General features: G+C 44.3%; 2 protein-coding genes and 1 pseudogene across 6 annotated transcripts; 2 read left to right on the top strand and 1 right to left on the bottom strand.

Moving 5' to 3' along the window:
* The first annotated feature begins 16,207 nt into the window (after positions 1-16,207).
* Positions 16,208-51,116, top strand: CAPN7 (calpain 7). Of its 4 annotated transcripts, none has more exons than XM_080925840.1 (21): positions 16,208-16,500; positions 19,681-19,789; positions 23,516-23,673; positions 24,484-24,551; positions 26,727-26,927; positions 29,322-29,408; positions 31,000-31,126; positions 32,693-32,778; positions 34,826-34,919; positions 37,699-37,845; positions 38,337-38,443; positions 39,168-39,288; positions 42,814-42,958; positions 43,719-43,818; positions 44,721-44,856; positions 45,314-45,389; positions 47,138-47,283; positions 48,221-48,283; positions 48,755-48,885; positions 49,858-49,950; positions 50,039-51,116. In XM_080925840.1, the coding sequence occupies exons 1-21, from the start codon at positions 16,399-16,401 to the stop codon at positions 50,181-50,183; spliced, it is 2,442 nt and encodes an 813-aa protein (XP_080781966.1). In that variant the 5' UTR covers positions 16,208-16,398; the 3' UTR covers positions 50,184-51,116. The 4 variants fall into 4 exon arrangements, with proteins under 4 accessions (XP_080781966.1, XP_080781967.1, XP_080781969.1 ...); XM_080925842.1 differs by having other exon boundaries at positions 16,412-16,500; positions 19,685-19,789; XM_080925841.1 differs by lacking the exon at positions 49,858-49,950.
* Positions 51,117-52,816: 1,700 nt separating this feature from the next.
* SH3BP5 (SH3 domain binding protein 5) lies at positions 52,817-115,113 on the bottom strand. The gene is made up of 9 exons (XM_080926870.1): positions 114,834-115,113; positions 113,089-113,151; positions 91,361-91,489; positions 67,295-67,459; positions 58,997-59,127; positions 57,105-57,147; positions 56,305-56,524; positions 54,470-54,730; positions 52,817-54,025 (listed from the first exon to the last, which is right to left on the bottom strand). Exons 1-9 carry the CDS (start codon positions 114,981-114,983, stop codon positions 53,814-53,816), a joined length of 1,374 nt encoding a protein of 457 aa, XP_080782996.1. The 5' UTR covers positions 114,984-115,113; the 3' UTR covers positions 52,817-53,813.
* Positions 115,114-125,274: 10,161 nt separating this feature from the next.
* Positions 125,275-125,681, top strand: LOC308427889 (small ribosomal subunit protein eS17-like; annotated as a pseudogene). Its single transcript has one exon. The product of its transcript is annotated as a small ribosomal subunit protein eS17-like (transcript).
* Positions 125,682-133,846: the final 8,165 nt, after the last annotated feature.

Here is a 133,846-nt window from a genome sequence, read left to right as displayed (position 1 = left end):
CAGTAGTAGCTTGACAGCAGATCTGAAATCTCTAGAATAAAAAGAAGCAAAAACACCTAAAAGGAGTAGGCAGCAGGAAATAATCAAACTCACGGCTAAAATCAACCAAGTAAAAACAAAAAGAACTATACAAAGAATCAACAAAACCAGGAATTGTTTCTTGAGAAAAATTAACAATACAGATCTTATCCAAAGTACCCAGAGGGCACAGAGAGAGTATCTAAATTAACAAAATCAGAAATGAAAAAGCAGACATAACAACAGAAAGTGAGAAAATTCAAGAAATCATTAGATCCTACTATAAAAGCCTATACTCAACAAAACTGAAAAATATGGATGAAATGGACAATTTTCTAGACAGATACCAGGTCCCAAAGTTAAATCAGGATCAGATAAGCCATCTAAACAGTCCCATAAACCCTAAAGAATTAGAACCAGTCATCAAAAGTCTCAAAACTAAAAAAAAAAAAGGGGGGGGGTGCAGGACCAGATGAATTTAGTGCAGAATTCTATCAGACCTTTAAAGAAGACCTAATACCAATACTCTTCAAATTATTTCACACACACACACAAAAGAAACACTATCCAATTCATTCTATGAAGCCATAATTACACTCATACCTAAACTACACAAAGACCCAACAAAGAAAGAAAAATTCAGAAAAAAAAGTTCAGACAAATTTTTCTTATGAATAATGATGCAAAAATACTCAATAGAATTCTTGCAAACCGAATCCAAGAACGCACCATAATGATCATCCATCATGATTAAGTAGACTTCATCCCAGGGATGCAGGGATAGTTCAATATATGAAAATCCATCAATGTAATTCACTATATAAAAAAACTAAAAGAAAAAATCGACATGATAATTTCATTAGATGCTGAGAAGACATTTGACAAAATTCAACACCCTTCATGATAAAAATCTTGGAAAGATCAGGAATTCAAGGCTTATACCTAAATGTAGTAAAAGCAATATACAGCCAAATAGTAGCTAACATCAAAACTAAATGAAGAGAAACTTGAAGCAATTTCACTAAAATCAGGGACTAGACAAGGCTGCCCACTCTCTTATCTATTTAATATACAGTAATATACAGTACTGGAAGTCCTAGCCAGAGCAATTAGACAACAAAAGGAGGTCAAAGGTATACAAATTGGAAAGGGAGAAGTCAAAATATCACTATTTGCAGATGATATGATAGTGTACTAAAGTTACCCCCAAAATTTCCACCAGAGAACTTCTAAACCTGAAAAACAACTTCAGCAAAGTGACTGGATATAAAATTACCTCAAATAAATCAGTAGCCTTCCTCTACTCAAAGGATGAACAGGCAAAGAAATTAGGGAAATGACACCCTTCATAATAGTCATAAATAATTTAAAATACCTTGGTATGACTCCAGCCAAGCAAGTGAAAGATTTGTATGACAAGAACTTCAAGTATCTGAAGAAAAAAATTGAAGATCTCAGAAGATGCAAAGATGCTCATGGATTGGCAGGGTTAATATAGTAAAAATGGCCATCTTGCCAAAAGCAATCTGCAGATTCAATGTAATCCCCATCAAAATTCCAACTCAATTCTTTATAGAGTTAGAAAGAGCAATTTGCAAATTCATTTGGAATAACAAAAAACCCAGGATAGTGAAAAATATTCTCAACAATAAAAGAACTTCTGGGGGAATCATCATCCCGACCTCAAGCTATGTTAGAGAGTAATAGTGATAAAAACTGTATGGTGTTGGTACAGAGACAGGCAGGTAGATCAATGGAATAAAATTGAAGACCCAGAAATGAACCCACACACCTATGGTCACTTGGTCTTTGACAAAGGTGCTATAAACCATCCAGTGGAAAAATGACAGAATTTTCAACCAATAGTTCTGGTTCAACTGGTGGTCAGTATGTAAAAGAATGCAAATTGATCCATTCTTATTTCCTTGTACAAAGCTCAAGTCCAAGTGGATCAAGGACCTCCACATAAAACCAGATACACTGAAACTATTAGAGGAGAAAGTGGGGAAGATCCTCGAACACATGAGCACAGGGAGAAATTTCCTGAACAGAACAAAAATGGCTTATGTTCTAAGATAAAGAATTGACAAATGGGACCTCACAAAATTGCAAAGCTGACACTCTCAATAGGACAAAACAGCAACCAACAGATTGTGAAAAGATCTTCACCAATCCTATAGTCGATAGAGTTAATATCTAATATATACAAAGAACTCAAGAAGTTAGACTCCAGAGAATCAAGTAACCCTATTAAAAAATGAGGGACAGAGCTAAACAAAGAGTTCTCAACTGAGAAATACAAAATGGCTGCAAAGCACCTAAAGAAATGTTTAACATCCTTAGTCATCAGGGAAATGCAAATCAAAACAAGCCTGAGATTCTACCTCACACCAGTCAGAATGTCTAAGATCAAAAACTCAGGTGACTGCAAACGCTGGCAAGGATGTGGAAAAAGAGGAACATTCCTTCATTGTTGGTGGGATTGCAAGCTAGTACAATCACTCTGGTAGTCACTCTGGCAGTTTTTTCATAAATTGAACATAATACTACCCGAGGACCCAGCTATACCACTCCTAGGAATATACCCCCCCAAAACACTCCAACATATAACAAGGATACATGCTCCACTATGTTTATAGCAGCCTTATTTTAATAGCCAGAAGCTGGAAAGAACCCAGATATTTTTCAACAGAGGAATGGATACAGAAAATGTTGTACATTTACACAATGGAGTACTACTCGGCTATTAGAAACAATGACTTAATGAAATTTTCAGGCAAATGGATGGAATTAGAAAGTATCATCCTGAGAGAGGTAACCCAGTCACAAAAGAAGACACATGGTATGCACTCACTAATAATTGGATATTAGCCCAAAAGCTCGGAATATCCAAGATACAATCCACAGACCACATGAAGCTCAAGAAGAAGGAAGACCAAAGTGTGGATGCTCCAGTCTTTCTTAGAAGGGGGAACAAAATACCCAAGGGTGGAAATACGGAGACAAACTGTAGAGCAGAAGGAAAGACTATTCATAGACTGCCCCACTGGGGATTCATCCCATATCCGGACACCAAACGCAGACACTATTGTGGATGCCAAGAAGTGCTTGCTGACAGGACCCTGATAGAGTTGTATCCTGAGAGACTCTGCCAGAGTCTGACAAATACAGAGGAGGATGCTCACAGCCAACCATTGGACTGAGTGTAGGGTCCCCGATGGAGGAGTTAGGGAAAGAACTTAAGGAGCTGGAGGAATTGCAAGTCATAGGAAGAACAACAATATCAATCAACCTGACCCCAGAGCTCCCAGGGAACTAAACCACCAACAAAAGAGTACACATGGAGGGACCCATGGTTCCAGCTGCAAATGTAGCAGAGGATGGCCTTGTTGGACTTTAATGGGAGGAGAAGTTCTTGGTCCTGTGAAGGCTCGATGCCCCAGTGCATGGAAATGTCAGGGTGGGGAGGAGGTGGGCGGGGGGGGGGGAAGATGGAGGAGCACCCTTATAGAAGCATGGGTAGGGAGGATGGGATAGGGTGTTTCTGGAGGGTAATCCAGGAAACGGGATAACATTTAAAATGTAAATAAATAAAATACCCAATTAAGAAAAAGGGGTGGGTTTGGTTGCTTGAGTAAATGGTGAAAGATCTGTCATCGGACTATTGAGTGACATTTCTGCATTCATATAATTCAAGGTTGGTCCATATGTTGCAGTGTTTATTTAAAGCTCTGTAAGCTTTACCTTCTCTGAATCTAGGAAACATTCAGTAAAGGCTCACTCAGATTTCCATACACAAGAGCAACAGCCAGAGCTGAGTGTGGTGGCTCAACAGGTAAGTACGCATGCTGCACAAGCATGAGGTCATAAGATTGAATCCCCAATGTCCGTGCATGGGGAGCAGACACAGGGACCACTGGGGCTTGCTGGGAGTTGGCGTGGAAAACTTTATCTCAAGTGGATAATGTGGGAAGGGAATGAGCAAGAAAACTGACGTTCTTCTCGGACCTCACAGATGCAAGAGCCAGCGCTCATGTATCCATGTACTACAGCAGTGGGAGGAGGGAGGGAGGGAGGGAGGGAGGAAGATGGAGGGGGGGGAGAGAGAGAGAGAGAGAGAGAGACAGAGAGACACACAGAGAGAGAGACAGAGAGAGAAAGGAAGAGAGAGAGAGAGAGAGAGACAGAGAGAGAGAGAAAGGAAGAGAGAGAGAGAGACAGAGAGAGAAAGGAAGAGAGAGAGAGAGAGAGAGAGAGAGAGAGACAGAGAGAGAGAGAGAGAGAGAGAGAGAGAGAGAGAGAGAGAGAGAGAGAGAGAAGTGTTAGAGGCAGAATAAAAGGCTGAACTAACTGATGGTCTTGTTTTATGTGTGTGTGTGTGTGTGTGTATACGCACATTTAGTGCCTGAATGGAAACAAACCCACTACCTAAAAATAAGACAGATGATTGGCTGTGCTCTCCTCTGGCTGAAGGCTGAGCACCTCATGTCCAATCCATTGTCTATACCTGGGTGAAGTAGTTTTAACTCTGTAAATTGATAAAGAAATAACTGATACAATAAGATCCCTTCAAGAATTTCAAATCCCCCCTGTGTATGTGTGTGTATGTGTGTGTGTGTGTGTGTGTGTGTGTACACACTCACTGGCTGACCAGTGAGACCCCAGCATCACCTCATCTCTGATTCCCCTCTTCCCCTCATGATAGATTGGCAAGTGTGTGCAACCTTGCCTGGGTTTTTGCTTGATTGAACTCAGCACCTCATGCTTATAGAAAATGCACCACATTAGCTGGGCCATCTCCCAAGCCCCAAATATATGCCTTTTTTTACAGACACCTGGAACTTTGTTAAGTCCTCCAATTAGACAGTCAAAACATCAACAGTTTCAGGCAAGACTTTCTTGAATGTGTGATTTTAATGTTTTTTAGATAATTTTAATATGACACATATGTGACAGGAATTTTAGTTCTATCTTGTGAAATTTGTGATGAACTCCAACTTTTTGTGACTTAAAGCACAAATAACCCTGATTGCTACAAAAACCATTCCTCTTCCAGCTCCACCTGCACTGTTAGCTAATGCCGTTCCTGTTTATGGGGTTAACTCGCTGATTCTGTTCTTACCCTCCTCCACGGGCATCACTACATGCACACACCCACTTTATCTTAGACATTAGCAAGCCAGGGCATAATGACAATACCAGCCCTGGGCTCAAGGATCTTAAATACAGTCTCATTTCTGCCATTCCATGTCTCCACATAGCTACTTTAGTGTGTTTGAACTTTGAATTCCATAGCAGAACAACCAACCATTTGGGCAAGATGAGACCCACAAGTTGAAGTACTAGTGGGTATTTTGATTCATCTTCTAGATTCCTTAAAGTCCTGAAATTCTAGATGGTTAAATTCTGTCTATATCAGTAAAAGAATGCCTAGCTGTTAAAATGGAGGAAAAAGAAGAAAAATAAAAAATAAAATGTCAAGAAAGAATGTAGTCATATAAAAAGAAAGCCAACTTTTTTAAGGGGGGGCAAAATTCAGGGAATTAATAGATGAAAAATATAAAATAACCTCTGTTTTGATTTTGTTTTTTTTTTTTTAAGAGGGGAAGGGTGGGGGAGAAATAACATGAAATTGGGTCTGTGGTTATGGGAGGAGTTGGAGAAAGAAAAAAAATACAACCAAAATATATAGTTTTGAAAATTATTAAATAAAAAGTCCCCAAGCAGGTGTTAATAGCAACAGCTAGAACATGCTCTACATGTAGATATTCTTCATTCCTCTACATACAGCAGAACATGCTCTCCATGTAGATATTCTTCATCCTCTACATACAGCAGAACATGCTCTCCATGTATATATTCTTTATCCTCTACATACATCAGAACATGCTCTACATGTAGATATTGTTCATTCTCTACATACAGCAGAACATGCTTTACATGTAGATATTGTTCATTCTCTACATACAGCAAAACATGCTCTCCATGTAGATATTCTTCATTCCTCTACATACAGCAGAACATGCTCTACATGTAGATATTCTTCATTCCTCTACATACAGCAGAACATGCTCTACATGTAGATATTCTTCATTCATCTACATACATCAGAACATGCTTTACATGTAGATATTCTTCATCCTCTACATACAGCAGAACATGCTCTCCACGTAGATATTCTTCATTCTCTACATACAGCAGAACATGCTTTACATGTAGATATTCTTCATTCCTCTACATACAGCAGAACATGCTCTCCATGTAAATATTCTTCATTCCTCTACATACAGCAGTTGCCTGACTTTGCAGCTATGAGGCCAGAGTAATTAGCCTTAAAACCTTTAGTGGCAAAACAAAACAAAACAAAGCACTAGTTACAATTGCAATTATAAAAAAACCCCACATTTTTAATAAAGCTATTGAACTATAGAACCTGGCTTCTCATTAAAACTATATCAGAGCCAAATCACACATCACAACTGAACCTTCTGAACTGATATGCTAGTGATGTGAAGCTTGATACTAATTCTCATAGGTCACACATCAATCTATTCAGAAGGGCAAAAGATGCACAGGGAGCCAGGGTTCATGACACGATCATGGGCCAGTTAACCAAGCTCACTGGACAGTTGCCTAATTCATCCTCATAGGTTATAGATCATAGACATGTTGCAAGCCCCTGTGAACATTCTAAGACACAGAAAGCACTAAACAGGTAGTGCTCCCATGTCAGAGTGCATGCACTTCACAGATATTTGATTTTTACGTTCGTAATCCCCAACTACTTAATGTATAGTAAAGTCCTACCTGGGTGAAGACTTCTGCTCAATAGTGCCATCCATTTCTAAAGACAAAGGCAAGGTAAGCTTTATAACAGCAGTATCAGTGATAACACTAAAATGACATGAATAACATTTCATTAATATGCTTTTCTTTGAGGCTGCCATTGGAGACTATTTTAGAATGATTAGGAGGCTGGCAAGATGGCTCAATACACAGAGGGATTGCCACCAAGCATCTGACTCAGTTTTATGCCTGTAGACCCACGGAATGGAAAGAAGGATAGAACTAACTCCTTCAAATTGTTTTCCCATCTCCACACGTGGGCTATGGTGGGTGTGTATGGGCATGCACATCCATAAATTTAGTTTAAAATTTGTGTATGAGTACACTAAAGACTTCTATTTTTTTTGGTTAACTTCAAGTATAAAAAAAATAAAGGAATTAATCATGTTTAATTCTTAAAAATAAACTACTATGCACATCGAATGAGGTCAGACTGATAGAAAATGGCGTCCTTGTCAGAATCTCTATCACAAGCTGGCAGTGCCAGAGAAACAGCGTGCTGTTCTATTGTTTGTGCTTGCTCTGGTCTCAGCAGATCACACATCCTCTTCTTTCCTCTCCAGGCACCAAGCACACATATGGTACACAGACAATACACTAGCAAAATACCAATGCACAATGTGGTGGTCTGAATGGGAACGACCTCCACAGACTCATGTGTTTGAATGCTTGGCCCATAGGTACTATTAGGAGGTGTGGCCTTGTTGGAGTAAGTGTGTCACAGTGGGGGTGGGCTTTGAGGCTTCATATGCTCAGGTTACTCCCAGTGTGGTACATAGTCTCCTTTTGCTGCCTGTGGATCAAAATGTAGAACCCAGTTACCTGCAAAGATCAAACTAACAAGAGCAACCAATATGTGGTGCATGCCTTTAATCTTAGCAGTCAGAAGGCAGAGGCAGGCAGATCTCATTGAGTCTGAGGCCAGCCTGGCCTACAGAGTGAGTCCCAGGACAGCCGGGGTTATACAGAGAAATGTATGTGTGAACTAAAAAGAACAACTTCTCTGTCTAAAAGCTTATCCCATTAAGACCGCAGCCTCTGACATGCATGGACAGCCTGGCAGCGAAGGATATGCAGGATAGATTTGTAACTACACTAGGCACCAACATCTGCAGAAGGAAATGCACTGCACACACACACACACACATGAAAGCTATAGCAGAAAGGAGAAAGCAAAAGACCTTTCTTAGGCTCTTGATAATTCAGCGGTGCTGTCAAAGGAGGGAGCTCTCAATACAAGGCGAGCAGCTTTCCTTTGGAACTGGACATTTCAAGACTCAAACAGAACTAGAAAAATCAAAGTCATGACCGATCTGTACCCATGATGTGCAGTGGTTATATAATTGGGTTAATTGGATTAAAATGACTACTGCTGTGATCCATGAAGCTACAGATCATAAAAATTCTGAAACAGAGGCTGGCAATTCACATGGGTGGGAAAATACTTATCTGTGTGTGTGTGAGGCCCAACGTTCATTCTTAGGCCATGCCAAAAAAAAAATAAAAAAGTCTATCCTTTTCTGTTATCTGACTCACAAAGTCAAGGAACTCATTACCATTCCAAAAGTACCTTAAATAAAATAAAATTTCACACATCGTGTAAATATCTGGTAGCTGTAGTAATCTGTGTGCAGGTATGTGGGCACGTTTGTGTGTATGAATTTATGGTCGTAGGTTGTGCTTTCTCCTGCACATGTGTGTGGGGGGGGGCAAGAATAACATGAAGTGTTGTTCCTCCTCAGGGACTACTGCCCTTTTTATAGTCTCTTAGTGAGATCTGGGACTGGCCACCAAACTCTACAGATCCATTTCTCTCCATTTCCCGAGTTCCAGAACTGTTAGTGCGCACATCCATGCCTAGCTTTTTACTCGGACACTGACATTCTAACTTCGGTCCCCACACTGAAGTGTCGAGTACCCTGCTCACCGAGCTCTTCCCAATCCCCAAGAGCAATTCTTTCAAATCCCAGTTTAGTGGCAAGCATGTTTTGATGTAAATACTTTGACTTTAGGACCCTCTTCCATATGAGAGCAGGTAAGCAAGGAGTAGTGTCTGAGGTAACCATGGTAAACTGCTTTGTCTTGGTAGTTGTATCTCTTAAGTTAAACAGGAAGTTCGTCATGGGGGAACCAGGGAACATGGGACGGTGTCACCTGAAGCTTAAAGGGTTAATCCTTGAGGCTCCTTAGGTTGTCCTCAGGTGACACTGGGTGTGTTCTTTACACTCTAGAAGAGTCTCCACATCCAGAACTTAGTCACTACCAAATAAACCTAATGTTTTTTGTTTGTTTGTTTGTTTGGTTTGGGTTTTTTGTTGTTTGTTTGTTTGTTTTGGTTGGTGGTGTCAGTGGTGATTTTAGCTTTTGTTTTGCATTTTTGTTTGTTTGCTTGCTTTGGTTTTTCAAGATGCAGTTTTTCTGTGTAGCTCTGGCCATTCTGGAACTCTGTAGACCAGGCTGGCTTCAAACTCAGAGATCTGCCTGCCTCTGGTTAAAAGTGGATGCCACCACCCCAGTTTAAATTTGTTTGTTTGTTTGGGGGATTTCTTGTGTTATGGTTTTTCTTGTTTGTTTTTGTTTTTTGTTTTAGTTTTGTTTTTTTTGTTTTTTGTTTTTTTGTTTTTTTGTTTTTTTGTTTTTGAGAGAGAGAGAGGAGAGAACATGGGGAGGATTTGGGAGGAATTAAGGGAGGAATAAACATAGAAAGATTACATTATATGAAAAACATTTAAAAACTGTTAGAAAACTTTCCAACTACCACAAATGGGTATTCATGAAGGATCTACTTTCTCAACAGATCCTGGTCTTGTTATAATATTATTTGCATTGTGGCTCTGAATCCCCTTGTGACCTTTTCATGATAATCCCAGGAAAATAGATACTGAAACTGTGATTCAGAAAAAAAAAAAAAAAGACAAAGAGAGAGAGAGAGATCTCCTTACATCATGAATATGCAACTCATCAAATAAATATTCATAAACACATCATTAACAATCTCTTTATTTCTTTCTTCCTTCTTCCCTCCCTCCCTTTCTTTCTTTTTGTTGTTGTTTGGTTTTTGATCTTTTGAGACAGGGTTTCTTTGTCTTTGACTGTTCTGGAACTAGTTCTCTATATCAGGCTGGCCCTGAACTCACAGAGTTCTGTCTGCCTTTGCCTCCCCAGTGCTGGGATTAAAGGCATTACCCAGCTTTTTTCTTAGTTCTTAATCATAAATAGATTTAGTAAATTGCTATTGTCTTGCTGATTAGATTATCATATCCATAATTTTCCTTCTTTATTAATATGACATTATATAGTAATTTGCAGAAATTATAATTTAATATATAGAAAGCTGCATATTTAATAGACTTGGCCTAATAAGTTCTTTAAAAAGTATTTATTTTATTTTGTGTATAGATGTTTTGCCAGAATGTATGACTCATGTGTGAGCTTGGTACCAAAGGGGATCAGAGGTGGGTGTTGGACCCTCTTGAACTGGAGCTAGACAGTTGTGAGCTACATTGAGGGTTCTTGGAATGAAAAATGGGTCTTCTGAAGAAGCATCTTGTGCTTTTATACACTAAGCCATTTCTCCAGTTCCAATAAGCTTCTAGATAATACTCACAATATAGTACCACTTAATCTAGGTAAAGCGTTTTTACCCCAACACACACGCATATGCACATGTGCATGTGCATGTGCACACACACAGAGCAGAAAATTTGGAAGGAAATACATGATGGTCACAACTGTACTATTTTAGATATTAAGTCATATATTTATGGTGCAACCACACTGTCATGATATATAATGTTATGATATGTTACTATATTCAGCTTGATAGTATTAGATTGAGTACATCTATGTCTACATTCAAGAAGAATATTATTCTGAGGTCTTAGTTTCTTGTGATCTTTTTCATAGTTTTCTGTAGTGATAGTACATCAATAAAAAATGTTATCATGAAGCCTATTACTAAGAATAACTAATATATGTTAATAATACATATTATATAACTGAAGATATATATTATAAAACTCATTCTATTTAACAACTACCATATTATTTAAATTGAATCCTTTATAATACAAGCTACATTTGAATTATAAACTACTTTTCCCCTATGTGGTAAAATATTTTATTACTTCATTATTCTATGAATTATTTCATCATTGCTGAATAATCCCAAGATATGTTTTAATACCCATTAAAGTAGACCTCAGCAATTGGAGACCGAGGCAAGAGGATTATGAATTCAAAATTCTATTTTTTAAAAAAATGCAAAAGCTATTAAAACAGGAGATACATGCATGAAATAATTATCATTGCCTTGTATTTTGGCACACACCTGTGATTCCCAACACTTGGTAGGCAGAGGCAGGAGGATTACCATGAGTTTCAAGGATAGCCAGGGCCACATACCAAGACCTCATCAGAAAAGGAGCACTGAACAAAAAGGAGAAAGGGAGAGAGCACTGTTCTCATGACCCCAGGGTCAGCTTTCCTGACTGCCTCTGGTGGTGAGGAGCGAGGGACCAGAGAGCCTCTCTCCCTGCCCAGCTCACATCATGGCGGAGGGGGGGTGGGGTGAGGTGTGTCCTTTCTGCTCTTGCCCCTCTGCTGGCTTACCTGCACCCCCACCACTAAGGCCAGTGGTGTTGTGCTGCCCAGGCAAGATGCAGAGCTTGCTTTCCTGAGTGCTGTATCTGGTGAGGGGCATGGCTAGTTCTACCATGCTTACGGTCCGGTGGGCAACTTTCTTGAGTGCCAGAGTCAGCTCTCCCACACTCATGCCCCTGGAATGGACTCATCCACACACCCACCACCAGGAGCAGCTCCATATTGCTCCCTGGGCAAGGCACTCTCCGGAGTGCTGCTGCCTGTGAGATCTGGGGCTAGTTCTCGGGCATGCCACAGCCAGCAATGGGTGGGGTCAGTTCAGCACAGCCCTGACATCCATGTGGTCCTTTGTGGCCTCCCAGATCAGGGACATCCCCATGTTCTCTAGTGGTAATATAAGCCACGGACACCGACCGATCTATGGCACTGCGCAGCCAGGAACCCAGACATGACCCTCAGAGGCAGTTTGGGCTGGGACCTCACCATGGCCCTCTGCGTGAGGCTGGTCACTCACAACAGGCTCCTCCTCTCCACCCTGGAGTCTCCAGTTCCATCTCTCTCCAGAATGCTCAAGCTGTTCCATTTCTTTTTCTCTCCCATCTGTCCACTACATGTTCGCATATTGTGGCTGCTCATGCTGCAGGCTGGCTATACGGCTAGCGGACCCCTGGGTGATATCTTCCATCCATACTACATGATCAGCAGGTCAGCAAGCAAGTCTCTACAGATTACCTGTGCCATGTACAGGAGCGCAGGTCAGCGGGCAGCATGGTGATCTGCAGGTCTCTGTTTATCTTCCTCCTCTCCCACTGTGCTGCGTGGTGGTAGGAGGGGCTCTGTGGTGTCTATAGGTCCACCTATGTTGTGGGGCAGAGGGCAGGTCTGTGGGCATCTTTCCTTGCCCGCATTGGGTAGCATGATTGAATGCAGGTCTCTGTGTCTCCCCTCCCCCACCCCACCCGCATGTAATGCTGCTTGGATTTGATTTAATTTTATGTGCCCTAGGCATAAAACAGCTTTGGCTACCCAGCCAGGCATCAAGCTAGAATGAGCAAAGGACTGCCATCTGCTCCGCCCTTGACTGATACAAGAAGAACACCACCAACATAGTGTCTCTTTGTCCACTGCCAGGGGAATAGGCAAGATCAGTCAAGTGGTCAGGGATTGGTGGCTTTCTGTGGCAAGCTTAGGGATTGGTGGGTGTGGTGATTTGATTATGCTTGGCCCAATGGGAAATGGCACTATTAGGAGGTGTGGCCTTACTGGAGGATGCGTAGCCTTGTTAGGGGAAGTGTGTCACTGTGGAGGTGTGGCTTTGAGGTCTTTTTATGCTCAAGTCTGGCCAGTGTGATCCAGACCCTCTTCCTAGCTGCCTGCAGAAGGCAGTCTCCTCCTCACTGCCTTCAGATCAAGATGTAGAACTCTTTGGCTCTTCTAGCACCATGTCTGTATGCACAATGCCATGCCATAATAACGGGCTAAACGTGTGAAACTGTAAGCCAGCCCCATCGAAATGTTTTCTAAGAGTTGCTTCAGTCATGGTGTCTCCTCATAGCACTAAAACCCTGTAACAGAAGTTGGTACCAGGAGTAGGGAGTACTTTATCACACTGGCCAGACTTGAACATATACATGAGAACTCAAAGCTCTGCCCCCATAGTGACACACTTCCTCTAATTAGTAAAACTATACCTCCTTCAATAAGGCCACACCTAATAGTGCCACTTTTTATGGGCCAAACATATTCAAACCACCACAGTGGGTTTTTCTGTTCAGAGATTGGTAGGGTTTTGTGCTCAGGGATTAGTAGGATTCTGGTTTTGGCCCTGGTCATGGGCTTGGGGTCAAGTCAGGATCAGGGTATTTTTCCTTTGTCCTTTTATCCTACAACAGTTGTTAGCCAGTGTTCTAACTAATGTGCCATCTCTCCAGCTCCTACCCGTTATAATCTTGATGAACATTTAGTCATTTCCAGTTCTAAGAATACAGTCAATGAAAACATATTTATTCATGTCTTCAGTGAACATGCACAGTCTTGCTTATGGCCTGGTAGTGGAGCTGATGAATCCAAAGCTATACTGCCTTTATAAGCAACTGCCAACCCATTATCAAAGAGATTATTCTAGTTTATATATCCATCAGCATGGAGTGACAATGCTGATCTAGCCACTGTTTCCAAGGTCCTCCCAACCCCGACATTAGCAATTACCAAAAGGTGCTACCACCTTTTGGCTGGTGCCAGCTGTTTATGTCACCTTGCTTTAACACTCACTGTCTGTCCAGCAGTATTTATTGAATGAGGTAATAAATTATCATTACTTGGCTGGGAACTTTAAAGGAAGCATGACTTTATGCTTAAAAGAAGATATGGCTAATAAAGCATATTTATGAACTCCTTTCTATGACTATTTTTATATTTAAAAACCAACTTTATTAGGGTGAAATTTATAAGTAATAAACTGGAAGATTTTAAGTGTATAACTGAAAATTTATATACTCACAAATTTAAATACTACATACTTTGAAAACTCAGTGATCCTTCCAAATCAATCTACTACAATTCTAGGCAAGCACTGACATCCTCTGTCATTACATTTTGTTTTCCCTTGGGTTTTGGAACTATAGGGTCAAAGACTGTGTTCCTCTGTCCTTGCTTTCTTTGTTCAGAACAATATTTTGGAGCTTCATCATGTTGTCAGTAATGAATCCCATCTTGGTTGTTGAGACATATTTCATTGTGTAGATACATCACAATTTGTTCATCCATGTGTTTGTTTGTGGACATTTTAATTATTTCTAGCTTTTAGTTAGCAAGAACAAAGCTGCAGACATTTGTTGGCTTGATTTAACCTTTCAAAAACTAGTTTTAAGGAATCACCTTATATGCCATGGATATATATACTTATTAATTACAAAGTAAATTTAAATATAAAGCTGCTGTAAACATTCATGGTCTTTTTGTAGAAAAGCACTTTAAAATTTTTTTATGTTGAGATTTATGTGTATGAGCATTTTGCTCAAATGTAGCCTGGTGTGTGCCTGGTGTATGTCCTTGGAGATTAGAAGAGGTCATTGAAACTGAAACTACAGAGGTCGTGAGCCACTAGGTGGGTGCTGGGAATCCCTCCCTGGTCCTGTGCAGGAATAACTGCTCTTAACCACGGAGCCATCTTTCTAAACCTAGGGAAAGAGTGCTTACCCTTAAAAGTACTTCCTGCCTTTTAGGTAGATTCATGAACATACTTTTTGAGCTTCATGAAACCTGGCAAATTAGCCAGGCAGATGGTGAACAAACAAACGTGAAACTACACCAGTCTGCAAGACGATTTGTCTAGGTCTCGATTCATTTGTGTTGGGCCATCCAAGACTAGAAACACTAGGAGCTTCTCTAGGAGATGATGACATAGAGCAAAAGCCTTTTGGGGACTTGGTGGGAAGAAAATCCTATTGCTAGATCGTGGGATTGTAAGAACGGAGGAAGGGGATGGCAGATAGTCGTAACTGGCACAAGCAAGGTGGGTGGTCCTAACACACATGGCATACAGGGATGCTGACCACCACAGCCTCTTAGCTGAACACTGACCAGTTTTAGTAGTAGCATCCACACCATTGTGACCTTGATAATGGATATCCTGAACCACCAGCATTAGCATCACCAAGGTGTCTTTCTTGAGTTTGAAGACAGCTGACACTACTCTAGACTGGATCACAATCAACTCCTTTTTTCTCTTTTTCTGAGTACGTTATGCTGTAATAAGCTTTGAAGACCAGGCCGGCCTGGAACTCAGAGATTTGCTTCTTCTGCCTCTGGAGTGGTGGGATTAAAGGCAAGCACCACAGCCAGGCTCACAATCAACTCTTAGCAAGATCTCCAGCTGATTTGTGTTGATGTTTGCCTGGGTACACACTGAGCTATAACAGACATATCCTCCCGGGGTTGTTCAGGGGTTTTGCTGTGTAGATCACGCTGACCGACTCCTCTTACCACAACCTCCAGACTGCTGGCTTACAGGGATGTGTCACCATATGCTGCGTTAATGTTTCTTTTGTGTGGAATCATACAATGTATAATTTTGTCAAGTCTTGCTACTTTGACACAGCATGGATTTTGAATCTCATCCAAGTTCTGGCACTTTCCATTGTTAGTACATTTTCATCACTGCTGAATTCAAACTTTTAAGGTGAGAAATGAAAGCAACCAAACTACGTTCAACCTGCCCTAAGATACAAGTAAAAATACATCTGGATGACAGACAATTCAAACAATACCACACTTCGGTGTGCCTTGGTGTAGGTCCTGCTTTAGCCTGACAAATGAACATTACCAGAGCACCTCAGAAGCACCTCCTAGCCTCGCTTCATATCTTTATTTTTAATTAAACCAGTTGGCGACGGGAGGTGCTATTGACTGTTTCTTTTCCGCCTATCCTCACTTAGTGGAAGAAGGGCTCCCTAATGCGCATGCTCCTTTCAAGCCATATCCCGATCCTCTCCAACAACCTCCTCCAGGGCACTGGCACCTCCTTTCTAGCAGGCGGAAGAGAAGCCCTCAGCTTCGACCTGGCACCTGCTTCCTCTCGTCCAATCCCACCGGACATGGTTCTGGTCCCGCCCACCTGCGGTGCCTTGCGCCCCGCCCGCTCCGGAGGGAGCGCCCCCGTGGGGCCGACTGCGCCTGCGCAATGCGGCTGGTGGGCGGAGCGAAAACCGGAGGGAGGGGCGGCCGCGAGGGCTCCGAGCCCCGGCTGCTCGGAGTTAGCAGTCCTCCGGGCGGGTCTGAGGTAGTGGGGGATCCGTCTTCTCCTCCTCCGCCCTTGAAAGTAAACTTTGCCACTCCGCCTGCGGGGTTCCCAGTTCTCGCTGCAGTGCCTCCGGGCGGCGGGGGCCGGCGACAGGGCCTATCTGCCTCCCCCGGCGTGGGGCCTTGGGCGCCATGGACGCGTCGGCGCTGGAGCGGGACGCCGTGCAGTTCGCGCGGCTGGCAGTGCAGCGGGACCACGAAGGCCGCTACTCTGAGGCGGTGTTTTACTACAAGGTAAGGACAGGCACCCGTTTCGGGCCGCGTCACCCGATCCAGTGCAGGCGGAACCCGAGGCGGAGGGGCGGGGTCCTGCTCAGGCCGCAGATGCGGGCGGCTCTGCTTGTGGCGGCCGGAGGTGGGATGGGGAGTGAGTGGTTTGCTCACTGTTGGCCTTGATGTGTGCCCAACCGTGGGTGATCTGTCAGAATATACCAATAGTGCAAGTTCCAGGTAGAAAAGGAAAAGTGAATTAGAAAAGAAATTCATCTTACTCTAGCATTCGATGTATATATCCGTGATTGTTTCTCTGAACGTATGTGTGTGTATAAGCGGCTTTTTATCCCCAAAGTTGAATCATACTGTTTGTACTGTTTTGACACCTCACTGTACCTAGATAACATTTGGTTGCTTGCATGTACATTTCCAGCACGTTCTGTAATTGATTGTGGCTTTCCGGCATTGTAGTGAGGCAGTTAATAATATCCTTAGAGCTTAAAAAAATTTTTTTTGTGATACTACTTTTGGATGATTGCCTGGGAGCACAGTTGCTGGATCAAAGGGTATGCACTTCGGGAGTTCATCCTGTGCTTTCCAGTCCTGCAGGTTTGCAGACACAACCCTCCAGTTGTATCTTCATTATGTGGGCATCTTTTCCTTGTTTATACAGAAGTAGCAAATTTTTTCCCTATATTTATGTGCTATCAGGAAAGCACGGTTTGCTTTCCGCTAATATTTTACTATTTTTATTTTAAAACCTACCTTATATTTGGACACTTTTGGTTTTAGGATCATTCGTCTTAATTTTGATTTTACAATCCTACCTCCCTACCACACCCGTGTGTGTGTGTGTGTGTGTGTGTGTGTGTGTGTGTGTGTGTGTGTGTGTGGTGTGTCTCCATGCCCCTCCCCCATCTCCCTCCTTGGGGAGCTTACTATATAGTGGAAGCTGTTTTTAAATTTGTCTTCCCAGTGCTGAGATTTACAGGAGTGTCACCATGCCTGACTGCCAGGTGATAGTCCTTTAAAAGAAAATTCGGTGTAGTTTCGTGAAACAACTTCAGCAAATACTGTCAGTAAAATATTACCATATAACCTATTGTGGCAGCACCTACTTCTTTGCCTGTAATCCCAGCACTCAGGACAGTGAGGTAGTAAGAGGATCACTAACTTGAGGCTGATTTGGGCTACATTGTGAAATTTTTGTCTCTAAAAAAATATAAATAGCCTTTTCTAAAACAAAAGAAATGATGTAAGCCCCCTTTTTTCCTTTAAGAAGTTGTCATTTAGGAATTAAAATCTTGAGGAGGGCTACAATCAGCACTGTAAAACCAGGAGTCAGGAGGACCAGCCAGTTTAGGACATAAGAGCCCCTGTTAGGAGGAGACAGAGTGAGAGCAGAGGGGTAGGGGTGTTGGCTGTCCTGTGCACTAGAGCTATTTATCCACTGTAATCCCAACACTTGGGAGGTAGAGGCAGGTGGGTCGCAGCAAATTTAAAGCTAGCTTGGTCTACTTTTCAATTCCCAAGCCAGCCAGGGTTACATACTGAAACCCTGTTTTTAATTTTATTCTTTTAAAAAAGGAGAGTAAAAAAGTGGTATGGGCTGGAGAGAAGGCTCAGTGGTTAGGAGCACTGACTGCTCTTCCAGAGGTCCTGAGTTCAATTCCCAGCAACCACATGGGGGCTCTCAACCATCTGGAATGGGATCTGATGCCCTCTTCTGGTGTGTCTGAAGACAGCTACAGTACTCACATACATTAAATAAATAAATCTTTAAAAAATAAAAAAACAAAAAAGGAGAGTAAAAAGGTGGTATTTTTACCCTTGATTCTGTTTTCACTTTTGAATATAAATGAGTAAAATAAAGTCAGTAACTATTTGACTTTTTAAAATTCGAAGTGATTATTTGAAAATCAGTACTTACATGTGAGAGGTAAAATATACTCTGAACTAATATTTGATTTACATATAAGAGGTTCATTATTGAAGTATAATGTATTTTAATGATTATGGTATATGTAAGATTAGGTATTTAATGTTTGTGTGGAAAATTATTTTTTTTCTCCCTTGAAATAATCTGCTTTGTGGGCCCCAAAGAAGTCATCTTTTCTACTCCACCTGGCTGTTATGGTTGAATTTCTCATTGGGGTCTAAACTGCATTTACTGATTTTGTAGGACTCAGTTAAACAACTTCTGTTCAAAAACTGGCTTGCAAATGGCGCTCAGTGGTAGCTGCTTTGGAAACAGCATGAGGCCTATGAGGTGTAGCACACATTCAGCTCCTGCAGATAGGGGCTGTCATTTGCAGGAATCTGTCTGCTCTTGCTAGGTGGGTAGCATTGCTAACCTTAGAACAGTAGTGGGAAAAATGGAAGCTCTTCCTCACTAGTCAGAGCCTAATTGGCTATAGAAGTTATGGGATGCTAGAAGGCGAATCAGGCTTTCTTAATTCAATTTCATAAAACTGAAATCTACTTTGATATGTTCTACCCTAATATTTTAATTTTAATTTGAGACTTTTTAACCTTTATATTTTCTTGTGATTTTTTTTTAAAAAAGGTTTATTTATTTATTTTGTATTTATGAATACACTGTAGCTGTCTTCAGACACACCAGAAGAGAGCATCAGATCTCATTACAAAGGGTTGTGAGCCACCATGTGGTTGCTGGGAATTGAACTCAGGACCTCTGGAAGAACAGTCAGTGCTCTTAACTGCTGAGCCATCTGTCCAGCCAGTGATTTTTTTTAAATTGATATTTTGTTTTGTTTTATTTAATGATTTGGTTCTGATGGTCCTAAATATTGAACCCAGGGCCTTGTACATGCTAGGCAACTGCTGAGCCAGAGCTAAGCCCCAGCCTGTTTTAATGCTTTTAAAACTCAGTGTGCCTTTACAAAGTATATAATTTACATCTGATTTATACATAAGGAAACACAAAACATATAAATCACAGCTATTCTGAAGAAGTGTTTAATAATTGGGTTCTTAAATTTTCAACAGAATATAAAAATTAAGGATATTGAAACTGGAAGAGATGGTATTAGAGGATTTTATAACCTATTTGCTATATGAAAAATCTCTTGAAGATGTTTTTGTTTTGTTATCATGAAATGAATAGAAAATTAGTAATTAAAATTCATATTGTGGTAGGTCTTTTGAATTCTTTGAGTTATGTTATTATTATCTTTTAAGGAAGCTGCCCAAGCTTTAATTTATGCAGAGATGGCAGGATCCAGCCTAGATCGGATCCAAGAAAAGATCAATGAATATCTGGAAAGAGTCCAAGCTCTCCATTCTGCAGGTCAGTCACAGCTGCCACTTGCTCTCTCCTGCCCACATTTTCTCTGTGCTTTTCCTGCCTCTCCATCTTGGATCTTGATACTCATTCTTTCTGCCCTCTGAGAAGAATCTCTTAAAGAAACGTAAGAAATCATGATGTGGAAATGAATTAATAGATCTATTAGAAGAATGTTAGGGATAATATAGTATACTTTTCTCTAGCTTCAGAAATAGATTCTCCACATTGAATTTATCGCTGACAAAGTTAGGATGAGGACCCTATTACTAAAGTATCAGACACATGGTCTCTTTTGACCCTAAAATTAAGTCACTAATTGTCTTTAGTATTTTTTAATAAGCAGCATAGCAGGTGCCAGCAGGGAAGTATACATAAGCTCAGTGATCAGTTCTGTTAAAGGAAAAGAATTTGTGTCAGAATCTGCAGTTCACGTGGGTGGAAAAGAAAAATAATGCTAACATTTGCCTAGAAATATATATTAACCTCTTTAGGGTGATTTTATTTTTTAGATACCCCCTCCTTCTTTTTCCTTTGCTGGATAATTCACAGAGGAATACTCAGGAGTTTTACTCTAAATGGATTATGTTACTTCCTGCCACTTATTCTGAGTGGAATGAGTTAGTTACAAGCACATAGTTAGGATAAAGTCTGCATCATCTACTTTTGGAAGGTCACTTTGGTGTCCAGAAGATTAATGTGTTGTAGGAATTATCTGTGTATAGTACTTTGCTTGGTAGAAAGTCACCGTAATCACTGCATTCAGAATATCTTGTTGGGAACTCTGAGAGTAGCTCAGTTGGAATACTTATTTAGCATACTTGAGGTTATGTATTGGGGTGTGGGGTACACAGGACCCAACATGATTCAAAAAAATTTTATTTTCCAGCCAAGTGAATGAAGTTCTTAAATGTAATGCCTTGTTTTTATAAATAATTCACATTATTTCATATTCCCAGAAAATTATTTTTAAAGTTTAGAAGGTAGTTCTTCGGGACTATTTCCATGATTTCTTTGTCTTTTCTATAGATGTTTTTATTTCAACAATCACCTGAATGAATGTTTGTGGTAGATGGTAAGTAAGTAGGTGGTAGAAGAGACCTCCAGAGGCCCCATGTCAAATGCAGAGACATAAAAATAGAAACATTACAGTGTTATACAAATCGGAAACATTAGGCCAATGTTCCTTCCTTTAGAAGGAAAGGATTATATGATGATACTAGCTTAGGAGTAGGAACTAGTAACTAAACGGAATTTCCATTTTGTTGTCTTATATATTCAGTCAAACTTATTTCATAGGCTGTTATATTAATTCTAGTCAGTGTCCTCTAAATCCCTAAAGTTCTTCCAATAATTGAGAAAAAATACAATATTTTTTTCTCTATAGAGAATTAGGAAATACTTCCCTATTTTGTTTTAAATTCAGCAGAACTTTAGAAAGCGTTTTGAACTGGTAGTATGAGCCTGTAGTCCCAGTACTCAGGAGGCTAAAGCAGAAGGGTCACTTAAATCTGTGAGTCTGAGCTGGAGTAATAGCAACAGATACAAAACTAAAAAGTTGCCTCTGATCCTGGAAAGTAAGTTCTAAAACTGATACTCTATATGTGACTGTCTATTACAGAAGGATAACACTAATTTCCTAAAGAATATGCCAGTGAGATGGAATTGGGAAAGGACTTTTAATTTAGGCAATATCTTAATTGTTTCAACAACATTTTCCTTATTTTGTTCTGTAATGTAACATATGCACTCTGCAAGAAGTCAGTGGCTTCTCTATTTATTACTTTAAGCAAAAAAAGGACTTTTCCAAATAAAAAGCTTGTTCAGAGCCTCAATTTTAGCTAGCTGTGGTGAAGCATGCTTATAATCCAGGTACTCAGGAGGTTGAGGCAGAAGGATTCTGAGTTTGAAGCAGGCTTGGGGTGCATGGTGAGCCTCTCAGAATACATATAAGTAGACAGGTAAATAAAAATTGGCTGGGATGTAGCTTAGTGGTATAGTGCCTGCCTAAAGGCATGGCACCCTGGGTTTAACTCCTCATAATATACAAAGTACTTGTGGTACAGGCCTGTGATCCCAGCACGCTGGTGGTAGATAAACAAGTTCAAGGTCAGCCTTGGCTGCCTAGTAAATTAGAGGTCAGCCTGGGTTATATATGTAATCCTCTCAAAAAATTTTTTAAAGAAAGAAAATAGAAACTCAGATTTCAAGACAGCTTGTTTATAGTCAAGAAACTCTCGAGGATAGGTTGACCTCTGAGTGGAGAAAAATATTAATTTGAAATAAACAGATGTAATGTTGAGATTAAGATGATCCCATCCTTTTATCATTTGCTTCTTTCACTAAGCTTAGTGTTTGTGAGGTTTGTAGGATACATCACACTCTACTTTTCATGGATAAACAGTCACACCACACTTTTGTCAAGTGTACTGTGAGTGATGCTGTGCACATGCAGGTACTACATGCTTTATGCTTACAGTTCCACCAGCAGCAGAGCTGATTCAAGTCTCTTAGTTACGTTCTCACTCTTAAACACACACACGCTCCCTCTCCTCTTCTCTTTGTGAGGTGCTGGGGGTGGCCTTACCCATGCAAAGCCCTACCCCTTCCCTCAGCTCTCCAATACTTACTTTTTGTTGTTGTTTTGGCCAGATTTTGCTGTACAGCTTCAAACTCTGATATCACTGCCTCTGCCTCCCAAGTAAATTACAGAGCTCCGCCACCAGAATTGACTTGTTATTGACTTTTCTCTTTAGTCATCCTAATGGATGTTAAGTACCATCTCATTGGACTTTGATTTTCATTGCTGGAGGGCCGACGGTACTGAGCATCTACTCATGTGCTGTGGACTGGAGAGATGGCTCAGGAGTTAATAACACTTGTAGAACACCCAGGTTCTGTTTCTAAAACCCACACGGTGGCTCACAGCTGTCTGTAACTTCAGTTCCAAGGGGTTGGAGACCCGCTTCTGACCTCCAAGAGCACTAGGCATGCACATACAGCGAACACTCACGCACACTAAATAAGTAAATCCTTTAAAACAAAACAAGACAGGAAACTCAAACTGAAATTCTTATTTCAAAGAGCAGTAAAAGCATGATGGTTTCCTGGATAGGTAAGAGCAGCAGGAGCTCTGTCATCATCAGCTCCTATTGTCTGTACCAAAAAAATGGTAATGACTGCTGGCTCCCTGTCTCTTCCCTTCTTTCTCCTTTTCCTTCCCCTCTTCCTCTTACGTTTCTGGTACTAGCCATAGAACCAGGGAATATGGTGAGGCAAGCTCATTTTACCCCTGAGCTGAACCCCTAGCCCTGTGTGTTTTTTAATGTTTAGCATTTTCCAAGTTTTAGCTTTGTTTTTATGGAGGGAGAATATGAGGAAGACTCCTTTGTTTTTTTTTGTTTTTTTTTTTTTTTTTTTTTTTTTGTTTTGTTTTTTAATTTAACAAAGGGAGTGCTAATAGAAAAATTATTGAAGTAAAAAATTTTTTATAAAGCATTTCTAATATCCTGTTCCTGATGATTGAATAATTGGGTTTGGGCAGGGGGCTTAAGATTTATAAGAGAGGGGAGAAATTATTTTTTTCAAAAAAGATTTTTGTGTATTTTGCTAGTGTTTTAAATGAAGAATTATAGAGTTTGGTAAAGAATGTCTTAAATATATTAAACCGTTGGTGTTTCCTGGCTCCATTTAAGTAATATTCTGTGTGCCTTTTTCTTTATCCTGTACTAGTTCAGTCAAAGAGTACTGATCCTTTGAAATCAAAACATCAGTTGGATCTAGAGCGTGCCCATTTTCTTGTTACACAAGCTTTCGATGAGGATGAAAAGGGGAATGTGGAAGATGCCATAGAATTATATACAGAAGCTGTGGACCTCTGTCTAAAAACCGTAGGTATAACTGTGAATTAAACTTGATGGAATTATGTTAAGAAACTGCTTCACTTACTAACAAATGCACTTATTTTTAAGGAACCTCCCATTCTATCATTATAAATAAAACTATTTTAATCTTCATTAAAATGTTGAGTAGAAAGTTAATAACAGTTTTATGCTTTATTGCAGTTTTACCATTACTGAACCACTAAGCAGTTGCTTTTTAAAATGACATTTGCTTATTTTTAAACTGTTTAAAATTAGTAACTAAAACTTTTATATATTTATATATTTATAAAAATTCTATATTTTATAGCATATAAAATCTATATGCTGAGCCGCTCAGCATGTAGATTAGTATTCAGTGCTCCTGATAGACTGTGGCTGAGACACTTAACTTCAAGGGGCATCTACTATTTAAGAGCCAGTGCATTTGGCAGGAGGATGGCACAAAGTGTAGAGGATGTTCCCATTGTCTTTCACATGCCAGCTTCTTAGCAGGCTGTTGGGGTCAGAGAAACCTTGATTTCTTTAACTCTGGAGAACATAGATAAGTGCTGTGTGTCCAGGTTTCTCCTGCTCAGCCTTCCATGTACATGTTTATATGTTTGTGGTCTAATTAGCACTTGTCTCAAGAAATGACTTTTAAGTTCACCCCAGTGACAAGTTACACAACATTGTTTTGAGTGATAACCTTTAAAGACAGAAGTAAAATGTTGTATTTATTTACTCATAATTTCAAGAAGAATATTTTATTTTTGCATAGAAACATGGATTAAGTAAATTAAAGAACCCTTGCTTTAGAATGTCTCTCTTTCTCTTAAGTCTTCTGAAACTGCTGATAAGACTCTGCAAAATAAATTGAAACAGTTGGCTCGACAGGCACTAGATAGGTGAGTTTTGTCACTCAAATTCTTATCAATGACTAGATTTGTGCTTTGTTGTTAACATATCATTTATTGTAATGTGTGGTGGTAGAGGTCTAGATGTTGCTCCATAAACTGAGACTTAGAAGTCTACTTTTTCTTGCTGAGTAAATTTACTTCTTTTTAGCTCTTTGCTTTAGACCAAATTAGTAGCTGTGATGTTTGGTTGGTTTTATAGCCCTAACATATTGAGTGTCTGTGGGAGTTTTGTTGCTTGAACCTAAGATCTTCTGCATGCTATTCAAATATTCTACCACTGAGCTATATTTCCAGTCTCTAACAGTCACGTTTTAAATGGAATACTTCCTCTGTGTTGTATAGTATCAAACTTCTGAGACATCTTTCAGGCTTCCAGGACAGGCTCTCAGAAAGCCCTCCAGAGGGGTATTAAGATAGGCATTGAGAGTGGCCTTTCATTCCCAGCATCACACCATGTGTGGCCTTCATTTCAAGCTTGGGTCACTTCTGAGACCTGCTCTGAGCATTTTATTTAAAGCCAAGTCTCCCCTAACACTTTGATTCTTATTGCTCTGTCTCAATATTCTTTCCCATTGTTCTTATCCCACTGAGGAATTCACAAAAAGACAAGTTTCTTGTATTTATTGTTGATGCCTGTGTTGCATTCGGCATTCACTCCCTGATAGGGAGCTTATGAAGGCAGATTCTGCTTATTTTGTTCAGTGCTTAAGAAACAATTAGTAGGGTACCTAACATAGATGTGTTCAGTAGGTAGTTGTTGAATGAATGTAATATAAATACGTATAGTATGAATAAGGTAAACATGAATTCTGCCTGTTTTGAAGAGTTGAGATAGAAAAGGAGTAGGAATCGCATCTTTTCCTAGAGTGTGAGCTTTGAAGCTCTACATGGCGGTGTCCTGGCTCTTCCATTGAGCTCTGACTCGGCCCTTCTCTGCTCCATCAGTTAAGCTTTAGTTTGCTTACTCAAATTCACTTAACATGGTTGCCTTCTCCAGTTTCATGACTTGGGGCTTACCAGGTTCACCTGACATAGTTACCTTCTCCATTGTGACTTATTTTACTAGTTATAATCATCATTGGGTTTTATTCTCGTGTAGATTAACCATCCAGTATTTCTGAAAGCATCCTAAGCAAAGATAGGTAGGTTGAGGTTTTAATTATAGGCTCGTGTAGGATTTGTTAAAGATTAAGGACCTTCTTTCTAGGAAAATGTATGCCTTGGCATATAATTTTGGAGTGTTACAAGATTTGTGAAACTCATATGAATCTTGGATTAAGGACATTTTTAGCTTGTTAGTTCTTTGACAGAACAAAGTTCCCCTATATCATGTGATGTCCTCTGCCGTCAGTCCTGCTTTCTCTCACCTCATGCCTGCTGTCTCGAATTTGTGCTTTTTACAGGGCCTCTAGAAGCTGCCATAGTTATTTTGTTGTCTGCTACTACTGCACATTCTATGTCTGCTTCCTCACTACAGCGAGCTTCTCTAAGTCTCAGTCAGTAAATCTCAGCATCCTTTCATTCTCCCTCTTTTCTTGGTCACTAGGGCCATTATTTCTGTGGGGTATTCATTTGTATGAAATGCTTCTGTCCTGGCATCTATCATTCTGACACTATTGTCTTTTTTATCCACAGAACCTTTTTAAAAACACATTTATTTATTTTTTATTTACTATGAGTACACTGTGACTGTCTTCAGACACACCAGATCTCATTTCAGTTGTTTTGAGCCACCATGTGGTTGCTGGGTTTTGAACTCAGGTCCTCTGGAAGAGCAGTCAGTGCTCTTAACCACTGAGACATTTCTCCAGCCCATATCCATAGAACCTTAAGGATAGAATTTATATATTATTATATAATCTTTGCCTTGCATAGTATCTAACATATATTAAATGTTCATTTAAGTAGTACTTACAAAATAATGTATAGTAGCTTATATAGAGAAGTTTTGATTAGTATGAAGGATTTTATGATTAGGATGCTTTGTGTGTAACTGGAAGTTTTGTGTCCTGTAAGTTTAAATGAAACAGGAAGTAGAGGTGGAAGGAGCAGAGCTTTAAGACTACTATACAGCAAGCTTGAGCCCAACCTCTTTTTGAGACCCTATGTCAATAAAAACAAAAGCCTAAATGTAAGAAGAAAACTTCTGTGCTTCTGTTCTAGAGCAGAAGCATTGAGTGAACCTTTGACAAAGCCATTTTGCAAAGTCAAGGCAACAAATATGAAAACAAAGACTCCTCCAGTAAGAACACACTTTCCTCTAGGACCTAATCCTTTCCTTGAAAAGCCTCAGCCATTTATAAGTCCACAGTCATGTGATGCACAAGGACAGAAGTACACAGCAGAAGAAATAGAAGTGCTCAGGTAAATCCACTTACAACTCATTATTATGAAAACTTTAGACGTAATAGTGTAGTTCATTTCATTCTGGAATGTCTTTAGATCTTTGTTGTGATACATGGTATTGTTATTTAACATCATTATCAGCTTGAATAGTTAAAATGTGTTGGGTCTAATATATTTTAGTGATAGCATTTTTTCCTAGACATGTACTCTGCAGAACTCAGTCCTGAAGATTGAGGAGCACAGCAGTTACGGCAGGCTGCTAGTGTTCTGTGCGCCTTTGTAACCACAACTCTCATGGGCCTGGGTGGGGTTCCTCTGAAATAGCCTGCACACAAATATCTGGAGCTGTGCATACTTTTTCATTTTTTAAGAGTTAAAGAAAATGGAAATAGGAGAATTAGGACAGAAACTACTTTGTAAAGCCTAAACTGTGCATGATGTTTATCTTTACAGAAAACCTTCGCCCACCCCTGGTCTGGGTAGACAGCTTAGTGTATTTAAGAGCAGCTTTAGGAGCCATTAAAAGTGCAAAACCTGAGCTGGGCATGACATTTACCTGGAATCCCGCCTGCTGAGGAAAGACACCTATATATTCAGGTTCAAGGTCAGCCTAGGCTGCATAGGGAAACTCCACCTCTAAAAACAGGGACAGCAGGACCCATGATAATGCAGGGATTCTTGACTTTCTTCTGAGTCAGTTGATCAGTTGAGAGGGTAAATCTTTGAGCCAACTAACTTGGCTGTTCTTGAGTTGCGCAGGTCATTAATTTTGAGCATTCATAATTGGACATTCATTAAAAATTTTCCTGAGGTTGAGCAGAAAGGAGTATCATTCCCTCCTAGATCCCAGCTTTCCAGATCAGCTTCTGTCTTGATGAAGGTTTTAATTATACACCTATTAACCCGATTCCTTTGCCTAGGAAGAATAGTATGTGAACAAACAACCTACAAAACAACAATAAGAGGTTCCTTTAAAAGCCAAGGCTTTAAATGAGTGTCTTAGGGTCACTATTTTTATGATAAGACATCATGCCCAAAGCATTTTGGGGAGAAATAGGTTTATTCAGCCATGTTTCCACATCACTGTTAGTTGTTAAAGGAATTCAGATGGGCAGGAACCTGGATGCAGATGATGCTGCAAAGGCCAAGGAGTGCTGTTGCTTACTGGCTTGCTCCTCATGGCTTGCTCAGCTGCTTTCTTGTAGAATGCAGAACCACAAGACTAAGCATGGCGCCCCATCTTCAATGGGCTGGACTGTACCCCATCAACCACTATTTAAGAAAATGTCCCACAGGCTTGCCCACACCCAATCTTACGGAGCCATTTCCTCAATTGAGGCTAACTAGAACAGTGAAAAATTCATCATTTTGTCTACTTAAGTCTGTATATACTACTTTTATATATACTGCATATTTGAAATTTCACACTGTAACAGAACAACTCTCTCAAAACACAGTTATCCTTCATACAAGTGAAAATGAGGGTACACGTCTCAACATTTATTGTATCCATCCATTGCTGACTGCTTTATTACCCAACAACTAAGTTACTCTGCACATTCTCTTTAAAAAAAAAAGTAGATCTATAAGAAAGACATTGTGTAAAACATAGTGACACATACTGCAATTCCAGCACTAGAGATGCTGATGCAGGGATTTTTGAGTTCGAGGACAGCCTGATACCCTGGGCAACATAGTGAGGTAAGCCCTTCTCACTCAGTTAAACAGCATCAACAGTAAATCCCCCAAAGGACATAGTTAATGTACATCAAAAACAGAACACTTGAATTTGTCAACAGACCATAGCTGTTTCTATGATACTTTCTTCTTTCAGGACTTTGTCCATATTCCCATAGCCAGAAAATAGAAAGACCACAATTTTTCAGAGTTGTATTGTGTCTTTTTAAGTTCCTAAATAGCTGTTACTGCATTGTTTCTTTGGGATTAGGATAGACTTTGGCTTTGTATCCTTGTATTGGACACAAAGGCCAATTTTAAGACTACAGTTTTTCTGTAGTGGATGTCAGGTGTACCCTCCTCCCCCATTGCTGGTGCTGTTTTAGCTAATTAAATTTGTGCTGAAGGTTGAATCTTTTATACATGATAGCAGAAGTGTTACCACTGTGCTATATCCCAAAGCCAGGATGTTAATTTAAAAGAATGTTTTTATTAAACTGAATTGAATTATAACAGTGATTATCTGGTATTTCTTTTATCAAAAGTTTTTAAATAAAGGTCTAAATACCATGAAATTGTCAATTTAATGCAGTATTATACTTTGTCACTGAAATTTTTCCCTTTGGTATTAGCTAAAAGACTGAGAAGCTATTGTCATTTAACTTTAGTATTTAAGTAAGATTGGTGATTAATATAGACTTGAAAACTCAGATATCTTTTCCTTGTGCTTTGTAGGACAACATCAAAAATAAATGGTGTAGAATATGTTCCTTTCATGAGTGTTGATCTAAGGGAACGTTTTGCTTATCCAATGCCTTTTTGGTAAGTAAGCACTTTTAACTTTTATTTCCAAGATCATTTAAAGACTTTTTCAGTATTCTGAAGTCCAGTTTACTTCATAGCCTTAAAACTAAATTTTTTATATAAAGTTGGTTGGAAAAGAGGAGTATTTATAGGAAAGATGTGGGAAAATTGTTCAAATAAAGATCTGAATAACATGAAGTTGTCATTTTAATACAGTATCACAATATACTACTACACTATGACATTTGTTTTGATTGGCTTGGTCATGAGTTCATAAAGATTTATTTTAACATTATAGACATAGTGCTTAGTATAAAATACTTGGCACAGAGTAAGTACTAAGCAGACATTTGTCTAGTTGATGATTGAATCACAATAGAAAAAAGTCCAGAAAGTAATGAAGTGTTTAGAGATGTACTCAAACACCTACACAAAGATATTGCTATCATAATTATAAGAATAAACCACTCTAGTATATGCTGAATGGATATATTTAAGGAGATGTAAATTTGTGGTTTCAATTTATATGTTTGTTAAGATAAGTCACCGTGATACTGAAATGTCTAAGAAAAAATATAGCATGAGCAATCAAAATTGGGGACAACTTAAAAACACAGTTTAAAAGTAAGATATAAAATAAGAAGCTCCTTTAATTTGCAGGAGATAGTTCATTAGGGAGGTGTGGCCATAGACAAAGTTTTTTAACTTTAGGATAGCTATTCACAGCCAGATGTTTTTTTTTCACTCTTTTTTCTTTTTTATGTAATTATTTGCTTAATGCATGCCCCTTGTGGGGAATTCCAAGTTTCATAGGGACAGAGGCCATGTCTGTTTAACCATGTCCCAACCCATATCTAACACAACGTCTGATTTATAGTACGTACTCAAGTTGTAGTGAATAAATTAAATTTGGAGAAGAATAGATGAATACTAAAATAAACTAAGTGGTACTATTTTTTTTATTTTTGTCATCTAAATTATTTTACATAGAGAATACTGAAAAAATGTAAACATTTTAAATTCATTTAACAGATTAACAGGAAAAGGGCTCCATAATGTAGTTTCATTTAGAGCAGTGGTTCTCAACCTTCTAATGCGACAACCCTATAATACAGTTCCTCATGTTGTGGTGACCCCAACCATGATACTATTGCTGTTTCATTGCTACTGTTATAGATTTTAATGTAAATACCTGTTATGCAGAGTATCTTATATGTAGCCCTGTGAAAGGGTCATTCAGATCCCCTAAGGGGGTCGTGACCTACAGGTTCAGAATCAGGTGTAGAAATTGAAAGATTATAAAAGAATTTTTTTTTTGGGTCTGGTGATATGTTAACCTTTAAGTCATAAGCATTGTATTTTATAGAAATACTTTTAAAAGCCTTATAAGTGAAAGAATAGAAATGTGTTAACACTGACTTTAATTACTCAGTGATTTGAGAAAACATACTATGGAGTCCTAGATTTATTCGGTAAAGAGCCAGATTTAATTGGCTATTGTAGGAAGAGAAAGTTGTAACTATATGATTTCTGCACTAAAAAGGTTTCATTCTGGCTTCAAGTCATCTTAAAAATTAATATATTCTTTTAACTTTTATTGTTACCTCAGTGACAGATTGGGCAAGCTTCCATTGTCACCTAAACAAAAAACTACATTTTCTAAATGGGTACGACCGGAAGATCTCACCAACAATCCCACAATGATATATACTGTATCCAGTTTTAGCATAAAACAGGTAAACATTTATTTTGCATAATGTTCAAGAAAGGTACTACTCTAAGAAAATTTGAATCTAGATTTGATTTTTCTTAGATTCTATATATTTAGATGGATGAGTATAATTGTGAAAATTTCTCATCCTTCACGTTATTCTCAGCTTGACTTGGTAATACATTTCTGTAAACTCAGCGCTCATGGTTCAGTGCCATATTGGGCTACATAGTAAGTTTGAGATCAGTCTGCACTGCAAAATGAATATTCTTTCTTAAAACCAGACTGAAATTTTGTTAATTTTTTTCTTCTGAGACAGCATTTTGCTATGTTGTCTGAGTTGGCTTTAAACTCAGTAATCTCCAGCATCAGACTTCCAAGCAGCTGAGACTCCCAGTGTGTGCCAACATGCCCAGTACAGTCTGTAGATTTTGGCTTTAACATTGGGAAAATGATAATGTGAGAAACTGTCTGGAACAATTACAGATTTTTTTCCAGTACTAGGGAATGAATTTAGGATCTTATGCATGCTAGACACTCACCCTATCATTGAGCTACAGCCCCAGCCCAAGCTATAGATTGTTGCTTTTGTAGATGTGAAACTTGAGAATTGAATTTCACCCTTGACAAAGAAATAGTTATAAAGGATTTAATTATTTAAGTATTTAATTCTTGGGGGCTGCATAAGCATAAGGCCCTAAGTTAGCATCCCCAGAAGCACATAAAAGGTCAGGTGGGGCTCAGTGAGGAGCCCTGGCTGCTGTTCCAGAGGATCTAAATTCATACCAGTACCCACATGGCAGGTCACAACTGTCTGTAACTCCAGTCCTAGGGGTCCAGTGCCTTCTCACCTCTTTGGGCACATGTGGTACATAGAATAACATACAGACCAAACACCCATACATACAACATTAAAAAAAAAAAGTCAGGCTGATTACACACTACTATAACCCTAACCTTGGGTATGCAAGATAGGTGGATTCCTGAAGCTCTCTGGCCAGCCTGCCTACTTGAATTGGTAAGCCTCAAGTTCAGTGGAAGACCCTGTCTCAAGAAGTAGAGGGTTGATGAGTTTGGTGAGTCATATATGGTGGTTCACGAGTGCCTTCAACTCCAGCTTCAGGATATCCAGTGCCCTCTCTTGACCTCCGTGTGTATCCATACTCATGTGCACATAAAGCCCAAAACAGACACTGAGACACATCAATAAAAGTAAACACACACATACACTACAGATATATTTTAAAAGTAAAAGAAAGTGGCTGAATGAAATAGTGCCACTATCATTGACCTTGGGCCTCCACATATACCTACATGTATGCGCTTACACTCTCGAACGCGCACACATATATACATGCACACACACAGAGACAGAGAGAAAGAGAGAAAACTCTAAGGACTTTAAATTAGCTTCATTAAAATACTTCTAGAATTTGTTTGAATAAAATATGTGAGTTGGCAGCATGGCATTTCTGTTTTCCTGTTTGAATAAGATATTTAATATAAAAACTAAGGATGTCGGTGTAATGAATAAATATTGTATAAACGGTGAAGTTACATGAATAAAAGAATGTGCTGTTCTTATTAACAGACTATAGTATCAGATTGTTCCTTTGTGGCATCATTGGCTATCAGTGCAGCCTATGAGAGACGATTCAATAAGAAGTTAATTACCAGGTAAATGTCTGTTTTTATCTTTTATATGATTGCTACTTACTTGGAAATTTAAAACTTAGACTATATGTATGCCGAAAGTGGAGAGGATATATTTCTAAACCTTTGTCTTTTCTATGGAAGTTAAACAGGTGATTCCTGAATGTGGGATGTTCTTCTAAAGCAGTAAGAACATATTCATATATAACAAAATAATGTATGTGGAATATTTTTGAAATTTTTGTAATGAAAGTATCCTATTTATATTCTGTAATTTTAACACTACAGTAAGTTGGCCACTAGAAACCTGTATTTATTGAGGAATTCAAGTAGATTATTTTAAGATGGGGTGCAAATGCAAGATGTACATGAGATTTTGAAAACCGCTTAAAATTTGTGAGATTGAAAAATATCTTAAGTATTGAGTATATGTTGATCTTATAATTGGATTAAGCAAAGTATATTATTATAATTGATTTGATTTTTTAAAAAAAGATTTAATTATTTTAGTTATATGAGTACACTGTAGCTGTCTTCAGACACACCAGAAGAGGGCATCAGATCCCTTTCCAGATGGTTGTGAGACATCATGTGGTTGCTGGGAACTGAACTCAGGACCTCTGGAAGAGCAGTCAGTGCTCTTAACCACTGAGCCATCTCCCCAGCCCAGAACTGATCTGATTTTAACTTTGTTTTTGTTTTTGGAGACAGTCTCTATGTTGCCTAGCTGGCCTGGAACTCATTGTGTAGACCATGCTAGCCTTGAACTTACAGAGATCTTCCAGCCTCTGCCTCCATAGTGTTGCGGTTAAAGGCTTTTCCTTTTTTAACTCTTAATGTGGCTATAGGAAAATTGAAAATTACATGTATTAATGTTGGCTCTGACAGTGTTAAAATTTATTGAAATGTTTCTGATTTTCAGTTTTTGAAGGTTATATTAAGCTCAAAACCACTCAGTGTAACTATAATCATAATTTTTATTTAGTTTGTCCTAAGAATAAAGATAAACTAGACAGTGCTTAATTTTAGTTATTTGCCATATAAATAAACAATTTGGAGTGTGCTTGATTTTGTATAATATATTTAAAAAATATTAGTAGTGAAAGTTCTTAATGTGAATGGATGGTTATTTGACTGCACCATATGCCTTTTGTGCAACATTATAATTCATTAATTACATAATCATGCATGATGTGCTGTGAGTCTACACACAAAAATTGTCCTGGCCAGGAGAGGTGATCTAGTACCCTTAGAGAGTGGGTGAGATTAGAGATTTTGGATTGCCTGCGTCTGGACTTAAAAATGGTTGTTAGCCAGCACTGTGTGGGGTGCTGGGTACGGCTTCCAGGGCCTCTGCAAAAGCGGCAGGTACTCTTTAAGTGTTGTGCTATTTCTGTAGACCTCATCATATAATTTGAATTTTATGTGGCTTTATCAAAATTGTACTTAGTACCTAATTATGATTTATTTAAGTGATCTTGAAACCAATGATAAAAGTTAATTTTAACTGGCTTAAAATATACTTATTGAGTATAAAAGAAAAACTGAGGACATAGACTGTAGCTCAGCTAATAAAGTGCTGGCCTAGTGTATACAAGACTGTGGGTCAGGCTTCCAGTACTGTATAAACTGGCCATAATACAGCATACCTGTAATCCCATCATTCTGGAAGTAGAAGGAGGAATATTAGAAGCTCAAAATCTTCCTCTGCTTTGCAGGGAATTAGGAACCTGAAGTATGTAGATACTGCTTCAGAATATCGTGAAAATTTATATTCTAGTTATGATTTTTGAAAGTGTTTTCTTAAGCTGGGTGTAGTGTTACATTTGGGAGGCTGAACCATCATGAGTTCCAGGCCAGCCAGGTACATATTGAAGTCCTATCTGAAAAGGAAAATTAAAACCAAGAAGTATTTAAAATATTAAAATATTCTTGTGTTCATGTTTATAAAATTGGGAAGAAAGTAACATTTATAAATATGGCATTTATTTAAATGTAATATAAAGTCTTATGTATTAGTTGATGTTGAATGTTAATGTTGGTGTTTTAATATATATTTTCCTTCCCAAAGCATAATTTACCCACAGAATAAGGACGGAGAACCAGAGTACAATCCCTGTGGAAAGTATATGGTAAAACTTCATCTCAATGGTGTCCCAAGAAAGGTGAGTGTCTTTTTTCTTCCCAATTCCTACTTTACCTCATCTTTCTTCACCTCCTTACCTTTGAATCTTGAAGCAAAACAACTAAGAAAAGGTGACTGTGTAAAGATTTTAAAAGTTAGTTGATAAAGGTTTATTTTAAAATTTTTTTGTGTTTGTGTGCATACGTGCATGCATGTAAGCAAGAGCCACATATGTACATGTAGCTGTGGAGGCCAGAAGAGGGTTTCAGATCCTCTGGACCTAGAGTTACGGGTCCTTGTCAGATACAGGTATTGGGAACTGAACTCTGGTCTTCTGGCGGAGCAGCAGGTGTTAACCACTGGGCCGTCTCTAAAACCCCATAAAAATCTTTTCTTACAGAAAAACAAGTTTCATTGTTTCGCCCAAACTGTCTTCATTTATTCTCAAATGATCCTGAGGAGTAAATGAGCTACAGGCATGAATCACTGTACACAGTTAAAGGCTTTTTAAAAAATGCTTTTCAGAAACCTTGTGGAAATTTCTAATAAAGAATTGCTAATGATTAAAAAATTTTAACCTTTTTTGTTTTGTTTTCTTTACTGACAGGATGTTAACGTATCCCATTCTGGCCTCAAGCTCGCGATGCTCCCTGCCTCCCTTAGCCTTGAGAACAGCAAGAAGACTCTTTAACTTAGTAACTGAGAGAAAATCAGGATTAGCCAAATATCATGGCTAAAGGCACTTTCCTTGCAAACCTAGTGGACATGAGTTTAATCCTTGGAACCCTTTCAAGCATAAAGGACAGTGAGAGTGGCCTCACTATTGGCTTGGCGTGTATTATACACATGCACATGCATCATGCACATTCACATACAACAGCAATGATAACTAATAACCACCTTTAAAAATTATAAAGTACTGAAAGGATGGTGGCATGTGGCTTCATTCTCAGCACTCAGAAGACAAAGACAGGCAGATAGATCTCTGAGATTGAGGCCATCCTGGTCTACATAATGAGTTCATGCCACACAGGACTACGCAGTAAGACCCTGACTCAAAAAATTAAATAAGTCAATAAATTAATTGATTAAGGAATTGAGACATAAGAAACCTGTATTGTTTCTTGTGACATATATGCAGTTTTAAATTATACTGTGGTTTCTTTTAGCTGTCTGAACTCCATAATAAGGCCTTCCTTGTATTGTTAGCATTCTCTAGCACCCATCTACCCCAAGTTCCTGTATCAAACTCAGCATCATAGGAGCTTTTAGAATTGTGGAATTTTAGGCCCTCCTTCAGATGTACTGAATCAGAGTTGCAATTTTTTTTAAATTTTTATCTTTATGTATGTGGGTATTTTGCTTTCATGCATTTCTGTGGACCATGTACATTCATTGTACTAGGAGACCAGAAAAGGGCCAGAAAATCCTCTAGAACAGTGGGTTTCGACCCTTTTGGAGGCTTAAATGACCTTGTCTTAAGAGTCACCCAAGACCATCAGAAAACACAGAGATTTACATTATGATTTATAACAATAAAAAATTACAGTTATGAAATAACAAATAATTTTATGGTTGGTGTCACCACACGATGAACTGTATTAAAGGGTTGCAGCATTAGGAAGGTTAAGAAACAGTACTCTAGAACTAGAATTACAAACTATTGTTAGCTGACTTGTGGGTACTAGGAATTGAACCCAGGTCTGAAGAGTAATCAGTGCCATTAACCACCAAGCCAGCCCTCCTGTCCCCAGAGTCTACATTTTAACAAAGTCACCTGGTAACCGAGACTGAAAATCATTGTTCTGTAGCTCAGTAACACTTAAATTTTAAGTGTGCATAGAATTACCCAGTAGCATTAACTACTCTGACTCATCCTAAGTAAGTATGTTTTGGCAGAGCTGAGGATTGAGCCTACTCGGGCCTTGTTCATAGTGAGGCAAAAGTTCTGTCTAAGGGACATGAACTCACTAAGTTACATTCTATCCCTGAACTCATGCTTTAAACCACACAGACCTCGATTTTGCAGTAGCCTAGATTACAGGCCTGAACCACAAGTCCCATTTCACTTTCTGACTTAGTGTGTCTCTGATGAGCCCAGAACTTGCCTTTTAACAGGCTTGGTGCTAATGTTGATGCTGATGCTGTTGTTTGGGAACACCCTTTCAAATTATATTGATTATTTAAAAACTAAGCAATTTTAAGAAAGATAAATAACCTCTTGCTTTAAAGAGTCTTCATGGTTGAAAATGGTGGCACATACCTATTACTTAGCACTTAGGAGGCTGAGACAGGAGGATAGCTAGTTCAAGGCCAGCCTGGGTTACATAGCCTATCTCAAAAAAAATAAAGTTCTGTTCTTAAATTAAAACTTCTTTAAACACCATCTTGCAAATAAATTTTAATATTAATTAGATATTATCATGTCTTTGTGGTGTTACTTGCTCAATTATTTACATGTATTTTTAGTTATAATATTGTACTTTTATAATCATATAGAATGAATTTTTTGTAGGCTTAAGCCAAAAGAAGCAAGGCTCTTTTATAACTTTAAATATAATGTACATTCTGGAATCTCTAAATAATTTGATTTTATATATACACACATGCATATACAAATACATGTCTTACGTTTAACTACTAGCTTGTCAGTGAGATTAGCTTGTAAGACTACATAAAGACATTGTATTAAAATGATGTATAAAGCTGTCATTATCTTAATACTAGTTATATTGTGTCTATTAATGAAAAATATTTTTACTTTTGAAATTTTAAGGTATTTTGTTTCATTTAAGAAAGTTAATGTTCTCTTTCTGCAGGTGATAATTGATGATCAGCTACCTGTTGATCACAAAGGAGAATTGCTGTGTTCTTATTCCAACAATAAAAGTGAATTATGGGTGTCACTTATAGAGAAAGCATACATGAAAGTTATGGGAGGATATGATTTCCCAGGATCCAACTCTGTAAGTTATAGATATGTATTATAGACACTTACGTATAGATTGTAAAGTTAAAAAGTTAGTAGGTGCTTTTGTTTATGGGAAAATAAATCAGATTATCAACCCCCTGAGAAATGTGGTCAGTTTCCTTATGATAAGGGTACCTATTTTCTTATGTAAGAAAAGCACATTGTGCAACTTATGTATCTGGAAAAGCCTAAAATATATGTGTCTACTGTTATATTGAGATACAGAACAGTATGTTTTCCAGGTCAAATGAGATATTTTTTCACTTATTTATTTATTGATTGATTTTACATCCCTATTGCTCCCCCATTGCTCCCTTTACACTGTCTTCACTGATCTTTTACAAAAAGTTCTCTTGAGTTCAGGGAGCAGAAAGGCCAACTTCATCTTCAGATTTATGCCAAATTAAATGAGCTTTAATAGCTCTCCTGAGGATTTTTTAAACAGCCTAAAACCACTGACAGTTTTGAAATATGTTTATGTTTCAGAATATTGATCTGCATGCACTGACTGGGTGGATACCAGAAAGGATCGCCATGCATTCAGATAGCCAGACATTCAGTAAGGACAATTCATTCAGGATGCTTTATCAAAGGTGATTGTGTTTCCTGCCCTCTCTCCCTTTTTCCTTTTGAAGTAAACAAGGTTGTTTAAAGGCATCATGCTCTATTTAGAATAGAGATCTATCCTTGTTTGTTTCTTGACAGTGCAGGTGGACCTCACCTTGTGATCTTCCTACCCCAGCATTCTGAATGCTGGGGTCACCTCTGCATACACTGCCTCCAACAGGGGCACTCATCCTCAGTACTGGCTCGGTTAATCCAAATTTTAGAAATCCAAAGCAATAGAATATGAAATACGGAATGAGGAAAAACTATATGCTCCTTCTAGTACTTCTCAAGTTTGAGGGAAGATAGGAAAAGAAAGAAAGTCTTAAGAGTTTAAACTATAAGTGGATAATGTATATTAGGGTACAGGGAATTTTTCCAAATCTTAACAAACAGTATCAAAGGTAGGAAAAACCCTGTGATTTGGTAAATAAAGCCAAATCTCTTCTGGAAAAGTAAATTTGTTATTTCACATCTTCATCCTTATTTGTAAGCTAAAAATAGAGCATTTGTTTTTCTTCACTGATAGGGTTATGCCTGAGAATTAAGTTATTCTGGGAAAAAAGGGAAATAATTCATGTTAGAATAGCCAGTTTTTAAAGAGGTTTCAAATGTGAAGTTTTCATGTGTGCCAGTAGACAGTATAAGAAGATAGTGTGGTCTGAGATGTCAAATGCATTTCTTTAATTGCCTGTGTTGGGGCTCCTGCAGATTTCACAAAGGGGATGTCCTCATCACCGCGTCCACCGGAATGATGACTGAAGCTGAAGGGGAGAAGTGGGGCCTGGTTCCCACGCACGCATATGCTGTTTTGGATATTAGAGAGTTCAAGGTTACACCTTAGCATTTTCTCTTATTTGTTTTCTTGATTGATAAAATGTTATAGTATCACAATGATGATCAGAGCCATCCTACGAGTGTAAGCAACCCAGGCTGTACCATTAGAAGTTAGGAGATGCTAAGGTGGAAGATGAAATGCAGTGACAGTAGATTATGAAACAGAACAGGGACACCATTACGCCCTTTTCCTTCCCCTAAAAGTCACCACCATTGAGACGAATACACAACCTTGAAGGTCCTAGGTTACATGTTGGTGTTTTGGGTTAGTCATGGTAGAAAGGTATAGAGCATAAATATCTGTGAAAGAAAAAGTAGAAAGATGGCTAGAAATAAGAGATGCCATGGATCTGTGTGCACATGAATTTTTCTTCTGCAACATCTTTGCATGCTGTCAGGCCCTTAGACCTTTCTCAGTATGTGCTTGAGCTAAAGTCTTAGAATATGTGACTTTATTACTTCTCAGGTTATTGATATTTTTAAATGAAAAATTGATGAGTTCTTTGCAGTAGAAGATACATGTATTGTCAAATGCCCTTAACTAAACAGAGAGACATGATCATTTAGCAAATACAGTACCCATTATTTGTTAGTTAAGCTAGTTGTTAAATTGGCACACAGAAATAGATCATCTAATCCCGGGATTTAATCCAAGAAATTCATATGTGATTTTGTTGTTATGCAGACATAATAGTATATATACAGAAGCCTAGATGATATGGTCTACTACAGAGCTAGGCAATATTGTGTCTGTCTCTCTGTCTTGCTCCTAGGGCCTTCAGGAAGAAATACGAGATTAAATCAAACACAAGAGAGAATGGCGCAACAGGAGACACAAGATTTGTGAAGCTGTTGTTAGTATAAGGCATACAGTTTTACAGTTAAGGCTTTTTTGAGACAGGGTTTTGCCATGTATCCTAGGCTGTCCTTGAATTCCTAACCCTTTCTGCCCAGCCTCCCAAGTATTGGGATTACAGGTATGTGCCACCATGTCTGGCTTTTTTCCCTCAGTAGGAGTATATTCTAAAATAATGACACCCCCCCAGTACAGAGAATGTATAAACTAGTACCAAAAATATTTGTCATTACTAGGTATTGTTCAATGTACATAATTATATGTGCTATACTATACTCTTTACAGTTGACAGTACCAGCACAATAGGTTTGTTTTTATAAGTCTCACAATAAAAGAAAAACATAAATTAAAAAAAAGTTAAATAAAAGATAAAATTCCTGAACTCAAGAGACAGAATAGGAAACAAATTAAAGGTCAGCCTGGGCTACATAGTTGCTCTGGGATATGTAATAAGACCTTTCAAACAACAAATACATAATACTTTTCCCCCTCTGTTCTTTTTTTAAAAATATTTTTGGATATATTTTATTTACATTTCAAATGTTATTCCCTTTCCAGGTTTCATAACTCCTATTACATCCCCCGTCCCCCTGCTTCTATGAGGGTGCTCACCCACCCACCCACCCTCTCCTGCCTGCCAGCCCTGACATTCCCCTACACTGGGGAATTGAGCCTTGGCAGGACCAAGGGCTCAAATACATAATACTTAACAGTAATAACTGTTACTCATAATATTTTGGCCAGTTACTGTGTTGGGTTCGGTTTTAATCAAACAAGATGCCTGGCTTATCTAATTACAAATTGTGTGATGCACTGTGACATTAGGATGGCTGTGATATCACTAAGCAGCAGGAGTTTTCAGAAACATGACTATGTATTCACTGTGGTACGTAAGGTCCATCACTGGGCAAATGCTGTTGTGACACATGATTATATAGGAATGGGAGGCAGTATGAGCCTGCCACAACAGTTAAACTTTAAGATTCCACTGGACCAGCAGGCATGAGGTCGTGGATTCAATCCTCGGTAAACTTTTATGATCTCAAGGCTTTTATGGATTAGGCAGGATTCCAGCCCCAACCATGTTGTATAAAATTGTGTATTTCCTTAAACATGGCAACAACATTGATTCCTTAAAGTAAAAAGTAAAGTTAAAGTTAATGTAAAATAGGAAAGCTGAAGTGTGCTTGTTTTAGAATGGCAGTTTTCTACACACAGGGATGCTGTAACTAGTGGTTTCTATCCAGTCCTGAGCTCCTTTTCTTGTTAGTCTCCTGCGAGGTGTCAGCGCAGTGTGAAGATGGTAAAATAGTGGCACTGAGTAGTTGCCCAGTATTCATTTCACAATGATTCTGTAAAGACAGGTAATTTACTGAAGCATGTGTAAACAAAATAAGCCTTGGCCCAGGAACATATTTCATTACTAGTTGCCTTCAAGTTGCAGACTAGCATTGAGCAGGCTTTATACCCTGTAGAGTACCCCATTTTGAGTTTGTGTGTGAACTTGGTGCTGTCAGAGTTGATCTTTGCCCAAAGCCTTGATGTATGTTAAAATGGAAGCTTTAACTAGTGTTCTTTGTATTTGAGTTTGAACCTTTCTTGGGTTCATGTTTTATTGTGTGGTTTTATTACTGCTATATTTAATCTTTGAAACTATTACTCAAATCTGACTTTTTTCTCAAATCTGGCTTTTTTCTTCTTTCTTCTTTCCTTCCTTTCTTCCTTCCTCCCCCACCCCTTCTTTTATTTACACGTGGTGTGTTACTTTGTTGCTCTAGATGTCCTGGAACTCAGAGATGTACCTGCCTCTGCCTTTCCAGTGCTAGGATTAAAAGGCATGTGTCACCATGTCCTGCTGATTTTGACTTTCTTTTATGTTACTAGGCCTATATGACTTCTTTTTGTAAATAGTCTTAAAGATACAATCTGATTTGTGACTTTTCCCACTTAGAATTTTCTTATATTAATACATTCCTGAGAGAGAGGGGGGGGGAGAAGAAGGGAGGAAGGGAGGGATAAAGAGGGAGAGGGAGGGAGGGAGAGGGAGTGTGTGTGTGTGTGTGTGTGTGTGTGTGTGTGTGTGCGCGCGCGCGCGCGCGAGTGTGTGTGCGAGCGCGTGTGTGTCTAGCATTCTTGCATAATCTATAATTTTCATTTCAGTTTTCCTACTCCTTTGGGTGATGTCTGTGTTTCATGGAGGGAGTGTTTCTTACTTTACTCTACTCTTGGGCATATCCAGGATTCAAGTCCCTTGCTTTTCAGTCCACACAAGCCTTACAGCATTTCTTTTTCTTTCTTTTTTTTTTAATTTTTTTTCTGACAGCATTTTTTATCCTATCTAAGGCTCTCTCCTTTGCTGGAAATAGCTAGAATTGGGATGTTGCAGCATATGCCAAACTTAATTCTCCTTCATTTCTTCTTCTATTCTGGGTTAAATTGCTGTTTTTTTGTTTATCTATAAACATCTGCAGCCATATGCTCTTGATGCCTGAGAGATGCTTCAGAAAAGTTTAGCAGAATTATCTACTCTTTTATATTCCCCTTTTATAAAGTATTAAGAAGTCAAAGTTTATTCTAAGAATATTATAACTATATATAAAATTATATAAGTATGTGGTAAATTTCATTGTTAATCTTTTTGTTTTGTTTTGTCTTTTAATATAGGGGCTGAGATTTATTCAATTAAAAAACCCTTGGAGCCATTTACGCTGGAAAGGAAGGTACAGTGAAAATGATGTGAAAAACTGGACCCCAGAATTGCAAAAGTATTTAAACTTTGATCCACGAACAGCTCAGAAAATAGATAATGGTAAGTATCTCTGTAATTTTAATGCCATTTTAGGAGTGGGATGGGTGCATGAGTGTATGTGTGCATCTGGAGGCTACAATTCAACATCAGGGATCTTCCTCTCCACTGAACAAGGAGCTTACTGATTGGCTAAATTAGCTAACCAGCAAGACCCCAGGATCTACCTGCCTTTGCCTCCCCAGCACACACTGGTAGCCAACTCCTCATTCAGTCTGTCTGCCTTCCTTTCTTCTTTCCTATGTGTTTTGCCTGGGTGTATGTATGTGTACCACATGCGTACAGGGCCTGCAGAAGTCAAAGGACGGCACCAGATCCCCTGGAACTAGAGTTACAGGGGATGTTAGCCACTGTGTGGGTTCTGGGAACCAAATCCATGTCCTCCTCAAGAGCAGCAAATGCTTTTAACCACTAAGGTATCTCTGTAGCTTCTCCAGCCTTTAATGTCATTTTTAAATAACCTGTTTTCAAGATGAGGTGTACTTAACTGTCTTAAGAGTCTATTTTATTTTATTTTATTTTATGTATATAGGTGTTTACCTGCCCATATATCTGTGCACTGTGCATGTGTGCTTGGTGCCCTTAGAGGTGGATCCTTGAAACTGGAGTTAGAAAAAGTTGTTAGCCATCATGTGGATGCTGGGATAGAATCTGGGTCCTTTGAAGAGCAACCAGGTGTTCTTAACCACTGAATCTTTTTCCAGCTTGCCTAAGTTATTTATCGCTAAAATGTTTTAGATTAACAAAGACATTTAATTTTTAGGAATATTTTGGATTTCCTGGGATGATCTTTGCCAGTATTATGATGTAGTTTATTTGAGTTGGAATCCAGCTCTTTTTAAAGAATCAACTTGCATTCACAGGTAAGTTTTTATACATTTTAGACTATGCTTCATAATATTCTCTACATTTGAAAGATTTAAAAGTTTTTAAAAATTATGTGGGGAATAGGAATGGGTCTTTGTACATGGGTACATGTGTCTGGGGGACGGTATCACTTTCTCTGGAGCTTGAGTTATAAATAGTTGTAAGCTACCCAGTGTGGGTGCTGGGAACTGAACTGTGGTCATCTACGGGAGCAGTAAGTACATGCTCCTAATTATAAGTGCCTGTTCTCCACATTGAAATGTTCAAATAGTGATGAATTCAGGAGGATCATCAATTCCTCTTTTTGTCATTCCCAGTAGCCATTTTTTGTACTACTTTATTACACCAAAAACTTTTTAAAGGATGAAACAGAAATCCTGATATCTCTTTTATTCATGCCTTTCATCCCAGCACTGGGGAGGCAGAGGAGGCAGATCTGTGGGTTCAAGGTCAGCCTGGTCTACAGAGTGAGTTCCAGGACAGCCAGGGCTACACAGGGGCCCTATCTCAAAAATAAATAAATAAGAATATATAAAAATGAGAAATAAATAATCCTGATAGCTTAATTGCATTTGAAACACATCACTATCTAAAGTAGTGTTTAAAAGGTTAGCTGTGAGCTGGAGAGATGGCTGAGCAGTTAAAAGTTCTTGTTCTTGCAGAGAACCCAGGTTCAATTCCCAGCACCCACAAAGTCACTCACAACCATCTGTAAATAATTCCAGGGGATCTGATGCCCTCTTCAGAATTCCACAGGCACCAAGCAAACATACATGTAGGCTGAACATTCATACTCCTACAATAAAAAACCAAGTAAATATAAAAAAATTGTTTTTAAAAATGTTTAGCTGTGTGAAAATTTTATTAACCATTGATGTCTTCTTGTTTATTGTTCTAGCACTTGGGATGCTAAACAAGGACCTGTGAAAGATGCTTATAGCCTGGCCAACAACCCCCAGTACAAATTGGAGGTTCAGTGTCCACAAGGGGGTGCTGCAGTTTGGGTTTTGCTTAGTAGACACATAACAGACAAGGTACAGATACCCTTCTAATAACACACCCATCATTCAGAAATTCTTTCACATCTAATTAACTGTTAGGTCCTTAACTTTATCACTATTGAGTTCCATTTATATAGTACTCTGAAAATGTTTTCTCAAATAAATGAGTATCATTAGGTAGATTTTCTTATAATTTATTAATTGAAGGAGACTTTATTTGGTCCCAGGGTAAAATTTTCTTATTTTATAATTAGATACCTAAGTCTTATTCAGACTTCTCTAAGGGAGGAGCTTGCTTTTTAGTGAGAATATGAGGGTTGATAAATACTTTAAGACTTATATTAAGATTAGTATGTGCTAGAAGGGACAAGTATGGCTTCTATAGAACTAAATAGCTGAAGTGCTCTTGAAAATTAGTTCTCTAAACATTTAGAATGGAGAACATCTTGAGTCCGTTTTCCTAACTGCTATGGGTTCTCTGTGATTTTAGGATGACTTTGCAAATAACCGTGAGTTTATCACAATGGTTGTGTACAAGACTGATGGCAAGAAAGTCTATTACCCAGGTAAGCGCTGCTGAGCACACACTGAAGCATCCTTACTTAGAGAACTGAGCTGCAAAGGAAAGGCTTCTGTGTAGTAGATGGTATGGAGAAACCAATTATTATTATGCTGGGAGACTAACAAATTCAGCAAAGCAGACTGGACATTTAGGTTGATAGATATGTAAAACTTTTTAATTTTGAAACTTTTAAAATTTGGGCTTTCATATTTTTGTACATAATCATTAGAATTTAATTTCTAAAATGTGCAAAGGTTTATAAACAATGAAAAAGAACAGAGGAAAAATGACACGGTCTGATTCTGATTTTTTAAGAGTATTGAATTTCTCCTAAGCATGTATTAATTACAGTCCCAAATGAGGCAGTTTTATTTGAGAAATGCTAGTGGCTTGAACTTGGGTAGTTGTAGAGTAAGACCAAGAAGACAGATTTGATATCAGTGGGATTGTACAAGGACTTGCTGAGCTGATGTAGGGGACCCTGGAATCAAGGCTGAAGCCATGTCTTTTGTTTGGTTTGGTTTTGTTTTTAAGTAAAAGCAAGCTGTAGTAGTTACTAAAATGGGTAAGCATCAGTCATTGTAAGATTTTGTTACAGAGTAAAAAATTAACAGAAGCTAACTTTTGGTTTGTTAAATTTGAGGTAATAAGATTTCCAGGTAAGGATGTAGGATGTGGAGTGAAAAGTTGATTTTTGAGTGGGGATGAGAGGTGGGGGCTTGAGGTCCAGCCTGATGAGTCAGCACAGAGGGAGGTAGCATCTGAAGACGTCCTGAATAAATCCCTTTATGTGAATCCTTCATTGTCGGCCTTGGTGAGAAGAGGCTCTGACAGGAAGGTAGGGCTAGAGAGGGTCAGCACTATCTGACTCTTAATTTGTCAGTGGACAATTTGTCATAGAGGAAAATAAGTGTGCGTAATGTCACCATTGACTGGTCAGGGCAGGCACTGAACCTCACTAGTCCACCTCTCTCACTTCAGTGGCTGACATCACTCGTCAGGGCCAGTGGTCAGTTCCAAGTCAAACTAGCTATTTTCAAATGTTGGTCATTATATAACTAAACACACACACACACACACACACACATACACATATTTTCCTAGCCTGAAAATTTTACATGATATTATAATTTGAAATACATTTACTACTACTTTCAATTTTATAACTTAACAATGGTGGATTTTTTTTTTTTGTTTGTTTTGTTTTGCTTATGTTTTCTTAACAGTGTACCCTCTTTTATGTAGTGATTTTTTTTTTCAGGATACTTCTAGGGTACACATTTATTTTCATCACACTAGAACAGGCATTTTTGCTCTCCATTAATGAAAGAATAAACACAAATTAAAAACTTAGTTCATGGGCTGGTGAGATGGCTCAGAACATAAAGGTGTCTGCTGCTAAGTCTGACAACCTGAATTCAATCCCTGTGACCCATATGGTGGAAGGGGAGAAATGACTCAAGTTATCCTCCATGTGGGTGTGCAGACACACAAATCACTGTAAACTCCCCTTTAAAAAAAGTCTGAGAAAAATCCCCATCAAATCATTGATTAGCAAAAGGAAAATAAGATCAGTCATTAAGAGGAACTTTAAGAAGCTAGTTTAACATCCCTAAGGTTTATTTAGTTCTACATTGGAGGGTGGGTAATGTTAATAGATGTGTTTATATGCTTTTCTGTATCTTAAAAAAAAAAAAAAAAAGCTGATCCTGACTTTGAAAATCTTTTTCTGTAAACGTGCTGTCTGTGCAGCTGACCCACCTCCATACATTGACGGGATTCGAATTAACAGCCCTCATTACTTGACTAAGATAAAGCTGACCACACCCGGGACTCACACCTTCACCTTGGTGGTTTCTCAGTATGAGAAACAGAATACGATTCATTACACAGTCCGGGTAAGAGTCGGCAACCACAAACCATGTAGTGACAGAGTACAGTGACAGAGTTCACGACATGCTCTGCTCTGTATGCAGGACAGCTTGAGTTTTCTTTGAGATAGCTTCTTGCTATGCATTTTAGGCTGGCTTTGTAGGGAAAAATGTTATTTCTGAAAAATCATTTTCTACTTTTGTATTTTTATCAGTTAAATAATTATGCTCCCTGGAAAAAACTGTGAGCTGTGCTTGGCAGTGGTGCCCCACACCTGTAATCTCAGCATTTGGGAGGCAGAGGCAAGTGCATTTCTGAGTTAGAGGTCAGCATGATCCACAGAGCAAGTGCCAGAACAGCTAGAGCTACACAGAGAGACTATCTCATAAAAACAAAAGAAAGTTGTCATTTACCTTGAATAACATTTTGAAGGAACACATTTCATAGTAATGGTTTATTCCTAAGATGTGGTACATCAGTAAATGCAAACAAATCACGGTTTTCAATAGAACATGGTGGCGGAGGTGGCACACACCTGTACTTCAGAGGCAAGAGACTGAGTTCAAAGCTAGCTTGAGACCTTGTCTTAGACCTCCTCAAAACAAAAACAGTTTTGAACTGCTCTGACTACCCTGCTGCCACACTCCTGGGAAAGTCGCTGTAATTTTCCTGTACATAGGTTTGTCACATATAAGAAACTCAATTTGGATGGATTTTTAATGATAAAAAACATTAGGAATTGTTTATATTTCTTGGCTGTCCAGTCACAGAAGACAGTTGTCTCAAGTCATACACTGTGACAGTCAAGACAAAACCCCCTGGTCCCTAGTTACTTCAGTGTGACTTGATCCCAACTAGTATTTGAGCTGTAGAATAATCCAGTTCTTCCATTATCACTTTGATAAGTTCCTATGGCGTTTCTCAGGATAATCTTTAGTGGGCTTTCCTATTTCTTTAATCTAGGTATATTCAGCTTGCAGCTTTACTTTTTCGAAGATCCCTTCACCATATACCTTATCAAAACGGGTAAGAAAGTCTATGGGTTGTAATCTCACTGTTCTTTATAGTCTTTTAAAAATTCGCTTCTCTTTCTTTCTCATTATTAAGTAAACACTTTTAGGAGTTTTACACAAATACAAGGGAAGCAACGGTCTATTTTGGTCAGAATACAAGATGTGTGTTCTGAATACAGTGAGCAGTATTGTTTCTGTGGAAATTGAAAACATGTAATTCTAGAGAAAGAATTAGCTATATGTTTGCTTTTTAGCAGTTCATGTAGATGATTTTGAAGAGAATTTGAAAATAGCTTGCAGTGTACAGAAGATTCTAGAGAATTCCTGGTAGGGAGAACAATTTTATAATTGAGAGGTGGAGTATAGTAAAGCAGCCTGGGTGGGCGAGAACTTGATCTTCTGTGACAAAGACTGGAGAAACAGATTCAGACCAGAGTAGAATCAGAATGTGAAGTTTTAGTAATACAGAAACTTTACTTTACAGATTAACGGAAAGTGGAGTGGTCAAAGTGCCGGAGGATGTGGAAATTTTCAGGAGACTCACAGAAATAATCCCATCTACCAATTCCATATTGATAAGACTGGACCGTTACTGATTGAGCTGAGAGGACCAAGGTTTGTATGAGTAGACATCTGCGTGTGTGTGTGTGTGTGTGTGTGTGTGTGTGTGTGTCAGACAGAAAGAGAGAGAGAGAGAGAGAGAGAGAGAGGGAGAGAGGTTGAACTTGGGCCTCATGTATGCTAGGCAACCACTCTGACACCAAGCTTTATCCTAAGATGTATCCTCATTAACTCAAAATTCTTAGTTTTAGGTTAATGAGAATATGTTAAATATGATCTTAATTGGAAACAAATCTGTGGAAACATAGGCAGAGGATTTATGATTAAAGATGACATTACAGGGTAGAGGTAATCATCAGTAAGTGGTATGGAATTCAGCATCCATGTATAATAGTGATTTGACCTGTCTCACATCAGGGCTAAAACTCGGTTCTAGATCACAGATTAAATGTTAAAAGCAAACAGTATCTTCTATAATACAGTGCAGATGGATATCTGGTATGAAATGCAGTTCAACTTTTCCCTGTGATTCTCAGAATGTCATATGGGCCATATACTACTATTATATAAGTTTAGCTTCTATTCCTGGGCTTTCTTTTGTTCTGTATGGTTTCCTGTCGATTGCAATGCTAATATTTCATTTAGAAATGTGTGTTAAATGATGATAGAAGTCTAGCCTGAAGCGATGGCAGTGTCTTTAATCTCAGCACTCATGTGGTAGAGGCAGTCAGATCTTGTGATTTTGATTCCAACTTGGTCTACAGAGTGAGGTCCAGGACAGTCAGGGCTACTTAATGAGACCTGTCTCAAAAAAGCAAAATAAAACAAAGTATAAGTTAAGCTTAATGCATTATTAGTCTTTATGGATTCAGTTTCAAAACTAGGTAGGAATTATGAGTAAAAATAGTATACATAATTTCAGAGTACTGTTTTCTCTGGGTTAAAAAACATGCATAGAAATGTTTTGTACAAAGTATATTTAAAACTGTTTACTAATACTGCAATGGTGTTTGATTTTAACACTAGGCAATACAGTGTTGGGTTTGAGGTTGTAGCAGTGTCCATAATGGGAGATCCTGGTCCTCATGGCTTTCAGAGGAAATCGAGTGGTGACTATAGGTAATGCTGGTGTTTTGTTTATGTTCAGTGTACATGTTTGTCTGGCATGATGGTCTACAAACCTTATTCTCATTTCCCCTGAATACAGGTGTGGATTTTGCTACTTAGAACTGGAAAACATACCTGCTGGGATCTTTAATATCATCCCCAGTACTTTTTTGCCTAAACAGGAAGGGCCTTTTTTCTTGGACTTTAATAGTACTGTCCCCATCAAGACAACGCAACTGCAATGATAGAGACCTCTCAGCTATTACTGGATTCCGTATTTACCAGTCTTCAGCTCTTCAGACAAGGAGACAAATCATGACGGTGAACCATCAGAATGGAATTAAATCAAAAGCATGTTACAGTGGAGTCTGGTGCTTGTGGTGTTTGGTAAGAATTTTATATAGTCAGAACTGCTTTAATAACCTGAAATACTGTTTACATGGTTTTGTGCATACAGAGTTGGCATGTACTTAGTGGCTAACTTTGTATAAATTACAGGTTAGATTGAGCCATCACTGTGAGAAGCTTTGCTAACAGGACAGGGGAGCTAAGACAGGACGAGGACAACTGAGTATAAGAGCAGGCTATGTTAGTATCCTGAAATATTATGTTCCTGTTTTTACAGAGCACGTACGTTTAGCTTGTTTATGTTGAACCCACCATACATCTTAAGCAACTAATTACCAAATGAATTATGTCACTGTAACTAATTTGAATTTTTCATTGTCTTTAAATGTTTATCGTTGCTTAGATGTTAAGCTTTAAAAATCACTGTTTAGCTTAGCATGAAGATGCTCAGGCTTAAGAATGAAGGTTGTCAGTGTTAGATGCTTTGTCCATTGTAGAGAGAACTGAGGTGTATTTACTGTTGCTGTTTTTAATTCTTAGCAGGTTGGTGAATGTAGTAACCAGACTGGAAATGTTAAGGTATAGCGTGTAGGGTTTTTAATTGCTCTGTAGTCAGTGCTTTCATTGCAGGGATTTGGAGAGTCCTTGAGAATTTAGTATATGGTGATTGAGTTATATACAGCATTCATAAAAAGTGAGTGGTCAGGAATTAGTGTTTACATAAAAATCATCAGTACAGAAAGATGCTCAAGACTTTCAGGTTCTGGAAAATATTATGGGATCTGTCATTGTCTCTACTTTATAATTATCAAAACTATTTCTACTGCCTTTGATCGAAATAAAATATTTATACTTATGGAAACTGTATGTAGTTTAATGTCCAGAGCTTGATTTATTTGGTTTCATGTGTCCCTGTAAAAGAAGACAGACATGAATAGAAATACTTGCTTCAAGAGTAAAACCAGTGAGATTTCACTTGGCTAAAATAAAAAGTCCTAAGAGCCACATGAATTTTAATTGAGCACATGGCTTAGCCCTGAGTTCAGTCCCCAGCACTCACATACAGCACAAACCAAGCCCAGTAGAGAAGGCCTGCGTGTAAGCGGTGCTGACTCCTGCGTACAGCTGAAGCTGTCACTCACACACTTGCAGTCAAGAACTGCCATTTGAATGCCATAAATCCAGAAGAGAAATAGCCAGCAGTTATTTTTACTATGAACTTACCCTGCACATTCTTTTTACAACAGGGGAAACAAGCCTAAACGGCCTGGCCTCAGGTTCACAAGCTTTAACCCTGGGCCCTTTCTCTGTGGGAACAGCAGGTTGGAACTGGTAGTAGGAAGGTGACTGTTGAATCAGAAGCACCATTGTGGAACAGATCTTTAAAACGAGAAAGAGCTAGAGAAAGGGCGGTGGCTCAGGTATCTAAGAAGGAAATTAGGTAGAAAAGGTTATATTCTAAAATTAGTAGTACATGATTCAGTTACTGTGGTCACCTTTAAAAAAAAGTCAAATGTGAGTCGGACGGTAAAGTTAGCTAAATTTCAGAAATGGTAACTTCAGAGACACAGAGGAGGACAGGGTGGGAAAGTGAGTCTCCACCATCACAGAGGAAGGAGGTGAGATGACAAAGGTGGCACTGCTTTAACCTGGAAGTATGAAGGGAGATAGGTGAGGAAGTGATGAGACAGGAGCCAGGGTCAAAGGTCGTGCATCTCTGCAGGTGTGGACACAAGCAGGCTGATGGGTGAGGGACAGAAGCAGGAAGGCATGCAGTAAAGTGCCACGTAAGGGATATAGCACTCAACTTCCAAACATGAGACTGTTCCATCTTCTAGCCTCTGCCAGAAACACACTCCACAACGCTATCTTAGAAATGTTGATAGGAAGGGGAAATGAGGACTTCCACCAGCTCTGAGGTGGAGTATGAAAGGGAAAGCACTTAGAATTTAGGCACTTCACCGCAGCACATGTCAGTATTAAAGTCTGGTACTCTGAGACTGCCATTAGAAAAGGGACTTTAGCACCACCTGGGAAGCTTTTAAAAGCACCCAGGCGTGCCACAAATTAATTAAATCAGACTAAGTTAGACAAACCATATAACAGTACGTTTCCCCTGCCCCTAAGACTACGCTGACCTGTGAAACTAGAAACTTGTTTTCTCAGGACTGTCACCTGGAGCTCCCTGCCTGCCTGTCTCCAGGGCTCAACCTCCGTAACAGCAAACGTGGGAATTCTAATCCAGACCTTGGTATCCAAGCTGAAATGACCAGGGTCCATCACTTACCTGGAAAGGACAGCATCCCAGGGTTGGTCTTAACAAGGCAAGAGGAAAAGACAGACAAGAGTGGGCCTTCTCATTGGAAATCACAGTCATCTTAGTTTTTATTACACTCAAGGTAATAAAACAAGTACAAAATAACCTTGTAATAAGGACATCGTGTCCAATAAAAAAGGAGAAACCACTAGTGTATGAAGAGGTATACATACATGGCTGAAATTAACAGGCAGTTTGAAGCGGGGCAGGGGGTTGGTTTTGTTTTATTTTTTATTTTTTTCAGAAATGGTAGATTAATAAAACAGGACAAATAAAATACAGTGTTCTAAATATGCATAACCAGAAACACTTAAGTCTAGACACTACTATTAGCATAACAGACCCATTGCTTCTATTTACCAACCATGCCCATTCCCTTTCCTAGCTCCAAGAACAGTTTCCTCTAAGGAATACTAGGTGTAGCATAAACCTTAACTAATCTCAGTTACTGTAGAAACGAACTCCTTGTCAATCTAGATAGAGCAATGGCAACCATTCCTCACATGCACTTCTCTTAGAATAAAGCCCCATGGCTGGCAGGCTAAGGTCAGGCTACAAAAGCACCCCAGCCACAGATCCCCCTATGCTATCTGTCCCCGCTACTTCATCCCCATCCAGCCCACATTGGCATTCACCAGTCCCACCCCAAAAAGTGCAGTTCATGGTAGTTGTCTTAGGAAAGGGTTCAACAGGTTTCCCAGAAGACATGCTTCTTAAAACCCTCTGAGCACCAGAGGTGATGATAATGAACTGTGTTCCTGGCACAGCAGTGTGTTCTGAACACTTGAGATTTTGTTTATGTGAGTTTTTAAATTATTTCAATGTAAGAACATTTCTTTGCCCGAGAAGAGGGGGCAGTGGGATAGAGATGTAGACTGGTGTCCCCAGTCTGCCTAAGTGTCCAGCTCTCCTCCTGGCTCAGGTTCTCTGACAGAAACTAGTTATTGCTTCCACGCTGCTGCTACAGGGGATACTCGGCAAAGGCCGTGACCCTGGTCACAGTTTGCCTGTAGTGGCTCTGCTCTGAAAAACACACCAGCCCAAGAGCTCTTACCAGAGGGAAATTGTTTACCCTCAAGGTCACTGAAACTTGGTTAGTGCAGTTTAGAGTAAATGCATACTATTTGGCTTATGTAAATGATTATTGGCACAATGTTCTTGAATTTTGTGTTTAAATATGAGCTGCACATGGGCCAGAGCCCTGGGCGGATCAGCCAATCTGCACCATTTTTATGTCAGCGATAACTCCATCTCTTCCTTTTGAGCACTGGAGAGAGAGCTGCTTCATACGGGTTTCCAAGGCCTGGCCCTCAAGAGATGTGCTGCTCTGGCTCCTGCCACCACCACTGTTGGTGCTGCTGAGAACACAGTTGTTGTTGGCTTTGTCACTCATTTTATTTTCGGCCCCTTCTGCTCTGTCTCCTGCAGAGAAACAAAGATTGCCAAATGGGGGTGGTCAGTTTCAAGAGTTCCACAGGCACCAGCATCTGCCACCTGAGCCCTCTGCAGTTCCTACTGCCCACCATCCACCTCAGGGGTCTCCAGTGCTGGGTGACACACTGCGTTCATTCCCTAATATGTGTCTTTAGGGATGAGATGTACCATTCTCATTTTTGTAGCTAGGAAGCAAACCTCTCCGACAAGAACTTGCCCAAGAGGACTGTTCTTAGAAGAGATGTGGGACCTAAGTTCTGCTTGATTGAAGCTGGTCAGGCAGAGTGCCAGGGACCCCAGAAGAGCCCTAAAAGCAATCTGAGTGATCTACTACACAGTATGTTCTCAAAGATACAGTAATGCACCCCTGAGACGTAGCAAAGGGAGACCTGGCAAAGGTATGGACAGTGAGCAAGCTGAGTTGCAACCTACCTCGTTCCACCTCACATTCAGGAGAGGAGGCCCCACTGCATTCACTTCGAGGACCCAGTATTGGGAACATCATCCCGAATTCTGACAGGGACACGGGGCTGGGCAGATCCAGGCTGCCGGGCCTTGCCACTGCAGGGAACTGGTCAGGCATTTCAGATGGATTTGTTGGTCCTGAACTAAAACTGGACACAGACTGGGTTTCCGAGTCATCTTCAGAAACCAAGTTGCTGCAGTTGTCATCTTCAAAGGCTTCTGAAGCCACTGTGATGAGAGAGAACATCAATTACGTGGGATCTGCTAGACAGTAGCCCAGTCCCTTAAACACCTGCAGACATGCTCACACAGCATGGAGTCTGCAGCACCTACGGCACTCCTGAACCTGTCTGACCGGCCTCCAGAGAAGTTGGAAAGAAAGCAGCTTGTCTAGCACATACAAAGGCCGGAGTTCCATCCCCAGTACTGAAGGAAAAGCAAAGACGACAAGACAGGGAGGGTAAATTCAGACGCTAGCCCTTGGTGATGTACCCTATACGGGGCAGTCTCAGAATGCAGACTGAAGGTATTCCTTCTGACCTACGCAGCAAGAGCTGCTGGAAGGGCAGTCCTGTGTGGAATGTCTCTATAACTTCTTATCTCAAAAGACACCCTCAAAGCCTAGATCACTGTCTGCTACAAAGAACAGTGTTCCTTTACAGTGCTCTAGCTGAGCCTCAGCTTGTGGGCAGAATAACCAAAGCTCGGAGACAGGCCATTCTTGTTTTCAGAGCCTCTTTAGCATACACTCTCACTTTTCATATCCTTCCTAGTTCACAGTGTCTGTAACGTCTTTAAACATGACCTAGCATTCCAGAGAGGGTTCTTACAAGTACTGTGCCACTTGAGGCAGGAAATAGGCCCAGATCCCAACTCATAACCTGATTCCACCGTTGACTCTGTGGCCTTGTAAGTTACTTGACTGCTCTGCTTCACGATGCTCTCTATGTACAGGACTAATGAGCTAATGTATAAAGTAACTCATACACGGTCATTGATTACAGTATGGCGTCATTTCCCTTCAACCTGGCAATTCAGCATTTGTTGATGGCCTTTAAGAATTGCTGAGGGTGGGGCCAGAGATGGCTCAATGGTTAAGCACCCGCCGCTCTTCCAGAGGACCCAGGTTTGGTTTTTAGCACTTATATGTCAGCTAATAACTAATTCCAGAAGACCCAATGTCCTCTTCTGATATCAGGCAATTATGTGGTATTCATAGATACATGCAGGAAAAACACTTGTACACAAATTATTTTTTTAAAAAACAATAATAGTAATAAGGAAAAGAAAGAACTGCCAAGGAAGAAGCCTAAGAATCACAGGAAAGGAAAAGCTGTAGAAAACAGTAGTTTTCCTGATTAATGGAAGTTTTCTTGATATCCCTGAACAGAGGAGACCCGTGTGGTCAGGCCCCAGGGAGAACTGCCAGGTATCTCCTCAGCACGCGGTGTAGCAGAGCCTCATGCAGCTGAAACAGTAAACACGTCAAGTCCCCTCTGGTGAGATGGGATCTGAATCAAATCTGGATCCCAAGTCCCTATTAAATCTTTCCTCACAACTTCCTAAAGCCTTGAATGTTCTAATGTGTACTTACTGTCTGAGAGAGGTGGAGGCGGAACGTTTCCCAATCCTACTGGACCACAGAATACTAATGTTCAGTAGCACTCTGATGAGCCCTGTCCCACAACAGCCTGTAGGTTGCCCAACTCTCAGCTTCATCAGTGATGGGCAGAGGATAGGGAGGGACAAGATGGGCCTGAAAGCAGATCTCGCACACACTGATTCCTACTCATCAGACTCACCAGAAATGGCATCAGGCTCAGGTTTGCTTGTCGGCAGGCTCTCCACTGAGGTGATACTGCCCTCTGCCCCCACACCACAGCCCCGAGGCCCCATGGCATTGCAACGCCGCCGCTCGTGTATCTCATCCGAGATCCTCTCCAGACTCTTCAGGGCTGCCTTATACTCGCCCTTTGCCAGAGCCAGCTTGGCCTGAAGGTCATCCACTGTCTTCTTCAGTTGCTGAATCGGAAGATGGGGGAGATGGTAAGGTAAAGTGGCCCCGGATAACCCCACTGATGGAGGGACTACACACAATTACAACACAACTGTGAGACACCCAAGACAACCGACTATGCGCTCATGGCTACCCATTCAACGAGAAAAAGATCTCCACCATCTCAACATACCAGTCCATGTGACAGATGAGGATGTGCGGAAATGGTTACTAATAGAATGCAACCCTTACAGAAGGAGCGGTAGAAGTCCCGCAGTCTCCTCACTTGGTTCCTGATAGAAGTTCCTGGCCCCATATCTGAACCACCTGTAGGGTCATTAGCAATGCCGACTGCTGACCCAACTCCCAAAGGTTCTGACAGGTGTGGAGCCTGCGAACTCTACCACATGTTCTTAGGGCACCTTGTCCTTGACACTCACACTGAGACCTAACATGACACACAGCACCCAACACCATTTTGAGAACAAAAGTCTAGGTTTATGTTTCTCAGTTCTCCCCTCTCCGTTCCACTGTGTTAAAGTTGAGTTTTGAATTCAAGGAAGGGTGAGATCAAAGTATTAGTGACAAATACAAGGTCATACATACCTCGAGCTGCACGTAGTACTTTGCCTTTAGCTCAAAATAAGGCCTGTAGAAGACAGAAAGAAAAAAAAAAAGCCCATAAGAATATGATCATGTGAATTCTAGAAACATCCACTACAGCAAGTCATGACAGTCAGGGTTTAGGCCATGGCAGTGACAAACACCAGCAGAGCTGTTCGCTAACCCAAGGCTTCAGTGACACGAAGGCCATCTCAAGATTTTTGAAAACTTTATATCCTGGCTTGTTTTGCTCTATACGGTTGTTGCTTCGGCCTACTGTCCAAGGATAAGAGGATGGAGCTGAGGAACAGGCTGCTTAAAATACTCCCTCTTCTGAGGCCAGCTATGGAAGAAAGCAACAGCACTTCCTGACAGCTGGGCAGAGCAGGACCACCATTTCTTCAACTTCCCAGAAGTCCTCTTGTACAGTAACCAAGGCTAGAGGTGTCAGACAACTAGTAGACTAATTAGGTTACAGGGAAGGAAAATGACAAGTCCCAAGGGCTCTGGGTTAGACAGAAGAGCTGGTACTTTGTAGCAGCTTTGGTGTCTGAGCTGGTCCTCCTCCATCAAATTCCTAAGTCCTGCATTTGTAACTGCTGATGTCGCCACCTTGCAGGACCCCATGGGTGTGTAAGAAAAACCTGAAACTTGGGCATAAGCTCTTTGGTGTCCAGACAGGTATCAGGCCAGCACCGGTGGAGAGAATGTGTGTTAGACACAGGAGATGTCTGGTTAAAGATGTGAATGTGTGAGTGAACATGAATGCCAAAGCTGGAGAACGGGGCAGAGTGTGACAGAGTGAGGCCACTGAAGCCCTGAGGCCATTCCATGGGGAGGAGGGCAGACTGCTGTGTAGGCAAGTGTCACCTCCAAAAACCATGAAAACGTTGGCAGAGTGTGATGACATAAAGTCTGTTTCCTTAACCACGTTAGTGATGAGTGAGCAAGGTAAGTGTGAGAGAAGTGTACAGAAGGCCCCAAGGGTGTTACGACTCCATGTACTCACTCACACCAAACAAAGCAACCTGCGTGGAAGGCTGCTTTCTCAGCTTTGGGGGTGGGCCCAGGACCCCCTTACCCACCATGTCCCCCAGAAGATCATATATACTGAAGGGCAGTGGCAAACACGTAAACATTTTCTACAGATGCATGTGTACATCTGTGTTGGAGGGATTGGGTAGAAATCAGAGGGCAAGACCAGGAGAAGACGTGGGGTAGTACAGAGCAGCCCCCCTTCTTTTAACAACTTCTTCCTCTACTTTCCTGGCACCTTCCCTTCCCCTGGACACAGAGCTTCTGTCAAACTCCTAGCTGCCCAATCCAGGAGGAGCAGACATACATTCTCCCAGCCAGCTCTGACTCACTGTTGGGTCCAGCCATCAGAGTCCTGCACCTTTCTCTTGGAAGCCCAGCGATGTACGACTGTTACTTTGTCAGATGTAGAGGGGTGTTATGGAAAAGAGCTTGGAGGAAGCCCCACTTAGCCAATCTTGTAGCTTTTCATCATCTCCTGATCTACAGAGTCCTCAGATGCTGATGGGTAAACTGAGGGACATGGCCTCATCCAGCCCATACCATCAGCCACAGAGCCAGCCGTACCAACTGAGTTCCCCAAAGTGGAGCCTGTGAACTGGGTAATGGTTTGCCTTGAATTCCTTTTTCTTTGTCACCTCCTATGAAAGTCCTATCTGGAACAATTCTTGCCTCCCGCCAGCACCCCTGTCCATGGTAATGGCGGAAGGGGGTGGGACAGGGTTGGGGGCGTGTCACATACTACTTACTGGGGAACAGGGCACTAAGCAGGGAACTCCAGGGCCTACATAAAAGATCCCTCAGTAAAAGCACATAAAAGGCAGAGCAGAAGAGCCGCTCCCCGTTTCCCACAGACTTACTTGGACTTGTTGATGGCTCGCTTGAGTTTCTTCTCCAGCTGCCGCATGCGGCCCATGGCGGCATTGTACCTGGCTGCTGTCTCCTTGTGCACTAACTCGCTCCTTGTTTTGGTCTGCTCGGCCTCCATGACCTTCCAAACAACAGCAGAGCCAGGTCAAACCCAGAACAGCTCCTAGCTCACACTGCTTATACTCATTTCATTAAGTTCCTTGAGTAAATCTACAGGAAGACTAAGATTAAATTTCAATAAGACAGGATCTGCTTTCTTCCTGACCCATTCTGGAAAACCAGTGACTGGGAAGGAAAATAGAGAAAAATCTTGAGAAATCACTCAGATCCAACTGATACCTACTTTTTTTCTGCTCAGGCCTGCAGAACCTGTGAGAACCCCAGGGCCAGCCTGGGGACAGACAAGTGGCCTACAGCACCAAGAGCTACCTAACTAAAAGCATCAAGACTAGGCATGGCGGCAGAAAAGCCTCAGGCAGCCTTTCCCCAGAGTCCTCAGATGTGCTAGGCACAGAAAAGCCCAGCATGCAAAAGGGTCAGACTTTTAAAATTAAAATGAAACAAAGTGGTTCATATTAGAGTTTGAGGTTTGAAAAACTCTGCCATTGAAGGAAAGGCAGAGTTCCAGTGGCAACATGGTGCTAACCCTATTGACAAACCAACAGCAAGAGGCCTGAGTACCCCTCACAAAGGAGAGCCATGAGACATGCTGGTCTTCCTGTCTTTATGAAGCACCAGAGTAATGCTGCATCTGAAAGAACTCACATGAACAACTACGTTCCCTGTCTTCCACTGTGCTAAGCAACTAGAGGAATGGCAGTGAGGTTAGGCAAGGTCACGGGGTCAGTTTCTGTTAACAGGAACGGGGGTGCTCAGTGGACCACAGTCTTTGGCCCTGCTGTTAGAGACCCACAGGACAACTTCAGAAAGGGATGTGGTGTGTGAAGCTCACACAGGTTACTGTCATCCTCGGACCTTTAACCTAGTCCATGAGAAAAGCTGTGCAGGAGCTGTGGGAAGCCACGCCATGGGAAACCTGCCCTGTGGATCCAGGTTATCTGTGGGTCCCAGATGCTGGACACCGATTTACACTCCTGGATGTTTGGTTTTGCTTTGACCTGGTTGTTTTTCTACCACTTTTTGGAGAAAGTATTTAACCTCTTTTTGTTTGGGTTTTATTTTCTTTTATAAGAATCCAGTTAAAGAGACTTTGGATATTGTGATGGTTCACATATGCTTGGCACTATTAGAAGGTGTGGCCTTGTTGGAAGAAGTGTGTCACTGTGGGGGTGGGCTTGGAGACACTCCTCCGAGCTGCCTGAGAATGCCCTGTCTGTTCCTGGCTTCCTTCAGATGAAGATGTAGAACTCTCAGCTCTGGACCATGCCTGCCTGGATGCTGCCATGCTCCCGCCTTGATGATAATGGACTGAACCTCTGAACCTGTAAGCCAGTCTCATTTGAATGTTGTCCTTTATAAGACTTGTATTGGTCATGGTGTCTGTTCACAGCAATAAAACCCTAACAAGGACAGATATATAAAAATAAATCTTAGACTTCTAAGTGCTGAAAATTTTGACAATGGGACTCAGAAAATGTCTTTCAGATATATTTGTTTTTATTTTATGTGTGCGAGTGTTTTGCCTGCATGTATGTCTGTGCACTGCTACAGTGCCTGTAGCCTGTAGAGAAGGGTGTTGGATTCCCTGGAACTGGAGTTACAGGCAGTTGTAAGCCACCAAAGGGGTGCTAAGAACAGAACCTGGGTCCTATGGGAAAGCAACCAGCGCTCTTAACTGCTGAGCTATCGCTCCAACCCGCCATGGGACTTCGAAATGTTTGACTGCATTTTATTGGTTTTCTTTTGTTTTTTAGGGTCTTACTATGTAGCCCTGGCTGACCTTGAATTCTGAGATTCACTGTCTCAGCCTCCTGACTGCTGGGATTAAAGGTATGCACCACATACTTGACTCTGGCCTGTATTTTATACTGTGATATTAATAAGAATTATTGAAAACATGGTTTAAAAGTGATGTGTTGGTATGTCAAGCTGACAAGGGGTCAAAGGTACTGGTAAATTTTTGTCAGCTTGACTTTTTTTTTTTTTTTTTTTTTGATTAATGACTAAATCCAGTTACTTAGAATCCAAAGATTCAGAGCTAGTATAACATAGTAATTTCCTCTTTAATCAGGTAAAAATCATCGCCATGGTACTAACTGATACTTTATAGTAATTACGCTTTTACCTTATTAAGATGTGTATGTTTCTAATGACAAAAAAAAAAAAAAAAAAAAAGTCAATGAGATGACCCCTAACAGTATTCTGCTATACTCATAGATCAGGGCCTGGCCCAATCACCATTAGAGAGGCTTCCTCTGGCAGCGAATGGGAGCAGATGCAGAGACCCACAGCCAACATTAGGTGGAGCTAAGGGAACCCTGCAGAATGGTGGGAGGAAGGTTATAGAAATGGAAGCCAAAGAGGTCAAGGACACCACAAGAACACAGCCCACAGAATCAACCAGCAAGGCTCATAGGGACTCACAGAGACTCAGACAGCAAATCATGGAGTCTGCATGGGTCTGTTCCAAGCACTCTGCATACACACAGCTTGGAGCTTCTGTGGGACTCCCAACAGTGGCAGTGGGTACTGGATACTTACACCAATTTTATGCCAACTCACTCAGGGACCGCTTTTCCTGTAAACTTTGCATACTTTGTGTACTTTGTAAACTCTCAAGGCACACAAGTGGCTGGGCCCCACCCCCAGGCTATCCTAAGGACCTCAGTGGTTAAAACAATTATAATGGCTGTTCCAGCCCCTCAAGGTGGCCAGGTCCCTCCCTACAAGAAAAAAAAAAAAAAAAGATCCTACCAATCTCTGAGCTTGCTTCAATCCCAGGTCACCCTGGAAAACACCCCCCTCCCAAAGAAACCCTATATAAACCCTGTTTTCCACCTGGTTCTCTGCTGCTTCTCTCCCCTGAGATTTTCCCTCCCCAAAATCTCTTATGTGAGGTCTGTTGTGTGGTTGTGGCTCTATGGTTCTCTGTGAGGTCTGTTGTGTGGTGTGGCTCTGTGGTTCTCTGTGAGGTCTGTTGTGTGGTTGTGGCTCTGTGGTTCTCTGTGAGGTCTGTTGTGTGGTTGTGGCTCTGTGGTTCTCTGTGAGGTCTGTTGTGTGGTTGTGGCTCTGTGGTTCTCTGTGAAGTCTGTACTGCCAGGATCCCGTTCCCTGGGGAAACCATCCCCCATTAGAGCGGAACTTTTACACTTGCATCGGGGAAATTTTCCCAGCAGCTGGAGCTGAACTTCCCTAGGGGAAGCCTACAGTGGAAGAGCAGTAACCATACAGTGGGTGTTGTGTCTGACTCTTGCCTGCTCTTGGGACCCTTTTCTTCCTGCAGGGATGCCTCTTCCAGCCTTGAAATGAGGGCTTGTGCCTAGCATTGTTGCATCTTGTTCTCCCTGTTTGGTTGGTATCACTGGGAGGCCTGCTCTTTTCTGGAGGGAAATGAAGGGGCAGTGGATCTGGGGGAGGGGGAGGGGAATGAATCTGTGGGGGAGGGGGGACTGGGAGAAGAGGGAGGGAGGGGAGGCTGTGGTTCAGATGTATTTTATGAGAGAAGAATAAAGGAAAGAAGAATAGTAAAAAAAAAGTGATGTTTTATAAATGTGGAATAATTTTTAAGAAAACGAGGGTAGAGTCAAGCTAGAGAGAAGCAACATGCTGACTGAAATGACTTCTGGGAGATAGAACCTTCCCTTTTTTGATTTCTAACACAGATGTTTCACGGCGAAACATTTAAAAGTATCTCATGCTTGACACCTGGGGGGAAACAGCCATAACTTCGGTCTTGACTAGATCTTAAGCTTTTATTGAATCCGTGTACAACCTTAGTGAACAGTGAAAACCCCACGCTTCTCAGACTACGTATCAGATGTGATTGGTTCTGCTGCAGGAAGATCTGTAGAGAACGGGACGGGTGCACTCCAAGGAGATGCAACTGAAAGCTGCAATTGGAAGAACTGAAGACAACGGGTCTCCTGGGAGAAGCAGAGCTCAGCCGGCTCTACCCTGGCTCTGATTCTACCTCAGCTCCCATGCTGCAAACAGAGCCTCTCTAACCTTAAGCACTTTGGCTATATTGCCAGCCCCACCATCACAGGTGACACGTGAGTATTTCTGCCACACGCTCTCAAGACACTTTGTGGTACTTTGCACCTCACCTCTCCACCTACACAACCCCTAGCTCTGGAAAAGACACCTCCACTACCACACACACAGCTTCCTGCCTGGTGGCCACCAAGCAAGTCAGTCACCACAGCATACTGCCTAGGCAACCACGGAGCTCCTCCATCTGTGGCCTAGAATCAGCCATAAGCTGTGTGTAGTGATGGGGGAAGGGGCAGGCATGAGGGGGAGACAAAGTCGGGGGGCCCATGGACAGAAGCTCCATCAGGAAAGTGGGAACAGCACAGGGCAACAGAGATGGAACCACGTAGAAAAGCCGTTCTTGGGAGGCAACCCTAGCTCCCGGGCCCCTGCTGGTCAGGTATTTAGTCCAGACTCTACAAGGGTCCCTTCTGCCTTACTGCTACCACTACCTCACTTTAGAGCCATCTACACCAACCAAGCTACTGTGGCAAGGAAAAAGAGGCCAAGCCTGGAGCTGATAGCCTAGCAGGGTATGAATGCTCCTGAGGCAATGTGTATCTTCCAAGGCTGTTGGGATCCAGACAGCTAGGATAGCTCTGGCCACTCGGAGAGTGTGACAGCAGAGGCGGCATTTGGAGGGGAGGGTCTCTTGAGTGTGTGGCATTTAAGGTCGTGGGTCTGGGGGGGGGGGAGCATGTCACTGAGTTTTGTTTGCTATTTGAGATGGCTGTGTCCCCCGTGTAGCCCCATTCTATCTGATACATGGCACACGTAACCCACGCGCCACCGTGCCCAGCTCGAAGGAAACACTTCTAACAGTCTTTTCTCTGCATCTCAACACAGATTCCTCCATCCCATTCGACAGTGCCATGCGCACGGGACAAAGATGAGCCTTCCTCATTCTCTGAGCTACAAGGCAGCAGGCGAACTAGGCTCAAGGGAACAGCTGTCTGCATGAAAGGGGTCTCCTCCATTCAGGTGGTTTAGAATATTCTCCCAACGTGGGCCTTGTCCTGTGGCCCACCCACAGCCTCTCTGTAAGCTGACACTTCTATCCAGGTGGAGGTGGGGCATCTCGTGGCTCCCCTCCCCCACAGGCGGATCTTCCATCCCAGCCTTTGTTGGACATCCTGGAAGCTGAAGGAGAGGCTGGTCACACAGCTTGTCCATTCCTCTCCAGGAGCCCTGCTGCCAGCTCAACAAGGACTGCCTTTTTATCCATGCCACGCTCCTGTCTCCTCCACCATCTGGTCCCCTGGAGCAGACACCAGAAGCCAGTCCCTCCTGGGCTGTAGCACTCCTGTCTCAGACAATATAAAACCACTGCCTTCCCCAAAAGGTGACTTCAAAATCAAAGCAGCCAAGGGGTGGAGATGCCGCTGCTGCCAAACCTCTCTCTGGTGCAGGAACAGCAAGCACCAGGTCCTGCGCTTCAAGGGAGGTGGCTCAGCTGCAGGCTTGGCACTGTTACCGAAACCACTTGCTGTTCCCCAGCACTGAGCTGAGAACTGTCCCCATGGTGTTAGGTGTGTGACCACTAGAGAATATGGGGTTCCTGACATCTAGCCTCAGCTTCTGCTACAGCTTCTCAAGTATGGCCATCTGATGTCACAGGAGGCAAAGGTATGGGCTCTGGTGAGGAACATGTGGAGAGGGAGAGGAAGACAGTTCTACGAAGCTCCATGCCTCTAATGAAACATGCTTCCTGGCATCTCCAGAAGTCAGCCAATCCCTGCATAGACTTCTGCCAAGGCAGCCCAGCCTGCTGGCCCTGTGAGGCCTGGGGAATGGTTCCCACGAGCCCCGTTGGGAGAAATGCTCAATTCAGTTAGAGGGTCACAGTCACTTGCGTCATTTTAGAGCCAAACATGAGCATCTGGGCTGCAGGGAACACTGAGTCTGTATTCACAAGGAGCCTGCTCTGCAGGCCGAGGCTTTGAATAGTGTACAGTGAGGTAGGGGAGGCGTGTAGTCTCTTGGGAGTATGTTTGTGTGGGTTTTTTTATTCCATTGCCTGGGATCGGTTTGGACTCTCACGGGCTAAATGCAAGCACTAGTTCTACTACAGAGCCGCCTACTCTGAGAGGCGTCACAATGAGGGGGTCCTGGCCTGACACTAGAACTCACTGTCATTGAGAGGCTGCTGCCACCACATCATATAAACCAGATGCCTGGGTCTTTCCATTTGGTACCCAGAGGTTACCCATCAGATGGCGCGCACACAGGCCACTGTGAAGCCCCCACTGACCCAAGGAGGTCCGAGGCTAGTTTATAAGGCTCCACGTCTGCTTACCACACAAACGCAGAACATTGTCTCCAAAGACTCCCCCATGGTGCTCTATGGAGGGTCTCGGGGTGTCTTTTTGTGGGTAGCTACCCCCTACCATTACCCCTTGACTAAAATGTGGGGGTTCCATAATAACAGATCTGGAGGTTTCTTTCTTTTTTAAAAGATAGGGCCTCCCTACGTAGCTCAGGTTAGCCCTGGGTCTCCTGTTTCAGTCTCTTGGCTGGCATTATAGGCATACACCACCATAAGCAGGCACATTTGGTGGTTTCTGAAAAGGGCAAGAGGATCTGGCCTGCAGCCATGTGTTTAGCTAGCTGGATCCTTTCATCTACCTGTTTATGCTTTGTAAGACTTCCAACCTCCTCTTTGGTTTGTCCACGGCTGACCCAGTAAGACTTTTCTCAGCCTTGCTGGGGCTACAAGCATCACAACCACTAGGGGGCAGGAGGCCCAAGGCCACCAAGCCAAGCCACAAGCATGTGTCCACAGCCTCAGGGAGAGCTGGTATACATACAGTCCAGTCAGATCTGACTCCTGAAGTCATTTGTGTGTCATGCTTTTCTATTTAAAAACACTCGAGGCCATCTTTAATGATCAGATCCCCCGGGACTTGAGCAACTGTGGCAGGGGACACTGACAAGGGAACAGCCCCTGGCACTGACTCCTGACCTTGTTTCTACCCCACAGACAGCCTTCCTGTCACTCACGGAAACCAAAGCTACAGCCTCTGCCTTCCTTCCATCAGGGACTGCAGCTCATCTGCCTGCCCTACAACAAACCCCTGGCCTTGACAGTGGCCTTCCAGGCTCTCGTGGGAGGACAGGCTAGTGCCAAGGGGACCAAGACTCAGAAGCCTAAGAGCTGCTCCTGGTAGAAGGAAGCAATATCCAGAGTATTCTGTGATCCCAGTAAACCCTAGACCGGAGTGTCAAGCGTGTGGCCCTACCTGCTGGGATAGAAATGTCTTTAGTGTGGATATCAAATTGGACTTTGGGGAAGTGATACTGTGGGACCAGTGGGGTCCCAAAGGGTGGGGCTATGTGGTTCGATGTCAGAGTGCTTGCCTACAGTGTGAAAGGTCCTGGGCTCAATCCCTAGCACCAGAAGGAAGGGAAGGAAGGAAGGAAGGCCGGTCAGTCTGAGAAGGCTCATTTGCCACTTTAAGAGGAGACAGCCATCTGAGGACCAGAAACAGGCCTTCATCAGACACCACATAAGTCAGCCTTGACCTTGGACTTCCTGGCTTCCGGAACTGTGAGAGGAATGCATTTCTGCTTCAGAGCCAGCCAGTTTATGGTATTATTTTGTTTACTGGTGCCTAGACCAGATGATACCACTTCCAACTCTGAGCACAGGGGCCAGAGAAGACGTCCTGGGAGCAGGTAGAGAGCCAAATAATGGTGATCTTAAAGCCTATATGACAATCACTTCCAGCCAGTGCCTACTGTGGACTACTCCCCAGACACCAGCCTCACCCGGAAGGTCCTGCCTGACAGGTGCCCACTTGATTCTAGTCTAGATACTTCACCCACCAACAATCATGGGAGCCAGCCCTGGAGAACATCCTAACCCCTCTGAAAAACCCAACTCCACTGCCAAGACACTGATGGACCATGTAAAACTAATGACTCATTTCAGGCGATAGAGAGTCACTGGGAGACGGTCACGTCAAGTATGGCTTAGAGCCTGGCCAGCCAATAGACGACATGGGGCAGATAGCCCATGACCTTTACAGGAGGGTTTATGCCACCCGGAAACCTGTCTCTACTCTCTCGGGGAGCCAAAAAACATACAACGTGCAGGCCTGGGTCCCCACCACCATCGCACGCACGGTCACGCCTACCCTCTGAGTCGCATGATTTAGCATTTCCTGCCAAGCAGAGTCAAACTGGCGTTTGTCATCCTCCAACAGCCGCTGCTCAGCCAGGGAGATTGTTTCCTTGGCTGCACGGAGAACCTCGGTGGCCCTCTGGAAGTCCTGTGTGGCTTTCTGCGCTTCCAGCTGAGCCTGTGGAGAGAGAGGGTCCTGTAAGGCCTCAGGTAAAGGCCAGGAGGCCCACCCCCAGAGAGAAGTAGCCCAAGATTTGACCTATACATCTCTTGGACAGGCTGTCAGGGCAGGTCCCTCATACATGTCCCTCACACATGGGATGGGGTAACAGGTGGTTGAAGCTGAGTGAATCCCAGGCTGGTGAGCAGACAGTCTCCATAGTCGGAGCTCAACAGATAATAAAATGCCTGGGTCTTGCATCTGTGCTGACAATGGCTAATTAAGTCTTTCTCCAAAGTCTTAGGAGTGAAGCCCAGGTAGGCACAGCAGTTGTGGTAATCTTCCCTGCACACCACACAGCCCAGTGTGCTCGGAAGACCACAGTCCTGGCCTAGACCTGGTCTTCAAGGCGACGCCCCACAACACCAGTGCCAGCCTAGCACGTCCACTGTGAGACAGCCCCTTCGGCCCACACTGGACCCAGGCCCAGAACTACAACGGGCACATGGAACCCTTGAGCATCTAAATGGGACTAACAAAAAAAATAAAAATGTAAACATCTCTCACCCTCTCACCGCCTGGAGAGAGCTCTGCAGTTGATGTGTTTGCCACACAAGCAAGAGGAGCAGAGAGAGGCTCAGATCCCCAAAACTCACATAAATGCCGGGAGGCGTGGCAGCTGCCACAGCTCAGAAAATGGAGACGGGGGTTCCTGAAGCAAGCTGGATAGAAAGACTAGCCGAATCTTAGAGATTCTGGGCCTGACTGAGAGACCCTGCTCGAAAACTGAAGTGGACAATTAATTAAGATTCCTGATAGCCGGGCTGGTGAGATGGCTCAGCTGGTGAGTTCAATTCCCAGCAACCACATGGTGACTCCCAACCATCTGTAATGGGATCTGATGCTCTCTTCCGGTGTGTCTGAAGACAGCAACAGTGGACTCCTATACATACAATAAATAAATAATTCTTTTAAAAAAAGATTCCTGATACCCACTCACCCACAAGCACATGTACACATACATTCATGAGTAAGTACCTGCTCACATGTATGCTACACACACACACACGGAGGGGGTGGGAAGAGAACACCTCATTTTAAAATCTCAGAAGACAAACATTGATTATCTCATTAGCCATTTTTCTAATCAGCGATGAGATATGAGATATACTAAACGAAATCAGATAGACTGAAATTAATTTCACTTGTTTTTTTTTTTCCTCATAGGTGACTTTCTACTACTTTAGGGCTGTTGGTGTTCCTCGAGAGTGGGCTGTCATGTGACTGCATCAGAAGCAGGGCTGGGTTGATGGCTTGGTAGGTACGATGCTTGCTGTGCAATTGTGAGGACCACAGTTCAAGTTCCCAGGAGTCACATAAAGCCAGACCTAGCAGCATGCAGATGAAACCCAGTGCCCCAGGGCCAGAGGGAAGATGGTTGAGACAGCAGAATCCCCTAAGATGCTCACAGGCCAGCCAGGTCAGTTAGTGTGGTGGAGGCAGAAACAAGACCCTATCTCAAACACAGTAGTCAGTGAGGACCACCAGTCTGTCCTCTGACATCCACGCTCACACTGTAGCGCACGCTCCCCTAAAAGCAGTCAGCAGTGCCACACTGCTGACCCCACTCTCCTCCGGCTCAACTCTAGTTTCCTGCCTGGGCGGTGGCAGGGCATGGCTCCATGCTAATCTGCCCCAACACCACTTCCTGGCCAACAGAGTCCCTGGGCCAATTATGGAGGCCCTGATGGGACAGCCACAGGACAGCCCCTGGGACTTAGGAGAGGAACAAACCGGCCCCACCCTTCCCCAGAGAAAGTCTCACGTGACTTAGAGGAAATCTTCACAGAGACTGGGGGCACTTTGCAAGGAAAATTAAGGGGAAAAGAAACAAAGAAGCTGAGAACACCCGGCCCTGAAGGAAGAAACCCCGGTAACCCATGGTAACCAGGATGGGCATCCACAGTGCCAGCCCTCCAGCCCACAGAGATCCACTGGGGACTGCACCCCACTTGTAGCTGATGTGCAGAAATCTATGCTGCAAGGTTGTGTGCAGGGCAGGAGAATGAGACTTAGTTCTCGTGGAGGAAACTGAGGAAGGTTTTCCTAAAGAGAGGCCTGAAGGCAGGCAGGATCTGCAACTCAGGGCTGATGGAAGGAGGTCAGGGAGAGCACCTGAGGTCGGGGATAGCATCTGAGACTCCGAAGATGTATATATCATGAGACAGGGTCTGTAGGAGATTTGATAACGCCTGGAAAGGAGTATTTTAAAGAGCCAGCCTGGGCTCTACAGCAAGACCCTGTCTCGATGATGATGATGATGATGATGATGATGATGATGATGATAGATGCCTAAACGAATGCCCACCTACCAGCCATCTACATCCACTGAGGTGAACCACACACAGGGATGGGGAAGCCCACCACCGGGTCTAGAACCAACTAGCCACAGAAAAGTAACTGTCCAGCACTAACAACCCGACTCTCCCCAAGCTGAGCCTCCTGCCTGCCATGGATTGCCCTGGTGCTGTTTGTATTTTGATGCTAATTCCACTCCCCAAGAGTATTAGAAAAAGACTGAATATGGCCTCCTGCAGTGAGCACACAGTGAGGAGCCAGGAAAGACTCCTCACCAACACGGGAGTCTTTTAGCCTCCAAAATGTGTCTGGCGGTCTCCTGTTTAAGGCCTACCAAATGCCTCCTAGAGAGTTCCAGAACACAAGACCGTCCAAGGGCAGTGAGAGAGAAAGCGAGCGGTCAGTCATGAAGGTCTCTTAGGCTGGATTTCTCAAGTGTTGGACCTGAGGCCCTGCCATTCAAATCATCTAAGAGCTACCAGATGTGTTTGATTTAACTTGAGAGAATGTCCCAGTTATGCCAAAAGACACAGAACCTGGACGGGGCAGAAGCCAGTTTGGCAATCCCAGAGAAAGCTGGCTCAGGGATGCTACCGAGAGTGCACGGAAACAGGCATGGGGAGAACTTTTAAAGGCTGCTCATGAGTGAGGGACCTTCACTACACACTAGCTCCAGTCAGCCCTGTCTTCAAAGCACTTGAGAACGTAAGGGCGATCTACGAAGTGTCACAGATGAGGACACGAAGAACAGAAGAGGTGGACAGAAGGCAGCAAGCAGGGAACATTCGTGCCCGCCGACTCGGGGTCATTGCAGCTCCTAGCTGCTCCCTGAAGGACACCCAGATATTTGCACAAAGGGTCATGTTTACAGACCACCCAGTGTAAACGCCCTCGTTTCTCTAAGGAAAGCTGAGTAGTGATGTATCCACTCCACTTGGTCAGCGTTGGATGCCAGGGTGCTTCTGACGCTGACATTATGGGGAGGTGGTTGGGCAGTCTACCTGTCACCACTGTGGCTAGAGAACAGTGGCACAGCTACCGAATCAGCTTGTCAGCCTGTTTCTACTTCCTTCTCGTGCTTGTATCTCTATCACAATGATTAGCAGCTTACACAACTGCCAGCCACGTGCAGCAGGGCCTCCAGGAACAACGCATTCCCGATCACACTCTTCCTGTGGCTGTGGAGACGCCACAGATGCCAGCTTCTCCCCGCCCACCCTCTCCAGAAGGGTGCACCCACAGTCCTCCTGGGGCTTCCTCCCACATCTACCCTGCTGGAGCGGTGAGGGGCACATCTGCTATGGGACTGCTGACAGCAGGAGTCCTGGGCCAGGCATGTGGCAGGGGCATGAGCTAAGGGACAGACAACAGTGACTGCTCTCCCTGGACCCTGCATACTCTATGCTATACATTCAGCACCATCCTCTGCTGCCGTAGCTTCCAAGTGAGCGGGACTGAAGCCTCTCTCCCACATCCACCCATGGCTTGGCTTGCTCCTATGCCATCTGCTAGATAGGCTGGCTTCAGACACACACGGATCTGAGAAGCCAATCAGTCTTCCACTGGGGAAGACACAGTGCAGACCCAGGACACAAAAGTGACCAAGTCACCCATCACCCAGCACTCCAAGGTGGCGGGAGTGCTCCTGTATACCAGAGGAGACACTGGAAGCTGGCCAGGGAAAAGAGCCACATGCTGTCTGTCATCATGCCCCATGACAGTCCTTGGCAGCGAATGAGCGGTGCTAATCTCTGATGGGAATAGAGGACAGGGGCCGAGTTGTGGGTGAGGAACTTCAGTGGGCCAGGGCCTCAACCCTGAGCCAGCCCTAGCCTTCATCACCAAAAGGGGATGAGAAAAGAAAGGGGGGAGAAGAGAGGGGGAGGAAGGGGAGGGGGAGGGACAGAGACAGGGAGACAGATAAAGAACCTGCCACGCTTGCCTGATGACCCTGTTCAACTCCGAGAATCCACATAGATAGACCAGACCTGACTCCACAAACTTGTTCTCTGATCACACACCTATGCTGTGGCACTCACATGTGCACAAGGACACACACACACACACACACACACACACCATTCATACACATACACCTAATAATAATAATAATAATAATAATAATAATAATAAAACTGTTACTTTAATCTCTGAAAAGGACAGAACTGGGGAGCTAGAGCTGGAAGCAGTATCTCCCATCCTATGGCCTTGGTCTCAGCCCTAGTGTTAAGGACCTGGAAGCATCAGGAGCCCTTGGCAAAATTCTGGCCCTCCCTCCTCCTCTCCTTCCTCTCTATGGAGAAGCCTTCTGGTTCTGGCCCTTCAGCCACAGCCTTCTCGACCTAGGACTATGAGGAAGGGTAACCATACTTCCCACCAGCCCCAACCTGAACATATAGGCCCCCGTGGCTTTCCAGTCTCTAGGGTTCCCAGGTCTTACCACACAGAATGTTAACAAAAGATCATATCCCAATGCTTGCACAGAGCTGGCATTGATGTCCTGGACAACTGGGTCACTATGAGACAGGAGGCTGTGTCCAGAGATACAGGAGGAGCAGGGCACACGCCTCATGGTAACAAAGACCACTGTCTCGGGCCTGCAACCTTGAGCAAGTGGCTACACGACTCTGGCTGGAATGCCAAGGCCCCTGATAACACCTGGAGAGTCTCACAGTATCCAAACCACAGGGACCCACAGGAAATGTTCTGTAAGGAGGAGGCACAGGCATCAGTAGGCAGTCACTGAGCACCTAGACTCTGGCTGTCTTGTTTTTTAAAGGATGCTAAAATAAAACAAAAAGTGTGTGTGTGTGAGAGAGAGTGTGTGTGTGTCACAGTCTCTCTGTAGCCCTAGCTGGTCCGGAATTCACTATGTAGACCAGGCTGACCTCAAACCTAAAGAGATCTGTCTAACTCTGCCTTCTAAGTGCTGGGGTTAAACACGTGCCTGGCAGTCCCCTGAGTGTCCACAAACACATGCCACCACACTGAGGCTAAGTGCCCCAGCTCTTCCTTTAAACTCAAAACTATGTCACTGGGCTGAGCAACAGTGCCGCTGAGCCAGAGGGATGAGTCATGCTACGTGCCCCAAAGACACAGCTGTTCCCAGGCCAAGGCTTTGAGCCTGGCTGATCCAAACTGTGGTCCAGGATGGCCATATTTGTAGATGACAAGCTGGCAGTGTCAAACCAGTCATAACAACATTTTTCAAAGATTTGTTTTAATGTGTGTGTGTGTGTGTGTGTGTGTGTGTGTGTACCTGTGTTCGACATGTGTGTGCAGTGACTGCAGAGGCCAGAAGAGGGCGTCAGATCCCCTTGAACGGGAGCTACAGCAGTCAGGTGTTGGGAGCCAAACCCACCCTCTGCAAAAGCAGCAAGCATTCTTTGCTTTTGTTTTGTTTCCAGACAGGGTTTCTCTGTGTAGTGTTGGTTGTCCTAGAACTTGCTTCATAGACCAGGATGGCCTCGAACTCACAGAGATCCACCTGTCTCTGCCTCCCAATGCTGGGATTAAAGGTATGCGCCACCACTGGCTACCAACGAGCTAACTCTCCAGCTCAAAGAAAACATTTTTTTTTTTTTTTTTTAAACAATCGGAGCAACTTGAGAAAGAACTGAATTGCATGAAGTATCATTAACTTAGAAAGATGTGGTTCTCCCTCCCCCCACCCCTCCCCCACTGTTGCTTAGCACTGAGCTCAGTGCTTTGTGCATACTAGGGAAGTGTTACCAAAGCTACACCACCCAACCCAAGATATAATCTATTAAAGCTTCATCTCTGTGTGAGAGAATACTACAGGGTGGGGTAACATCTGTGCATCACTTAGCTTTAGTTAGACAAGAGCAAAGCTGGAGGAAGAGAAGGCTGAGACACTCCTGGAAGGATGCCCTTGGTGGTCGTTGGTGCTGAGCCCAGTGTGATGGTACACACCTGTGATCCCAGGGCTTAAGTCGGGAGTCATCCTTGGCTTTCTAGAGACTTCACAGCCAACCTAAACTACATAAGACCATAGTTCAACTCCAGCCCACTGCCACCCCTCCCCCATATCCTGGGAAAGAAGAACTCGTAGTGCTGGCCACTGTATGTGGTATTAATTACTCTTTCTATTTTTCCTGTGTACCATTAAGAAATCCCCTAAGTGGCCAGGCATGGTGGTACATGCCATTAGTCCCAGCACCAGGGAGACAGAGGCAAGAAGATCTCTTGAGTTTGAGGCCTGATCTACATAGTGAGACTTGTGTCAGAAAAAGAAAGGAAAAAAGGAAAGGAAGAAAAGAGATAGAAAAGAGAACGCCCTACGTTTTCAGCCAGCTGTGGTAGGCACGGAGTGCAGATCTGTAATTCAGAAGCCTGAAGCAGGGACTGGGAATTGAACTTGGGACCTTTTACACATGCCCTGTAAGCTGCTCCTGAGCCACCCACCCCTCCAGTGTCCCTTTTTCATATTTTCTTTACTCTGAGGCAAGGACACACTAAGTTGTCTCGCTGGCCTTGAGCTCTGAAACCTAAGCCTTCCTTGGTCTCCTGAGTAGCTGGGAATATAGACAGACCTGTGTCACCAGGCCAGGCTTGACCGGGAGGACCTTGAATTGAGGTCAGCCTGGGTCACACAGAGAGACACTTCCTACCTTCCAACCCCACAAGGCCAATTGCAACACACTGTTGTATGTGGTCTCTATGCTGCTTGTAGAAGACCTGATGCTCTTTGTAATGTGCTTATCTGGCGATTTTTGGCATATATCTGGCTGTTTCTGGGACTATCTCCCTACCTAATAAATACCCCAACATAGACACAACACAGGGGAAGACCCCTCCACTCAGTAAGCCGGAGCTCACCACCCTCTCCATATTCTTACTATTCCCTCAACTGGGACTAACACCCTGTACCACCCTCCACTTTCCTAGAGAACTCCTATTCACCTTTTAAAACCCACTTCAAATACCCCATCTTCTGTGCATTTTTGATTTACTACAGAATACTGGAGACGTGTTAGTTATTTTGCCATCTTTCTTGCGATTCTTAAAAAGTTATCAGCCAGAAGCGTCCTGGGAGTAAACAGCCCTATTCAAAGCTTGCTGGTTTCACTCTGTAGCCTAGGCTGGCCAAGCTCTTCCTGTCTCTGCATCCCCAGTGCCATCACAGGCTTGCATGCCAGGTGTAATTCTTTCTCTTCTTGAACTCCCACTGAACTTTGTTTGTTTCCCCAACATGTGGCCCATAACAGTTTGAAAAGCAGTCTGCATCTAGAAACAGGCAGCTGGGCCATGAGCCTGCAGACCAAAACCTTCACATGCGCACAAGTGTGCCCACACCGCGGCACCTAGCACAGGTGACCGTGGGTCCCCCCAAACTTGCACCTCCTCTATGTCTATGATCCCCTCTCCCGCCCCCACCCGCCCCCAGACAGCTCCCACTGTGCTCACAAGAGCCACAGTCAAGTTGTGCTGCCACATTACTCACAAGCCACCCACTATTCCCAGAACAATGAATGACCACAAACTTCGTCAAATCCCCCGAAGGCCAGAGAAACTTCACCAATGTTATAAAGAGACATCAAGCTCATCACACAGAGGCTGGCATTCAGAGACGGGGTACCAGCCAGATCATCCGGCACACCCCCAGCCTATACATCACCCCGACCCACACCAACTTCACTCAATCCCATGTGTTCCTCACGCCTGCCTGGAGCCTGCTTTTCCACCACGCTAAAGTAAGTGCACAGCCACGAATATGCTCCCGTGCCTTTGTGACAAGAAGTACTCAGAAAGCCAGAATGGGTGGATGGCCATGACCCCTTCCACACTAGAAAGAGCAGAGGCTTGTGGGAACTGGAGAACGTCTCTGTCCCGGCCAGGCCCCGGCCTTCTGTAGCTCTGAGCTTTGGTGACTTAACTCCCAAGGGTTGCAGAGGCAGAGGATTCACCTGTCTATACAAAATGACCTCTGCAAACGCCAGCTCACCCTGTGATGGAGGCTCAGGGTGCTTCGCCATCTGTAGGCCTGGGACAAAGCCAGGAAGAGCATGACGGGAGACCATGCTGGGAGGAGACAGAAGGGCAACCCAGAAATACAGAAGCAGCGCAACTGGGTGAAAGGTGGCCAAAGCCCAAGGATGCTACAGCCAAGTCTAGTATGAGCAGTTTCTCATTCATCACAGCAGAGCACACTGCGGGGGATGGGGTGCGGGGGGGGGGGGGAGGGTTCCAGGTGTCCTAAGAGTACAAAAGAAGGAATCAGATCCCCTGGAGCTGGATGGGGTTACAAAAGTTGTGAGCTATAAAACACTCTTAACCACTGGGCCAATCGATCCCTCCAGCCCTGCTGCTGTATTTCCCTTCCATACCTAGAAGGCTGCCAGTGTCTTAAGAAATATTTGTTTAATTAAGGTACCCACCTATTAAGCCATGCTGTGAACAACTCCCTTGTGGCCACTTATTTTAAGGCATTTGTGATTCCTTTGGCTCTCCTGTGGCTCACACAGTAAGATCAATGTATCTGCATGTGCATTTATTCTCAGAAGTATCCAGAGAAGGATGATGGGAAAGCATACCGGAATAATCCACTGGCAGTAGGTACCAAGTCACCCCAGGGATGCTGTCTCTCCAAGACCAGCTTATCCCTCATTCAACTTCATGTTTTCCAAGCTAGAGGATAACCCAGAGCCCAGAGACTTCAGCAAACAGACCCAGAGGAATCTTGAAGCTCTTGGAAACCATAGGTCCACCTTTCTATGGTTTTTACCATATGGTAGGCACTATGCATAAATCCAACTCTGAAAACCAGCCAGCATCTTCCAAGGTGTGGCTAAGGATGCAGGCAAGCTCCACTCCACCCTCTACCCTGTCTCACCACTATTCTGTCTTGGTCATGAAGCCACATCCCAGTCACAGTTTTCCATGATACAGAAAGACACCCGTGGAACCAAAGTGGGTGATTCAGGTGCAAAGAGAAGTCCACAGAAAGATGGATGCTGATCTGCACATAGGTATAAACGAACTGATCCTCAGAAAACCAAAGGATGAGTCTGCATCTCATCAAGACCTTATGGTTCACTACAAGAGGCTGTGCATGGGCACATGTACTTTCAACCAATTCCAGCACTTGGGATACAGAAGAGGGCGAATCTCTGTGAGTTTGAGGCCATCCTGGCCTACACAGTGAGGCTCAGTCTCCAACCTCACACCCCTCCTCCCCACCCACAAAAACACTACAAGAAAACCATTGTGGGGAAAGTTCTAACTCTGAGAATCAACAGCCACTGAGTGACACAGACTTCTGAGTCTGGAAAAACAGACCGCTTCAAGCAGCTTCGAGCAGGAGACTGAAGCCACCAATACAGATGCCTAAACTGACTCTTTTAATAAACAGACTTACAGGACCTATGCAGTGAGATATTTAGGAGGTAGAGACACTGCTGTCGGAGCTTTGTGGTCTGAGTTTCACCCCTGGACTCATGAGATATAGGGAATGCCAGCTCCTAAAAGTTGTCTTCTGACACTTAGAGAGAGAGAGAGAGAGAGAGAGAGAGAGAGAGAGAGAGAGAGAGAACTGCCAGACTTGCTAGGAGCCAATGTCTTGAATGATTTTGCTCCTTGACTCTTTTCTCAATAATCTTGGAAACACCTTGGAGACACTGAGTCCCAACACCAGGACTGCAGATATCTGCATCTAGAGACCTGGGTCATCCCACAGTCAGGAACCCTGACTTCCCATGCCTGCCTACTCCAGCTTTCACAGTGGCCCTGGCTATTTGGCTCTATTGGTTTCCTGGTGCACTTGGCTCCCTGAAATGTCAAGCTCCTACCTCCAACTTAGCCTCTGAGCCAAGATGGCTGAGTTCACTCAACCACAGGCTGAGCATCCCTTACCCGAACTTTTGGAACCACGGCATTTTCAGATTTTATAATAGTTACATAGATTTTATTAGTTGAGTACCTCTAATCCAAATTTCTAAAATTTCTATAAACCCCACACTTTTTGTTTGTTTGTTTGTTTGAGAGCTAGACAGTCTGGGAAGGTAAGGTAACAGAATTTGAAATGACACAGAACATCCCATGATTATTCAAAAACTGTGAGTACAACTCCACATTTTCACAACTGATCTGGCAGGGGAGGGGCCATGTCAAAAGCCAGCACTGCGTCAGAGAAGGGCAGCTGGACTGGCCCGGGCAGCTAGGCTTGAAGGCCTCTTGCTCATTGCTTGCCTCTGAGGCCTGACACTGGACACAGGAGCAAAGTACTCAACAGTCAGAGCTCCCTGGGGAACGGGACTCACGGAGCATGCACAGATTCAGACCACTGATTTTCTTTTGCTTTTCCTACCTAGTTTGAGTGTGGGGTGGCATGATATGGGTGTTCAAGGACATGTTGGCTCTTTCTACCACATGAGTCCTGGGTATCACACCCAAGCCATTAGGCTTGGTCCCTGGCTGATCTATCTTGCAGACCGGAGAAGAACTGCTTTCAAGGTACTGGCTCCTGTGATCATGGAGCCAGGCAGGCCTAACATCTGTAGAGGGTAGTGGAGTCCCCAGGGAGAGACAGGGATGCAACTCAACCCTGCAGTGTCCCTTTATTCTAGGGAGGTCTCTCTGCTCTGTTCAGGTGCCAATCACATTATCACCCTTATGGAAACCCCTGTAGTGTCTGACCACATGCCAGGCACCATGACCCAGCCACAGGATACGTAAGATTGCTGTCACCTCTGGGTGAGCTAGCAGCACAACTGACTTTGGTAAGGTAGCTAGCTGGGCTGGGAGGTGCCATTGAGATATGGGGTCCCCAAGAGATGGGCTGGACTCGGAAAAGGCTGCCCCAACAGTGTATGTAAGCCATGAGGAGGACTTACATCTAAGATGTGGCCCCGGGAAGTGAGTCATCCAAGATCATATTTGCAAAATAAAGTCTGCAGTTTTACAAAGCACACGCACATCCACTTACAGATGTGTGGGAGGCAATAATTTCCTCACAGGGTGTCAATACAACCAAAGAACAAGTCCCCCATCCAGCAAGAATGGCATGTGAGTCAGCAGAGGAATTCAGGGAGGCACACGGTGCTTCTCTGTTCATAGGGGTCCCATGTCCCCTGTGTGGGTCACACATGCCTACCTGTTAGTTATACCAGCCAGGTGTCTTCCTAGAAGACAGTAAATTACTGTGCAAACATGGCAGAGGCTGTCAGGAGCCACCCAATAGTCATTCTCGCTGTCATCCCTAGAACCTGTTCAGCAAGCTCAGAGCCAAGCCTGACAACTTCTGCGGCAATAACCAAGGACTAGCAATAAATGGGAGCAAAGACTTGATGAAACTCTGTGTAGGATCTTTAAGGCAAAGAAACAAGTTCGATTCCTGTTCCTCCTTCTGTCCCGAAGTACAGATACAATACGGCGAGGCTGGAGAGATGGTTCACTGCTTAAGAGCAGTGAAAAAGGAGCCAAGTTCAGTTCCCAGTGCCTGGCAGGTGGCTCACAACCACACATGACGCCAGCTCGGAGGACCCAGTGCCTTCTGCTGGCCCACTATTTACTCGCACACACATGCAAACACATGTGTGACATATACCCATAAATAAAAAGAAATACTTAAAAGTACAAAGAGCCCAGTTTAGACGTTTCCTACCTATCACCCTGGAGAAGCCAGAGCAGCATGAAAACAGATTGCCCAGGCTTTCCTATAGACAGAGAACTTTCACTGGGCTAACCTGGGCTTCTGGTTAGGAGAACTGGATTCTAAGAATATGACAGCCTCAGGTGATCTGAAACTCTTTCCTTTTAGAGATGCTCCTCTTCTCTCTAAGGTGGCAGCAGCTCCCCCTGGGCCTAGGGAAACATTACCAGCCAACAGTCAGTAATTAACTATTTAAGGCATTAACTTAAGTAATTAACTACTTCTCATGAAGGAGTCACTATGGGAATCAGTGTGGAAGTTCCTAAAAAAACCAAATCTAGAACTACCCTACCCACCAGGACCAGAACATCGGAAGGACTCAGTATACTGCAGAGATCCCTGTATGTCCACGCTCATCATGGGACTGTTCAGAACAGCCACCTAGGCGCCATTAGCAGAGGGTAAAGACAGTATAGTAGGTTATTCAGCCGCAAGGAGAAAAGCATGCCATTCGTAAGAAACAGTGGTAGACCACAGGTAATCATTGTTCTAGTTAACTTCACTGTCACTGTGACAAAACACACTGGCAAAAAGCACTATGGGAGGTGTTACTTCATCTTACACCTCCAGGAGCTCTTTGGAGGAAGTGAGAGCAGAAGCTGGAGGCAGGAATCTGAAGGCAGGGCTATCTGTTTGCTATTCCAGAGCATCTCTTCTGACCAGGGAGCCGCTAGCAAGGGGATAGAGCCACAGAGCTTGCTGACCCTAGCTGGCTCCCTCCCAGGCTCATGCTTAACTTTCTAATAGACCCCAGGACTAGACCTGCTGAGGGATGGACTCACCAGCAAGGGGGTAGCTGGATCATCCTGCACCCATTAATGCTAAGACCACCCCCACAGACTGCCCACAGACAGAGCTGACCTGGGCAGTTCCTCCACTGAGACTTTCCCCTCAGGTGACTGACTCTTAAACGTCATGCTGACAACCGAAGCGTAACTGTGGTCATTGCAATAGGCAGAAAGGCAGGCATGTGTTTTAGGTCATATCTGAAAACCAAGGTAAAAAGAGGAAGCCAGGTGTGTGGTGCAAGTCCGCACTCCCAACACAAGAAGACAGGCAGGGAGACTTGGGCGATCACGGTCACTCGTGGCCTCACAGTTAGATCTGTGCCAGCCTGGGCTACATGAGACAGGCTCTCAAAATACAAACAGGTGGAAGCAGGAGACTGAAAGCTCAAAGCCATCCTGGGCCACACAGTGAAACTGGTCTCATTCTTTTTAGGCAGACACGATAAAAGGACTATAGCAGGGGAGAGGGTATCATCAAAGATTAGTGCATACATCTACAAACGGACTGCAGGAAGCCCACTCCCCTAACAAGAAACATGTGCAGATGAAGATCAAAGAGGGGAGGGTGGCAGCCCAAGAAGTTAATCTCCACACTTAGGGAGCTGAGGCTGCAGGATTGCCATGAGTTCAAGCTCAGGGGGACTTAGTAAGTTCTGAGTCAGTGTAGGTTAGAGTGAAACTGTCTTGAAGCATACAAACAAACAATAAAAAGAAATAAGGGAAGGAAGAGAGGAGAAAGCTGTCAATGAGAAACAAGAGGGTACCTGGAGAAGTCACCTGAAGAAACAGCCTCTGAGAGGCCCAAACTCCAGAAGATTCTTCAGAGCGAGCCAGCTGCCTTGACCTCCCAAAAAGCCCTTTGGGATTCTGTCTGGGGCTGAACAAAGCTTCCAGCAGTTTTGTTGTGGGGAATCACAGGCCAGGGGAAACCTCCAGTGAGATCCTGGGCTTGGGAGCCATCCAGCACAGCACGCATAGGCCGAGTTCTCTTTTATACCAAACTGTCTTCAGTCATGCCTGAGACAGGGTCACCCCCCAGCTAAGCAATGGGTCCCTGCAAAACAGACCTGCATGGCTCCACAAGATGTCCGTCAGAAGCCCAAAGGAAGGGTGACTAGTACCCAAAGTGTTCCTGACAGTACCTCCTCACTGCAGGCTCCTGCTTCTGTAGGGTGCGGACAGGGTTAAGAGTGCATACTGCTTGTGGGGGAATCCCTGGAAAGAAGCTGAGGCTACAAAGGCTGCTAGATTGATTAGAGCTGCAGAGGTTGGAATGCTGCAGGTCCAGAGGCCAAAGACCTTATCTCAGGGTAGCCTGAGGCCCCTGAACAGCCGCCCTTCCCTGCTGAGTCCCTATCAGAACATCCTGTGACTAACAGATAAAAAACCTTCTGGAATTTATCAACTTAGCATACCACTAGCTTCCAGCAAGCCAAACGCTAAGAATGCCATCAGACAGGGGGCAGCATCTCAGGCCTATAGGAGACACTGCCCCATGTTGTTATAGAGAACTCTCCAACATACCCCCGACCAGTGTATTTTTAAATGCCTTGATTTATAGCCTCCTCTGTTTTGTTACTATAAAACTCCGGGAAACTGCTTCTGTGTGGGAACATGGAACCTGGGGTAACCTAGTTCGGAGTCTCCTGGGACTTGGTCACTCAAATCCAGCTCCAGAATAACGTCTTCTTCCCTTTGTGGCGAGAGCTACAGATTTACATCAGCATGTTCTTGCAGAGGACCAGGGCACTCACCTCAGCGGGCTCCTCAGGTACCTGCTTACACGCACATACATCATTGTTTAAAAATTAACTACTATATAAATACAAGAGTTCCATTAAATGTGAACTTCAGACAAATCCCTTTAAGTTTGTAACAAACATGTTTGTATTTATTGTGTGCGCACATGCAGGAGTGTGGTGCATGCTCAGGGGTATCAAGGTGTTGTTCAACACGAAGCTTAAAATTGGCATCTTGGTCTCTCCTTCTACTATGTGTGTCCTATAGATTGAACTCAGAGTGTCAGGCTTGGCAACAAGTAACTTTATTTGCTGAGCCATCTCAACAGTTCAGGGTAACGACCTTTGGATGTCTACCACCAAATATTACACGGATCTTTCTGTTTGGGTTTTTTTGGGGTTTTGGGGGGGGGAGGTTGTTTTTATTTTGAAGAGAAGGTGGAACTTTCAGGCCAGGCTGGTCTCAAAGTCATGGCAATCCCCTTGCCTCGGCCTCCCCAGGGTTGAGATCATAGATATGATCCACCATATCAGGCAGGAGAGACATTTCAACACGCAACCCCCACTCCCAAATACGGCTTTAACAGAGGATGCTGCCCAATCCCAGCTTTGGCTTAGAGGCTCACTCATTCCCCTGCAAACATTACATGGTTCCCCAGGGCTGAAGGTGCAGTTCAGGGCTAGAGCACAGATATGGTTATCAGGCACAAGGCCCTGGGAGGGAAGGGAGGAAGGATGGACGAGAAAATACTGCCCAAGTCTGGACTTCTAAGTGTTTCATCCTTGGGGGCGCATGCATGCTTTCCTCCCTCAAATGTCAAAAAGCTCCTGCCTTCCATGAACACTGGCTAGGAATAAGATGTCCCCACCGTGCTGGAAGCAGAGAGTATCCTAAACCACAAGAACCTTTTCAAACCAACGACTTGAAAGCCCAGAGAGTTTGTCCATCCCTAAGCCATTCTAACATCTACTTCTTGGTTCTTGGTGTGAATGAGCTTGCTTAGGTGTTTTTATGTTTATTCGCTTTTGAGGTAATAAATATTATACATACACACACGTATATACACGTGATCTCATAGGAGGGAAGGGGGAAAATATAAAGTCACATGTGCGGAAGGAAAGAAAAGAGAAAGGAAGAAAGCATGAGGCACCCCCAAAGTAAAAAAACAGGAACAGAAAATGTACTAAGTGTTCTTGAGGAATCCTTCCATCTGACCAGAGCGCAAACCATGCTGCTTAGCGGTATAAAAAGGCAACAGGAACGCAGCTACGCTCTGACTTTCTGTAACTGAATGATTCATTCTTTGTCACTCTTTCCAGGGAACGCCCATGGTGTCAGGGAGGGAAGGAAGGGGACTCTCTTCTTTAATGCCATCGTTCCAATGAGAATAGGGAGAAAAGCCAAGTGTGGTGTTTCTATACTATCATCTCAGCACTCAGGAGGCAGAGGCAGGAGGATTGCAAGCTTGAGTTACATAGCAAGAGTCTGTCTCAAACAAACAAACAAACAAAAAACAAACAAACAAACATAAACCAAAAAACAATAAAATAGAAGTATATAGCAGCTAACCAGAAATGTCGAGGGGCTTTGAGGAACTCTCACCACTAGGCAGTACTATGGTGTCAACCATATCTGTTGGCTTCAGAAAGCATGTGCTGCCCAACCAGTGAAAAGCCAGAGAAGAGGAGAAAAGCAAATCACTGGTACAGAGTTCCAAGTATGGCAACGGCCCATTCCGCCTCACTCCCTGGCCGAGACTCTGCGCGACTAGCCCTCTGTGCCTGCCTTGCAGCCACCTGCACTCTGGGAAGGCTCAAATGCAAGTGGTCCATGCCATTGCCCGGGAAACCTCCAGATGGGCCACACCATATCTATTTCTAGCTCCAGCCCTAAGCCACGATGATCCCTTAGGCAGCGCTCAGTAGCCAAGCAGGAGGTAGGGTCAACCCCAGGATGTGGCACAGCTCACCAAAGCTAAGACATGTCCCTCTGTGTTGGGGACTTTGGCCTGGCAGAGTCTACCACACTCATCCTGGGCCCATCCTAATTAAAAAGTGCTGTTAGCCAGGTGTAATGTCGCAGATCTTTGCAAGCCAAATACTTGGCTGCCAGATCTCTTGAATTTCAGGCCAGCTTGATCAACATAGCAAGTTCCAAGCCAGCCAGGGCTACATAGTGAGACCCTGTCTCAAACAAACTAACAAACAAACAAACATTGGCTTCCTGGGCATGGCGGCATGCATATACTTGTGATCCCAATGCTTAGGAGTCTGAGGCAGGAGGGTCAGGAGTTCGGGGCCACCCTGAACTATATAATAAAAACTTACCTTTAAAAAAAAAAAAAAAAAGCCAGGGGCTGGAGAGATGTCCTGAGTTCAATTCCCAGCAACTACATGGTGGCTCACAACCATCTCTAATGGGATCTGATGTGTGTCTGGTGTGTCTGAAGACAGCTACAGTGTACTCACATATATAAATAAATCTTTAAAAAAAAAAGCCAGATGTGGTGGTCCACATCTTTAATTGGGTTCAAGGGCAGCCTGATCCACATATGGAGTTTCAGGCTAGTTTCAGATAAGGCTACGTAGCAAGACCTTGTCTTAAAACACCAAAACAAAAACAAAAACAACAAAAAAAAACAAAACAAAAAAAAACCAAAAAAACAAAAAACAAAAAAACAACAACAAAAAAACAAAAAACAAAAAAAAACAAAAAAAAAAAAAAAAAAACAAAAACAAAAAACAAAACAAACAAAAAAAAAAAAAGACAAGAACTAAAAAATCTAGGCTTCCAAAATGCAGCTGTTCCCTCATTCTCAGAAAGTCCAGCCAATCCTGCTGGGCGGAGCACATCCTCTGGGCAAGGGAAAAGAAACCCTGCACTTCCTACACACTGTAAATCACTCTACTTTGGGACAAGTGCCCCCTTACTCCACTGCACCCTCACCTCAGCCAGCGTGGGTGACGCAGTTCCCAGAACTGGCCTGTGGCCACCCAGAAGAACGTGACCGGGGCCACAGGGATGGACGTCATCAAGCCGGACCTCCTCACCCAAGTCCCACGGTGAGTTTTTCTGACTGGGCAGAATTTAACATTGGAAGGAGACATGATGAGGCCGCACACAGAAGTTCTGGGGGGCTGGGGGAGAGTGCGCTGTGAGGGCCCAGGCTAAAACAAGCACCTGTAGCATAATGGACCAGTAAGTATGACAATCCATGTCCAATCCCCAGAATGTCATGATAGAAAGAGAAAGGTGGCTACTAAAAGTTGTGTCTGATCACTCCGCCTACATGCCGTGGCACGCATGCACATGAACAGACAGACTTACACACACCATTAAATATAAAACAGAGCAAAACAAAAGAAGGAACCTTTGGTCAGCCCAGCCCAGAAAAGGTAGGTGGCCGAGAGGGTAACTGCAGACACCACAGGCTGTTTGCTATGTGCCCTGCAGGTCTCCTCATAGCTTGGTCAGCCAAACTTATATCACCCTAAGTGTCTACAAGGTCCCGGCTGTCAGGCAGCAATCAGACCAGGCAAGCCTGGGTCCAGTTCTTGCTTCTCTCCTCACAGGGACTGGGCACTACACTGTCCATCCTTAGCCTGTTACCCTCTGAGAATGAGGAAGCTAAGCCCACTCTGACACCTTGAGATAAACACTCTGATGGCCACAGACCCAGCTGCCTGGTACCACTTACCACCCAGAACTGCAGTGCCCCACAGCCAGCTTAACCTACCCCAAGCCTGCTCCAAAAGGAAGTTCCTCAAACATGCAAGAGTGCCTTCACCTCTCCCCTCCATCTTTGACCTCTGACTCTTGGCATTCTATACACATCCTGATTCCATCTTCCTGTCTCCCTCTGAGTTTCCTGCCTTCCCACTAAGGCATCCAGTCACCTCCACCTAATTGTTCTGAGAAATCTCAAACACCCAGGCCAGACCCACTCTCTGACAACTTCCTGTTGGCCAGTCTGACCACCCCACAATCTTGACCACAACTAACTACTATGTCATTTGACACTGGCCTGTTTCATGTTCTCTCAGATGAGGCCTCAAAGTGGGATTGGTTTGGGTAGAGGCCCAAGAAGCAATCTTTGGGTTCCAATACTGGCTTTATCATCTGTAAAATGGGGGTAGATGGGGGGTGTGGGGGAAGAACTTGAAAGATGGCTCAGCACTTAACTGTTCTTCCAAAGGAACCACATTTGATTCCTAGCACCCATATGGTGGCTCACAACCATCTAAAAATACCAGTTCCAGGAGATCTGACACTCTTGAGATTCCAAAGGGCACCAAGACATACACATGGTACTCGGACATATGTGCAAGCAGAACACTCACATACATCAAATAAAAACAACCAAGTTTTTTTTTTGTTTGTTTTTTTGTTTTTTTTTTTAAGGAAAGATGATACCACCAAACATGATACCTACTAACATGTTGTTATAGCTCAAACAGGTGGTGTTGCAACCCTGGGCATGACAGTACACACCTGCAATCCTAACTCCCAGAAGACCCTCTTACGCTACCCTGACCCAAACCAAACCAAAATAAAATAGCGAGGACATTCACATAGGGACACCACACGTGTTTTCCTACAGACCACCACCGCCATGCCCCTGCCTGTTTTACAGCTTGTGCACAGTTTCTCACAAGCCCTTCATGTTCCTTCCCTGAGCAGTGCTTTGGCCCCCTGGCCTCTCTCCACAGGCCCTTGAGCAGACACACTTACCCATGTTCATACTTCATGCCATTTCCTCCCTTAGACCTCTGTTCTCCTGATGTTTCCACAGCCTTTCTCTCCTACAGGACTCATGCATGCTGGTCTTCCAAGCTTTCCTGGTCAGTAGCATCCCACGGAGATGTTCCTGTGTGGTGGTCAGTACACTAACAGCTGAGCCCCCAGCTCTTTACTTAACAACCCCAGGAGAGCCCATCACGTACAGGTTCCATACCTGCACATGTTGCTGCTTGTTAAGCTTTCTTGTATCCCCAAATCGGCACTTGGGGTACTCCCAGGTCACTGACGAGACAGACGTGCAGGGAGCTACACCACCACCAGTCACCGCAGACATGTTCTGAGCTAAGGTGACTTCTGTTTCTGTTCTTATACGGTAAACAGGTAACTGCACTGAGCACTGAATGCCTTCTGTTTTATTCTTTTTGCTGATTTTGCTATTTACACTAGGTCCAAGGGGTAATGACATAGTGATTCTGGTGCTGGTGGGCCCTGGAGTGTGATGTACCTCACGGAGCAGAGATGTGGACTAGCTGAGCTCCGTGCAAGCAGGAGTTACAGAGCTGTTGGCCAGGATGAGTCACCCAGAAAGAGGAAATTTGCCAGTATGAGCACATGTTCGCTTTCGTAAGTTTGAGAGGAGCATCTGCAGGACATAATGAAGCTGAAGAAAAGACAGGAACATGGCTGCACCTGTGGAATCCATTTGGTACTGATGTCTACAGCTCCCCTCCCACCCAGCAAAGGTCTATCCCTTATTCTGTCTGTCCTAGGATGTTTGGTACTGCTTGGTTTTTATTGTTTTTTTTTTTTTTTTTTTTAATTTTCTCTTTGTTATTTTTAGTTAAGTCTGTATGTACGTGGCCTCAGATTCTCTGGTCTTAGAGCTACAGGCAGTCGTGAGCTGTCAGACGTTGGTGCTGAGAACCACTAAAGTCCTGTACCTAACTGCCAAGCTCTCTCTAGCTGTTGCTGTATATTTTAAGTCAGCAGGTTCATCATAGATACACAATGTTTTACAGAAAAAGTATCTACAATAATGCATTTCTCTAAATGATACTTCCCAGATACTAATTCAGTTGCCAGGGTAGATCACACAAACGCCTGTAACAAACCTTCCAAGTGAAGGTCATTTTTCTCCACCTCCTGGAATGGGGTTGGCCATGTGACCCACTTCAGCCAGAAGGATAACAACAAATGTTAAGATCAGTGACCTAGGAAGGACATGCTCTTTCTGCTCCTGAAATCCAACACCATGTGAAAGGACCAGTCTGCCCTGCTGAATGAGAGGTAGCCACCCCTGCCAGCCTAGGTGACAACCAACCAAATGTCTAAGATAAGGCCATCCAAGAAGATGAGCCACTTGCAGTAAACCAACTGCGTACAGACAATATCAGCAGTCAAGCCTGAGACCAGGGAAAATAAATAAAATAAAATAAACCTGCTTGGCAAAGCTATAAACTAAGTAAGTGTTTCAAGCCACTAAGTCACAAGTAGTTTGACCTGTAGCAAAAGCTGACAGCAGACAACTCCATTTTATGAGAAGAGGAAGGCTCAGCCATTAAGAGACCTGCTGAAGGTCCCATAGCTAGCTAGTAGCCTGGGACTCTAAGCCATGCTTTCTGGTTCACAGGCCGAGCTTTGCCAGCTCTCTCCCAGCCAAGACATTCTACACATTTCAAATGTCTCCTCACTCAGTGACTCTTTTTAAAGGTTAAATGTAGAACACAGCCTTATGTAGCCCTATAAAGACCCAGTATGTAGCATCTCTGAACTTTCTGACCTTGTCATTTCCTGCTGACATTGTCCTTACAGAGTACAAAGGGCTCTCTGCTCTGCAATCTTCTGACATAGTCCAACCATTTAAAAATAACAAGACCGCCAACACTGACAGACAAACACAAAGGGTCAGACTCGCAGTGGCATGACATTCACCCTAAAAACTGAGAGAGGGCCACTGAGATGGATGGCTCAGAGGATGAAGGAGCTGACCAGCAAGCCTTGTTACCCAAGTCTGATTCCCAGAACCCACACTGTACAGGAAAAAAGCTGATACCTACAAGTCGTCCTCTGACCTCCCTATGCCCTACCCTATACACACAAAATAAATTCAGGTTAAAAAAAAAAAAACTGGGGGGAAGGGAGCTGGGCATGGTGGCTCACATTTTTAATTTCAATACTTGGGAGGCAGAGGCAGAGAGCTCTCTCTGAAGTCAGTTGGTTCCACACAGTAAGACTCTGTCTCGATAGACAAATGGAGGGAACTCTGATGTGACGCATCAGGGACAAACACTAGGTACAAATGTCAAATGAAATGGGCCAGTTGCAAGTGTCGAACATTGCTCAATACCCATTGCTTATGAAGCATCTAGGGTAGCCAAGGTCTTAGGAAAGAAAGCAGGATGGTTGACAGGGTCTGTGGGGAGCGAGCAATGGGGAGACACTGCATCACCATGACTACAGAATCTCAGTTTGAGAAGAGAAAAGGCTCTGTTGGTCCGGGTTGCATAAGAAGGTGAATGGTAATGGAACTGAACTAAAATGGCTACATGGAAAACCTCTTGTTACATGTTTGAGAGAAAGAAAGAGGGAAGGAGAGAGAGAGAGAGAGAGGGTATGGGGAAGAACAAAAGCCAGCAGATAAAGGTTGGACTGCCCGTGGTGCCTGACGGGCACTTAGACCCCACACTGCCCTCATCCTCATGCTGATGGCCAGATGGGACATGGACAGTGTCAGAGCAGCCTTGAAAACAAGCTCGGGCCCAAATACAAATGCTCCCAAAGAAATCTAAGCCGCTCCCCTGCCCCCAACCCAGTTCAGAAAAGACGGCATGGCCTTGCTCTTCTTGGTACAACTTGGACTTGGCCCGGGGGGGGGGGGTCACAGGCTGGGCCTGATTTATTGTCTGGAGAGGGATTTGACATTGGGAGTGAGGCAATGCAGGGTTTTGATGCCCAGTTACAATTCTGCTAGTCCTGTGACTAAATGTCTTCACAGAAAGGCACGTTGTAGGAATGGTTGTTCTTCTTGTAAGTACCTGGTAGGGTTCAGTGAGATGCTGGATGGAGGATCCAGGCATTCAGATGTATGGCACCTGAATGGAGGGGGAGGGGAGAGGGGGAGGAAGAGGAAGGAGGAGCCAGTAAGCTGGTTCTAAGTTTTCCACAATGAATCCTTTTTTTAAAAAACGTGACTGAAGCCCACCTTATGCAGGGACCCCACTGTCAGACACACCCTCCCGTTTAAGTCCTAAGAACAATGCTGGCCCTGCACCACCAGCATCTCCAGGATGGGATACAAAAGCTCACAGTGCACACCTGAAGGAAGTGCTTGTTAGGACTCTCAGATACCATTCTTGCTGGGCATGGTCAGAGGGGATTTTTGAACATCAAAAGGAAGGGGGCGGGGATGAGGCAGGGGAAGAAAACAGGAAGCCCCAACTTGGCAGCAGCTGGGGTGGATGCTCCCCTACCATCAGAAATGTCATAGGGCTACTCACAGCTCTGCCCCAGCTCATCAATCACACCCACAAAATGAAATCTAACATCCTCCTGCCTCAGCCTTGCACACCCTTCCAGTTCCTTCATTAGAGACCTGGGTCCCTTGGAGCTGAGGGCAGGGACATCCCAACCCTTGCCTTACTTCCCCACCAGCCACCAGAGGTCTGAGAGAGGCTTTGCAAGCTTAGGTCTAGCCCTGATGCCCTCAAGACTCATCTTGGCTCTGCCCATTGTAGTTGGTCACACACCTGCTTACACCTGGTCTGGCGACACCTGACAACTGAATAGTTGCCCAAGGGACTCAGTGAAGATATGAGAAGAAACACATGTGCCACAATCCTCTGCTTTCCAGCAGATGTGGTACCTCTCAACACAGCTCCCTCCCACAAAGGATTTTAGGGGTACAGAAAAGAAAGGCTGTAGGACTCACTCCAGGATGTGCTGTAGCCAGATGGGGCCCCACCCACCGAGCATGATTTGGATGACGCCAACCAGACAGCTTTGCTCACCTAGCTATGAGCAGGAAGGAGTTTGGAGGAATGTGGTGATGAGGTGGGAGAGAATTCTAAGTTCGGGAGGTAAAAGAGGACATAGGATCAACTCATGGTTCCCCATGCCCGTCGCTCGGTTGTTTACCCATCAATCCCTTCTGTATCTGATTCCTTCTGTGTGTAGCACCCTAGGCAACATCCAAGTATGTGGAGCTGCTCTCATTGTAAGCACAAACTCCGACAGGTCAGAGGTAAGAAGGGCTACCCGAGGGTCATTCCACCCTGCACCTCACAAGCAGCTGCTAAGGGGGGGAGGAACATGCAGAAGGAAGCGCTGGACACATTCACAGAGCCCACGCGTCCAGCTCTCTTCAACTCAGAGACTTCGGCCACCACAAATCATGTGACAAGAGCCATCCAAATCAGCATGCACGCTCAATTAATGGAGTCATGAGCTGGGTGGAGCTGATGAGCCAGGGTAGAAGAAAGCTGATCAAAGGCAGCCTTCCTTGTACAAAGCCATGATCTTTCCACATAGGGCAGGTGCTTCTCACCTTCAGTGGGAAATACAGAAACCAAAAGGTGACCCCTGCATGCAGCTGCGGGCAGAGCAGGCACCTTCAGGCCATCATACCTGCCTCGCCACCCTGCGGGCTTCCCAGTAAGGCTTTGAGTCCTCCACAGCTTTGCCGATTTTCTTCGCCAGCTCGTCCAGTTTCACCGTCGCCTCGACCAGGACAGATCGGAATTTCTGGCGGGCATCCTATAGCAGGAGGAAGACAGGGGAATTATCAGCAGGCTCTGGAAGGAATCGGCAAACATCAGCTGTATCTGCTCAGAAACACCAGGAAGGAATCCCCACATCGCCAGGACCCTGAATCATTTTACAAGCTGGTATAGGCTCGGCACCACTCAAAACCACTCAAAGCCACTGTAAGAAGGATCGGGCTGAAGTACATGTAAGAAGTACATGAGAACTTCAGGCTGGCCATGTGGCTGAGAAGAAAGCACGTTTGCAACTTACTTTAGCTACACTTACACGTTAGGTTTTTCAATCACTCGTCCATTCATTCGCTTACACACTCAGAATAGTCTTGCTATGGCACTGAAGTCCTCAATCTTTCTGCCTTCACCTCCCCGGTGCTGAAATTTAATAGGCATTCACCACCACCCTGTAATTTACTTGTAAAATCTGTGTCCAGGGACTCCTATGTCAGGAAGTCCAGTGTATGTCAAAACCTCCTTGGTCCCCTGGGGAAACACTCTCGGTAGCCTTTGGTGGCTTCAGTTCATATGGCTGCACCTTTCCCTATACTCCCACAAAGCCCTAAACCATGGGACTCATAGATGTCAAACACTGACTGCTTACCACCTTCAGGACCCTGACCTCGGGGTACCTCCAGTCTGATAGGGGTCCCCATTCTAGAACCACCAGTGTGGGGATGGATGCTGGGGGGACTCAGCAGAGATGCTCACCAGACCATCTACAGCAGGGGAGACTCCTAGGAAACCTTCAAAGGAGTAGGTAGGATCTACACAGAGGCCAGCATGGGAACACTTGGGGCCGGGGGGTGAGGTGAGAGAGCTGATCCCAAGAAGAACGAAAAGGCCTGGCTTGGCTGAGAAGAGGAAGGAAGTGGCAGTGTTTGCAATGTGGAAAGGGCTTTCCTCACAATTAACCTTGAGAACTTGTGCTGTACGTGTGGAAATGTAGGGTCTTGAGGGGCTAAGGGAACCTTGGATCAATTCTTCTAATTCATCCCCTTATCATCTCAGGCTTATGGGCTTGGCAGATGGGTCTGACTTCCAGAACACAGGAAGGAAGATATGTGCTCTGCTGCCCTTGGGAGCTCCGGAGCCCGGATTGCACTTCTGACGAAAGCCTTGGCCCCAGTTCTGTGTCACAGTCGTCAGGGTTTCTGTTGTATACAGCTCTCTCCTCCACATCAAAACGGTACCTCCTGGAGGGAAATGGGAATTTCCTAAGACTCAGGAAGTCCACGAGCTTTCACAGCTCAGGGTGCCCAGAACATTACAGCATCAAGCCCTGCCCTTGGTTACATAAGCCCTAAGTGAGGGCTGGTGTCCTCCTTAGATGCTGTCTGCAAATTGTTCATCCATCTCAGCTCCAGATTCTGTGAGTCATCACCCATGCTGGGGAGGGATGGTAGAGGCTGGTTGGTTGATTTTTTTTTTTTTTTTTTTTTTTTTTTTTTGCTTTGTTTTCTGCTTTTGAGACAGGATCTCCCTCTGTAGCCCAAGCTGACCTTGAACTCGTAACCCTCCTGCCTTAGCCTCCCTGGGAGGCTGGGATCACAGCTTGTGATGGGTTTCAGGAAAATGACCTGATCATATTTGGAACTTTTCAAACTGTCACAGGGTTTCAAGTATTTCTGAAGATGCCTTGAGCAGTGCATTGAGGCCCACCAGCCTGGCTAACACCCTTTCAAGACTCTGTATATTCAAGAGCACGGGGGCGGGGGTAGTGGGCAGGAGACAGGTCTAATAATCACATTTCCCCAACAATGGGCTTATACACCTGGGTATCACATGATCAGCTCCATCCAAACACCACAGATCTAGTCATAAAGTGATCATAGCAAACAAGCATGTCTTTCCTGAGACAAAGTTATCTACTATTTTTTTTAACTAGCAATTTATTTAATTCTTCACTCCAGCCCTGTCTTTCCTCCCAGTGCCCCCTCGCATAGCCCCCCCCCCATTCTTCCTTCACTGCTGGACTAGGCACATCCTCTTCTAGGAGGCAGCCCAGTGAAAGGAACAGGCTCCACAGGCAGGCAACAGTCAGGAACAGCTCCCACTCCTGTTGTTGGGGGAGAGAGAAGCATGATCTAGTTCTTAATTTTGCCAGAAACTGTGTCTACTTGAGTAACAATTTCCCCAGAGTACTGAGGTATAGGAGCCCACAAACCAAAAAAATAAAAATCTTTCCCACCTGCCCAACCAACAGCCTCAACCTCAGGGCTCAGCCTCTGGCCCAAGAATGCTCCAGGGATTGTGAAGGAAGAAGCCTATGCATCAGAACTAATGAGACTTCACATGAAAGAGTTTCTGAAACTTAGCAGAAGAAACTTCCCCACTGAGGTGGCTAAAAGGGTGAAGTGGAAGCATGGGGTAACTGAACTGCTACTCTGGACCCTGGGAGAGGCGACAGAGGTATGGTACAAGGGTCCCAGCAGCCCCTACCATACCACTCTCTCCCTTAAGACAGCCCCAACATGGCCACCTTCACATTCACTTTTTGGTTTCATACAAATGATTGGGAATTGGACTTCTATCAAATGCAATTCAAGCAGACTTTTAAAAACCCCAAGACTGAACCAGAGACCTTTAGTTAGTTACCATATTGCTTATATTTAAGTGAGTAGGGAGGGGAAGGCCAATCTGCATCAACCCCCAGCTCGGCATTGTAATTAAGTGCAAACTAGTCGCTGGAGGACTTCTGCCTCTGGAGCAGAGTTGATGACATTTAACTGAGAAGATTTCCTTAAATACTAACTGAACAGCTAGCTGCCACACACTGGTGCCTTCTGCTCCATTCCCTAGTAAAGACCACACTGTGGTCCCTTGTTACCTACGTAGCAGTCAAATGATCCTCCAAAATGGATTGAGTGGACAGAACATTGTTTTTCTGGGAAATGACCCGTGGAGAGGGGTAATTCATAAGGGCAAACGCCTCTGGAAGATGAGCAGGTCTTTACTCTCAAAACACAGGAGCCATTGGACACAGGTGCAGATCCGAGTAATTCCAGCTCCTGGGAGGTAGAGGCAGGAGGATCTGGAGTTCAAGGCCAGTTTAAACCCACCCCTTCCCCAAAGCAAGCAATTTACTATCCCAGGGCTGGTAATCTGCTGTTTTAAGATGGCTTGCTATAAACCCAGGCTGGCCAGCAACTTACTCTAAGTGTGTGTGACCACACCCAGCAACTTAAAATCTGCACTCCAAGGGAGTTCTAAACCGGTTCCCTCTGTGTAGTGTCTTAGATCTTCAACTTAGGTGACTCACATGGAGGGCAATTTATTTAAGCAGAGAATTGCTGACAGGGGCAATCTCTCTGTTTGAATGTGTCAGTGTGTCAAAAACACAGCCCCACGTAGATTAGGAGCTCCAGCTAAGACACCCAGAGCCAGCGAGCCTCAGGAACAGCATGCCAGTGTTACATACTGGGGACAAGTCCCTGCTTTCTGGCCAATCAGCTTATCCAAGTCTTTACTACCTCACTTGTAAACTGAGACTAATGAACAGCTTCATGGAGGTGTCCCCCGAATCAGGGGCACAGCGACAGGATGTCAGCTTTTTAAAAATAACTGTCCTACCCATCAGAGACGGCATGTAGGTCAAAGGCTCCTTGGTGATGCTGTTTATAAATACACAGCTTTGGCTTGGGGAGAACGGCCTCAAAGGCAAGAGCTGAGCCTGGAAATGACCCTGTAAGACAGGCTCAGCAGGAACCACAGGGCCAGCATGGAGATAGGACAACTGGAGCCAGGTGGCATGGCCTTTTTGAGGCTGCAGAGTAGGCAAGCATCGCACTCTAGACAGTGAACCCTTTAACCCAGTGTGCACTGGTCTCCAGATACACTGGAAAGGGGGTCCCTCAGACCTCTCCAGAGAGCCTGATACTGGAACCCATTTTCACAGTAAAGTGAGACTCTTTGTTCTTCTTTTTAAAATGTAGTGTATACAATGTGTAGAGGAGGAGAGGCATGGCCCCGTGGAGGCCATCGATGATGTGTATATGATGTGTGTGGGGGCGGGGCATGTGTGCATGGCCCTCATGTGGAGGCCGGGGGATGAATCTGCACATATCATTCTGTCCTCTCACCTATACATTGGCTCCAGGGACCAAATTCAAGTCATCAAGCTTGGTGGCAAGTGTCTCTGGTCACTGAACTATCCCACTGGCTTCACTTTTCTACACGTGTGTTATTTGACACATGTTGTGGTAGGGACAGAACCCAGGGCCTCACACTTACAGGCAAGTGTTCTAACCACTGACCAACACCTCCAGCCTATAGTATTATTATCGCCTGCTTGCTTGGCTTGGAATTTTTATTCTTCTTGTCTGTTGTTTTGAGACAGGCCTGGGCTAGCCTCAAACTCACGGCAATTTCCCTACCTCAGTCTCCCAAGAGATGGAACTACAGGTGTGTGTAACCACACAGCCTTCTAGTCTAAATTAGGTTTTAAAAAAGAAAAAAAGTTTGCTTTTAAGCATTTGCCTTGTCTTGGGTGATTGCTCATGTATAGCAACAAAGCTTCCTTTTCAGACAGGGTGAACTGGAAACAATGATCAGTTTAGCAGACAATATGGCGTAAGTAGTACAGGAAAAAATGGTGCCAACCGTGTTAAGGGTGAACTGCCAAGGACGAAGGTCATGGTTAGCTGTTAGCAAGGGCACTCTAGAGTCATGGTAAGAGGCACCACTCAAACACCGGGGCTCACTGACGGGGCGGGGGGGGTAATACCTGAGCTCTTTAAAATAACTGTGCTTTTCAAAGCCATCCGGTCTGGTCTGGAGAGTCCTTGCGGGCACTTCTAACACACAGGAAAGCTGTCCGAGTGGTGTTTGGAGGAGAGAAGGTAAGCGCTCTCTCTGGCTGACAGAACTATCTGAAAGGCTCAGAGGCAAAGCCATACCACGGGCGGCTAAGGGAACTCTTGCTGCTGTTAATGCCCCACGTTTTAATTCATTTAAATTATACCTCCAACAACTGCACGTAGCTAATGTCTACTGTACTAGGCAGCACAGTCCTCACCCTAAAACCCTCCCATTTTAGGATCCACCCTCTTCCTGGCACCTTTCCGCTGTTGCCTCTGTCTGTCCACACCCCACGTGACGAAGGGGAGTCAGGATGGTTTCTACCTTAAGAATCCCACAGCAGGGTTGGAAGCTGACTGACTGTGTCAGGGTAGAGCAGGGCCCAGGAAGATAAACCAGAACGGCACAGGAGCCAGGGAGAGGCAGGGCCGGGCACAGGGTGTGGGCCTGAGGAGCTACAGGAGCTGAGGCCAGCCCTGCAGAGTGCACGACAGTCCCGGCCAGTCTGTGCGGAGGAAGCATCTGAAGAGAACACCTTGGCTAAAAGGACCTCACAGTCACAGAGGACGTGAACAGCAGGGAAGGAAATACCAGTGTCCTCGATGGCGGAAACCTCCAGATCACGGTGTGATCACAGCCCCACTTCCTTGGTCACGTTCCTTCCCGACTTCAAGCCTTGACTTTGGTAGTGGAAGCCTGTTGGAGGGCCTGCTAATCCTGGTGAGGATTGTCCCGCATACAAGAGGGTACCCTGATGCCATGTTTCTGTTATAAGCGCCTTCCACACAGATCGCAACACAGAAAGCCAGGAGAGGGACAGAAGAGATGGTCAAGAACACACACGTAGACACCAGCAAGAGGTGACAGAGGAGCAAAGTCCCTGGACCCTTGTCTGGGACATCCAGTTATGGGGTCATGGAATCGTCAGTCAGAAGACGCCTTTGAAGGATGAGAGGAATGGGAATGGCCGTGTGGGGACAGCAGGCATAAACTAAGACCTCTGGAAAATCTGGGCTCTCCCCCCTCACAGAAGATCCAACAACCCTCCCTCCCCTGGGTCCCAAGAACTACTCCTATGACCTTTCAGAACTTTGAGTGGACAATGGGGCAAAGCACAGAGGTGTCTAATCTTAGGGAGGTTCCAGGCCCCCGGACAGCTTTGGTGTCCGGGTCAGATCCTGAGCCACGGCCTCACACTGCCCATTCTGGTTCTGAACTAAGAGGAAGGACAGAGACCACCATGTCTCCTTCCTGCAGTCCTAAAACTAAAGGACTGTAGAGCATGGAAGGCCTTGGTAGAATCTACCACCACCCCACGTAGAGGGGCTCTAGTTACCTCTGATTTGACCCAGAAGTCCTTCCACATCAGCAGAGGAGTACCTGGGCCCTGAACATTACAGACTTCCTTTATACGTGTGGCCAGTGTCACGATTCCACAGTCAAAACTGGAATGGGAAGAAAGTCCCTTTTTCATGTTTAAAACAATTTCAGATTGGGGGGGGGAAGTGAGGGTAAAATGGAGACTTGCGAACATTAGGGATGCGTTTTCTAAAGATAAAATCATCTTTGTACATGATGGTGTGGTGACCAAAATCAGAACATTAGCACTGCCCCACTGCTACTGATGTGACCCCTGACTATCTGCACAACATCAACTATCTCCCTTGAGTCTGGGGGGACACTTATAATCCCAGCCCTGGGGAGGCTGAGGCTTGTAGGGACATTCTGCAAAATCACTGCCCCATGTTACTAAAACATGTTAAAAACAATTCAAGGCTGTGTCGGATGAGCCTGGAGATCAAAGGAGAGCAGGATGGGTAACAGACACAAGAGGATCTACGAGCCTGGGAAACCCTGTCCACCCTCCTCTCCTCCCCCCGGCTTTCTTTTGCCTTCCTCCCCTCTCCTTTTGCTTTGCTTTCCTCAGTGTGATCTGGGACAGGGGACCGTGATCTTGCAGGATGTCCCTCAGGTAGAAAATGGCTCCCTTTCAGTTCACCTCCTGCCCTCTGTGGCACAAGGATGGGGCTAAGGCCAACAGGAAGGAATGTTTTAACACCCAAGGCCCAAAGTTCCACAGAGGAAGAAACTCATCAACCTTTGCAAACACCAGCCCAAGGGTTAGTCGGGCAAGTCCTCCTTGGGAAAGGTGGGGCTGGAGTGACCGGCACCCTATGGACTTGGGCCAGGACACACAGCACAGCAGCTGGAGAGACTGACAGGCTCTGTGCTTTCTCAGGCATCAGCCACACACACACATTCTTGAGCCCACGGGATTCTTTGAGAGGCAGAATTACTAAAGCACAGCACCACCGAATTCAGCCAAAAGCTGACTGTTTCCGTGTTTAAGCCAAAGAAGTTTAACTGTTTCTACTTTGAGACCCATGCTTAAGAATGAGTCTTTAAACTTCGGTCATACAAATGATGTGCACATTAACCAGGCATTTCAACCAGCGGTCAAGCCATTCCCCATTCAAGGTCCACTTTATAGGCAGGTCAGGTTTAGAACCATGTCAGTCAGCAAGGCAAATCAAGCCCAGCTTTGGAGAGCTCTGGAGAGCATCTGGCACTGCCTCAGCCCACAGCATGCATCCGCCCACCACGGCATTCCAGGCAAGCTGGCTGTGTCACTTCGGTTGGCTTTCAGTCCTTTCCCTCCTCACCGCAGCCACCAGCATGGAAGGAGAGGAGAGCACAGAACACGGGTCAAAACTCCATCCACCATCCTCTCTTCACAGAATGGAGGCAGGAGAACAGGGGCCTCACACCTTCACCCCTACATCTTTAAGCCCTTGTAAGACCTCTGTTGAGTACAGTTGCAACAAACTTTAGGTTTTGTCAGATCTTATGGTTCGAGCCTAAAGTCTCAGCCTGAGGCTGAGGCCAAAAGATTGCAAGTTCAAGGCCAGTGTAGTCAACTTCGTGAGACCATATCTCAAAATAAAAATATGTAAAGGCTGCAGATATAGCTCAGAAGTGGAGACTTGCCTTGAATAAAAGAGGCCCTAGGTTCAATCCCTAGTACTGCAAAAATTTAAAGTTTAAGTCTGTTGTGACATACGAAGCTTTTGGATTTTCCGGTGTGACAGGACCACAGGTGTTTTGTAATGTAGGCAGCACATGCTAGCCGAAAATGAAATCCATGACCACAGAATGAGAGAGCTGGAAAGGATGCCCATCAATTAGCACAGGTGCTCCCATTTCACAGATGAGAAAAACCAAGTAAGTCCATTGCCCATGAGGTTGAACACCTGGTACCTAGCTGCTAGACCAGTACTCTGGTCACTCCGCCAGTCCCAACAGGGATCTCAGGGGCCTCCTCCATAATCCTGAACACATACCACCCCTCAAACCATTAAAGCACACGGGCTCCACTCAGAGCCTGCATGCAAGCCCTGGCTCTATCTCCACTGACTGTGTGACCTAGGGGAACCCACTTACCCTCAGTGATGGCTTTCATTAACGTCCTCAAGGACTATTGTGAGACCACAATGACCTACACTGGCTTTTAATACACACTTAGCTCTCGCTCAGTAGCTATTTTTATGTAGGTTAGTCAACAAGAGAAGGTAAGGGCAGGACGGCCTGGTTAAACACTACATGCCAGGGGGTATGCCAGGCATTGTATGAACAGCACCTCATTAAATCATTAACAGCCCTTGCCAGATAAATCTGTCTGTTTGAATGTCTGTCTGTCTGTCTGACTGTCTGTCTGCCTGTCTGACAGTCTGTCTTCCTTCCTTCCTTTTCATCTGAAAGAGAAGAAAATTAAAATTCAGAATAGTTGAAATGATGTCTAGAACATCAAGAGGTACTGCTCCAGAGGATGAGTTTGTGTCCCAGGACCTTTGTCACAGTTCACAGTCACCTACGTGTGGCTGACTCTAGAGAACCCAATACCTCCTCCTGGTCTCTAAGTCACTCATGAGCATACCCCCCCCCCCGGACATGCATGCTCACATATAAAGTAAAAAGCAGGAACTGGTAACACACCCCCTGAATCCCAGAGCTTGGGAGGCAGAGGCAGGTGGATGGATGGATCTATATAATGAGACCCTATATCAAGAAAGAAAATAAATCAATCCTGACAGGACCAAAAAAAAAAAAAAAAAAAAAAACGAAAAACCCACCCATGTTTCCAAACTACACAATGAAGGTAGTGCTCCTGAGTGGCAAATGGCAGCCGGCAGTCTCTAGCCACGGAATTTATTTTCCCCTATAAAACCTCTCCCAGGCATCTTTTGACTCCAAGTTTCATGGTGTTGAGAGCTTAGCTTCTTGAACAAGTTCCAGCTGGGGAGCAGATCCTAACAAACGAACTCAGCATTGGGATTTCAGCTCTCCAGGACCTGGCAGCCAACAAGGATGCACCAAGTCAGGAGTGGCCTCAGTCCTCTGGAAGGTGCCTTCCAGCTTAGCAGCAGAACTCCCGCCCCTGGCTGTAGATGGCACTAATTTTATTTTTCCAACAGGCATTGGCCATGGCGTAATTTAAAAAATTATTTTTGTTCCTGTTGTATGTGCGTGTGCTCAAATGTCATGGAATATATGCAGAGGCTGGAGAACTTCTAGGAGTCACTTCTTTCCTATCATGTGGGTCTCACTTAAGCTGTCAGGTTTGGCAGCAAGTGCCTTGACCTACTGAGCCATCTTGCAGGCTCTTTGTAGCACAATCTGTAAGAAATGGCGAAGCAGCAACAAATTCCCTATGTCAGATCAATAAATATCCTAGCACGGCTAAAACCTGCTTCCTGTCCTGTCGCGTGGCTGGCTCGTCTCCAGTTACCAGGAGTTCTAACCAAAGTCCTTGTTTTGCTGGCTGGTTAAACATTAAAGCACCTCTCAAAAACATGGTGAAATGTGGCCACATTTGAAGTCTGCCCCCAAAAGGGAAGTATAGAGTCGCCATGTCTGAGACCACTGTAAGTATGGTACATTCTAAACACAACCCAGAATTCTTCAGCACTACTCCCATTAGGAGGACTCTGAAGTTAGGTCTGTCTGTGCTTGGATCAAGAAAATATATAGAGGGTGGGGGTTGGAGAGATGGCTCAGCGGTTAAGAGCACTGACTGCTCTTCCAGAGGTCATGAGTTCAAATCCCAGCAACCACATGGTGGCTCACAACCATCTGTAATGGGATTTAATGCTCCCTTCTGGTGTGTCTGAAGAGAGCTACAGTGTACTCATATACACAAAATAAATAATATTTAAAAAGAAAATAGAGATGCACCACACTGAAAGTTCAAAGAATTAGACAGAAAAAGCTGACAGGTTTCCATGCGGTCAACTTGGGACCAGCACTCTGGGAGATGCCACACAGCCTAAGAAAGTCAGAGAATCTGAGACCACCACATTAGAAAGATGTTTGCCCATGCCTTCAATGTAACCAACAGCTTAACTCCCAGCCAAGGGCCAGCAGCCTGTGTCAGGCCTCCGAGTGACCGCCATAGATGTCATTATACCCTCAGATGACCACATTTCCAACCACCACCTGACCACAAAAGCAGGAGACTCCTTAGACAAGGATGGCCTAGCCGACCCTCACTTCTTCTTTTTCCAAATCCTGACCTAAAAGTCATGGCCCAAATAAAATGGCTGCTGTCAACTCCAAAAGGGGCAAGTGTTCTTAGGCAGAAATGGTGGCCATAAAAGCCAGAAAGAACAATGCCCATTTCATCTCTTCTCTCAAAATAAAAACAGTCAAAACCCAAGGGAGAGATAGACTTTCAACCTGTAGGCTTCAGACCTGTCAAAACAACTTTCTGACTCCTGGCATCAGAAGGGTGGGGTGAACATAGCAAGAGAACCCCATTCATCAGCTTTGGCTGAGTTTGAGGTCAAACAATGACAGCAGTCCCACAGAGTGAGTTTGGCCATTGTTATAATAAAAGCGGAAGTTCCTTCCATTGTCTGCCCACCAGCAGTTCATTCCAGTCAGTGCGAACATGAGCAACTCTTCGATAACCCAGCAAAACACAGCAAAGGAAAACTCAGACGAGAATAGAACACAAATTTTCCATCTTCCTTTAAGGAAATGAAAGGGGCTGATTCACCAAGCTCTCTAAGAGTTGCTTTGCAAGTCTGTGACAATCTTGGGTACAGTCCATTGGGGGACTGCGGGAGGGGGGGGAGGGTGTGGGGGGGCACATCTATTCTGACTGCTAGAAACATCCATGGGTAGAATGAGGAAGTCCAAAGAAGAAGGCTGAGCAAAGACAGCTGGGCTGGCTGCCAAAGACTGAGGTTGGAGGGATATTTAATAACCCAGCCAACACACACACACACACACACACACACACACACACACACACACACACACTATGTTAAATGTCCCCCCAAATAAATGCTGAGAAGGAAAGAAAATCATAGTTCAGTGTTAAAAGGTTTCAGTCCATAGGGACCAGAGCGCTGTCAAGTTGACCATTCTTAAAACCACAGAGACAATGCTGAATCTGCCAGCTGCCACAGCCTGTCTTCTCAAGACCTCAGAGACAGGGCTGACAACCTTGAACAAACCTGGGGTACAGTCATATGGCTGTACAAAGTCAGTTTGCACTGCAGTAGCTGGCACCTGTGACTGCATGATAGGTCCCAGCTGAGGACCCAAGAATTCTCTCATGGGTTTTTGCAGCTTCAAAATGAGACATTCCTTTTTTTTTCCTGTCAATTGTGTCGATTTCAGAATTAGATGGGTACGTCTCTGTCTCAGCCGAAGCCGAGCGTGCATCGTTTGCTATTGTGGATACAGTGCATAAACATGTACAAGTCTTGAACCTTTTATACGAGACGAGCCTACACGTGCCCACAAGTCTTTGTCCATTGAAATGACTCAAGCTAGGCATTCTACTGTGCACCTCTTACCCCAGCTTTCGAGAGGCAGAGGCAGGGGGATCTCGAGTTCCAGGCTAGCCTGAGATAGAATGAGACCTATCACAAGACACAGAGCCGGGGTGGGGCAAACCAAACACCCATAGTTCTAGCTTAAGCTATGTAAGAATGACTCCAAGAGACAGAGACGGGGTGGAGGTATTCAGACATTCAGACATAAGCAACTGAGTTGAACCATCTAAAGTGTTTTATCCTTTGAGATGTTTTCTATTGCTCTTCACCAACCACATAGATGAGGGCTTCTTGCTTACAGAGCATCTGAAATGCCGTTAAGACATTCTTCATTTCCCCCATGAATTACTACAATGAGAGAGCATCATGCAGCAGTGACTCACTGAGCAATCCTATTGGTGTACTTTGCTTTCTGTTGCTATGACAACACTGTGACCAAAGGCAGCTTAGGGAAGAAACAGTTTGAGTCACCTTATAGCTTATAGCTCATCACAGAGGGAAACTGAGGCAGAATGTGAGGCAGAGACTTGGAAGAACTCTGCTTACTGGCTTTTTCTGTGCGGTCTGCTCAGCCTGCTTTCTCACAAAGGACCACTCACACAGGTGACACCACTATCAACCACCAATCAAGAACACCAACGTGCCCTGGTTCCCTCTTCCCAAGTGACTCCCATTTGAGTCAAGTTGACAAAAACTAACCTGCACACCCCACTAACCTTGGGGTTTATTTACAATTAAGGCAGGAACGATCAATCTCAAGCTTTTCCCAACAGTCTTTATTGTTCCTAAAATTCTTTCCAAAAGAAATTAATTTCTCTCTAGCATAGAAGTCATCTTTCTATAACAGGTTTATTTCTTCCATCAGCCCTCTGCCTAACATAAAGCATAATCATTATGAATAATCAGAAAGCACCAAGAAATGAAGAATAAAGCCACCAGCTTTGTCAGCAGGCATCCTTAACCACTGGTAACTTTTGAGTGCACAGTCTTATTTCAGGAACCATGCTTCTCAAACTACTGATGACAGGTTTGTTAAACTCCGTTGTGAACTGATTGTTTCTATAGACCATAATATAACAAACACAAAGTAAAACGCCACAGCAGTGTCAAACTACTAAAAAGAACTCTCCAAAGTCACCTTTGCTTGTGAGGTTGCCTTGAACTTACTCTCCTGCCTAAGCCTCCTAGTGCTGGGAGAGCAGGCAAGAGCTACCATGCCAAGCTCAGAAGACTCGCTGTTAATTTCTGTGTCTACTTAGCCCTAACTAGTAGTGCTCAGCCCACACTAGGAATACTGTAAAAAAAAAAAAAAAAATCCCTTTTCCTCTTATGCACACATTCTTTTACTGTATATATCTTACATATAGTTTTGGTTTTTTTATGTGTATGTATGTGTCTTGTGAATGTACGCTGTTGGGCAGTTCTCTCAGAGGACAGAAGAGGGTGTGGATCCCCTGAAAATGGAGTTCCAAGTGGCTGTAAGACACCAAGGTGGGTGCTGGGAACCAATTTTAATCCTTTAAAAGAGTAGCAAAGTGCTCTTAACTGCTGAGCATCATCTACAGTGCCAACATACACTTTATTACCTGTAAGAAAGGAAGCTGAGAAAGCCAGGGGAAGCAAGCCAGTAAGCAACAATCCCTCCATGGCCTCTGCATCAGCTCCAGTCCTGACTTCCTTTGGTGATGAACAGCCATGTAGACAGTGTAAACTGAATAAACCCTTTCCTCCCCAGTTTGTTTCTTGGCCATGATGTTTTGTGCAGAAATAGAAACCCTGACTAAGACATGAGGCAACATAGTCATGTCATAAAATTGTTTTGAGGACTTGATGTTGGACGGAATGTAGCACACAGTAGGTGCTCATGTTGTTATGTGTCATTATTAAAGGACATAAGGAAGTCAAAAGAACCAGAGACACATTCTAGAATAGTCAGAAAGCCTGTCCTGTGATCCCCCACCCTGCTGCAGCCATCCTGCCCAGACAATTGGCAGCAACACTGTTACATCAATTAGGAAACTGAGGCCCAGTGCATCATGTGACAATCTATGATTACGCAGCCATTAATGGGGCTGTTTGGTGCTATGTATTTACCCAGCACCCTAAAGCAAACCCCAGGAGGTGAACCCAGGGCCCACTCAGGGTGGCAAGCTCATTTCTGATTGCTATGCTATTTGTTTTGAGAAATGCTCTCAGGTGGTCCAGAACTGGGCATGAGGATGCTCTTGATAATCCTGTCTCCTCCTCCCAAGCACTGGGATTAGAGGCGCATACCACCCACCCACTAAGCTGTCTCTGACACAGCAGATGGCCTCAGCACAAAGCCCCACTGGTCTCATAGCTGCAAAATTCACCTTTCCTAATCCTGGCCAGTACAATCCCTGTCTCTGGCTTGTCAACAAGAACCATGCCTTTGACCAAAGAAGGTCATGGCAGTACCTAGTGTAGGACAACAGAGCCATCACTGGACCCTGTGTCCAGCCTAGTCTAGGTGGAGTCACTGGGGTCTTCCTTTGACCAGCATGCAACTGGCTTCAGCCTTCCTGCCATCCAAGACCCAATAAGCTCTCTGCCATATATGACCCTCAAAGTTACCTCTCACCCAGCATCTCCTCTCCCTCCTCAGATCACCTGAGGATCTGGACAAGAATCACCACCATTAAGAATCACAGATGAGCCTGGGACTTCAAGGTCCCTTCAAAGTTATCAGATCTCCTATTTTAACCCAAATCACCTGTGCCCAACCATGGTCCTTCCTGTTCTTCTCCAGGGCTCTGGGGCTTCGTTAGCTCACAGCTATCATACAAAGAAACCGAGGCTCACACCCAAATGACCTGCTCAAGGTTCCCACACTCAGGAATCAGGGAATATGGGATATATAGTCCTGTAATCACAGTTACTCCAGAGACTGAGGCAGGAGGATTGTAGGCTTAAGGCCTAGCCTGGCTATAGAGTGAACTTGAGGTCTGCCTGGGCAACACAGCCTTTTAAAACTCTAACTTGAAATTAAAAAAGAAAAGAAAAGGCTGGGAGATATAGCTCAGTAGTAGAACACCAGCCCTGAGCCTTAAGCTCGATCCCAGCATCACATATGATGCACACTGCACACCAGAGCATCAGGTCAGAGGGGCAGGATAGCAGTGGGCCCAGTGGATGCTCACAAGAGGCCTGTCGCCTATACAACCAGCCAGCTGTTAACATGGTCCAGTAACAGGAGCAGACCTCATTCTAAACTCCTCACCACAAATGGACAGCACTGTTACATGCTTCCCTAGTAAGCTCTTAACTCTGTTCTCAAAGTCTCCCTCACAAACTAGGGATCCCATCAGAAGTCCACTGAGAAAAGTGACAATGGATTGACTTAGGGTCTGAGCCCCTTTTGAGGATATTTAGAAATGGGGCTTTTGGAGTACCAGGTTACATGAATCTGTACGGATAGGGCCCTAATACATAGATGACTGTACTCATGAGAAAACTAGGCAACTGGTTGCTTTTCTTTGTGATGAGAAGAGGACAGGCAGAAGCATCCTTGTGCAAGCTGGGAAGGAAGCCCAATCTTGGACTTTGAGCTCCTGCGCTGTGAGAAACTGGGCTTCTGTTGCAGAAGCTCACAGTGGAACAAAAGCCTGCTTCCCCACAGCCCTCACACAGCCTACATCTGTTCTGTCATCGTTCTTCTCTGCACTCCAGACTGCTCTGGAAGGTTACTTCAGATGGCCTGAGCTCGTCAGACCTTGCCTTTGACAGTCTCCATCCTCTCTGTCTCTCTCTCTCTCTCTCTCTCTCTCTCTCTCTCTCTCTCTCCCTCTCTCTCTCTCTCTCTCCCTCTCTCTCTCTCTCTGAACCTCCCTCGCTCCACCAGCAGTTCATGCTTCCGTTCACGGGATGGGAGGCCCCATACCAGCAGATTCACGGCTCATGATCTGTCAACCACCGCAGCCCCTGATGTCTCAAACAGGACTCCAGTCTACCTCTCTGGATGTGTGGGGGGATGAAAGATATTCATTTCAACCAAATCTCATAGGTCAGACTCCACCCAGTTCTGATGACTTGCCACCAGGCCCTGGATTTGGTACCTGCTTAAAGACATGTACAGTTATTGGCTACATTTTTTTTCCCAGTTAGTTATCTCTTCAAATGTTCTCTAGCACTTTCTTCAAGGCACCATGCTGTTTGACAGGACCTTCCTGGCTCAGTGCCCACCACGCCCACATACACAGAAGAAACTGGCAGGGTGTGACCTCACTGTCCTTTAATAAAGGTATTTTTCTCTTCTGACTTGTGCTGATAAATCTATTAGGGACAGAAGTCAGGCTATCTGAGAACCACCCCCTCCTTCCCCTCCTTCCCCTCCTTCCCCTCCTCTCCCTCCTTCCTCTCCTCCCCCTCCTCCTCCTCCTCCCCCTCCTTCCCCAGAGCTCCCCCTCCTTTCCCTCCTCCCCTTCCTCCCCCTCCTTCCCCAGAGCTCCCAAGCTCAAAACATAGCTGTTATTTTCGTTTCTGGTTTTGTTTTTTAAGTGAAAGGTTTGCTTGCTCCTGCAAGAGGAGAAGACAGGTTCTGGGTGCAGGCCTTATGCGAGCTGGGAGGGCTCCAGAGATTTACTTTTCAGTCACCTTGCAAGACTGTTCTGGAGGGGAGAAGATAAACATCCACAAGGCTGGGCTCCTGTCTCCCAGGAAGGGTAGGAGGGAGCCAGCTGTTGGTCCCAGCTGAGGACTAATTAGCAGGTACCAGGCTTTCCCCTGCCTGCTCCCTCAGCAGCCTTAGGAAAGCCTCCTTCTAAGCATGCAGGAGAAATGCTGAAGACATCTGTCTTAGGGTTTCTATTCCTGCACAAACATGACCAAGAAGCAAGTTGGGGAGGAAAGGGTTTATTCAGCTTACACTTCCACATTGCTGTTCATCACCAAAGGAAGTCAGGACTGAAACTCAAGCAGGTCAGGAAGCAGGGGCTGATGCAGAGGCTATGGAGGGATGTTGCTTACTGGCTTATTTCCCCTGGTTTGCTCAGCTTGCTTTCTTATAGAACCCAGGTCTCCCAGCCCAGGGATGGCACCACCCACAGTGGGCTGGGCCCTCCCTGGCTTGATCACTAGTTGAGAAAATGCTGGATCTCATGGAGGCATTTCCTCAAGGGAGGCTCCTTTCTCTGTGTAACTCCAGCTTGTGTCTCGTTGACACAAAACCAGCCAGTACACCAGGTATTATGTGTGGAAAATAAATCCCATACATAAAGCATGGGATATTGCAAATCTTGGCTCCAATGGGATTCAGAAATTTTTGTCTAATCTGTTTTAAATATTTGAAAAAAGGAGGGGACAGAAAACAAGATGGCTCAGCAGTTAAAGGTGCTACCAAGCCAGATGACCCAAGTTCCACCACCAGAACTGCTCACATGATAAGAGAACTGACTCTGCATTTATGCGCGCTCGTGAACACACACACACACACACACACACTCTGGAACCATCCACAGAAAAATAATAAAATGGTATTTTTTTAAAGGGTCAGGCATTACCATGCCTTTAATTTCAGGACTGGGGTTGGCAGAGGCAGGCAGTGTTGAGGCCAGACTGGTCTACAGAGTGAGAGTGAGTTCCTAGACAGACAAAGCTACATAGTGAAAGACCCTATCTCAGGAAAAGAAAAGAAAAGTTGCTTTTGTTTTGTTCTCTTATTTACTTATTTTTAAATAGTAACAGTAACCAGGATGTGGTGGCACACCTGTGATTCTAGCATTTTCTAACATTTCAGAGACAGAGGAAAGAGCCCCGGCTTTCTGCTTTGTTTTTAAGACAATGTCTAGAGGATGCCATAATGCTGAAATGGCACTTAATATGTTTATGTGTGACACAGGGCATACATGGGAGACAGGCACTAGTTCAGTGTTAGTCAGCCGATAACACACTGAACAGCTATAGGTTTGGTCTGATTTTTTTATTGGGGTGTGTGTAGTGATTGGAACCAGGGTCTACCACATACTAAAAAAGTGACCTATCACTGATGGGTATCCCCAGCTTTTTAGACACTTTGAGATAGGGTCTCAGTTAGTTGCTGGGCTAACCTTGAACTCTCCCTACAATCTTGACAGATCTCAGTAGCTTCCTGCATTTGTGGCTCCCTGCCTAACAGAATAGGTGTATCTGTTTTTGTTGAGACAGAAGCCAGGCTGGCTTTGAACACCTGATTGGCCTCCACCTCCCAAGTATTGGGATTACGAAATAGGCACAAAATCAAAATTTGTATTCAGCCTCCCAGTGTTAGAATTATAGGCATGAGCTACCATGCTAGCTAGGCTCTTAACTCAGGACCAATTCTTAGCCACAGATATGACTGCTAATAGCAATGATGAACCTCTGTTCCAGGGAAATACAGTTAGGTTCTTTTGAACCTCCAGTTGTATTTCCATGAGCTAGTCAAATACCTAACCTTTGATAATTTTATCTGTTTATTCCAGACAGGGACATAGTCCACTTCTTTTGAACTCACAGTGATCCTCCTGTTTTAATATCTCTTGTACATTTTGTTTTTGTGTAGAGAGTCTCATGCGGACCAGGCTAGCCTCAAACTCACCATGTAACTGAGAGACTCTGAACTCCAGATCCTTTGGCCTCTACCCCCTAGATACTAGGATTAGAGAAGCATGCCACACCCCCGGCCCCACATCCAACTTGTTCCCTGATCAGAACTTTGTTCAGAGATGCTTTCTTACTGCCCGCTTCCAACGAGGGGTCTACAGCCTGGCCCTCTTCGAGTGTCTTGTCAAACAGTTACCCAGCTCAATGAAAATGGAAACTCTTTAAGGGCAAGGCTTTGTCCTATTCATCCCATATCCTCTGGAACAAAGCTGGAGGCCAGAGCCTCATACATGTGAACACCGTTTGGTTCTTAACTCCAGATTCTAGCAACGTGATCTAGCAATTTGATAGGAACACCCACTAGTTCAACTGAGTTCTGAAGTACATCGGGTCATGAAGAGAGTGTGCTCTAAGTGAAAGTTCTGCACCATTTTGAAGACTTAGTACACAGATACCTGTAGCTGCTTCCCTGGCCTGTGCGGAGGGTTGGGGGTGGGGGTGGGGGAATCCTAAGCTTCCATCCTCAACAGCAGTGTCATCCCATGTGCCCGCCCCCATGCCTGCTAACCCCTCCCCCAAATCCTGGAGATTGACCTCAAATCCCTGGGCTTGTCAGTGAGCATTCTTCCTCTGAGCCACACTGCTCACCCCAAGTTAATTATTTTGTTACAGTAAGTCCATGTTGAATTTATACTATTGTGAATATTCCCAGTTAAACAAATACGTTACCACTAATTTCCCCCATGTCTTCTGTAATTTTTAACATAGCAACTTGGGAGTTTTAAAATTGCTTCCGTGGCTTATTAATATGCCTCTGAGTCAGCCCTGGTTGTAATCCTACCAGGGGAAGGCCACCCAGCAACACTACCCAGCCAGTCTACCTTACACAGACCCTCAGCTCATCCACTTGGCTGGGAGTCCTAGGTTGTGAAACTTGACCATATCAGGAATTAACTAGAACCCAAGTGGCCGGGCACATCTGAGAGGAACTTTTCCTAAATTAAATCACATAAAGTGGGAAGACCCACTTTTTAATCCAGACTGCTTTCGAAGTGAGAAGATCCACCTTTAATCTGGACCACACCTTTTGCTGGTAGCCCACAGAGAGGATGTGGAAGGAGGAGGCTTGCTCTCCTTGCCTGCTTTCTCTCACTCTTGATGGCAGGTCCACTCCTTCACTGACATTAGAGCTGACTTCTTTAGGATTCCAGTGTATCCTGAAGACCAGCTGAGACACCCAGCTTTGTGGACTGAGCAACTCCTGGATTCCTGACCCTGCCACTGGTAAACAGCCATTGTTGGACTGGTTGGACCACAGCCTTTAAGCCATTTTAATAAACCCCTTCTCTGTATAGAAAGAATCATTCTATAAGCTCCGTTCATCCAGAGAAGCCTGACCAATACACCAGGGCTCCAAATGTGCCCCAGAGCCTAGCAGGAAACACCTGTCCGGTGGCTTCCTGTGACACACCAGATCTTTGGAATTCGGAAATCGGGGCTAAAAAGAGTTTAACAAATGAACCAACTTAACTTCCAGAAGGCAGGTGTCATGAAGACTGAGTTATGGGGGCTATGAGGCTATTGTGTTCACACCCAGAATAATGACCAACGCAAAAAGGACAGACAAGCCAGGGCTGATCATCTCTCTTGGAAATCTGAACAGAAAGAACACTTTCCTTGCCACCTCCAGCTCTCTGCCTCGATGGTCCCTGATCACCTTTCTTTCTTCCTTCCTTTCTTTCATGAGACAGAGTCATTTGCCTCAAGCTTGCTGTCCCAAACCTCCTGCCTCTGCCTCCCAGGAGCTGGGATTGCAGGAACGCTCAGCATGCCTAGCTGTCCCTGATTTATGTTCACCCAGACTCACAACTCCATTGGTAGTGTTTGCCTAGCATGCACGAGGCCCTGGGCTTCATTCCGACACTGCAAATATAAACAAGTCAAACTTTCTGCTAAAAACAAAAAACAAATTCCTTCCAACTTGCTTATGTACATTTGGGATGCAGAAATGAAAGAGTCTGGAGTAGCTGGAGAAAGTGGCTCAGGCTGCTATCCCAGTATGTAGGGATGAATCCAGAGTTCAAAGCCATCCTCCACTATATACTGAATTTTGAGGTCCACTAAGACTACATGAGAATGTTTAAAACACACACACACATACACACACACACACACACACACACACACACACACGGAGGAGGGGGATATGAGAGAATTCAATGGGCAACTCATGGCTTCCGACTGCCCAGTTCTAGGCTGTTGTGACAGAAACAAATGAAACCTTAGGGGAAAGTTTCCCCCTAAAATTGGCAGATATTTGTTTGATTGATTGATGCATTAGAAATTTGAGATTCTGAGAGTTTTCAATTGCCCAACTTTCATCAGTTCTCCAGTTCCTTACAAAGGACAGGATAGGAGTTAGTGAGTTAGTGGATAGCTAAGCCTTCACACAGCCCAGAGCAACTTTAGTACACACTGCTGCATACAGATCTATGAGTTCCAAGGCTACATGCTATCAGAAAGCAGGCTGCCAATGAACTCCATCGAAGTTTCTATCCCCCACACCCTGGCTCTGAGAGGCCTGATGTTCTCCGCTTTCTCCTTAGGCCCATTCTTGCTCTTTCTACTGTAGAAATAGGTTCTCACAACAGCTCTCCGAAGTCCCTCAGCCCTGACAACGGCTCACAGGGGTATGCTCCCATTGGCTAGTAACCCCAACTACTACTAGAAATTGGTAGCTGCGAAGAACCCCAACTTGTTTACAGGAAGGCTGAAACATTCTCAAGTTCAAATCAAGATCTTATCTTCCAAAAATTTTCCCAGCAGGAAAACCCTTCCCAGCCCAAACAGCTTTTTGTTACCATTAAGATAATTACATTCTGCACAAGCAGACGGAGGGGGGGGGGGGACGGAAAGAGAGGTGAAAGGTTAGGATGTTAAGATGGGCAGTCAAATATCTGGCTTACACCATGGGGAACCATAACAGTTCCAAGCATGAATGGAAGAAGCCACCCAAAATAAAATACTGAGAGATGTAAACTCCATCAAAGAGTTCGGCTACGTCGAAATTCTTCTAGCTTTTCCACAGATACAGAAATATTTGGGGCTTAAGCATTGTTTAATACTCAGCTCAGTCCTTGATTTTAGCCCCAATGGAGCCTCCATAATGAAAAACAGCACATAAAATTGGATCCACATGCACCCGCCAGCAGCCTGGACTGGGGTGTCCTTCACTGTCCCGCACATGCTGTTGCTCAACAATCCAAGCAGGGGCCTCCTGCAGCCGCCCTCCAGCTATCAAAACAGAATTAACCAGCCTAGTGTCAAAGGTGACTGACACTATTTCCCCCAAGAACAGTGCCCCAGCTCTCTGTACCTCAAGTTCAGTCTCCCGTCTGTTGATATCATCCGTGGATTGATTTAACTTCTCCAGTTCTCCCTAATGAAGAGAGAGAGAGAGAGAGAGAGAGAGAGAGAGAGAGAGAGAGAGAGAGAGAGAGAGAGAGAGAGAGAGATTAGAAGGGGCTGCTAGCCTTTTGTTTCTAGTGTAACAGTTTCCGACTGGAAAGTCAACACTGAATGATGCAAGTCAGTTCATTCTTCAAGAAAACAGCCGAGGCTCTGCTAAAAGACAAAGCCTTGTTCCTAGACTATGTCCTACAGGTTTATCTTTCACTGAAAGGTCATTGTTTTGTGTTTTGTTTCCCAGGTGAACTCACCTGTTACAAACAGTAACTTAACCTAGTCAAGACAGCACCCTTCAATTTAGGAAAAGAACTTTTCATTCAAGAAAATCGGTACAGGAAAATATGGCCACACCGAATCACCAGGCCAGTACAGCCAGGCCAAAGGCAGACTTCCAGCATTAACTCATCCGTGGCTATTTTCCTATAAAGGGATGCTTTTTTTTTTTCTAACTTCGAACTGCCTAACTGGGGTGTTGTTGGTTAACCGGCTTTGGTCCTACCTCCTTTAACCATCTGTAATCTGACATTTTGAAGAAGTAGCTGACATGAATTAACATCTTTATTCAACTCATCTTTACTCTGTGAACAAAGGTCTTGCTAACAAAATTCCACACCAAAACCACAAGATTTTGTAATCCAAACCCAGGGTCTGAATTAACAGAATAACCAATGAGAAGGTTATTTCTAATCTTTGGTGTGTTAATTAGACAAAATAGTTCATTTAAGCCAAAACTAGTGAATTAAAAGCATGCTCTTGTTTTTAAAAATCTGTGCACTTAAAACCAATTATGGATCCAGACATTGTAAACCATGCTTAATAGCAATTTAAAAAAAAAAAAGATTTATGGAAAGGGTATAAAAGGGGTCATGGAAAGGAATTTGCTTTGTGCTTAAGAAGGTGAAGGGGTTACGCTGTCATTCCTGGAAACTGTTTTTTAATTATCTCTCCTGGAAATGGAGGCACAGAAAGCCAGGCTTTCTCTGCCTCCATGCGTCGGCTTTGCGCGTCAGCTGTCCCTGGTGGGTGTTCACACTGACCTCACAAGGAAAAGGAGGGTTTTAAACAGTCTCAGGCCAAGTGCAACGTAGTGCCAACAGTGGCAACGACACCCACCATGTGTTGACAATAAACCAAAAGAGGAAGGTGGCCCTGGCCAGGCACCTCGGCCAGGTGAGGACTAGCGAGGCGCCCCGAACCGGTGCAGTCCACACCACAGGGGCAGGCGACAACCACCTCGCCCTGCCCGCCCACCACGAGCCAGGGTGAAGCTGCGCACAAGCTCCGAGGCTGTGCAGTGTTCCCAGCACAGAAAGCCGCACCGAGGTACCCCGACTCCACTCGGGGGCCCCCGCCCCCTTTTTCCTTTGTTGCAATCTGCTGGAACCGTTGGTTGTGTTGTAGGGACCTCGGATTGGGCCGAGGGTCTGCAGGGATCCCCACAATAATCGGGCCACGTTCACTCGGGCACCGAAACCTTCCGCGGGGAGACTGTGAAATGGGGTGTCCCAATCCTTGGTGCAGCTCCCTGGATTTAGGCAGCTCCCACCCCGTGATTGCGAACTCGCGGGGCTGTAAGGCGAGTATCCGCGTAGACGCCGACTTCCACATCAACCCTGGCGGGGTGCGGCTGTAGGGTCCTGTCACGCGTCCTACCTGGATCCGGGGGTCCACCTCTTCCTCCTCCTCCTCCTCCAGGCCCTGTTCCATCCTCTCTTCCTCCTCCTCTTTCTCCTCCGCCTCCCGGGCGGGCGGCTGGAGCTCCGCCGGCTCCTCAGGGCGGCTCCGTTTCAGCGCCGTGTCCATGAGGACAGCCGAACGCTCCGCAGTTAGGTCGCAAAGCGCGCGGTGGGACCGGAGCGCACGGAGGGCAGCCTCGCCGCAGCCGGGTAGGTCTGGGCGCGCAGCGCTGCCACCCGGGGTGCTCGGCCGGCGGGTGCGGAGTGGCAAAGGAAGTGGGCGCGGCTGCCCCCTGTCTGCAGCGGCCTGCAGCACACCGCGCCCGCTTCACCCAGGCTGCCCTGATAGCCTGTGTCACCCGACGCTCTGTCACAAAAAAAAAAAAAAAAAGCCGAGTGCCCTGAAGTCCAGGGTATGGCCACTAGGAAAGACGCCGCCCAGTGGCTCACCAGCCCGCCTTAAGTTAGCTTCCTCCTGTCTCCGGTGAAACAGATCAAGATACAGGAGGAAAGTTTAGGTGATTTTCATTCTCCAAAGCTACTTTTGTGTCTACTTGGTTTCACAGAAAAGGGAACAAGCCTCCAGCCAACGAGTGGACATCCAAAGCCTGGAGTCTGCTAGGCAAAGCTCAGCAAGCGAAGGCATGAACTTTTAGGGTCTACCTGGATATCCTGAATGCTCGAGGAGCCCATGGAGCTGGGGGTAAATCTAATGGATCCGGGCAGCTTTTTAAAGAGATTGCACTGTCTTCTCATGAGTAAGCGTGGCCAGTGCAGGAACTACGTGGTTCTGCCCAATATTACCGAGCTAGTGCCTGCCTGGCCAACAGGCATCACAAAAGGGCTAATAATGGAAAGGTTTCTCTGTATGGTTAGAGGTGCCAGGGCCACTGTGAGGTCAGGCAACACCAGGTCAGATGCCCTGAGCAAAGAGGACACTCTGTATAGGGAAGCTGTGGTCCATCCCATGGAGTTTGGAGGGCAGCTCTGCTTGAGAGAGGAGTTCTCAGGACCCTGATCAAAGTAGAAGGGTTGCTTCTGCTGTTTCTCCCGCTAGAGGAAAACCAAAGGGGGTTACTCTTGGACAAGGCCCCACTCCTGTTTGATGGAGATGGCCCAGGTATGCCCCCTGAGTTTCTTTCTAAAGAGATCATACCTCTTTGTTTCTGGTACCTTGCTGGCCATTCTGGGAGAGATGATTTAAAGTTCTTTGCTAAAGATACAGTGGCTCTTTGTTTGATAAGACTGGAACAAGATGGCCCTTAAGGATCAGGCCTGCTGGGTAGTCTCTACTTGGGGTCTCCTGGGTTAAACTGGGTTTCAGCCAGGTTGTGTTCCTTCCTCAGACTCTGAGGAAGAATGACTTTCAAATTTATTTAGTGTTGGTTATTCTCAGGTCTCAGGATCCACCTTCCTTGCTGACAGCCAAGGCCAAGCATAATAACCCTAGGGGGTGTCTGCCCTCTTTCTCACATGGTGAATCTTCAAAGCCAGCACCAGAGAATCTCATTTGTACTACCCTCCCCCGTCCCTCCCCACCTCCTAGCCCCCCACCCACACTCCCCACATTCATTCACCCCATGCTTCAGTCTCTCCTTTTGGAAGAGCCTGACCCCATTTTACAGTTCCCTTATTAGGTCAGTCTGCTGACTTCCCATTCACTCTGTTTGAAGTAAGTAACCTTAGCCCAGGCTGGTGTCAAGCTCTTAGCAGCTGGGACTGGCCTCGACCTTCTGATTTTCCTCCGTCTACCTCCCATGTGCTGCGTTTTTAATCAAGCACTCCTGTAGAACTCACTATATAGCTCACTGTGTAGTCACGCTGGCCTCCAGCTTGAGGCACTGAGATTGTAGATACTCACACCACTATTTTGGCTCCCTCTCTTTTGGGGGATCATGGTGGAGTGGGGGAGGTAGGACAGGGTTTTCTGCGCACCCCTGGCTGTCCTAGAACTTGCTCTGTAGACCAGGCTGGCCTGGAGCTCAGAGCTCTGCCTGGCTGTCTCTAGTGCTGGAATTAAAGGCATGTGCCACCACTGCCTGGCTGGCAGCTCCCCTCCCCCAGGTCATTACCTCATGCACCGGCTCACACTGTGGTAACCCCACCAGGCAGCAGGAAACAGTTTGCTAACTACCACACATGCTGGAGGAGGAAGGACCCTTGTTGGCTGAGTCAAAGTACCACAGCTTCTAAATGGCACCCACTTCTGATTCTGTGGGCCAGAAGTCACAGGACAAGAGGCCAGCAAAGTCAAGTTCTGAGGAGTCAAATCTTGTAGACTGTTCAACGAACATTTATATGTTGTAAAGAAAGCCTTAGAAAATCTCTGGGGTCTCTTCTTATAAGTGTATTAGTCCCATTTTCTCAGACCTCCTACCCGCTTGGCCCTGTCACTTCCCAAAGTTTCAACTCACTTCCTAAGACTGACTATTAGGAGTTAAGAGTTCAGCCCCAAAGAATCACAAGTTCTAGACCAGCCTAAGCTACACAGCCAGACCTCAAAACAGCAGATGTTTACTCCTCCTCCAGCACCCAGTGGGCTATTCACAGTTGGCGTATTTCTGGCTGGAATCTTGTTGGCCATTTTAAACACTTGGAGCTTAACTTTACAATTTGAAATGCCCCCAAAGCTGGTTAAAGTGTGCTATGATGATCCTTTCCTGGATCATTGTGTGTGTTGTCATTTTCAGGAAGCATCTACTACATGATCATGTGTCATTCGTGGAGAAAACAGCGTTCTGATGCTTTGTAACTGTTTCGAGGATGACAACCCTGGCCAGGCTTTCAGAGGCTCCAAGAGGTCAAACTTGCTGCTTGGCAGGGCTCCAGTCACCTGCTCGCAGTGTGAGCAAAGATGCTATCCTGCTTCAGATGCGAAGCATCCCCAGACAGCTCAAAGCTAGGTCCTGATTCTGAGGTGGGGCTGTGGGGAAATGATCCAAACATGTAGGTTCTGCCTCCATCGGCGGAACCTGACTAGACTGTTGGAAGGCAGTGGAGCTGTGGAGATTGGAGGCTCGCTGAAGAAAGTGGATCACTGTGGATCACTGGGGAGCGTACCTTTCCCTTACTCCTCCACTTCTCGGCCACCGTGAGGTGAACAGCCTCCATTGTCTGCTCTGGCAACCATGATGCTCAAGGCTTACCTCAGGCCCAAGATAACCATGAACTAACACTAGGAACTAAAGTAAATCTTCCCTTACTTACTTCTCTCGTCTATTTGTCACAGTGATGATGAGGGGCTGGAGAGATGGCACTGGGTAATGTCCTAGGGCAGTGGTTCTCAACTTTCCTAATGCTGTAAGCCTTTAAAACAGTCCGTCATGTTGTGGCGACCCTAACCAGAAAATTATTTTCACTATTTCATAAAAAAAATGTTGCTACTGTTATGAATCATAATGTAAACGTCTGATACGTGACCCGCCCCAAAGGGGTCTTAACTGATAGGTGGAGAACTGCTGTTCCAGAGGACCTAGGTTAAATTCCCAGGACTACACAGCAGTAACAACTGTGTCCAGTTCCAGAGGATCCTGATGCTGTCGTCTAACCTCTGCTGGTTCTTAGCATGCCCAGAAGACAAACCACTTGTGCCCTACCTGTAAGGGAAGATCACTTTAGTGAATGAAGCATCATGTGCAAAAGTCCAGAGATGGCAATGTGCTAGAGGAAGAGGTAGACGGGTAGAGCATCAGAGAGCAAAACAAGGGAAATCTAAGGGGGTAATCTATGCAGTAATGAAGGTATAAGGAATTCAGATTTTATTCTAGTCATTTATATGTATTTATTTTATTCATGTATACATTCACAAATGCATGCCACAGAACACATAGAGGCCAGAGAACTCCTCACAGCATCAGTTCTCCCCTTGTACTGTGTGAGTGGAACACACACAGATTGTCTTGTATTGGCTGATGGCAGCAAATGCCTCTGCCTGCTGAGCCCTCTCAGTGGCCCCTATATTTTATTCTATAGGAATGATCATGTGATACATCTTGCTGCATAGATGAAATTCTCTGGACGCATATTGATGAGTCAGGCAGAGAAGGCGCAAGGCCAAGCATAGAGCCATACCCGGGTAACATCTCCTCAGCCCGGAGGACTCCTGCAGCCATGTGAGATAGGTAGGCAGCTATAACAGACACAGATATTCCAATGCTGTTTCTATACTCAACTGGGACTCTATACTCAAAGGCATCTGTTTACTTCTGTGATTTTTGTAACATCGATGTCTTATCAAACTGTCCTGCACTGTGGCCACTGACCTCTGACAAGACCCTTCATTTGTGTTAGAAATTGAATTAGACTTAAGTCCCTTGACTCAAATGAAGGACAGGGCAGAGAATTCAAACTGTGTGGAGGGTGCATGGACTTGTTTGTGGGTGTATGCATGTATCTGGGTGATTGTGTCTAAGTGGGTAGGCAAGCACTTGTGTGTCCATGTATGTCAAAGCCCAAGTTTGAATTTCCTTTCCTCAATGATCTTCATCTTTTTTTTTTTTTTTTTTTTTTTTTTTTTTTTTGAGAAAGGGTCTCTCCCTAAAACATGAAGCTCACTGATTTGCTAGGCTGGGTGCAAAACCAAGACTCCTAAGTGCAGGCACTAGGGACAGCCTGACTGCTCTCCACTCTGAATGATATTCTTGCTGCTGAATTAAAACTCAGCTACATGTTCATTTGACCTGTGCCCTGGTTTGAATTCCTTCCCGCCAGGAGTCCAAGAACCAAGACTACTTGAACTCAGAGTGAATTCAAACTGAGGCATACCTCCCTACCCATACTTCCCCTGAACTGGAGTCAGAAAAACACTTTAGAGCCTGGTTGGTAGTTCACATAATTCCAGCACTAAGGCTAAGGAAGGGTTGCTTCAAGCACAAGGCTAAGCTGAGCTACACAGAGTTCCAAGACAGCCTTGGCTACAATAGATCTTGTCTCAAAACCAAACAAATAAACAGAGCTTTTAGATCTTTCCACGTCCTAAGGAGTCCTAAGGCGACCTGAAGATATTTAGAATAGTGCTGGGGTTCTGGAGATAGGAGTGTGTTCCATGAAAAGAAAGGAAGTTTCCATTCCCTGCAAACCAGTGAGCCCAGCACACCTCAGACACTATTCTAGAATGGTGCTGAGGCAGAAGAAAGCATCCTTCCCCCTGGTGGAGAAACAGGAGAAAAAAACTATGTCCAGATCATAGCAAGTAGTATGTCTGGCCAGAGGTCTGCCTAGGACTCAAGAACATTAAAGCCTACCATAGGTAAAAAAGCCAGTTCAAGAATCCTGGCTGGGTGTAGTGGTGAATGCCTCAAATCCCAGCATTTGGGAGCAGAGGCAGAGGCAGGTAGATCTCCAGAGTTCCAGGCCACCTGGTCTCTAAAGTAAGTTCCAGACCAGCCAGGGCTACAAAGCAAAACCCTGTTTATAAATATATAGATCGATGAAATGGTACACATTGTAATCTCAGCTTTTGGGAAGCTAAGGTAGGAGGATGACAAGTTCCAGATGAGCCTGGCTATACAATAAGGCTCTAGCCCCAAAGCATTAAAATAGTAACATTTATGGGATGGGGACAGTTCAGTGGTAGAGAGAGCACTTGCCTTCCATGCATAAGGCAAGGAGTCTACCATGAATATCAATCCATTTCTAACAAATACCACACACACACACACACACACACACACACAGAGAGAGAGAGAGAGAGAGAGAGAGAGAGAGAGAGAGAGAGAGAGAGAGAATAAATGCAGGCTCTTGTCTTTGATTTTGTGCTCCAAGGTATGTCAGCTGGCCCCCAGATCTGAGCCTTGAAGCATTGGCCACATTACTTTTCGGTAGCAGGCTTCTTCTGTCTATTAAGAAGCACATATGTCCTTGTAATTGTAACAAGAGCCATATTTCTGTCTTTGTCTGTGAACTAGTTTAGAATCCTTGTTCTGCTGCTTGCAAAGTTGTACAACCATGAGTCACGCACAAATGCTCAGTGAGCCTTAGTTTCCTTATCTGGAAATGGAAGAGAATGGAGTCACTTTGCAATTGCACATTGGGAATTATCTAGTTTGTGCAAAGGTGATGTAAACTTGGAGTGTGATAGTGTGAGCTGGATATCCTGCAATCCCAACACGAAGGAGTTGTAGAGTCAGGGAGAGCAGGAATTCAAGGCCAGCCTCAGCTATATTGCACATTTGAGACTAACCTGGGATACATAAGACTCTTGTCTCGGAAATAAGGAAGGAAGGAAGGAAGGAAGGAAGGAAGGAAAGAAGGCAGGCAGGCAGGCAGGAAGGAAGGAAGGAAGGAAGAAAGGAAAGGCTGCTTTAATAAAGTATAGTGTTTATGAAAGCCAGGAGTTTTGACATATGCCTATAATCCCAGAATTTAGGAGGCTAAAAGCCAGAGGATTTCTATGAGTTTAAGGCCAACCTGAGCTGCATAGTGAGGTGAATTTAATACCACTCACAGCAAAATCTTGTCACAAAATCTAATTTCAAGTTATGTTCTATACAGATATGGAAAAGTCACAATGGATATTCTGTACAATGTACAGTGTAAAAATGTAAGTGCACTGTTGCTGTCTTCAGATACACCAGAACACGGCATCAGATCCCATTACAGATGGTTATGAGCCACCATGTGGTTGCTGGGAATTAAACTCAGGACCTCTGGAAGAGCAGCCAGTGCTCTTAACTGCTGAGCCATCTCTCCAGCCCTGACCATGGCAACACTTGTAGCAGAAAACATTAGGACTGGTTTACAGTTCAGAGATTTGGTCCATTATCTTCATAGTGGGGAGCATAGAAGCATGGTGCTGGAGATGAAGCTGAGTGTTTTACATCTTGATCTGCAGGTTACAGAAGGAAACTGTACACCACACTAGGAGTAGCTTAATCATAGGAGACCTTAAAGCCTGCCCTGACAGTGGCACACTTCCTCCAATAAGACCACACCCACTCCAACAAGGCCACACCTCCTAGTAGTGCCACTCCCTATGGGCCAAGCGTTCAAACACTTGGGCCTATGGGGGTCATGCCTATTCAAACCATAACTACCAAAACTGAAAACTCCATGACAGAGTTAAACTAGCCTTATGTCCTCTGTCGTTACTTGTGTTCATCTTCTTTCAGTCCCCATCCCTTCACAGTTAGCCTTCTTCTCTCTTCTTCACGATGTGCTGTACCCACATTGGTTTACAGATGTGGATATACATTACTGGCAGGTTCTGAATATGAGGGAGAATTTGCTTTGCTTTGTTTTTTCTTCTGAGCATCTTTTTAAGTTAAGGCCTTACTGTAAATACCACAGTTTGAGGCTGGTCTCAAACTCTCCTGAGTGTTGGATTTACAGCAATCCCAGCATGCCTTGCTGGGGTTCCTCTAAATGCTACAGCTTAAAGCTGACTGAATGCCAGCCATCATCTGCATATAGTTTGAGGACCAGAGGGGATCTTGTCAATGGGGAAAGGCTCCAGGTTGAGAAAAACAGACGTTCAAAGTAGATCCTAGAGACCCATGGTGAGGGCTGAACCCAGATTAGAAACAGAAAAAGCAAAGCCCGATGCACCAGTGAAAGTAGGAGAAGGTCTGGGGCAAGACAGGCACCCAGGCAGAAGGCCAAGGAGAGAGCGTTCCTCCTTAGCATTCCGGGAAGGGGCCTCCTCCAGGAGGAGGATGTTTGTGCAGGACAGAAGTGATAGCTGAGGAAATCAACTGTTGGAGTCGGGACACCTGCACCCCAGGGCATGACTAAGCCAGAAAAGGGAAAAGGCAAAACAAAAGTCACAGTTTCCCCTGGGGAAGTTCCCAGAACCACCAACAATAACTGAGAAACCAATCACCTGCCTTCCTTCCTGCCCAGTTTATGGGGACTTCCCTGTTTCCCTCACTTTGCATGCACAGGGAAAAGCTATAGCCGTGGCATTTCCAGGGGAGAGAAAAGTTAGTTTTTCAGATGCTATACCCTTAGAGTGGGGGCAAAGTCTGATCGTGCCAGAGGCTGGCCTTAATGTGAACACCTGCGTCATGCCGTGTGTGAGCACCGTGCACAACAGCTGAGCAAGTTTTATAAATAAGTGGCTTCCATCTTGGAGAACAGTTTTAGGTTCACAGCAAAACTGAGAGGAGTAGAATCCCCTGTCCCTACCATAGGTAGGGCCTCCTCCCCATCAGTGGGTTTCGTTTATTACGATTATTTAGACAGGATCTCCAAGTGTAGCCTGGGCTAGCTTTCAATTTAATCTAATCCAGGCAAGCCTTGCTAGGTATTGTAATGCTAAGTGTGGCCCCTAAAACCTGTGACTCAGAGAGGAGAGAGTGATGCTATGTGACCTTGATCCCCAAGTTATTTCTGATTGGTAAATAAAGATGCCTACAGCCTATAACAGAATTGAGATAGGCAGGACTTGGTGTTCCCATGGGGGGGGGGGGGGAACTACTAGGAGAAGAAGAAGGGGAAATGGAACAGAAAGACACCATGGGTTAGGAGTTAGCCCTGAGGGCTGGCCAATTGGAGTTAAGAGCAGCCCAGAAGAAACATAGTAATAACTCGGGGTTATCAATAGGAAAATAGATTCTAACAGCACAGAGGGTAGATCTCTGCCTAGCTTTTGTGTTGATTAAGGCTTATTGTAAATATAAAAGTCATGTGTCTTTTTATCTGGGAACTGAATGATCAAAAGATGGGGTAAAAATCCTGAATTGGGATTAAAATTTTCTACAAAGAGTCTTCCTGCCTTAGCCTTCCCTATGCTGAGGTTACAGGCATGTACCACCATGCCAACAAACATGTCTTTTTGCTTGCTTGTTTTTTTCTTTCTTTTATTTTTGGTGGGTAGGCCAAGGGGGCTGGGGGGCAGGGTATTGTTTGCTGGACATAAAATCAATTACTCTTGGTATTAGACAGTCTTTGGGCTTTATGGCTGTAATCCTAGCACTTTGGATTCAGAGGAACTGTTAAGAATTTAAAGCTAGCCTGGTCTACATAGCAAAGATCAAGCTGGGCACGAGGCTGTGCCGGCTAGTCTTACGTCAGCTTGACACAAGCTAGGCTTATCTGAGAGGGAACTTCAGCTGAGAAAATGTCTCCATAAGATCCAATGGTAAAACATTTTCTTAATTAGTGATTGATCAGGGAGGGCCCAGCTTACTGTGAGTGGTTCCATCTCTGGGCTGGTGGTCCTGGGTTTTATAAGAAAGCAGACTGAGAAAGCCATGGGGAGCAAGGCAGTAAGCAGCAGCTTCCATGGCCTCTGTATCAGCTCCTGCTTCTAGGTTCCTGCCCTGTTTGAGTTCCTGTCCTGGCTTGCTTCAATAATTATGTGAGTATAGGCCCTCTCCTCCCCATCTTGCTTTTGGTTTTGGTGTTTCATCACAACAACAGAAACCCTAAGACAGTGCCGTTTGCCTTTAATCTCAGCACTTGGGAGGCAGAAGCAGGTAAATATGAGTTTAAGGGCAGCCTGTCAACATCACAGGTTCCAATGCAACCAGGGTAACATAGTGAGACCGAGACTCAGCGCCAAATATTAAAACAAAGAGAGCCCAATCTATGGATTCTGACAAATGTCTAATGGCACTGTTTCCTGCCGCTGTTAAACAAAAACAGAGTGAAACAAAAAAACTCTGACTAAACAAACTTAGGTGAGAAAGGGTTATATCAGGACCATGAGGGTTACAGGAACTTGAAGCAGCTAGTCATGATAACCATAGTTAGAAGCAACACATGAATGCTATGTTCAGCTTGCTGACCACTCTTACACAGTCCAGAGCCCAGCCCATGAACGATATCGCCCATATCCGGGATGCTTCTTCCTACATCAACCAATATAGTCAAGATCCCCTCCACATGCCGTCATACAACCTGACCCAGACTTCTTTCAGACTCTCTTTCCAGGTGATTCTACATTGTGTCAAGTCAGCAATTAAAACCAACGCCTACGTTCTGTCATACAGAATATTTGCGCTGCCTTAAAAAAAAAAATCTCTAGCCTCTGGGAGGAGTCCAGGCCAAAGATGACACTGCTGGGTAATTATAAGAAAATATAATTAGACAAGCTGGACATGGGAAATGGCCAGTCTCAAAGCCAAGCGGAAAAGAATCCAACACAAGAGGAGACCCTGCCAAATGAAGAGACCATTGAGGAGAACCAGAGAAAAATTCCCTAACAGCCTAGACTGGAGGACTCGCCTCCGCCATCAGACACACATCCTGTCATCTTCAGGACCAACTCATGATGGGGCACAAGAGTTACTGGCAAAATGGACGAAAGCCACAAACTGCACTGCAGAGCCAGGGGCTCTGCCCCTTCCTAAGCAGCCTGACAAATCTCACCTATTTGCCCTAAAATCATATAAAAAGTATATGATTAATGAAAATAAAACAGCTTGTGCCAAAAAAAGAAAAACCTAAGCAGTGCTCTTTTACCGAGACCCGTTTACATGCGCCATGTTCGCACCAAGACCGTGAAGAAGGCAGCCCGGGTCATCATCGAGAAATACTACACATGCTTGAGCAATGACTTCCACACCAACAAGCATGTGTGCAAGGAAATCGCCATCATCCCCAGCAAAAAGTTTGGAACAAGATAGCCAGCTATGTGACGCATCTGATGAAGCGCATTCAGAGAGGTCCTGTGAGAGGAATCTCTATCAAGCTGCAGGAAGAGGAGAGAGAGAGGAGAGATAACTACGTTCCTGAGGTCTCGGCCCTAGATCAGGAGATCATTGAGGTAGATCCTGACACCAAGGAAATGCTGAAGCTTCTGGACTCTGGCAGTCTCTCTAACCTCCAGGTCACTCAGCCTACAGCTGGGATGAATTTCAAAACGCCATGTGGAGCTGTTTAATCTGTGATGCCATATTTTCAATAAACCTGAAAACAAGGGGAAAAAAAAAACCTAAGCAGTTTTAATTCTACCAAGGAGGTACCACAGACAAAGTTAGACGCTGACTACTTTGTGGATGGGCCAGATGGCTTAGTGGGTAAGTATGAATGTTAGCTGTGCACACATGGGGATCTAAATCAGATTCTCCTGCAGTGAACAGCAGATTGGAGCTCACTGATAAAGCTGTAGAAGACTCTTGACCATAGTTCAAATGATTTCAGTACCTAAAACCCAACCACTCAGATCCCACTCCCTAAGTCCCTAAGATCCCACTCAAAGCAAAGTCACCTAAGACCCCAAGGCCTTTCCCCAACTGTTACTCTTGATTCACGACACTGTCATTCTGCCAGCTACTCCTAGAGTCAATAACTATAATAATCGCATAGACCCATGGTAGTAGATCATCTCTCTGTTCCTTCCTGTCTTAGGGTTTTACTGCTGTGAACAGACACCATGACCAAGGCAAGTCTTATAAAGGACAGCATTTAATTGGAGCTGGTTTACAGGTTCCAAGGTTTAGTCTATTATCATCAAGGTGGGAACATGGCAGCATCCAGGCAGGCATAGTGCAATAGGAGCTGAGAGTTCTACACCTTCATCTGAAGGAAGCCAGGAACAGACTAGGCATCCTCAGGCAGCTAGGAGGAGGGTCTCCAAGCCCACTCCCACAGTGGCACACTTCCTTCAACAAGGCCACACCTCCTAATAGTGCCACTCCCTTGGCCAAGCTTATGCAAGCCATCACACTTCCCAAGGATGAGATGTAGTTTTCTCATGGAAAAGACATTAACCTTTTTGTTGTTGTTCAAATCCTCGTTGCCTATCCCTAGCCTCCAAATGGTCTGGCCTTTCTCGGTGTTCATTTCAAACACCTGCATTCTGAGGGGACCAGCATAATTTAATTGCTATGACATTAAGATAAAACATTCATTGAGTGTTGAACATTAAAAACATTCCATGGGGCTGAAGAGATGGGTTAGTGGGTAAAGGGCTTGCCATGTAAGCATGCCGATGTAAATCTGCACCCTGTGGTGGCAGCAGTGCAGGCAGATGCTCAGAGCATGCTGGCCAGCCAACTTACTTAGCTGGACGTGCATTCTGGGTTCACTGAGATAACCTGTCTAGGAAAAAAATAATGTGGACAGCAATGAAGGAAGATACCCATCATACACTTCTGTGTAGGATCACACATAACATCACAAGCATATGTACATGCAAGGATGTGAAATAAATAAACCAGAGAGGGGAGAGAGAGAATTAAGTTCCACAGGACCATGTGTAACTTGTTTTTTAGGAAGCAAGGATAGGAGAGTGGGGTATGGTGACAGTGAATTCCAGGTCATCCCTTGCTCTCCTCTCCCTCCATCTCTCCCTTTGCTACTCTTGAGGGTTAAGTGTATCCTATCTCTGACTTGCTTGGTCAAATCTTTCTCTGATTTGTCACTTTGTCTGCCCCTCAGTCATTTGGGATTAAAGGTACATAATAAGGGTGTGTCTGTATTCTAGGTGTATGATGCATTTTTAATGCCCCTAGAAGGCCCTTGCCAGAGCAGCCATGTTGTTGGATTAAATAAAATATCTCTATGGGTTGGTTGGTGTTTTGTTTTGTTTTGTTTTGTTTTTTCTTGAGACAGGGGCTTACTATGTTGCCCTGGCTGTCCTGGAACTCACTATGTAGACTAAGCTATCCTTGAACTCACAGAGATCCTCCTCCTCTGCCTCCTAAGTGCTGGCATTAGAGGTGTGCACCACTATGCCCAGCCAGCACCTGGTTTCTTTGTTGTGTCATTTAACCCCAGCCCCGGCTCCTGGGGTTACTGATCTACTGTCTGGATCCATGGCTTTGCCTTTTCCAGCAATTGTGTAGCAATGACATCACACAATATGCAGCCTTGTATATCTGGCTTTTCTGACTCAGCATAGATTTTTTGAGGGTCATCCTTTTCCATGATGTTCTTATTCTAGTATTAGGGGTAATTTTTAGATAATTCTCAGCAAGTTTCTATGACCCTGGAGAAGTTGCCAGGGTTAACTGAAAGCATCCATCCCATCACCTGGAAACTCAAGAGATTGCAGCCACTTCTTATGGAATTTAACACCTCGACAGACATTTATTTATTAACCAAGACGCACTCTCATGTCTCCACCTCACAGGGAACTCTAGCTAGATAAACCTATGAGCCCCAGTGTAAAATTTCGAGTTACAAGTCACGGCATGTATCTGAATAGTAAGTGGATGACACTGACCAGAGAGAAACACCCTAGGACCTGAGTTTTTGTCACTAATGAGCAGGTACCAAAGCAACAACAATCATCTCCCCGTTTGCCCTCAAAGCACAGAAAAGTTTCTCCGTAATAACACACAGCTAGAAGAGTGGGTGGCTGGAATTTCTGATTACACCCTAAAAGATGAAACCACAGAGAAGCTACTAACATAACCACCCAGGGAAATCACAGGCTTTGACAAATGAAGGGGAAAAGCAAGAAAGGCAGACAGATCCTGGCTGAGGTCAAGCATCTGTCAGCCATTTTTAAATCAAAGTAAAAACTTAACTGTCTTATGTCTCGTTAATCTGTTTTGTGATCATTTCACAGTAGCCTGGACACTATTAACCCAGCCCTTCCCAGTGAAGGAGGGCTTGTATATCTTCTACCCAAACCTGCTGTGCTGCATTTCTTCCTGAGGCTCCTCTGTGACTAGGGCTACTGGGAAGTAACCCCCCCCAAGGCAGTTCTTAATAACTAAGGAATCTGAGCTGGTGGGCGAGGCCCCTCCCCACCTCCTCACTGCAGTGAGCTGTGTTCTAGACATTCTCTCAGAATCCCCAGCCGGCCCCCACCCCCAAGGTATGTGGCTTCAGCTCTCCTGTACACTTTTGGCTCTTCTCATCTCCTGAATCCTCAAGTCATCTCCAGGATACAAGCACTGTTTAGTTTAGAAAGGGCTTACATCTTAAAAATCATCCTCTGGGCATGTGTTAGTACAGTCCCGTAATCCTGGGGGATGAGGGCAGGAGGGTCAGGAATTCACAGCTAGCTACAGGCTCTGTGAGATTCTGTCTTAAACAACAACAACAACAAAAAAAAAAATCACATTAAAGATATACATGAACAATGTATTTAGTAGCCCTGACCTGCCAACTGTGCAGCTCAGCTTAATACAATTTAAATGTGTTCAAAACACAGCCTGACGTCACTCTCGTGGAAGTTATTTTGTAATAAAACATTGACTACATTATATAATTCATTGAATACTCTCCTGAGAGTGTAAAGCAGGATACCTTTGAAGGAATTCTTTCCTGGCATTACTAAATCAAGGAGAAGTTTAAAAACCATGGCACATTTGCCCCAAATATTTTGTATCAGGGTTCACTCTTGAGAGAAATCTGATGAAGACATCTACCAAAATTGTAGGTAATTATACTTTTACTTTTTAATTTAATTGTGTATGTGTATATGTGCATTTCTGTCTGTGTACCACTTGTATACCTGGTGTTATCAGAGGCTAGAAAATGTCATTGGATTTCCTAGAACTAGAATTATATACAGATGGTTGTAAGCTACCACATGTACCACATGAGTACTGGGAACAGAACCAGTGTCCTCTGCAAGAGTAGCCAGTGCCCTTAACCACTGAGCCATCCTGCCAGTCCCCAGACACAGACTTTAAAGGAATTTAATTAATATTCTTCCCAGGTCTGGAAATTTCTGTATCTTAGGAAGAGCCAAAGAAGCTATCATAAGGAGGTTACAAAAGTAGCTCCCTTCTTAAATAGTCTGCCTGAGGTTATTCTGTCCCTAATTATCACATAAAATCCCACTGATAAGAGCTATCAGGACATGGAGCTTGAGTAGAGTAAAACTTCTTATACTCACTGAATTCTGGGGACAGTCCTAGAGATCTTACAGGACACCTTTTAGAGGTTGATGTGTGACTAAGGTCACAGACTGGAGTAAGTGAACCAGGATGTTCATATGCAGAACACCACACTGAGCACCTGAACTTAGCTTAGTTCGGAAGTTAGCGTGTCTGGAGAAGAGGGCAGATGGTTTATAGAACATCTTCACATGTTTGAAGGCGCTGCCAGGAGTCCCTTTGGTGTCAGGTAAAGACTTCTATAATATGCGGCCTGTTTTTCAAGATAATGCACATATTGGTTCTGTTTTATTTTATTTTGTATTTCATTTATGATCCAGTTTCACATTCTCACAGGGTCACCAATTACAACAGCCATCTTCAGACAGCATGGTCCGAATTAGCCACAGACATCTGAGGTTTGAAGGTAAAGCACAGACATGCTGGTAAAATAAAATTGCACAATGCGTCCCTCATCTCATTCTTCTTACAAAGGCTGACACTAAAGAACGGAAACCCCTTTTCTTCTTGCTTCAAACTAAACATGAAACTTACTTGACAGGCTGAACAAGGTCTCTTCAGTAACTAATGGCAAGCACATGAAAAGTCCTTTATGATGCATAAATATTCTGCTACACGGGGTACAGAGATACTTTGCCCGTTTTGCTTGGTTTGGAAGTTCAGGAAGAATGAGGAGCAGCGGGGACTGGGGTCCACAGGGGAGGCAAGTGCAAAGAAGGTTTCCTGGAGGAGACAGTGCAGGACTCTGATTTGAAGTGGAATTCAGAGGCCGTGGATTTGCTGCTGGCTGAGAACGGAGTCTGCACGTGTGTGTGTGTGTGTGTGTGTGTGTGTGTGTGTGTGTGTGAGTGTTAGGAGCTGGGGCCCCAAGGAAGAGCTGACCTCAGGCTCGAGGGCACCCCCCTGAAGCTGGGTGGGTGTAGAAGTCAGGAGTGGAGAGGAGTAGGCTGGACCAACCTCCAGAGATAAGACCTGTTGCTATAGCGACAGTGTGAGAACAAACCGTACACACCTATGCACAAGTGTCGCAATTCATAAACATGCGAAATCAAATGTCCCTTTTCCTCGGTGGGGAGCTACAGATACAGATAAACGTTTGAGCAGGAGGTCAGGCTGCACTGGGTCCCAGTGAGGCCCACAAGCTGGACCTAGGTATCCAAGGCCTCCCATACTTCGGAAGGCACGGGAGAACTGAGGAAGAAAACAGCCATCCGCTGCGTCAGGCTTCAGATTCACAGTGTCTAGAGGGAAGCAGCAGTTCCACACAGGCCTCCGGTGGCAGTGAGGGCAGAGTCCTGTTTTAGAACCACACAACCCAGGATCAACTCCAGGCTGACAAGACTGAGGAGCTAACAGAGCTGGCGATACTTCCATCCTTGCTGAGTGGCAGCAGAGGGGCACCTGGGCAGGAGTAGTATGCCTCCTCAGTGTTGGAACTGAAAGCTTGCAGCACTATGTAGGGAAAGTGGACCTTGCCACTCAACAGAAGAACTGGTAAGGTCGAGTGAGCTCAGACCCTGTGAATCTCAGAACTGGGAATGGCAGGAGTGGGGCCACACCCTGCCTACCTCTGCCTGCTCTGGAGCATGTAGCCATGACAACCCACTGATAGGACCGTGATGATCAGTCACCTAGGGAAAATACCCGGTGTCCTTCCCCATGTAAACATGTAGGTTGCTGGCATCACTAGCATCTCAAACTGAGCCAATAGGAAGTACCTGCCCCTAAATCCCACCCCACTCCTCACTGCATATAAAGTCCCTATGATGGTTTGTATATGCTCAGCCCGGGGAGTAGCACTATTAGGAGGTATGGTCCTGTTGGAGTAGGTGTGTCACTACGGGCATGGGCTATAAGACCCTCACCCTAGATGCCTGGAAGTCAGTCTTCCACTAGCAGCCTTCAGATGAAGATGTAGAACTCTCAGTTCCTCCTGTACCATGCCTACCTGGATGCTGCTATGCTCCTGACTTGATGATAATGGACTGAAACTCTGAACCTGTAAGCCAGTCCCACTTAAATGTCTTTTATAAGACTTGCAGTGGTCCTGGTGTCTGTTCACAGCAATAAAACCCTAACTAAGACAGTCCCTGTCCACATGTACACAGGTTATTTTACTGGTACCAAATAAACCAAAAGTCCTCAAAAGTCATGCACATACATAGCCGACTCTTGAACTGAGACCCGTTATCCCAGCTACTAAGGAAACAGGAAGACTACAAGTTCAATGACTGGTTACATATATGGTGAGCCCAAGGCCATGAAACTTAAGGGAAAACCTAACCTAAAACAGTTTATAAAGAGGGACCCAACCCACAACTTTAGTCCCAGCACTTGGGAGGCAGAGGCAGCTGGATCTCTGTGAGTTTGAGGCCAGCCTGCTCTACTAGACTTACAGGTGGTTGTAGCTGCCTGCTGTGGGAACTGGGAACTTGCCAAGAGCCTAAGAACCCCTGACTGAGCCGTGTCTCCAGGCTTTGATTGTTGGGCATTTTTTTAAAGGCAGGGCTTTGCTATGCTGCTGTCCCAGAGCTCACTGTGCAGCGTCGGAGGTGGCCATCCTCCATCTCAGTTTCCTTAGTGCTGGGATTACAGGTCTGTGTCATATGCTCAGCTGATGTTATATGTACAAAGAAACTGAGGCCCAAAGAGGCTGGAGTTACCCTCGATGTCTTCTATGTGAATGACATGTGTGGCACATGTCATGGCAGTCACATGACTTTTCCAATGCTCAGGGAATTTTTCCTCATTTCTAGGAAAAATGATTTCATTAAGGAACCTGAGGGCTGGAGGGATGGCTCATTTACTTAGAACCCTCCCTACCCTTGCATAAGACTGGAGTCCCCAGTGTAGGACCCAAGTCAGGTGGCTAACAATTGCTTGTCACTTCAGCTCTGGGAGATCTGATGGCTCTGACCTTTGAGGGCAACTGTGTTCACATGCACATACCATATATAGACATGAACACAGATATGCACAAAAAATTAAAAACTAAGTAAGGCTCTGAAAACAGATAAAAATAAAAATAAAGATAGAAAGGATGGAGGCAATGAAGAAAGGAAAGGAAGGAAGGAAAGAAAGAAGGAAGGAAGGGAGAAAGGAAGGAAGAAAGGAAAGAAGGAAGGAAAGAAGGAAGGAAGGAAGGAAGGAAAGAAGGAAGGAAGGAAGGAAGGAAAGAGGGAAGGAAGGAAGAAAGGAAGGAAGGAAGGAAGGAAGAAAGGAAGGAAGGATGGAAAGAAGGAAAGAAGGAAGGAAAGAAGGAAAGAAGGAAGGAAGGAAGAAAGGAAGGAAGAAAGGAAGGAAGGAAGGAAGGAAGGAAGAAGCAAGTAAACCTGGCCCCATGGTGTGTGGTACATGCCTATAATCCCAGGGCTTGGGAGGTGGGGACAGGGTGATCAGTGCAAGGTCACCCTCAGATACACAGTGAGTTAGAGGCCAGCTTGGTTTGTACAAAACCTTTCTCAAAAAACAAGAGGGAAACAGGGCTGAGGAGCCACAGCTGTAGTCACTCAGTGGAAATGGACAGGAGCAAACATTACCCAAGAGCCAAGGTTCGGAACTCAGACATGTCCCTTTGAGAATTATCACTTGAGTCTTAGGGGTGCCCCTTCTCTAGTTCCCCTGAAAAACCTCCTACCCCAGAGGAGTTGCTCTACCCCTGGCCTTGGGGGAGTAAAGGGCAGGAGCTGAGCTGACTTCAGAAGGAGAGCTCTGTGAAAAACCTAGAAACTGAGTTGGAGAGATGGCTCAGTGGTTAAGAGCACTGACTGCTCTTCCAGAGGTCCTGAGTTCAATTCCCAACAACCACATGGTGGTTCACAACCATCTGTAATGGGATCTGATGCCCTCTTCTGGTGTGTCTGAAGACAGTGTTCTCATATATAATAAATTAATAACTTACAAAAAGAAAACCTAGAAACCATAGGCCCCTGGTCCATTCCTAGGCTAATCACCAGGGCTGCCATTGGCACAAACCTCAGGCTGGGTGGCTGCAACAGCAGAAGGCTGTTTTCTTACTTCAGGCCTGCTAGCAGACAGCTTTGCTTCATACAGAGACAGTGTCACTTTCTTACTGGGTCCTTACACAGCCCTTTGTGCACTCTGGTGCCGCTTCTCCTAGAGGCTCCAGTCTTATTGGATTAGGCGTCCAGACTTCTGACTTCACTTAAGTCTTAATTACTTGTGTCTACTTCCACTGAGTGACTACAGCTGTGGCTCCTCAGCCCTGTTTCCCTCTGGTTCTTTGAGA

Source organism: Micromys minutus, assembly GCF_963924665.1.
Source record: "Micromys minutus genome assembly, chromosome: 12".
NCBI lineage: Eukaryota > Metazoa > Chordata > Mammalia > Rodentia > Muridae > Micromys > Micromys minutus.
The sequence above is the reverse complement of the archived record's forward strand: the minus strand, read 5'-3'. Positions and strand labels throughout refer to the sequence as shown.

Excerpts from the sequence above, each read along its gene's own strand:
- SH3BP5 (XM_080926870.1), bottom strand. The coding sequence starts at position 114,983 with ATGGACACGGCGCTGAAACGGAGCCGCCCTGAGGAGCCGGCGGAGCTC. Across the intron at positions 54,731-56,304 it reads TGAGCCTGATGCCATTTCTG|TGGCTTCAGAAGCCTTTGAA; the intron begins GTGAGTCTGATG and ends CTCTCATCACAG. Across the intron at positions 54,026-54,469 it reads TGAATGTGAGGTGGAACGAG|GAGACAGAGCAGAAGGGGCC; the intron begins GTAGGTTGCAAC and ends GTTTCTCTGCAG.
- CAPN7 (XM_080925840.1), top strand. The coding sequence starts at position 16,399 with ATGGACGCGTCGGCGCTGGAGCGGGACGCCGTGCAGTTCGCGCGGCTG. Across the intron at positions 32,779-34,825 it reads AATAAGAAGTTAATTACCAG|CATAATTTACCCACAGAATA; the intron begins GTAAATGTCTGT and ends TCCTTCCCAAAG. Across the intron at positions 38,444-39,167 it reads TTCAGGATGCTTTATCAAAG|ATTTCACAAAGGGGATGTCC; the intron begins GTGATTGTGTTT and ends GGGCTCCTGCAG.